Below are 144,179 nucleotides of genomic sequence, written 5' to 3'. Positions count from 1 at the left end.
GACTTTGCAGACATCATAGTCGGGCGGTGAAGGAGAGGATCTTCAGTCCCACAGCCGGCCCACCAGACCTGCTGTCCGGCGAATACACCGACTGGCCCAAACACATGACGGGAGTGTTGACGTTGCCCCACAGTGAGAGTTTTAAACTGGCTGGCCATTCTCCTGCTGAAAAGAGGAGACGAGAGGGAAATAAAGTTACAACTGCTGCTGTGTTACATGTAAAGAATTAGGGTGCAATATGAGATATCAGCAACTACACAAAACTGAAATCATTCTTTACGAACAAAGACGGCAGTTCCTATGTTTATTATTTTAACATTTACCCTTAAGAACAGAGTCCTCGTTAAACCACTGAGAATTCCATCTGCTGTTCCGACCAGCAAATAATTCTTTCTCTGGCTGGAAAAGGCCAAACACGTGAGTAAAATTAGCCTCTTGTACATGTGCACACTACAAATAAACTTTAGAAAAAAATGCACATATTGAATAATCACACACCAACACAAAAAGTCAAATTTTAAACCGATTTTCTACATGTCTGTTAACCCTAAGACATTAAATCATCCTTTCTTCACTAAACTGCCCTACCTAAGATAACTAAACTGACATTGCCAAATTGCAATGTTACGCATTATTATAGAGGTATAGTAGACCCATTTGTATAGCATTAGCATTCACTTAGAGGTCTGCTAAACTTCTCTTCACACCTTTCAACACAAACATTTCAGATCAAGTAACACCAGGATGGACTGCAAGAGTTTCCAGTGTGCTTTTCCACACGCTTACGTTCCACGAGGGTGCACGTGGAAGTACAGTGAGGTGACAGCGTCAGTGACACTCTGCAGGTGGTGCCAAGTCGTGGTGCCCCAGTGCTCATGACCACTAATGAGCCAGGACTGAGTGCCTGCTACCAGCCAATCACAGGGATCGTTTGGGATTTGGACAGACACGAGGCACAGGACGGGGCTGGTGTCCACCTTCCTGTTTGAAAGACAAGAGTCGATCTGTAAACATGAGCTTTGAAGTTGACATAATAATGTTCAAACACCTGGATGCTATTGGTGGTATTTGGTTTTGTGCTCTGTTGGTAAAAAGCAAAATAAATTTTCCATCATTTCTGTTGCAGGTATTTGTCCACAAACAGCATTACTGCATTATCAGTTCACATTAGTGATAGTTCCTGGAGTCAAATAATCATCAATGAATGTAGAAAACCAACAGTAAACCTCATGCTTATTCAGTCTTTTGTACATATATGTGTGTATTTAATCAAAGTAGGTTTTGGGTTAGAGACTAACCTGAGACTAAGTAATGTAGCCAACATTAATATCACACAGAGCCATGTAAAATTGCATATCTTTGTTCATCCACCAACTTGCAACAGAAAACAAAATAATGAGAATTGAGTCAATGAGCAGCAGTTAAGAGGCCATAAAATTGATATTTACAGATTTATAAATACATGTTTTGGAGTCTACTAGAATTTGTTTGGGGTTCAATGTTCAAAATCACATCATTTTTGTCATACTCTATATTTATTTCTGCAGCTACTCTTCTCAGCCTCTGTCTGAAAGCCTCTGTTTTATCTCGCGTCTCTTTAAGGCTCCCTGTGCTGACAAGCCCGGTCTGCTCTGTTGGTCAGCTAGTCCGATAAAAGCATGGCAACATTGGTTACCTACGATATCCTCAGGTCCATAAAGCAGCATAAGCAGCGAGACATAGCCCTAGCAGAAAAAGTTGTAGTGAAAAAAAATAATAGAGAACTGTTAGGCAACTGCTCATTCTTTGTTTGAGGGCCAAACTACCTGCTAGCCAGGCATGATGCAAATTTGTTACATGGGGATGTAGATAAGTAACACAATAAAAGCCTGGACTTCAAACAACGTTTCAGACAGATAAGTAGTAGTGTTTGTAGACTTGGGGCTTTGTAAAGTTAACAGACCTGTTTAAAAATGAAGCTATAACACACTAAAAGAAAGAGAAAAACCCAAAATGCATAATGTGGGCTCTTTAAAAAAAAAAGTCACTCAAAAGCAAATTTAGGCATTTTTTCCCTATTCCACTTGTCACTGAACATAAAGTCAAACAATATGTGAACTCAAGAAGATACCTAGTTCCTTTGTTGTAACAGTCTGTAGTACCTGTGTAGTGACTGTGGTTAGTGTCCAGGTCCACTGCTGTGATGGAGCCCAGCTTCTTGGTGCTGCTGCCACCACCGAGCCAGGCCGTAATGGCTGGGAGGAGGAGCCATCACTGGTGCCAGAGCTCAGTGTGAAGCATTCACCATTGAACACCGAGGGACCACAAAGCTTCCTCATTAGACACAGCATTTCACCTGAATTCAGCCTGTCAAACACCTGCAAGCATAGCAAGGACACAAAAAGAATCAAACTAGTTCCTAAGTGTGTGCTACTTGGGCTGCCTTGCTCCTACATGCTCTCTTTAATGCCATTGTGTGTTTTCCTGCAGTGCTGTCTGTTAGATTATGTTCGGGTGTTTGCAGCCACTGGAGGGCGCTCCACTCAAGCTTGTTTTTGCACTAAGCTGCCCTTTTTTGAACCTCTTCACCTCTTTTAGGAAAAAAATAATCCCCAACACCATCTACACACAGCTCCACAGTCTTCAGGTTCTAACCTGAGCAGAAGTGGGTCGATCCTGTGGAACTTTGCCTCAGACAGTCCTTCATCAGCGCCTGAAAGCCGGGCCAAGGGTGAGCAACCGTAGTGTTTCGACTGGATCTATACAAAGGGCAAAGGACAGGACAGGAAATGACTATGACTACACACATGAAAGAAAGCAAAATAAAAGATGCAATCAAGACATTTTTCTTGGATAATAGTGGAAAATGTTAATACATCTTGACAATGCAAATAAGCCTGTGGTGTTGAAAAGCATCATATCAATATGGATTTTTATTTTTAATAATTTGCCTTCTAATAATGCCTATCGACTTAGGGCACCACATTTAAGAATAGTTCAATACAGCATTCAGTTACCAACTAATATATGAACAATTAGTTTGGTGAAAAGTGTTGAGATTGATCTCATGATGTCTTTCAAAAGAATCACGTCCCATAAAAACATTATGAGCAGCAGCACATAGCATTTAAAGTGGCTCAGACATCACTGACTGGCAACAACAAATTGAATAAAATGTACAAAAGAGTAGATTCCAGATAATAGATTTTCTTACAGCCACTGTCAATACTGGCAGGTGAATGCTTGAATGATTACCTGGCAGTTTTCCCTGCACTGCGATTTCATCAAACTCACTGGGGAACTTCATGCCATCAGAAATACGCTCACCACAGGTCAGCAGGTCGTAGAGCAGCAGGCCGAATGAGAACACATCAGCCTGCTGGTTATAGATCACATTACCTCGGGCAACCTCTGGTGCTCGGAAACCTGCGTTCAGACATTCAGAAATGAATTTAGAACAGTGCTAGACTAAAAAACTTTGACCGCACTTTTACCAATATATCAAAAAACATCTGACTGAACCATGTGGTTTGTAGTAATATCAAAGTTGTATCTTTAATGGCTGTAATATAACAATAACTTTAACAATACTTAAGGTTTGAGGAGTGTCTAACCTGGTGTGCCCTCTGAGCTCCTCACTCCCATGCTGCAGCAGTACTGAGCGATGCCATAATCTGTGATTTTGGCGATGGTCTCGGAGTCAGTCTTCAGGTTGAACAGGAGGACGTTGTGGGGCTTCAGATCCCGATAGATGATCATGGCTGAGTGCAGGTATCTGTACGCACAGGTTAAAGATCCACGGTTTGGTTATTTTGTTCAAAGTTCCAAATTTTTTTACACCAATTTGTTAGTAACTGTAACTTGAACAGAAAACCATTGAATTCCACACATTGTCCATTGTGTGTAACATGTTTTAGTCCTCAGAAGTTCATTGGGCAAACTTGATAGAGACCTTAATTTGTATTTGTTTAGGGAGCTGCTTCTGGTATAACGGGTGATTTTTTTTTCCCCCAGCTGAAAACATACAGCTGCTACATAAGGTGCAATTTGCATGGCGCAACTTGTCTGCATGGATTTCTACCTGAGGACAGAATCATTGTGTCAATAAAGTGAGTTTAAGTAAAGGACGGCGTGCATAATTTCTTGGTTTTGATTCTACAAACATTCACTAAAATCTATAGCCTAGCCGTGCTAGACCCATGCTCTGAAGACGCAAGGGTCTAGGCACACTCGACAGGGAGGGAGGCGGGCTTAAAGGTTGTCTATCAAATCATTCTGCAGCAATTGGGTAGGTATACAACCAATCAACGCAACGAATAGGCTCCTAGAGCGCCGGAAATCAGAGGATGCGGGAGTTCGGTGAAGCCTTATTTATACAGTCAATGGGTGAAGCTCAAGTATATTACAGACATGTGTGGGGAATATTCATTTTACATATCTATTAAACTATCATGTTTTTATTGCTTTCTGCTTATTACTTATAATCATTTTAATTACTCTTTTGCTTATCAATTACAGTCATCATTTTATTACTTTTTTACTTATCACTTATAGTCATCATTTTAATTACTTTTTACTTATTGCTTATGATCATCATTTTATCACTTTTACTTACAATCATCATATTAATTACTTTTGCTTATTACTCATGATCATCATGTTATTACTTTTATTCATTACTTACAATCATCATTTAATTACTCTTTTACTTATTACTTATATTCATTATTAACCTTCGTTTGATCATATTATGTGTTAATCATATATTAATGTGCTTGCAACTTGTATTAACCCTATAATCAAATGTAATAAAGTGCTTATGAATGCATGTTTGAGTTCTTGCTCATAACCTGGAAAAGTGTTGATCTAAGCAGGTTGTGCAGGTTTCAACATCTAACTTAAAGGAAAGTGTGTTTAAGGTAAATGCTTGATGCTCCACTTGACTAAAAGGCTTGTGGTTAAAACTGACCTTTCAAGAGCTGAGGGGAAAACTCTCCCCATCGCTTCAAACTGAAAAACTGAAATAAGAATAGCATCTAGGATGGCAGTTTAGCGAGGACAGGTGACAGTTTTAAAATAAAAGTAAAGAACATCCGTTAAAACTATGCAATACCTGGAAGAAAGAGGGGGGTCTGTGGTTACAGAGATGTGCAACTTGTCACGTACTCACAGAGGACAGAGACAGGGCAAAAGGTTCAAACAACAGCTAGATGTTTAAACAAGAATAAAAGTTAAAGTATTAAACCATAAAACAATATTGGGGAATTAAGATTAAAATATAATGTTCATAAGAAAATACTTAAAAGAAAATGTAATCAACAATGTCTTAAATTAACAGTAAATTGGGGACAGGCATAGAAATCTTATATTAACCTATGAGGATCCTAGATTAAAATAGGGATAAAATCAGATTAATCTGCCTTATACAAATCATTAAATTATTGATATTGTTGTACTATTATTAAATATAAATTTAATAAGCTGGATTAATAAAACTCAAAGCTCAGCATAAATTGAGCAAGAAACTCAGACCTGTTGTCTGCAGAGAGCTGAGTTGTAGTCTGTGCAAAGCTCACAGGAAGTCACACCTCAGGCAGGCACATACACACACATGCAAAGTACTCTCAATACAGGGTGAAGACGGCTGTGGTTGGACGAAGACTGAAGACATCCGGCAGTGTGAACCAATCAGAAGACAACACTTTCTTAGTTAAAAACTCATGTAATAGTTTAGAATTCGCTCTTTGTTGTGAACAGCTGCATGCAGAGGAATATTGTCTTAGTTTAAGTCAGATCTGATGTCAGCTAGATCAACAGAGAGTCTGCATGCATGCATTTCTGTACTATCCAATGCGTTTTTACTAAATATTCTTAAATGAATATTTTGACTCTGGGTCATCCTTGTCTCCGAGGGTTTTTTCCCTCATTAACAGTACCAAAGAATCCGCTCTGACACATGTTAACAGAAAGATTATTCAGAATCGGTGCTAATGGAGCTCAACGACTGTTGTCGTTTTTGCTGTCGACCCTGGCAGAGAATTAAATTCGTTGCCGTGGGTTGTCTAGTGCGGCTAGGCTAGTTGTTTCCGGTTTTTTCTGTCAGAATCGTCGCGCCTCTGTCGTCACTTAGTTACGCCCGCCTTCTGACTCTACACTTCATGGTGATTCGTCCGGCCAGTTTTAGGAGAATCCAACCTCGAGCCTTATGGAGGGTAACTAGACCCACCCTGGCAGAGAATTAAATTTGTTGCAGTGGGTTGTCTAGCGTGGCTAGGCTATAAAATCTATGCAAGACCTTTATTGCAGTTAATATCCCAATCCCCATCCAAGTTTTAGTTAATTAGTGATTGCTGAAAAAGATTTTCCTTTACAACAAATACAGTATCATATTATATGAAATGACGAGCTCTGCACTGGGCCTCCAAAATTGATAGTGTATTATAATTACAACTTCTTCTCTCACACTTTCTAAAACGTTAAAACTGGACAGCATGTACTGTATCATTTCTACCTGAGTCCATCTGCCACCTGCAAGGCGATCCTCTGCTGGAGCTTTTGGTTGAGGCTGCCATTCTCATGTTGAAAAAGGGCATCTAGAGAGCCTCGGAGAGCCAGCTCCATCACCAGGACCTGAGGAGTTGAGCCTGCTGCCAGCAAGCCCACCAGGCTGGGGTGACGGAGACGGCCCAACACCGCCAATTCCTGAAATACATCCCGCCACACAATTACAGGCAGTGACAGCACAGTTCAGACCTGAAAAGGCAGGTTACTAATTGAATTTCTGCAATATCCGTGTAACTGTTGAGATCTTTAAAGGTGAGCTGTGAGGAGAATAAAGGCTGGCTAAGACACAGCGATAGAAGGAAAAACTGTATTGGAGACGAGGTAATTTTGTGACCAGAGTCTTGGTGGTACCTGTCTGAGGAGTCTGTAGACATAAAGCTCTGATGCATGCTTGTTGAAAATCTTTACGGCTACTTCTTCATTTTTATAGACACCTCGATAAACAGTTCCAAAGCCGCCATCCCCTGTAAAAGAAAATATATATGCATTTCAGTCATCATTATTAAAGGCTTATGAATAAAACTGAACTGAAACAGACAGTAATCAGGGGAGATGCTTGTTTTATTAACTGATGCGTATTTCTTTCAAAAAAAAAAAAAGTACCAAGTCGGTTTTCTGTAGAAAGCTCTACATTCAGCTCTTCACCGTCCAGTATTGTTCCAGCAGGCTGGTCACTTAATACCAAGTCAGGGGCAACCTGAGAGATGGGAAGTGTGCAGCACGGATCCTCTGGACTCACCAGCAAAAAAATCTAGAATTGATAACATAATCACGTATCGGATAGAATTAAGATGGCTGGAACCATATATGTGTAATAAATACAGTAAGGGAATCTAAACCCTTTTAGAAACCCAACTCAGTGTGTTTTATAGCTAATATTCATAGTTTGAACAAAGGTTCTCATGTAGAAAAGACAGGTGCTGATCTTTAATTGTAATTTACAGTATGTACCATTTTCAAAATACGTGAAGAGGTTTTCCAGCAGGATCTTGTTCCACTCTTGTCCGTCCTCAAAGCTGTACAGAGCCCACCTCTTTATCAGAGGTTCTCCGTTGCCGTGCATGTCAGTGTTGAGCAGGCCAGGAAACCACTCCTCCAGCAGGGAGTCGATGTGATCCACCAGCTGACCCAGTAACACCCGGCCTGGGAGAGGACAGATCACAATCACAGATGTTACCATCACTGAAAATTATTTTGACGATCATATCTGTCAGGGCATTGATGCCTGCAGAAATTTGTTCTCTTGCAAAAGTGCCAAAACATTTTCTTGACCTGATGATACCGATAAAAAGCTAATATTTGGTGTGAATATACTTTGTTACACTTATCATTGCTATACTTCAGTGGGGGAACACTGCAATTTCTGGCATCCACTTTTGTCAGTTTATGGGTGTCTTTTTACACAATGTAAATGCAGGATCATTTATAAATATCTGCTTCAGATTTTGAAAAACTACGGCACCTTTGCGTGAAGAAGGCACAGTTATTCTGACAAAGCTGGAGGGACTTTCCTCCACTGAGGCAGCCTCTACCAGACAGTACGCTTCAGGGGACCAGTTCAGGTAAATGCCTCTCCTCCAGTAGATCCGGTTGGGTCGAAGCACTTTTTCTGGAATATAGATATATTTTTATTAATCACTGGCTCCTTTGTTTAAACCTTTAGCTGCTGTATATTATCAAAGAAGCCGTGAATGGATGTTCAGTTCACCTCTTCCACAAAGCAAATAGGAAGAGAACTCCAGTAGGCGACTGATCTGCCGTGACCAGTAATCCATGGGGAAGTACGGCATCTCATACAGACGCACAATCACCTCTGAGTTCTCACAGTGAGGCAGCTCTATGACTGGTCTGTGTTTGGACAAACTGTGGATGGTGGGATGAATGGTTAGTGTGTGTGAAACCCTTATTTGATGACATTGTTTTTATTCTTGGCACCTCTACAAAGCTACAATCTTCAATCTGTACATCTAAACATACCTGCTGGGTATCAGCAGCTGGTCCTCGCCGAACGGAAGTGCAATCTGGAACTTCTCCAACAGTTTGAAGAACTGTGTCCGGTGGCTCTTTGGGAAACATTTGGTCTCAAACAGGAACCTTTCCACAACTGAGCGCTGAACAAGCCCTTTCGGATGCTCCGAAAATCCACTGCTCCTTAATGTCAGTCTCTATACAGTGAATAGACAGCACATGCATCAGCTACTGGCCATCGTGCAAAAGAAGGTTAATATAGCTCTGATTTTAGGTTTTAGATGTTGAGGTAGGATGTAAACTTGTACATAACATCTTATCAGCCAGATTTATGGAGAAAAGTCTTTTATGGGTCTGTCTATAAAAGGGGTACCTGTGAGAGGATGTTGCACAGCCACTGTGGGTCGATAAAATAGAGCTCTTGAAGCTGAAGTGCAGGATCATCAAAGTGCAACAGAACCCCTACAGTGACAAAAATACAACAAAGCTTCATCAGATGTGATTCTGTTACAAAGGCACAATATCCAGATCAAACCATCAAACTATTAATATTGTCGGTTATTTTTCTTCCAACCACTATCTTAAAAATATCCGTCGCTTTGTTTGACATGAGGTTGTATTAGGTGCTTCTCTATAACCAGTGTAATACCTAAAATGTATCACAGTCAGCATGCTGCAGTTTGGAGAGGCAGACAATTGGATCAGCATAGAAGCTGTGCAGTGTTTTGCTGACTCTGTCCACAGCAGTTTATTGCTTAGATTACTCCTGTCTGCTTCTCTAAATGTGCTCACTGACATCTATCTGTAATACAATGAATATTACCTCATACAACCCTCCCTGAAAGAAATCAGCTTTCCCTGTAACAATCAGAAACAGAAGATCCAGTTCTCTGTCTTGAACATGTACCACTGTTTAACTGGATTAAATGCTTGATATTCAAAATGGTACCATGACTGCACTGCTGGATATTGTTAGGTGGATCTTATATAAGTGTTGATACTATAATGGCAGAAGGCTTAGGTTGAGAATAATGAATTAGGATATTACTGTATATGTATTTGGAACTACATCAATCCTTTTCAAAGTCTAACGTTAATAAAAAAAGGGTCTGTATATTATGCACTAAAGGACATTTTAGCTTAAGAACATAACAGCATTTCAGCATGGGTCTAAAATTTTCATGTATCAGTAACTAACACCAGCATCTTTAAAAATGCCCTAAACTCCACTGACCGACTTCACTGAGGAAGTGGATGGCATGGGGCAGCTCTGCTTCCTCCAGCTGCAGCTGACTCTCCTGAATGAGCTGCAGCAGCTCTCGGTGCCTGAGGACGGGGAACTCAGAGGAAACCCTCTTTCTCTCCTGGAGAACCCGGCGCTCCAGCTCTACGTAGCTGTCTGGCACCAGCTGGCCCATCACAGGCTGACCCTGGATCTGTCCGAGGAAGAGGAGGTGAGCTAAGAAGAAAAGTATGGAAAGGCAATGAAAATCGCCAGTGTGTTTCCTTTTACCTTGAAGTTGGTAACCTCCCTTTCGATGGTCTTGCGGAGTTTGGCCATGGTGTCCGAGTCCTCGCAGACAGAGACCATGTGACAATCCATGACAGTAGGAAAGCCCTGATGGTGCAGCAGCTCCTCTCTGATTTTGTGTAGGCAGGCCTGCAGCTGCAACTCATCGCTCACATCTGTGTGGGTTCCTACCAGAATGACTGGAGACAATGGAGCTACTGCCTGAAGTAAAAAAAGCAGTGATTTTTCAAAAGATGTAAAAAATGAAAAAATAATGAAATAATCAAAAAAAAAATGCTGGATTTCACTTTCAACTACTTATTTCATTAGGTGAATCACAAACTACATTCTTAGCTCAAGTCACACTTTAACAACAAAAACTGTACACACGTGTTTTAGCATATAACTTCAAATACATATTTATCATAACTTGACTGCTATTTTGTTTATGACTCACTTTGATGTTGAAGAGCCATGGCTTGAGAGCATCCACCTGACTGGCTCCTTTGCTGAGGTTGTACACTACCAGGTACAGAGCTCTGGGTGTTAGGAAGTGAGGGTGAGAACCACTGAACTCTTCTCCACCTGTCACATAAAGGGGCAGGAAGAGGCATTAAATCACATCAGGTGCAGCAAATATCCAAACATTTCTCACAAACTTGACATACTAATAACAAAATAACTCATCTTGAAAAAAAAAAGTGTAGTGATGTGATGTACTTAATTCAGTGTCCTACATAACGGATGATTTCAAGCTGACTTTTACTCGTGAACGGTGACAGCTTGGTCTTGGTTATATAACAACAGTATTAAATCACTTTAGATATGCAAATCACCGTAACATTCAGTGTACTGAAATTCTCCATTATCATCTAAATGTTGAGGGTTGTCATTGTTTTAACCCGTAAAATACATTTCTGTGTATCAACGTTACATATTTAAAAATTGTTTTCCATGAAAAATGTTCCCTTCCTAAATTAAAATGGCTTAGATGTAATTCCAGCCTGTTGCTTTCTCTACAATCAGCAGACCTTTGCAGTCCCTGCTTCTCTTTCCACTCATCCTTTTGCACTGACAACAGTTGAGCATACCTACTCCTGTAGCCTGCCTGTTGGTATCTGCGCCTGGGTTCTACCTCTTCCATTCGTGTCAATACCAGCTCACCTGCAACCGCTCAAACACTTTAAAATTAGTCTGCGCTACGTAATGACTGCTCATTTCATTCATGATGCATCTCCTAGACACCATCTGCACAAGTTTCACCAAAGTGGGTTTCTAGGACTTTAGACTCAATTCTGATTTAATTTTGTATGCTCCTCAACCTGCTGTATGGACTGATTACTGAGATCCTGCTGCCCCAGCACCAAGAATAACTTTGTTTGATCGAGCTATACCGTTGCATGATGATTTCTCATTAACACCATGTCATCAAGGCCAACCTGAAAAGTCCCAGACATTCAGCACCATTTTCTTCTTGTCCCGTTCCCTGATGGTCCAGTCCTGGACATCAATGCCAGCAGCGCCCTGCTTAGAGTTCAACTGGGTGCGCTTCAGCTTCATCAGCTGCTGGATCAGGGTGGTCTTCCCGCTGCCTGCATTCCCCACCACGATGAGCTTCATCCGGTAGTACGGTACTGCCTTCTTCAGCCGCTGCTGCAGGAACCTGGAAGCAGAGGAACAGAACAGACACAGTAGATTTAATTACTAACAAAGTATGAATAAGCAGTTGTGGCATATGTGAAAATTAGAAATATTACAACTTATTAATATATGGCTAATAGCAGGGGATCATTCAAAGAGTATTTACTATTAATTACTCCCAAAAGTGTCTTAGATTGTGACGCCCCTGACCTGACTATGTCTTTGGTCTTGCTGCCGATGAGTTTGAGGTTCAGCTGCAGCTTTAGTCCGTCCAGTGGTAGGTCCCACAGTCTGCCCAGTTTTCCCATCTCATCTGGGAAAGACCGCAGGCCGGTGTTATGACTCACATCCAGGGAGGTGAGGCCTTCCAACAAGCCGATCTGTGGAGGGATCTGGATGCAAAAGACACATCAAAGGTGGTTCTTTGCAATCAACTCTTATTTACACTATTATAAAATGATGTAGGCTGTCCTTTACCTCAGTTAGCTTGTTGTCACTCAGGTGGAGTTTCTCCAGTCTGGTCCATTTGTAGATTGGACCACTCAGATCCAGAGCTTTAATACAGTTTTGACTAAATATCAGCTCTCTGATGTTGCTGGACACCCATCGCCCCGGGCCAGGCAGAACAGCAATATTGTTGGTCCTCATGTCTATTGACCGCAGGCTGGACAAATTGAAATGTGATGTAAGTATTGTGAGGATTATTACCACTCACTTGAGCTGCATGTTAAAAAACAGGAAATGTAGCTGAGAGTTCGACTTACTTTGTGACATCAAGTATAGCCTCAGAAATGTAAGTGAAGCTGTTGTTTGCTAGTTTCAGCGTTGTGATCTTGGATGGCAGATGTGATAGGGAACCTGGAGAAAACAGTGATAATGTGCTATTGTTGTTTGTGAAGCACTTGGTAACATTGTTAAAAAGTTCTATATCAATAAAGCTTATTATCATTATTACTCTGCCAAGGAACGCGGCGGAGTTATGTGACCATCAGCTTACGTTTGTATGTGGCAACACTACTCAAAAACAGACCGAAGGATTTGGATTAAATTTTGAGGAAAGGTCAGAAATGACACAACGACCACCTGATTTGACTTTGGCAGTAAGGCAGCTTATAGTCCAGGTGCACGGATTTGTTATAGATTTGTGCATCATTGCACTGTAACCATGACTACAAGACGCTACGTCAGCTGCCTGCTGACGATTACAAGATTGCGATCCTACTACAGATCGACCACTGTGGACTTATCAGGATTTATCCGTCAGAAATCATATGACTAAGCAACCTTGGTGGAGTACTGTGCTCTCTGAGTTGTTATGAACGCAGAACATGTGTTCATAAAAAGAAGGATTAGATGGATCCCCTCTAACCTATGAAGCCAGTCCCATACACAGTATTCCCATCTGACAGTACTGAAAAAGCACTTCAATTTCTTTGACAACAGTCACTTTCTAATGTCTTTGGAAGGATTTTTGTCTTTGAGTGCATATTTCCTTTGTCTGTCTACATCTTTCGGTCAGGGGTCAGACTGTGTTTGACTGTATTCCCCATGAAAAAAAGCTAAATGTTTTGAAACTAACAATCATTCAATAGTACTCACAGATTTTGTTCATGGAAGCATTAAATGTTTCAAGTTTGGGGCAGCTGCTCAGGAAGTCTGCAGAAATATTCTCCACGCTGTTCTTGCTCACATCGAGAAGCTTGATCTCCGGCAGACACAGAGCCATGCACAGCTCAGTTATACTGTTACTGAAAAGACAAAGAATAAAAAGAACAGTTTTATTCACCATTCTGCAATTCAACATACAGATGTACCGTACTAACATAAAATACAATGGTTATGTTTCTGCAGAAGAACCTGATTTAACAGCAAGAATACAAAAGGTCAACTTTGCTTTGATTTATTAAAATGCATATGAATTTATGGAATTGCCTGAAAATTAAAGGAACCAAATTTTCCAATATGCTTTCTACTATTAAAATATAGAGAAATGTGAAGCCATAGCAAAGGTAGGATTCACTCTTAAAGGATTTCTAGTAATTGTTCCTTTCCTACAGCACAGCAGCAATTGTTTTTAGCAAAGTATTTAAGAAAGGATAAAAAAATATCACTGCAAATTTGTACTAGTATTGTAATTTAGGTCAAGAGCCACAGTTACACAAAGTAAAAGTCATTATACAACGCATTGATGCATTGTATAATGTCATGAAATTCCGTTTAATCACTGGTGACCTGCTTTCTCTTACATAGGCAGTTGGTAAAATGGAGTCTGCATAATTTTCTTTTCTGTAGAAAATAAATTGCCAGAGAATCTTGCTAAGCGTACTATGAAACAAACAGAATCTTTTCCACTGGTGTGAAACGCCCCCATCTCCTAGCGGCCTACCCTTCCATGAACAGCTCCTCCAGCTGTCTCATAGTGCTGCCCAGCTCATGAGGGAATGTGGTGATTTTGTTGCAAGAAAGGTTGAGCTGTTTCAGTGATGGGCAGGTGACAGCAGGGTCAAAGGTGAGCAGTGGGCCCACACAGTTACGGGAGACGTTCAACATGCTCAGTGAGGGCAGAGACAGCAGCTCTTCAGGCAGCGACTGAAGCTGGTTCCCCTGCAGGTCCAGTCGAGTCAGACTCTTCAAACTCTGTCACATCAAAAAATAAATTCTTCAGCGTACATTCCCTTTTATCATTTAATCTCTTGGTGATTACAGATCAGATGCATTACCTGGCACAGTGCAGAGGGAAACTCTGGGAGACTGTTGTGGCTCAGGTCCAGGCGGAGAAGATGCCACAGCTGCTGCTGGACGAAACCATCGTCCATTAGACAAGACAGAGAGTCCAACTCATTCCCTGACAAATCCAGCAGGCGGATCCTCTCCCTCTCTTTGGGCAGAGCAGCAGAGTTCTCACCAGAGCCAAGTACTGCCGAGGGTAAACCAGAGCACAATCATTACCTATTCCTTTAAAACACTCTGTTGTGAGACACCTGCCATCCTGAATTCAGCCATATATTTAACTAAAGCTAGTGTTGATATATCAGTGGCATTAAAGACATTATTTTGAGAACAAATTCCTATGTTCCTAGCCTAGCCATGCTATACCCATGTTTCTGACGGCACAAGGGTCTAGGGAAGCTCAACAGAGAGGGAGGCGGGCTAAAAGGTTGTCTATCAAATCCCTCTGCAGCAATTGGGTAGGTATACAACCAATCAACGCAACGAATAGGCTGACGTAGTTCCCAGAGCACCGGCGGATTGTGGCTAAGTCCCATTACTGAACTGAGAAATATATAGATTTTGTTTTCATTATACTTCATTATATTATTCACTCATTCATTCATTATCACTTCAGATACCATCAAAAGCATGACTTTGTGAAACAATAGTTTAAGGTCATCATGGCACGGAGGCTTAAAAAAGGACAGACTGAGAATAAACTTGAGCTAACCTGAGTCTGATGCCGTTACCTTTTTGGCTTGATCCAGTCCTTCCATATCTTCTATGTATAGACTCACTGTTTTCATTCTCAGTTTGACCACTCTGGAGATGGAAGAAGCAAGACAAAAGAGAGAAGGAGCAAACAATGAGGGATTTACAGTTCTGGTCGTAATCAAATGAGAAAGTACGCAGGAAGGTAAATCTTTGACTTAACTGTCATTTGTACAACACTTTAAACACAGCCCAAAGTAAACAATACTCAGACCACTGTACTAAAGGTGAGATAATAGTCCAAACATAAACATAAAATCCTACCACTGAAGCCTGAAATACTAAATATTGATTAAGATCTTTAACCTCTGCGCTGGCATGTCTGCGACGTCCCTGCTTCCTTTTGACAGATTCTCCCCTCAGCTCCTCTGCTGAGTTGTTATGTGACTTTGGAGACAGAGCACCGAATAGTGAATCACTTCCTATCAATGGAAAAGCACACAATGAAAGGCAAACATTTTTATCAGAGAACAATTCATATGTTCTTTGTATCCTAAATACATAACACTGTTCCATCTGTTAACTGCAATCTGCTAAAGTTACAGAAAATAGGAAAGTAAAAGTACTGATCCACTTAGTAAAGATTGGGATCATTCATGGGTTTACAATCAAAATCAATTTTGAAATAGGCTTAAAGAACTATATATAAATATATTATATGCCAGCTCTCACACTTATGACACACTTTTCAGTCTCTGAAGTCAATACAATTTTTCTCTCAAGTCAAGTGTTTTATTGCACAGATGTTTTGAAATAACAGTCACACAGCAGGATATTTACAGCAGTGACATTACCACCAGTCCATATAAATGTTTCCCAAAACTAATTATACAGCGTGATTTCTCTAATCATTAAAGCGACTAGCAAAATAGCAACAGGTACAGGCCTAACAATGACTGCAGCAGTGAGATAAATTATGAGAACATATGATTTTTTTTACCGTTCAGAAAATAAAAACTAACCTAAAAATATATACTGTCAGCTAGACGGTCACCAGATCTGGGCTGATTGTTAATGATTTATTATGGGTATTATTGTATCATGGGATTTCATGGGTCAACTTCATCTCCACAAATATGCTGCAGCATCTCTTTTGTTGACCTATTAAAATGGTGAGTTGATCATCAATTAAATTAAATTACTATTAGAATTTTGATACACCAATCAGCCACAACATTATGACCACTGACGGGTGAAGTGAATAACATCGATCATCTTGTTATAATACAATGTTCTGCTGGGAAACCTTGAGTCCTTACATTCATGTGGATGTGTGACATGTACCACCCACCTAAACACTGCATGTCAAGCAACCCCCCAACCCCGATGGCAACAGCAGTCCCTGATGCCAGTTGCCACCCTCAGCAGGACAATGCACCTCGACACACTGCAAAAACTGCTCAGGAGTGGTCCAGGGAACACAACAGAGGTAAGGTGTTCACCCGAGTTCCACACTTCCCAGATCCAAATCATACTGAGCATCTGTTGGATGTGCCAGGATAAGCCTGATCTAGGTAGATCCCACCCTGCAACACACCTCACCCACAGAATTCACTGCAACCATCCCGGTGCCACAGCACATCCCCAGAGGACCTGTGTCCATGCCCCACCAGGTCAGAGGAGTTTTAGCAGCATAAAGGGGACCAACATAGTATTTGGTGTATATTACAGAATATAATCTGAGTAATCCACCCCCTCCATCTCATTTTTTTGCAAACAGTTATTTATTGCTCTGTTGCCAACCAGATACATTTTTTTCATCGTGTTTTATACTCAGCCCCAGTGTTGGTCTGTTACACCATGCAGACAGACACGTGCTACCTCTTGAACACATGAGCATTTTTAAATTGAATTTTTTGATTAAGCCATTGGCATAAAAATATTTTTCTGAGAATGCTGAGCTAAAAAACAAAATGATTCCTACAAGGACATATTTATTTACCAGTGATGAAAACATCCCACTGAACACACTGTCGAGATGGACATGACTTGCATTATGTGAGAGACCAGGCAGGCAATTGTATTTCATGGCCAACTTTTTTTGATACTGATAACGAATAAATGTGCTGTAAATCTCAGAGTCACAGCAGGGTGATGAAACTTTAACTTGTTTTTGAAGTTAGAGGTCACATGCTAATTGAACAAACATGTTACTAATAAAACATAAGTGTACAAAGTAAGAATAGACTGAAGCTAATCACAAGGCGAAAACATCTTTAACTAATCAGCGTGACTTCTTTGATGGGACTGTGTAAAGACTTAAGATGGACAACATAATGTTAATCTTGGAAGCGGAAAAATAGATGATGTAAATGTAGAGGAGGTTCAACTATATTTCTGCAAAGAGAACTCAACAGCAAAGAAAGCCAATGTGACGGAGACAAACAGACTAGTTCTCCTCAGTGCAGTCTGTCGTAGAATTACATTGTTTGTCTGAACAACACTGCTGTGATTCAGGCTCATAAATCTAATTAAGTGTCAATTGCACTTCAAGGCTGAAGACATCTGGTCCCGGTTACCTTTTTAACCCAGCCTAACCCCAGCTGTCCTATAGAGAACATACTGTAGCTAGCAAACATTTATGGATGCAGGATTGTTTAGAGCCAGCATCTTTCAGGAATTACCGTCACTCTCCATGTCGTCGTTGGGAAACAGGCCGTCTTCCCCGGAGAAAATGCTGAAGCTGGAGTCGTCACTCTCGTCAGAAATGTAGCCTGAGGTCAGACAAGGGTCAGGTATCGACCTGAGAGGACCACTGCCGTTCTTGGGCCTGTGAAAAGACTGGATGTACCGTGCCAAACTCACACCTTTACCTTCAAGACAGAGAACAGATAGGTTCAATTTAGTGGTGCAACTACATTTCATTACCAAATAACAGTTTTCAACTCATAAAGTTGCCAGAAAATATGAAAAAAATCATCAGTATTTCCCACAGCTAATGGAGGCATCTTCAAATAGCTTGTTTAGTCAATAACCAGATGATTATCACTTTACCGCAATATAAAGATAAGAAATGAAGAATCTTTTCCTCACTGTTGTAACGTAGACTGTGAGTTCTGCCTCTTTCGGCCATCAGGGGGCTCAGCCAAGCAGCATCCAGGTGGCCCAGCCTGAAGCCACCCAGGCACAGAGCACTATTGTTGAGGTCCAGACCGAGCCGGCCCAGCAGCTGGATCACTGTGGGCCCGTCACCCCTCTTCACACTCACAGCCAGAGCCCTGCGGAGGTGCTGCTCGTGGGTGCCTCGGCTGAGCAGGAGCTCCACCAGTTCCAGAGGTCCGCCTCTCTCACACACCTAAAGAGGACAGCACGGAGACCATGACAGAGACGGAACTAACTACTATTATTATAATGATTGATTGATTAATCTACTACACTTTAGGACTGAGAACTAAATTTAGCTCATCAAGAGTATCATTTTTACTGAAGCTTAAGTTTCATATTAGCACAGCAACTCCCAGTCTTCTCTATCAGATTATAAAATATCCTTAAATATTACCAAATGCCAATTAAAGCTATCAGTACTTAAAATAATGTTTTAAAACTTAAAGATGCTTTTTTGTTTCACCTACAGACAATTTCAAGTCCAATTTACAATCTATTAAAATTGAAAGTAAATCTTTATGTTGGAGAAGGAGAAATTAAGATATATTTAGTTTTTCTATTTAATAAATGACAACCTAATTTTTCTGATTGACCCAAGAAACAATCTTTCAATAATCCTCAAATATGAGTTTTTAAGTGTGTTGTTCAATACAAAATAAAACTTTTTTCCAGGTATGTAGTTCCAAACAAGGAGTGTCTATAACAATGCAAGGTGAGGCACAGGGGCAGTTTGAGTCAAATGCAAATGTTGGCATGATAAAATGCTCCTATTTCAAGAACATGCTGATATTTAGCAGCGTATTTACCATCTTTGTTTAGCTGTGGTCAGCAATGTGAAGCAAGTTCAACAGACCAAATGTATGTTTTCGTTATCTGGCTTTACTAAACCTTGCTAAGAGGTCATGTGAAGCTGGTTATCAGCTCTTGAAGTCAGTCTATGACTGTGTTCACATAAAGGGCCGGTGTTGGCACCAGATGACCAATTACAAACATGAACAGATACAGAGCCCGTTATTCCTCACAAGAAAATCAGTATCAGGAATTTAAAACTACAATTAAGGCTAAAAACAACAGAGCTTCTACAGCTAAAAGAGAAAAGAAAAGTGGCAAAAAAAATGTTGACTGTGTGAATGTGAACAAAAGTCAGACTCCTGAAAACTCAAGAGTTTAACCTGAATTTAAGTGGCTAACCCCAAATCCTGCCCTCTACTACATGCCTATGGTTAGCATGCTAACATTTTTTATGTGGCACTAACCACTAAAAGTACAGCTGAGGCTGACGGGAATAAGTTTAGTAGATATTCGGTAACTAACCAAAGTAAAGAACCAACCAGCAAATTCAGTTTCATGGAGCTGGTGAAGCTGCACGAAAAGTCAGGGGACTCCTCAAGTTAATACAAGTCGGCCTGAAGGTGATATTTTTATGTAAATGACTTGCAATGTTCATCCTCTGAAGAACATGAATGCCTGTTCCAAATTTTATGGTACCACCACAAACCAAAGTTGATGGACCAACTAACACTCCCATTTTAAAGAACCATGCAGTTTGTGTGGCTAAAATGGTCCCAATGTAATATAATGTTTCTAACATATAATATAAACTGGCACTGCTCTGGATTTTGAGATGATATGTTGAAAGTACACAAACTGATTGGAGTGAAAACATATCATGACATAAATACATAAATTATTTTTTTTTTACTGTAAGTTGAAACCAAAATGATTTAGTGACCTCTGACCTGGTAAATGAGAGAGTCTGTTTTTGTCTTCCTGTTGATGTCAGCGCCCAGCTCGATGAGACACTCGGCCATCATCGTATTTCCGTCCTTGCAGGCCTTTTCCAGCATGCTGTAGTGTAGCTCAGAGTCACACCACATTTTGGCCAGAGCCAGGCACATCGACTTCCGGAGCTGAAAACAGAGAGGGAGAAGAGGAGGCTAGTGAGTGCATTAAGTACTCTGTGTAGAAATACAATTTCCAAGAATTTTGCAAGTGGCAGATTAGCGGTTTTGTTCGATTAATCTAAACAATCTTCAGGTATGTCTTGCATAGTCCTTTTGCACTGTATGTTCTTGTGTGGTTACAGTGTAGCATGTGTTACAACATGACTGCCTGTGAACTTAGTGTACATCCATACTAAAAACATTGCTGTATGTTTTCTATGTTCAGCATGGAAATTTGCAAATTAGGACTAGATACAAACAGCTGACGGCAACAAAAACTTTTTCTAATAATGAGAATGTCACTAGCTTTGCAGATATCTGATCACAAAGGAAAGCATTGTGCAAACTGAAAAAACAGCACTATTCTAGCACTATTTTAGCAAATTATTCTTGGAATCAAAGTGACCGTAATTGCACATGCCAAACTTCATAGAACTCAATCCAGTTGTTGTCAAGACACTTCACTCAAAACAACTAATGTCAGACTGATGATGGCAGTTTAACTTACAGGGTTGATGCTCTGGTCACTCTCCTCTCTGAGGTGTTGGAAGATCTGCCTGTCAAAGTCTTCTCTCTGCAGTTGAGCAGCTGCTCCTGAACAGGCATCCAGCATCCTCAAGGCCACCTGAAAACACTGGGGGACAAGCAGGCAGATAGGTCGCGAGTTTACAAACACAAAAGTGCTGTCAGGATGCCGTCCCGGCTCCTGGCTGGTTTTGTTTTTGCTACTGTCAGGATGCCGTTCTGGCTTCTGCCCGGGTTTTTTGTCATAGACTGTATATATAGTGGACGTAGCATCTGGCTCCAGAATTGAAGCCAACCCGGAAGTGTCAAAAACTTGCAATATCACGCCGTCCGCTAGGGTTGGCTCCAAAAAGCTTTTTCTCCATAGACCCCAATTCATTTTTGGAAAAAATAAAATTTGATAGACTGATTTTCTACAGCTCAGGATTTTTTCCCCGTTAGTTTTCATGGTCAAAATGAGATATCAGGTGGCCGATCTCAAAATAAATCAATACTGAATTTTAAATAAATCGTTAAAGTTGGCGGAGCCAGGGGGCATGGCTATACTTGATAGACAGCAACAGAAGCCTCTGCGGTAAAATGTGGGTGGGATAAGAGAGTCCTCAGCCAATCCTGCCCCCAGTTTCTCTCCGGTCCAGCCTGTTTGATGACGCTTTTTACGTCACTGGCTCCAAAAAATCCAAAACGGCGACCAGGAAGTAGCAAAATCCGGGCTTCATTTTTCGGCGTTGAAACCAACGGGTGATATCATGGTTAGTTTACGCCTGGTTTTTTGTCCCTGTTTCCCTCTCTCTCTCCCAGCTGATCGCCCGCTGGAGGACAGCTAATTGCGGCATGAGACTCAGCTGAGGTGTAATCAGCCAACGCCATTCACCTGCCTTTCCCCTTCTGTTTAAAAACCCTCTGCTCCCCTCATTGTGTGTGGGAGCATCACAGCTTAGACCGACCCATATGCGGTTTGCCCTCATTCCCATCAACTCTGGACTTTTGAATATTTCTCTCTCCTGGACTACATTGTGTTCTTGTTAATTTTTTATGGACTTGTCTCAGTTACCTGCACTCACAGGAGACAGCTACCCCGTGTGTGAGTAACTTTTAGTTCTGCAGAGGTTTTAAGTAGCATGGTTTGAGAGGTCTAGCTTTTGTTTCAGCTCGCTTGTTATCTGGGCGGATGTGATTCAGTTTTTTTGGCACAATAAACCCCTTTTTGTCTCTTAAACCTGCTGTCTGTCTGTTGGTGACTGCTCCTGGGTTCTAGCAACCACCGCCCATTCGTGACAAGTGCAATCCTAACATTCTGAGAAAATACTGTACTTTATACTCCACCACAACAGCTTTAGTTGTTACTTTCAAGACAAAGACTTTACATAATGGCTATGTATAACAAGCTTTCAAAATACAGTACAATGTTGAATATTAAAACAAGGATTCCCAAAATGTTTGGATTCTTTCAGATGTGTATGAGTTACTAAAACCTCCAAGAATACAGATTTTTGCCCTCTAAGCTTCTCGTATGTTTTCACATGAAGGATCTGAAAACGTCTTCCATCATAACTTACACTGTGACTGTTACTGACTGGAATTACACACGTGGACAAAATTGTTGGTACCCCTCAGTTAAAGAAGGAAAAACCCACAATTCTCACTGAAATCACTTGAAACTCACAAAGTAACAATAAATAAAAATTTATTGAAAATTAAATAATCAAAAACAGCATTACTTTTGAATGTTGATTAACATATTATTTAAAAAAACAAACTAATGAAACAGGCCTGGACAAAATGATGGTACCTCTATAAAAGATTGAAAACTATTTGACCAGAGTGACATGATTAACTCAGGTGTGTCATTTAATTGACCTCACAGGTGTTTCCAAACTCATAATCAGTCAGTCTGCCTATTTAAAGGCAGCCTGCTGTTTGGTGAAAAGGTGTGTACCACACTGAACATGGACACAGAAAGCGAAGGAGAGAATTGTCCCAGGACATCCGAAAAAAAATTATAGACAAACATCTTAAAGGTAAAGGCTATAAGACCATCTCTAAACAGCTGAAGTTCCTGTGACAACAGTGGCTCATATTATTCAGAAGTTCAAGACCCACGGGACAGTAGCCACCTCCCTGGACGTGGCCGCAAGAGGAAATTGATGACAAATTGAGAGACGGATCGTTGGAATTGTACTCCAAAGAGCCCAGAGCAACCTCCAAGAAATTAAAGGTTGAACTCAAGGCCAAGGTACATCAGTGTCAGATCGCACCATTCGTCGTTGTTTGAGCCAAAGTGGACTTCATGGGAGACGACCAAGGAGGACACCACTGCTGAAAAAAACTCATAAAAAAGCCAGACTGGAATTTGCAAAAATGCATGTTGACAAGCCACAAAGCTTCTGGGAGAATGTCCTTTGGACAGATGAGACCAAACTGGAGCTTTTTGGTAAGGCACATCAACTCTATGTTCATAGACTCAAAACCAAGCATACGAAGAAAAGAACACTGTCCCTACGGTGAAACATGGAGGAGGCTCAGTAATGTTTTTGGGGCTGCTTTGCTGCATCTGGCACAGGGTGTCTTGAAAGTGTGCAAGGTACGATGAAATCTGAAGACTATCAAGGCATTCTGGAGAGAAATGTGCTGCCTAGTGTCAGAAAGCTTGGTCTCAGTCGCAGGTCATGGGTCTTCCAACAGGACAACGATCCAAAACACACAGCCAAAAACACCCAAGAATGGCTGAGAGAAAGCGTTGGACTATTCTAAAGTGGCCTTCTATGAGCCCAGATCTGAATCCCATTGAACATATGTGGAAGGAGCTGAAACATGCCATTTGGAGAAGACACCCATCAAACCTGAGACAACTGGAGCTGTTTGCTCATGAGGAGTGGGCCAAAATACCTGTTGACAGCTGCAGAACGCTCATTGACAAATACAGAAATCGTTTAATTGCAGTGATTGCCTCAAAAGGTTGTGCAACAAAATATTAAGTTATGGGTACCATCATTTTTGTCCAGCCCTATTTCATTAGTTTGTTTTTTTAAATAATTATGTTAATCAACAATTCAAAAGTGATGGCTGATTTTGATTATTTAATTTTCAATAAATTTTATTTATTGTTACTTTTGTGAGTTTCAAGTGATTTCAGTGAGAATTGTGGGTTTTTCCTTCTTTAACTGAGGGGTACCAACAATTTTGTCCACGTGTGTATGTATGGAGATTACTAGCAATCAATTATATCAAGATTTTACACAAAAAGACGCAAATGCGAAAGGTAAGCATGTAAGAATGTAAAAAGAAGTTATTGGATGGTTTTAATCCTAGAAAAATATGTAACCGATGTGGCAGTGACAATATACATGATAATTTGGCAACATTTGAGTGATTTTTCTCAGCATTTAAATCTAAATCAAAAGTAATCTATATGGGTTTCAGTGGCAAATTGCAACATCCAGTTATTCATCTGCTGATTTTTAATACACTGCTAAGTGTAAGCATCAGATAACAAAATACAGGAAATGCATTAACATACACTACAGTTAAAAGTTTAGACACACCTTCTCATTCAATGCTTTTTATTTATTTGCATTATTTTCTTAATTGTAGACATTAATATAGTTCCACATGTATTATTTTATAGTTTGGATGTCTTCAGCATTAATCTACAAAGTACAAAACAATTAATAAAAACTACTGAATGAGAAGGTGTGCCCAAACTTTTGACTGGTACTATATGTGTTCAAACAGAATACAATGGACACATTAACATGTTTTCTGACAAAAAAGAATGCACTGCAGCATTCAATAATTTGATTTTCAATTAATATGTGGCTAGCTTAATCACGCTACATTAAAACAAAAGACTCATGTCACCTTCAGCAGCATCTCGGAGTCTTCTCTGTACTGAATGAGAGAGGCGACCACAACGGAGGCCAGAACAGGTACGATCATCCTCGACAGCTTCTTCTTGGACACGAGGTAGTTGAGCAGGGTCAGACCCCAGTAGTGTATCTCTAAAGGCAGTAAGTGAAAGCACAGTTAGTATTCAAATGTTTCTAATTCCACAGTCTTACCAAAACACATTCAGATCAGTGCATAGTTTTAGTAAAAAAAAACACCTTTCTTTGTTTTTTCTCTGGCAGTTAAACACATAGGGAACAGATTTAATGAAGAGCCCAAAGATGTTAGTTCAGCATCATCTAATAATCATTCCCAACATTCACCACATTGCTTCCAAATCTACTTTAATGGACTGATATGTATTTATGGTATACATATCAGCCAGACTATCATTGCAGAGGCAAAACTACCCTGCTGGTTGCAAATCAATGTTATGGCAAAGTTTAACAAATGTTTCCTTGGGAATGCAATTATTACAGTGACAGAAACTTAATTTGGGGCTCAATTAGGCTATGAATGACAACTGTGTACCTCGTTCCTGTGGGAACATTTGTAGTGTATGCAGTACTGTGTCTATCGCCCCCTGCTGACACAGAAGGTCCACTGCACCAGAGCAGTCAGCCAGAGAGGACAGCACCTTCAAACCACACTTCTGTATGGTGTAGCAGCTGATGAACTGAAACACAAACAGAACTGAATATCATGCTGGTTGTATTGTACTGCATTAATTAAGAGGTAACTGAAGAAACAGACACTGCTACTTTCAAAAGCACTATATACCTTTACAAACACAACCTGAAATTTAAGATTTTCAAATTAATAGAATGTAATCTGTTAGTGTCCCTTTATCATCAAAGAATATATTGCAAACCACTTCCTATCTAACCAGCAGTTAAGTGGCTTGAACAGTGATGATTTATAGCTAGTAAAATACATAACATGTACATATTTTTCGAGTAATGATTGGCAGTCAGGTTGTCTCTTTCAAATCAATCTTTAAAGCAAATATTGGTTTTTCACATTTTTCCATTCTCATATAACATTGCAAATTAAAATAGGCTACATAGAGACTAGCTGTCCACAATTGACCATGTATGAGTACAGTAGATGCCACAGCGTCTGGCAATAGTGTTGTCATTTTTGATGATGTTTTTGATGTATAGGACATCTGACTGAAGTACACAGACACTACCAGTCAAAAGCTGGACACATATTTTCATTCAATAGTTTCAATTTATTTATTTTATACATTGTAGTTTAATACTAAAGACATCAAAACTATAAAAGAATTCATATGGAATTCTGTAGTATACAAAAAGTGTTAATCTTCAGTATTAATTTACAATGTAGAAAATAATACAAATAAATAAAAAGCATTGAATGAGAAGGTGTGTCCAAACTTTTGACTGGTAGTGTATATTCTGACAAAAGGGTGAGTATGGATATAACCTTTCCAGCTTACATCTCACCAATGAGAATGGAAATACTCAAATAAAGAGAGTTCCGGGTCTTATTAAATGTGGCCTTCCTTCTGTCATGATTAACCCTTAACTAACCATCCCAAAGCCAGAAGAAGACCTCTCTGTTTGACAGTGTGGTAGGATTAACAGCAAGCTGGGACCACTTCATGACCCTGGGGGTTATTTTTGCTGTGGCTCCAAAGAGGAGATGGTGCAAAGAGCCAAACTCTTATTTTCCTGGAAACAAAAGACAAGCATTCTACTCTCTTTCATATCAGAACAAAGGCAACTATTTTTCAAGCCTACTCAACTGCTATAGCTACGGAAGTGAAGTTAGCAAAGTTTTCTGACTTGAAACACAATGAGCAGGCTGTGCAGAGGTCATGCAGCATTCATCATCTATCTGCTTTCATCTAAAGGGCACTTTAATGTCATTCTAGTGTGTGTCCCCTTATTGGAAAGTTAAAGATTCAGAACCAAAAAACTCTGGGTACAAATGGTTGCGATTCAGCTGATAAATGCTCTGTTAAGTACGACACCTCTGCTTTATTAACAGTTGCTGTTGGATATTATGAATAAGTTATTTAAAGACCCGCCAGTGTTTTCACGTCTCCATGACAGTTAAATCATTAGTTCTTGTCACCATCACCGAATTAAGAGTTTCTATGCAGTTATCTGAAGAATCAGAATTTCATCACGCATCTGTTTCACTGACTTCATTATAGATTTATAACTTAACAGCTCACTGATTTCATTTGTAAATTGCCTCATATATTCAGTAGTTTGCACAAATGTAATTAGAAATAAAACGTTATTTATCCTGAAGTTGTGGTTCTGTGTATCCTTTCACGGCAGATGACTGAGGGCAATATGTTGGGAATTTATTCCGTTTTATTATGACACTAGTTAACGTTGATAATCAGACATAGTGTGATTGCGTGCTATTTTCTATTCTTTATTCTTATTGTTTCGGTCTGGAACAGGTGCTCAGTGCATTTCACTGTGCATTATATAATTGAGTTTGTGATGAATAAAGGTCTTGAACCTTGAATCCAGTAAAAAACAACTAATTTACAAGTTTAGTGAGGTGTAAAACAGAAACCAGGGTAGCAACCACAAAAACATGTCAGTGGAAAAGTGTAGCTGTCATGTTGCATTTACATTAAAACATACGAAAGGCAAAATAAAAAAAAGCTAACTTTTAACTTTCAGTCACTATGTAAACACAGATGATGATTTTGGACCAAAGCTCTGCCTATAACAAAAAGGCTCTTCAAAATTGCAGAAATTATGGTCAGTCTTTGAATGTTGGTTTCTTCATTGTCATGTGATGTCTGTTTTTCTGGTTGCTACCCTTTTCAAAGGCTGTTTTGGTCAGTGCCTACTACCCACTCTCAGGCAGAAGGTTGACAACAACTACATCAAGAGAAAAAAAACCTACTAACCACTTGTTCATATAAGTACAACAACATTCTTTCTCCAACTAACTGTCCCATTTCTACAATGAATCAATGAACTGTTGTTTAATTTACGGCATTAATGAAAACTGCAGATACTGGGCTAAGTGTTTGTAAAGTGAGGCTCTTTTCTTAACTGAACAAAAATAAATTTGATGGAGGCATTTCCATGCTAAACCATGATCAAATCTTTTCATTTCTTGAGATATTGTTGTTATATTACCAAATCAGTCAAAACAGCCCAGATATGGAAACAAAAATGCTCAAACTGTGGAATGACGGCAATGGAAAAAATTAGAGAGAAATTTTGCTGTTATTCATACCCTATTGAGAACTTCCAAATAGAGAGTGTGAGCTCCTTCCACCACACACTGGTTTTTCAGGACCTTCAGTGACACATCGGCCATGTCAGGGTCTGCAACCAAAATGCCATGCTCCCTTAAACTCCTGTCTGAGGATTCACACAGGACAAGGACACAAGTAAAGTCAAAGAGCCAAGTAAACACACACACGGAGATACAACCACTCTCCTATAAATCACTAAACTAATTAGGACAAATGCACTGCCGCTGGGAGCAGAGTACACTATAACCTCATTATGATAAAAATTCAAACAGAACAAGCTGCTCCACTGAACCAGCTTTACATTCCCTGACTGAACAAAGGGAATGTGTTTTTGCTCTGACATACAGCTAAAGACATTGTGACATGAGGTAGTATAAGAAAATCAATTGTATCTGCGTATCAATTAGACTGCGAAGCATTTGTTTCACAGTGTCACATGTTGTACATGAACACTAGCATTCTTGGAAAGCAGCTAGAAATATCAGATCCCAGTACACGTACTATAAAGAGGAGCATAATTTTAAACAACATTTAGTGCTCAATAATTACATTGCCTGAATTGCATTAGTTTTTTTAAACCATCTGAAAGACACAGAGTGGGAAATATACTGTAGGAAACACTTTTTTGTACTGTCAAGAAGAGAAAAAAGAGTTGACTGTTTAGCTGCTACATAGATATTTCCGTTTGCTCACTACTTTTGTATGTCAGATGTTCACATGCGGTGTGACCAAAAATACTAAACAGTGAGCTGAAACAGACCAAAATACTCCGATCAGAGCTGCAAAGTTAATGATTCATTGTTGTCACCTTATCCTCACACGAAGCGTATTACACATCACACAGTAAAATGCAACATACTGTCTTTGTCTGTTTCTGTTTCTGTTTCGATACGTGGCATGAGCAGAAACAGCCACTTTGATCAAGACAAGTCCCAACAGAAAACCTGACTGAAAAGAAATCTGTGTGTCAGGCCATTTCTGAACCATGTCAAAAAAACACCACAGAAAGAGTACTTAGGTGTTGGCAAACTGAAATTAGAAAAGGCCCTTTAGCACACCTGGGCAAAGGAAGACCAAACTGGCCTGCAGAGCCTCCAGCTGGACCTCTGGCTCAAAGTTGTGGACCTTCATGGTGCTGAGAATCTGGCTCATGGCCATGTTTAGCTCATCCAGACTGGCCGTCCTATAAAAACAGTGAGACTGATATCAATCTAACATGAAACATAATGCCATATACTATTTTCTAGTATACTGTATTATTAAACATGAAAGATGTCACAGTCACAAAGTTGGTGTGAGTCATCATCTTTTTACACCTGTCATCAAAACGCCAGTTTTAAAGCTTTGGCAAATGCTGTGAGAAACCACAAACTGCACCCCTCATTATTTTTCACAGTCTAGCAGATTTTCTTGTCCCTCTTTACTGATATGATTGTCTAATATTGTTGTAGAGAAACTGTGTTTGTCCTGACCTTCCCTGAAAGAGCAAGTGTAAAAGTTTGCAGGCGCTGATGGAAACCTCTGCTGAGGTTGAATGTCTCTTCATCATCTCCACCAAATTAACATGAAGGCCGCTGGACAACAGCAGAGAACGCATTTTACCTGCAAGCAAAGTAAACAATTACCTCAGCAGCAACACAAACATTATTGGTTTTATAAACTGTTAGAGATGCCGATACTGAATCACCTAACATAACACTTCTTGAACTCATAGCCATACCATATCCATATATTTGTACATCGAGCGTAAACATTAGAGGTGGGAATCATTGAGCCTTTTCTAATATGAGATTACCACTATACATTACATAACGATGGTACCATGATACAGCAATTCTGAAACACTTGATACATTACAAGACAATCATATATCATATCTGTGTAACTGAATAAGAAAAAATCACCACAATATACAAAAAGCAAGATATCTGTATGTTTTCACTGAACTGTGCTGTCAGTGTATTATCAGTCTTGTCCCATCATTAATTATGTGTACATTCAATCATTTGGCTCTCTTATTTGCTTCATATTTTCTCCGCTGTACGCTTCTTCTTTTTCTGGTTATTTAACTTCCAATTGTTGGGTTCTACTTTGAGTGCTTTCAAATTTTAATAAATATACTAATATGTGGTGCCAGTGTAATAATATTCTATTGTTAGAGGAAATTATGGAGACTCACTGTTGTTTGTGATGAGTGTGGCGATGGCACTGGTAGCAGCTTTAAACACACTGGGAGAGGAGGAGTGGAGCAGCATGGCCGCCATTAGCTGTCGATGAACAGGAGTCCTGGACAGCAAACAGTCACATTTCTTCACATTTGTACAGAAGATGTCAGAATCAGAATCAGCTTTTATTGTCATTGCACACTTTCATAGACAATGAAATTTGTTTTCGAGCTGTATGTCACATTTCATTGCTTCCGAGTGTAGCAGACCTTCCATCCTGCTCCTCCTCTGAATGGTTCACTCCGGCTCCATGCACCAACAGGTTGTGGATGGCCCAGCTTGCAGCTTCCTGATGCAGTGGAAGTGATTCACCGACTTATTAAAATAGCGCTGTGTTAAATGTTTTTGCTCAGGGTCAAGGACCAGAGGAAGCTGGACTGACCTGAACTGCTGGTTCATCAGCGTGGAGCTCCAGCGCTGTACAGCAGTCCTCCATCCAGCCCAGGCCCATGTCCTCCACCTCCTCCTTACCCCTGTTCTCTTCTTCTTCGCCGTCCTCCAGACCCTGCTCAGCCACCGCTTTGTTCTGCACGATGGTTGCAGCTGACAGAAGGAGACAGCCCAGTATAACTACCATGCTGCAAAAGCTCTAATCTAACCATAACTGTGCTTTAGGTGGTATGAACAACTTCTATTCTTAGCAATAGCTGAAGGCATTTTGTATAAAAAATTAACACCTTGGAATTCTCAACACCACTGAAGACGTATACAATTTCTGTGCTGTTTCCTACTGATCTAGCCAAGAAGCACAGAGAAATAAGGGCTGACCACTTGACTGAACCAATTTTTCCATCATTGTCTCATTTTCCTAGAAAGAGGGAATGAAGCATGCTATAATCACATTAAAGCGGATTAAAGACATGAGATAAGTGTCTTTCGTTGCACTTGACTGATTATAACTTGGAGGAAAACTTCCTTATCAAGTTTGTATTTTAATTCCTCTTAGGTTCAATCGCACAACTTACAAATGCTATTCATGTTTATATTTAGAGGCATGGTAGAGAACTTAAGACTTGGTGAAATCAGAAAGCAGGTAATTATATAAACAATATAGAGAATGTCGGCTGGGGCCTTTCGATGCCTGCGTTTGATTCCGCTGGGTGTTCCCACGTCATCCCACAATCAAAAGACATGCATGACAGGTTGATTGATAATACTAAAATGTCCATATAAGATTGAGTGTGCATGGCTGTCTCGCTCAGTGTTGGCCCTGTGATGAAGCGGTGACCTGTCCATGTGTACGTTGCTTTTCGCCTTCTCAACTGGGACAGGCCTTCGCAGCCCTCAGCTAATGGATATCAAGGACATGCCATTATTGAACCCTTACATCTCGGTAGCTACGTGTACGGGGTTGAGGTCAAGCCATTGTTCTGTTGTCTCCAACATTAATCCATCTATGTAGACACAAATAAATGAGTTAAAAATAGTGTGCGTCCTTACTGAGGTCAGCCAGGCAGGAGAGAGCGGCGGCTTGCAGCGTAGCGTTGTCGGGGAAAGTCTGACAGGCTCTCACTGCAACCCTCTGGACACCATTTAGCACCAGGATGCTATAGTAACTCTCTGTAGGGTGAAACAAGCACACCTCGATTTAAACTCAGGCCTTCATTTTCTTCAGTCTTTATGTCATCTAAAAATAAACACTGGTTCATCAGAATGACAGAAATCCAAACACTGTTGAAAGAATCGAAAGGAATAATTGATTTCACAAACAGTGTTATCATGTCCTAGTACCAACAAGTTCCAGTTAGTAGATACTCCAAAGTTACTCATTAATTGCATCGGAGGGTTTGTGACTGTTCACTTGGATCATTTTTGTGCTGGTTAGTTAACATATATCACAAAGCAGATCTTCCCACGGCAGTAAAACATACATACTCAGCAAAAGTCTTTAAGTGTAGCTAAATATCTCACACTATGAAAAAGGGAAGGTAATAATAATAATTAGAATTGACATAAGACATAAAAGTGGTGGGTGAAATTAACTCCATTTCTCATCTTTTGACTGATTTGATCTGACCTGATGTAAACCTCCTGAACAGGCAGCAGGCCGTCTCCTGCAGCTCCTCCACCTCAGGGAAGGCGTCCATGGCGGTGATGATCAGGCTGTAGCACCGAGTACCTCCTGACATGAACACCTCCACGTTACTACCTGAAGGAGAGCGATCACAGCACATGCTTATTTTTCTGGATTGTACATTATTGACGGTCTGAATGACATGAGCAGAATAATAAGAATTAACTCGCATTCACAAAGACACTTAGGCAACAAAGGAAAAACGAGAAAAGCAGGAGGTCAGAAAAACTCTTTCATAAATGGGGGTAATATCTTAACTAATATCTCAGCCTGGAAACCCCCCATGACCGTAACAAATTGCACATCTGTGAAGCGCACAGAATAAGTGGAAAACATGTTCATGACTGAAGCTGGTCTCCTCTTCCACATTTTCATGTCCAGTTCCAGTTTCTATGCAGAAATCCTCCAGATAATTAGAATTTCACTGTAGGGAAATTTCTAGTATATTTGTACATTTATCCTGCTACTACTAAAATTAAACTAATATGTCATCTACAGTACACAAATGAAATAAACTGGCAGTTTGGTTAAATTCATTGGACTTCCTGTACTTGGATAATTACATTAGGTGTTCCAAAACATTAAAAAGCTCATTTTCATGGAAATATTGAAAAGACTCCAACTCAGTTATCTGCTGCTTACAGGACATAGCTGGATAGCAATTACAATACACTGAGTCAAGAAACTGCTGTGTCCTTGTTGTATATTAGGAGTGCTTCAAAAGAATTATGCTGACATCATGGCCTGCTGCTGTAACTAGAAGTAGGCCATGTGAAAATAAAAACAGAGAAGTCCCGAATGTTTTATTCTCCTTTTTAGTAATCAGTGTGTACTACTGCGTGTTGTTGCGTAACACCTTAAACATTACAGAGCACACAATCTTAAAGCTCTCCACATGAATAGAACTACACAAAATCTGTCTATGCAAGCTAAAGTTCTCCCACTTCATGACATGCTGCAGCATATTAAGTGATTGGCACGTCATTAGTAGTGAGCATTTAGGACTTTAAAATGAAATATTAGCATTGGCTAAAGTCAACGGCGACAGGCTAAAAAGAATGTTATTTAAAAATAAATATGGCATGTTTCACTTGTAAGTTAAAGTCTTTCAATTATTTTGCCTTGTGAATGTGCATATTTAAAAACACTGTATTTCATGTCTGCACCTTCCAGTGTACCATCACAATACGAGCAGTCATATCAATATGGCAATTCCACTGCAGGAGAGAGATCAGATGTTCTCTACAGTTAGGTGGGAAAATATATGCATATACTTGGTCAATATCGCAATTCAATGTAACACTTAATAGTTAGACTGGATATGCATTGCAGAGGTCCTGGACAAAAAAAATTCTGATGTTCACAATGATGTGGTGTAGTCAGGTCTTACCAGGATGAGCCAGAGGAAGCAGTACTTTCAAAGCCTGCAGGAGCAGCTCTGGGCTGTCTGGGAACCTCTGTAGAGCCGCCAGAACCACAACATGATCCTGGTTCTCCACAAACTCCACTAGGTGGTCGTTACTTACTGGAACACAGACACAAGAAAAATGTTCAGCTACTGTACAGGGGAATATGGAAAAAGCTTAATGTAAAACTAGCTAAAATACAAAAATAACAAAAATATACACACATGTACAAACATTAAATAAGTAATATGCTACAAGTTTAAAACTAAATATAAGCAATTTAACCTTCAATAGTTGTTAACCTGCATATCAACATGGTAGCTTTAGGCATGTTAACACATAAACATGGTTAGTATGTGAGGTCAGAGTGTCGGCCCACCTCTCTCCAGGAGCAGCTGCAGAGCTTTGAGGCCTTGGAGCTGCACCTCTTCACTGGTAGGAAACGTCTTCATCGCCTGCACCACCAGGGCAAACGCATCCTCTTCCTCCTCCAGCACCAGCAGAGGAATCACGTCTATGTAGCAAAACAAACAAATACAAATGTAAAGCACAATTCGATATTTGGCAATATTTATTTCATCAACTAGTGATTTATTAGTCAGTTTTATCTTATCTAGACCTCCTATTCAAAACACATGCAGTTTTAAAGTTACGCAGATCAAACAAAGAGTTAAGGAAAGAGCTGAAAATATACTCATTATGTAAGAACAGGGAACATTCTGGACCATGGATCTGTTGTTTATTCTCGTAATTCCTTTATCTATCCTCCACATCTTATGTTAGTGCTTCCTGATTATCTATCTTCAGTTTCACTATTGCATGTTTGGTAAGTGGTGAATATCTCCTAACAAACGCAGATAGGATCGTGTCAACATATTTTTTAAAATTATGTCTGTGACTGTGTAATACTTGTCTTTGTTTAACCTCGACCTCTCTCAGATGTTTCACAGAACGCAAAGCAATGTAAAATCTCCCATCTATGGATACTCAGCAGTTTGTCGTCCCCAAAGTAAGATCTGAACCGGGCAAGAAAGCATTCAGGTTTTCTGCACCTGATGCTTGGAATAAATGACCGTACAATCTAAACTAGAACTGCAAGCCCTTGTTACACTGAATGAGTTTAAAGTTCTGGCGAAAACCTTACAGTCTGCCTGGTCTGTGTGCAATTGTCATATGTGAGCAAGTTCTAATTTTGTTAATTTTAATCTATTGTTTACTGTTTTTAATGGGACTATGCTGCTGCCCTCTTGGCCAGGCCTCCCTTGTAAAGGAGATCTCTGATCCCAGTTGGACTAAGCTGGTTAAATAAATGTTAAATAAAAATAAAATTATGCAAATTATTGCAATTAGTCTAGAAATTTGCATGAGCAAGGAGATCAGTGAAATAAAACGACTGACACGTTGCTCTAAAAATAGAGTTCTACCCAAGGGGCCTTGAAAGGGAAGCTGTCCAGATACCAGATATATAGGATACTGCTACATACAGAGAAGATTTACAGTCTAGTTGTCTTGAACTGTTGTTTTTATCAGTTTTTAAGCTCTTGTTCCTTCCTGAAAGGTTTTGTGACATTTACTAGGTTGACTGATTTTATTATTAATTTCATAAACTCTGCTGTCCTGATCAACTGTAGCTATGAGTCACAATAAGGATATCAAATCAACTCTTCTAGTGCATTTGCCAGCGTCATGTGTAGCAGGAGCAATCTCCTTTGTGTACCTGATCTGAGCAGCAGTGACAGGGCTCTGAGTCCAACCATTGTCACTCGACAGTCTGCACTGTACTGAGATAGAACCTTCAGAATCTGCCTGGAAAACACATCAGTGCAAGCAAAAAGTCAACCTATAGCAAAGTCATGTAAAGAATTTTACCATCTGCTTCCAAACACCAACGTTTTGCATACTCAAAGAAAATTGGGTCATATTTTCAATACTTAAAAAAATTACAGTAATTGCTGATTTAGCCACTTAAATATTTTTAGGTCAGAAATAGTTTCTATTACTTCTTGTCTGAGCACACTTTTGTACACACTATTGCTAACACACGTACTACAAACAGCAGACAACATGGCTTCATGAAGAACTGAAGTTTAGGATTGTTTGGACAAATGTTAGACAGCAGGTGACGCTGACATGATGCAACAATCCCACCCAGATCTGGTTACTTGCAATGAGCAGTAAGCAAAAAGGGAGCTAACAAAATGATTCCGTACAATATGCATCTACAATTTGGTCAAATTCTTTCAACTACAAGACAAAATGGCTTAAACAACCCTTCTTTTTGAAGGAACAAGAGATCCCAAGTTGACAACACTCCACTGAATCAGCCAAATGAGGCCAGAGAGCCTCACATCACACAAACCCTGACAGCTGCCATCACAAAAGTCACAGAGCTACAAAAATATATTCTTAATGAATTAATTATGCATTCTGTTGAACATGAATTCTAATCTGGACAACTATGTTATTATGCTTATGTCATGTACTTCCATGTGACAAAAGCCATCACACCGGTATGGCATGATAATATTAATTTATTTAAGCATAACCAGTCCTGTGTGCAGGAAACCCACGGCACCCAGGCAGCATCTCTTCACTTACTGGTGCACTCCCAGTACCTCCCACTCTTTGGCTGCCTGCAGAGGTATGGTTAGCTGCTCCAGCGTACTGGGACATATTTCAATCAGCTGACACAGCAAAGACCAGCCTGCCTGTAAGAAGAAGAGCACACACTTTATCTGAAAGCTGTAAATAAAAAGGCGAGCCACTCAACAATCAAAAATAAACCAAATAATAATTTCTACATGGCAAAGAGAACAAACATACAGAGCAGCTGTTTAAGAGAAGTCTAGCCCCGTCAGAAAGAGACTGAATTTAAGATGGTTTTGACAAAAAGGGAAAAGGCGGCCTACAGATGAGTGCATTACTGAGCCTGTAATCTGACTTTCAGTTTGTGTCATGCTGTAATCTTACCTCTGATACGCTGCAGTGAACAGCCGTCATAAGATGCCATAAACATGCCAGATCAGGCACAGACATGTAAGCTATGGAAAAGGCAAACTACACAGTCAAAGATTTGTGAGGTTTCTGATGTCTTGCATTACCTGCTGGACTCCTTTGCTGTTGATGTAGGATGACAGCACCGCCATGAGGGGGACATGGACATTTTTGCCTTCAAACAGTTCAGCAGCTGTAACAAAGAGCAACAAATAACAGTTCAGCACAGGATTTGACAAGTCAATGAAACCCTCATTTCTATTTTTAAATGTGCATCACAAGGCTGGAAGAATAGTGTGGTAAACAGCAAAGACCTCACGGGAGGGATGTAAGTCTAGCTGTCTTTTAAAAATCAAAGAAAGGATGTGCTGAAGAATGTGTGAAGATTGGGGAAAAATTAAGTGGCACATGTATACATGGGAGATAAAAGACGGATGTACAAAGCACTGAGATCAATCAATCACTCACTAAAGCCAAACGGCAATTCAAATAATATGACATAAGATGTATGTTGCTTTTCTCTTTATGGCAAAGAAAAGCAAGATCAAGTTCATATTAAAGTAGAAGTACAATAAGTTAAGCATGCTTTGTCAAAAGGTAAGATGCACCATTGAAATACTCAAGCTATGTATTTGTTCACTGACTTAATCTACAGCAACACACTAGTTGTTTCAAATGTTCAGCAGCAAACAAACTAGACCCATCTCAGAAACATAGTATAACATTTTATTTGGTAACAAACTGAGCATAAAGGAATAGTTTCTCACTTAGGTATAACTGTAATCTGAGTGAAGAATGTGACTCTATCTGCCTCGAGAGCCAGATAACATGACCAAGGGAGAGAGTGTATCTACTCATTAACAGCAGCATGATGCACATGCAGGAACAGTGTGTTTCCTACCATGGTCGGTGTGCGCCAGGAAAAGAAGATCGTGGATGATTTGAATCAGATTATCCAACTGTCTGTCCTTCTGGGGAGTATTCAGCCTCACCAGGAGTTTCTTCAACCTTTCTTCCAGTTCCTCTTTGTTAACCATGGTCTTTGAGGTGCCGTTTTCCAGCTGGAGACTTGACGTGCATTGAGGTCAGTCAGTGCAGTCCGTCAGAACCGAGCCGGGCTCATCTTCTACCGGTCAGACTGCTGCCTACAGCTCTATGGAGAGAAACGACTAAACTTGTACTGTAGTCACTCGGGTTGTTACTCCACATTACTAAATATTTGCTATGTTACATCACATTACAGTAGCTACAGTACAGCTAGAAGTGACTGTCGTGGCTAGGGAAGCTGCTAGTGTGACGGAGTTTCGGTTCCGACGTTGACATCACCGTGCTCGGCTAACTTTCGTTAGGCGGTGAACGTGTTCCTCTTTGCGGAGACTTGCTGTTGTTTCTGCGGGGAAAGCCCGTGGGTCCTCTCCGACAGGCGTATTCCTGCTTCCCTCCGGTCACATCATATGACTCAAGTCATAAAAAAAACTTCCCGTTCGGAGAGGAGGAAGCTGGAAACGAGCACCTCGCAGCTCGACGGCAGGAGGAGCTGTCACGGACGCGGAGTGAGCTCCACACTGACACACGGAGCGCGTTCCAGTCGCAGCAGCGGCAGTTCACACACAGCTGATTTTATCCACTGAAGACAGATTTTAATTCAAGCTACACTTTTAATAGCTGTCGAGTGGCTTCCATTGCCCCCACTCTGCCTCCCACTCGGTGTCAGCTGTTCATTTACTGATTTATACAACAGCGAGAGACTTGGCACTGATTCGCGCCGTATTCCATTAAAAAAAAAACCATCGTAATGTTTATTGCCAATGAGCAAAGATTATTTCCCAGTAGAGCAAAGATTAAAACATTATATAGCTTTTTGGAAGGCACCATTAAATTCGGCATACATCCAGTTCACAGAGGCGGACCTAAATAAACTAATTTCTACTTTTTCTGTCAGTTCTGCTCCTGTCGTCGCCATCGTCAGTGTTTTGTGATGCCCATCTAGTGGTGTAACTACGGTATTTACTGTCAGCATACAGTCAGCTGTGAATATGTAATCCACATTAACTGTGTATGAATGTCAAATATTAATCTAACTTTTAAAACATTCTGATTTGTACGTACTGTAAGTTAATTCTTTAGTCAATAATATATTTTGGTTAAATTACCATGTGCACCACTTACAAGTAGCCAGATTCAAATAAAAATGTACTGGTGAAAATGGTTTCCACCACAATCCCAATATATATAGTCTATTTTGAATTGGAATTTATTAGGTTACAATTTAATTCAGTTCCAATTTCAAATGATGTATTCCAAGTTCAATTTTTAATGAACTTTTTGAACTTTAGTAATTCCATTTCAGATCATGTGGTTCAAATTTAGCTTCCAGAGGCACATATTTCTGCCTGGGAAAAAAAGCGCTTTGTTGAATGTCTGAATCTCCAACTATTTAACAACCGAAGACGCTTTTTATATTGATCAGTGTAGCTTTATTTTTGATTACCATTAAAAAACAATGTTGAACGTGTTGGTGTGTGTCATGTCTCTTTTTATTCTCACAAAATGTGGAAATTAAAAGTGTATTTTGGGGGTTAAAATACACACATAGCAAAAAAAACCAAAACAAAACAGAGTATATTACCTACTACTGAGATTTCAGTTTGAAAAAGTTCTTTTAATGTCTTTATCTGCCTGTCTAATAAGTAACCGCTGATGTAAAGAAAAGAGAGGGCGTGACAGTATGTTAATGTGTTTAATGCAGATGCTGTTTAACAGTGTTGACCAAGGCACACTTCTGCATAACAGAGCTGCTTGCTAAGTGGAGATCACAGGAAGAACAGGTAGACTGACTTCAGTAGGCGTGTTCCCTGATCCTCTCCTGCGGCCAAATCATATGATCTTTCACAGAAACTTCCTGTTTGCCGAAGAGGATATCGACTGCAGCAGAGCTCCAGAAGAATAAGCTTTTCCAAAGGTAAAGTTAGTTTAAATTTCTTTGCACGGATAGCTAAAATAAAGGAATTTGACTCCTAATTTAGTCCAAAGGAATTCCGTGTGTTTTGTCTGAATCTATAATAAAAAGTAAAATCGCAAACAGATTATGTAATGTAAAGGGGTAAATAACTTATTGATTGTGCGTGTTATATATATATATATATATATATATATATATATATATGATTGAGAGATTTTTTTATATAGGATAAGTACATATGATGGATATTTTGGATAAATGAAAAATAATTTGGAGAAAAAATAATCGGTCACATATTTGCCGAATTGACGGGTAGACTCAACAGATGTTCGTGTTTGCTGTTTTAAATTTGTAAAAAAAATGTCAACAATCAATGATTCGCTAAAAGGACACATTTTGAACGGAGTCTGGCTCCGCGCTGCACATAAATGATCAGTTTAAAAGTTACCTTAGCAGTTGGGCGGTCACGTGACGTCACGTAAACATGGCGGAGTGCAGCTGCTGTACTGTCAGTGTAAACAAACATGTCAATCCATTTTAAAGACTTTAAAGTTCGCAGTTGTATGCGCTTGTCTCGCAACATGACACTGAAATCTGCTGCACTGACGGAATCGTGCACTCAGTTAACGACAGGGACTTACAGCGACATGTTATCGTTAGCTAAATTAGCCCGTGTAGCTGTTAAAAGTTCGACGTGTTGGTTTCTTCACTTGTGTCTTTTCGAGCTGGACGGCTGGACACAGACAGGTCTGGACTCTCGTGTGGCGTTTAGATGGACGTATGGCGTTTAAAGTAGTGCAACAGCATGATATCATTCGGTTTGTACTGACTTTCCTGAGACCTCACTTTGTTTTGAAGTCGCTTCATTATTGTCACATGACCTCACAGCTAGTTTCTGTCCACCTCACCATTGAGCACCTTAATGACACGGTCATGTCATTAAGGTGCTCATTAAGTAAGGAGTAGCTGCTGCTGTTTAACTAACCCCTGCTGAGCTTAACCTCTGGTTTCTCTTATGTCCAGCAACTACAATGACTACAGCTTGAAGCAAATGAGCAACCTTATGGGCAGCAGGGGACAGAAGGCAGTGGATGATGGAGAGCGGAGTCTCATTGGACCTCCATCTGAGGAGTCTCCTGAGAGTCTCCTGGACCAGAAGGCCTCCACGCCAATTTTTGTCTACGTGTTAGCATTTTTCTCTGCCTTGGGGGGATTCTTGTTTGGGTATGACACTGGAGTTGTTTCAGGGGCTATGCTGCTCCTGAAGAAGGAGATGAACTTGAATGCTCTGTGGCAGGAGCTGCTGGTTTCCAGCACTGTCGGGGCAGCAGCGCTTTCTGCCCTGAGTGGAGGCTTCTTGAATGGGTGGCTGGGGCGCAGGATCTGTATCCTCTTAGCCAGCTCCATCTTCAGCGTTGGTGGTCTTATCTTGAGTTTGGCCCCGGACAAAGTGGTCCTTCTCGTTGGCAGAATCACGGTTGGTTTGGGCATAGGTGAGTTGATGTTGACCATTTTAATACACAGTCTGTATATCTGTGCAAACTGTATGCTGGCTTCTATTTGCCTGAATGTAGCTAGGGACTGTGGATAATTTAACAGAACAGAACTTATCCCAAGATTTTCTTAACCAAACAATGTTGTGTGAATGTCATTATGAAACATTTTTTTGTCATCCAAAAGGCATTGCTTCTATGACTGTTCCTGTATACATCGCAGAAGTTTCTCCTCCTCAGTTGCGAGGTCAGCTGGTCACTATTAATTCCCTCTTTATCACCGGTGGCCAGTTCATTGCCAGTGTGGTTGATGGAGCTTTCAGTTACATGATCCATGATGGGTGGAGGTATGCTTTTTTTTCTCTCTCTCTCTACTCTTTCAACCCTGCTTGCGACTTACAATGACAACGATTTACTGGAGTTTTGTTTGTAGAGTCTCCTTTTCTTTCACTTTAGTCTTTTATCTTCATTTGAGACTGTGACTGTGGGCAGTTTTTGACTGCCCTGATTCTTCTTCCTCTAAAATGCCATTTAGAACATCTTTCAACATCCCCCTCCTCATTCTCTGCTGTAGGTACATGTTGGGTCTGTCCATCGTCCCAGCCGTGCTGCAGTTCTTCGGCTTCTTCTTCCTGCCCGAGAGCCCACGTTGGCTCCTCCAAAAGGGCCGAAACCAAGAGGCCCGACAAGTTCTCAGCCAGATCAGAGCAGGCCAGAACGTCGACGAGGAGTACGACACCATTAGAACCAGCATCGAGGAAGAGGAGAAAGAGGCGGGTGGAGGTGAAAGATTACAGTGAAAACTGAAAAAATGGCATGAATAAATGTCATTTGTTTTGTTTTGTTTTAGATATGCCATAACCACTATTCGTTACAAAGTGAAAAGTGATAACTTATTTTCTTCTTAAATTAACCATCTGAACTCCAAAGCTCACAAGCAAATTTGGAAGGCATATTGTCTTAAAAACAGTCTCAAAAGCTTGAAATTCTGATATTTCATTCAAATCACTTTATTCTGTATGACTCATTTAAAAAATTACCCAAAAATAAACAATTTGCAGCAATCAGATTTTGTAAAAAGAAAAAAAAAGAACTCCTCAGTTTAATTGTAAAGCCAGAACTGACAGCTGTGACCAACAGTCTCATGACAAAATTTTAGAGACTATTTGGCTTACATGAGCTGAACTGCAGACTGCATTTATACAGACCAAATAGCAGACAACAATAGAATCAAATAAAAAATGAAAGCAGTGAAATATTTATTGCATGTAGAGCCACTGATTGAAGAGCAATTTTAGTTTCAATCTTAAGAAATGAAGGAGTGAGTTTAAATTACAATATTTAAATTGAGAGACTCTTTGTCTTTTAGGAGGCCCTGTTATTTTCCGCATCCTCAGCCACGGTCCGACTCGCAAGGCTCTCGTAGTTGGTTGTGGCCTCCAGATGTTCCAGCAGCTGTCTGGGATAAATACTGTCATGTAGGTTAACTGTTTATCTTGTAACAGTTCTCTCATAATTATCTCCCTCCAAAATGTTCCCTGTTACCCACAACTGTAAAACCTGGAATGGTAAATCAGGGCATGTGTGTTTTTGCTCTTTCCTGAGCTGTCAGACCGGAAAAGCTTGTCATGAATTTTCAGTGAATCTCCTCGCTCACGTCCAGGTACTACAGTGCAACCATTCTGCAGATGGCGGGGGTGCGGGACGATAAACAGGCAATCTGGTTGGCTGCTGCAACTTCGGCTACCAACTTTGTGTTTACGTTGGTTGGAGTGTGGCTCGTGGAGAGAGTGGGTCGCAGGAAGCTGACCCTGGGCAGTCTTTTAGGTTTGTGATTCTTACTGTGGTACAGTGATTGCTTGACTGATAGTTGATTTACTTAATTTGTGACCTCCTGACAGATCTTTGTAAAGAGAAATGATGGCTATTTCTATTGTTATTTACCTTTTTTATTATAGCTTAATGGCTTGTTAATCAAATATAATTTGTATATAAATGCATAACAAAATGGAATAGAACTATTGCAGGTAGTAATTTAATATTTTTGTTCAGTTAGCTTTGTACCATACAATTGCATTTAGTCATAATTGTCAACATGCAGTGGTGTTTAGACAATTATATTCACCATAGCTGTCTAAATGGAATAGTATGACAGATATATTAATCATAGGGACATAAATTGGATAGGGATCTAGATTTAGCTGCAGTCTTATATACAATTCCCAGCAGGCTTTATTTATTCATAATTACATGAGAAACATTCTTCTTTTCTCTCAGAGAATTTCTATTTAGTGAGTTTGTTTTTCCTCTAATGCAGGTACTGGTCTGAGTCTGGCTTTGTTGGCAGTCGGGTTCTTGCTGTCTGCCCAGAACTCTCCACCTGTAACCCTTCATCCAGTCAACTCTCAAAACTCAACCTGCAAACTCTACGGGTAAAAAATAATAACTATGCAGATGTTCTCCAGTCACTCTATTTTCATAATGAAACACCGTGTAGACAGTGCCATGCCTTTCTGATGCTGTTTCCGGTGAAGCCTCTTTTTGGTGCAAATTCCTTTTTATTCAGAGTTTTGCCTCCAGTCCCCAACAGTGAAGGCTTCTTTGCAGTCTCAGTTTTTCATCAGGACGACCAATTGGTACACTCACAGAAGCTACTTAAGTGATTTGTTTAAAATATTGGAAGTGATCCAAGGTTTCTCAACCAAAAAAAGTTCTCAGCTTGTTCTCAGTCCATCACTATTTCTACTCATGCATGAAGTCCAGCCACCTTTTAAGCAGTTATTGAAGAGATGCATGTTTTTTTAAGTGTTTTGAGAGAAGTGGTTAGTAACATTTATCACAGTGATATTTTTTATACAACATTCCTCAAACTGATGATTTGATGAATTAATGAAATCGGTGAAAATTCCCACGAGTCCAATTTCTATTACTCCATTATGGGAATAAAAAGTCTGTCTGAGCTACTGGTATGGTTGAAATATGTAAAGAGTACAGTTGTGTGATGATTTGATCAAAGATCTTTCAGTAAAATCCCATACTTCTTACTTTATCCTTAAAGCTTCACTAGCTTTGTTTTGATAAAAGAATTAAATTATAGAGAAGATAGAGGAGTATGAGTCCGATGTAGATGGTTGGACAGCCTTTTGTGAGACGTTTCACATTCAGTTCTGTGCTGCAGGTCCTGTGAGTTGTGCATGCTGGATCCAGACTGTGGCTTTTGTTACCGGGACAACGGCACCACGGTGTTCGACTCTTCCTGTGTTCCTGTCGATCAAGCGTCCACGGATCATGCAGCCTGGGGAAGGTCAGACACTGATATTCTGTATGTTTGTGTGATGGTTAAATTAGATGCAAGAGGGTAGCAGTGCTTAAAATTCATTTCATGTGGATATCATCATTATATGTACTGTCTTGCTTTAAAGTGTACTTACACTCAAAGCCCAGAGGACCTGTACCCTTGTGCAGGAAATGGAATGAAAACAGAAATTGTTCTGAGGGATTTAATAGAAACAGGCCGCTCAGTGATTTCCTTCAATTCTTCTTCCAGGTGCTCCAATCGAACAGAGGGTCCTGACAGCTCAATCTGGGCTTACAACTATTGTCCCACATCTTACTCCTGGACTGTTTTGATGGGTCTCATCCTCTACCTTGCATTCTTTGCTCCAGGTCTGAAATAACTTTCTCATTGTTGTGTTTTTTTTTTTTTTCAAGCATCCCAGAGTCTTCCCGTCATTTACTCATGAATCTTGTGCATTTTACTGTAACTGAACCACCCCTGATTGTTTGAGCTAGTTTCCTTTTTACAGTAAAAATAATCGTGAGGAAATCAGCTTTACTGGATACATTTGTAACTCACACACCTTTCACATGCTGCATTGTAGTGTGACACAAAGCAATGTGCCTGATATAGAAAACAGTTACCAGGCTAAGGGAATGCTTGCTGAAACTAAAGATTATTATGTGTGCAATCATGATCTTGAAGAATTACCAGCAGTTAACGTATTGCTACATTCCTGACTTGAAGAAATCATACATGCACTGCATATTACAGGAATGGGCCCGATGCCTTGGACAGTGAACTCAGAGATCTATCCACTATGGGCACGCAGCACCGGCAACGCCTGCTCAGCTGGAGTCAACTGGATCTTCAATGTCCTAGTGTCTCTGACTTTTCTTCATGTCGCAGAATTTCTGACTTATTATGGTAAGACTATCACATCATCACACCATCATCATTCCTGCAGAGATATACACCACCGTTGGAAAGTTTGGGGTCACCCATGCAATTTCATGTTTTCCATGAAAACGCACACTTGTATTCCTGTTTTAATATCATTGGACAAGGGTTTTCTAATCATCAATGAGCCTTTCAGCACCATTAGCTAACACAATGTAGCATTAGAACACAGGAGTGATGGTTGCTGGAAATGGACCTCCGTACAACTATGTAGATATTCCATTAAAAATCAGTCTTTTCAAGCTATAATAGTCATTTACCACATTAACAATGTCTAGACTGTATAAAAAAAATGCTTTTCTTTCAAAAATAAGGACATTTTTAGGTGACCCCAAACTTTTGAACAGTAGTGTATGTTAAATATCTGTGGGTTTTTTTTTGTTTGTTTTAAAAATGCGTTGCCACTAAAGACATTTCCTACAATTTCAGAGGGTTTTTTTTTGTTTTAGCCTGATCATAAAATGTTCTTTTGCTCCTCGTGTGATCAGGTGTGGTCACTACACATACTTTCTTGAACTTCAACTAAATTTTATTGTGGTTTGCTCGAAACAGAGGAGTGTGAAACTACTGTGACCTTCTAAATGCCACGATCTGCCACGGTTAAGACAAAAGTCACACAGACAATGTCGCTAAATTTAAAAACACCAGCCATTAGTTTACAAAAATAGCATTTGATCAACACAGAAGACAAGTTGGTTGGGAGATAATAGTTGTTTCAATTCAAACCTAGTAGGCACACCAACCTACAGTGTGGGAAAAGTTCACAATGTATTAGTCTACGAGGTTCTGAGTGCACATAACCTCTAATCAAAGGTTGTCCTAGTCCATAAGAGACAGGGGTGTGAGACACACCGAAAAAAAAGGAAAGTAAAAGAAAAATACACAGAAAAGGCCACTAATTTCACACAAACAGACAAGACAAATCAGAATCAATCTTCAATTTAAAAAATCCCAATAAACCCATCTAAAATGAAATAATCAGCTTGCTACAATTTCTACTTATTTTCATGGTAGAACCTACAGCTGCCATGAACCCAACATCAGTTCTGTTTATCTACACTACTGAACCATTAGCATTTAGTTAACAGAACACAAACTGTGGGTGCCATCTTGCTATGCAAAGTGAGTTGGAGACTTCCCAACATCAAATGTGTGTGTGCTAACCATTTTTCGGTCAAAGTATCCATCGGAAAGACATGAATCCTCATTAACTTAAGCAAAGTTTTTGTCCATGTGATCAGTATTAAAAGTGCACATATTGTTTAATAGAAGAAGTCTGGACTTGTAGAAATAAATGGCAAACTTGCAACCAGAGAGCAATTATAAATGAACATGCCAGTGACCTTAAACTGGCCAACTGCTGTTTCCATTCCCATTTTATTCTAGTATTAAAAGCAATTAACAAACTAAAATGCTAAAGTCCAGTTTGATCTTCATGATCAAGGTTGCTCATTGTGAACATAATACAAAATCCATTTCCAATATAACTTACATATAGTTATCCAATGAAAGGGTTAGACATGGGAGTGCGATTAAAAGTATTTATCAGGCAAAGTTGGAATTATAGTTGACATTCTGTAAGAGTGTTTGGATCATTAATCGGGCAACCTTTAATGTCATAGTTCAGGACCAGATAGTAGAAGCATGCATATCTTCCAGGTGCGTTCTTCCTGTACACGGGTCTGGTGGTGTTGGGTCTCCTGTTCGTCCTGGGCTGCCTCCCAGAGACTCAGGGCCTGCAGCTGGAGGAGATCGAGAACCTGTTCACCGGTCCTCTCTGTTCCTGTGGAGACTCCTCGCCCACCGGCCACCGCCACGTCCACTACATCCGGGTAAAAGGCGGCAACTACCTCCCCTCTGACAACGAGGGCTCAGATGTAGAGTAGACTGGGAAGACTTTCTCTTTCCACTCTGTTTTTCTTTTCCTGTCTTTATGTTTAAAGATTGGGCTCATGTGGGGAGGACAGTACTCATCATTTTGCCCTCTTGTGGTTACAATCAAACATGGAAAAAAAGGCTTGAGCTCTCCAGTGATTGCTCGCTTGCTGAGGCAAATCTTTTGTCAGTCTTATTTTTCATGTCTTGCCTTTGTTTCATCTGGGAGTTGGGCTGCTTTCCACTTTTTCTGTTGTACATTCTCCTCATTTCCCACCATCCTGTCTGTGATGATAAAAACAAGACATGTCAGTATTAGGGTGGGAAGAGTTCATTTGTGTCAGTATTGCTGGGATAATAAAAGCCCAGGAAAGCTGAAACAAATGGTATTATTCTCAAACATAGGTACAAGATCATTGGGGTACAAATGTGATTGACTGAAGGAAAGCACCATTTTATAAACAACACTTTATATGTGTGTGTTTTTTTTTCATTGAAATCAGAAATCAGGTGAACTGGTTGCTAAATTGGGCTACACAGTGGCATAGTGGTTAGCACTTTTGCCTTGCAGCAAGAAGATCCCCGGTTGAAATCCCGTTGTGAACCTGGGATCTTTCTGCATGGAGTTTGCATGTTCTCCCTGAGCATGCGTGGGTTTTCTTCGGGTACTCCGGCTTCCTCCCACAGTCCAAAACTATGCTGAGGTTAATTGGTTACTCTAAATTGCCCATAGGTGTGAATGTAAGTGTGACTGTCTGTATATGTAGCCCTGTGACAGACTGGCTGCTAAATTGGTTGCTAAATTTCTGTTTCCTCAGCCTTTCTGTAACATCAAGCCAAATTCATTTCCAGATGGTGCATGATTTCGATCTGACATCCATCTTTTGTACACATTCTTACAAACTGAATATACCAGAGAGAATGTGTTGTTGTTTCATTGATTTCTGCCATATTTTGACTTTTGCATATTTACACATATAATACATTCTTCTTAAAATCACCAACATGGGTTTAATCTTTTAATCTGCAGTGGTGTTAAACAAAACGGCTAACTGTGAGTTGCTGTTGTCTTCACTGTGTTAGAGATTGCACTTTAAAAGCCAGAAAAGTGTCTTTAAAAAAAAAAACAAAAAACGTTTTCTATATTCCAAATGACTACAACGAGTTGTCCAATTTTTTAGCAAAGTTTGGACTCCAGCCCAGCACAATATGGAGCGGTGGGGTCAGACAGTGCCATAGCCTATATAACTGTAAGTACTGGATCAAGGCATTAAAAGCATTCAAACCTTCAGTTCTTATGCTACAGCAGTACTAAATATGCCTTTTTAATGTTCAATTCCATGTCCTTGTTCTTGCAGCTCAGATAATCATGACCAAGTTCCCCCTGAGTAACTGAATACACACAGCACCTTTGTACAGACTGTCCTTTTTACACTGGCTCACTTGCCAGATCCGTGCCTGTTTACTTGAGTGATACTGCTAGCACCTACAAGATTTCTTCGATCCTTTTTTTTTAAGCAGTCTTGGTTTTATTACAAAGTATAGGCTTTGCAGTGTTTGGAATTTGCACAAAATGTCCACATGGGAACACAAAATACTTAATATTTATAGCAACATGTTTTGTTTTTATAGATCCATTTCTTTTCACAAAATGTCTTACTGACTGAAAAATATGACGTCATTTACATTGTTTTCTACTCAAATCAAACTAACTGACTTTCATTCTGTGCTGTAAATGGACAAAACAAGAGTAATTCACTTTGTATCGGGAAATGTACTGCTATTCTACCATATTCGGATTCTAATGCACTGCTATTTCTCAAGATGGCTTATAATGTACCTTCAGATGGATAGTGATGGTTTTATACTGTACTGAGAGTTTTGAGAAGAAAAACATTTCAAGTTGAAGGATGTTTAAAGGCCATAGATCAATTTTAACACAGAGAGAAATGAGGTGTGTTCAGTCATATACATTTTGTAAATGAAATGCTCCTGCCGTTTATAAAGTTACATTCCGTATGTTTTTTTTGTAATGTTCTGTTCATTCATGTGATATTTTAATAAACATACTCGCATCAGAGCAGTCTGGTTGGTAAAGCCAGTTCACATGTGTATGAGAAGCCATTTCAGGGTCCTGCACAAACATAGCCGAAATAAAACTATGACTCTCATGTTAGCTGTGCTTTATATATACACATACAGCGCCCTCCATAATTATTGACATCCCTGGTTAAGATGTGTTGAAAGCCTAAAATAAATAAAATTTTTATTGCAGAAGCAAACTCTCACACTGAAAACTGTAGAAAAACGTATTATAGGAGAAGATTAGGTGCTTTTTTGTTGGCAGAAGGGGGCTGTACAAAGTATTAACATCAGGGGTGCTACTAATTGAGGCACACATGATTTGACGTCAAAGAATTATTTCTTGATGTGTGATTCCCCCCCGAATAAATGCACTTGAATTAAAGGTTGGATTTTCCTCTTTTTTTCAGTGGGGTCCTGTGACAAAAACAGACAGGAAAAAAAACAGAATGTCTAAAAGCACTGATTTTGGCAGTACAATGCCATAGCTATTGATGGAAGAACTAACCCTGAAAAGAAAACCATGGAAAATATCCAGATGTCAGCTCTTCAATTAAACTCTTATGTGTTTTTTTTGTTGTTACTATTATATTTGCCTAAGCAAATGTACCTTTAGTGGTGCCACGCAATACAATGAGCAAGAAATTGAAGAAAACAAGGGTGGTCTAATATTTTTTTCCATGACTGTATGTACAACATAACGTGGAACATTATCTTGTATTTATGCTGAATAATGTTTTAATTAGTAATTAACTTGAAAGGTTGTGTTTCTGCTAGCAATTATTTTTGAAGCAGTAAATAAAAATACCTTTGATTGCAGAAAAAAGTATAATTCTCTTATTTCAGTGTAGCTTATTGGTTGAACTTTTTTTTCTGAAATTGTCATAACTGAGACAGATTAAAGCAAACGGTTGTGTTATTTGTTTATTTTTTGAAGAGCCCAGACATTATTTCATACCTGTGTGTACCTGTTTATTTGGTTTGATTTAAACCTGTGTACACTGGAGAAGCATCAGATCTTCTGGTAGTCTTCAGTTACACCCAAAGTCAGGACAAAAACTCACAGCGTTCTGTATTGTTCAACATGATCCAAACAAGTTCACGCGTTCTCTCTCCATAAAATGTAGCTCAAACATGGTAGCTTTATACTTTGATTCACAACATAATACTGTTGTTTAAAATGATTACAAGATGCCTATCCAACAGATGCTCTGTCTCCTTTTGTCAGTGTATAAACCTGGCATCTGTATGGAACAGTTGAGCTGTCATGTAGAAAAACACGCTATTTTTATTTCTAATGTATTTTTCAATTTCAATTTTCATGATACCTGGACTATTTCTGCTTTTTCAACATCACACTCTCCAGATGTTTTGCATTTTTGTCAGTGATTAAACAGCTGTTGGGGATGTTACCTTTCTGTGTTAGCGGTAGAAAAACCAAGACAAACATTTGCATAAAAAGACCTAGTTGGGGTAGATCAAGCTTTGTGTTGTTTCCAGGTGGAGCAACACCACCCAGGGCTATCATCTTCTTCGTAACATATTGAGATGCCTGACAAAATCCAGATAACAATGTGACTCAGACAGATGTGGAACCTGTCTGATTCATGTCAGCCTGTTGTAGGTTCACTGAATATCACTGTGGATTCAGCAGAACCATTTAAACACCTCCAGAAGTTCTGTTTGCTGCCCACAGCTGTTGTGTGTTGCATTGCTTCCTCCGAGTTTAATAAACACCTGCAGCATCATAGCACCTGAAACCATCGGTGCGTCTTTACGCGCATTTATGCACGTGGCGCAGCAGCGGTCTCTTGATTGGAATTGGACGATAAATCATTTTCTGTGCACTTGTACACCATGTCAGCTGTTTCACACAGACTAAAGGTATATAGGGTGGAAGTGTTTGTATTAAAGCTTCTCTGGATGAATGCTGAGCTCCATCAGAGTTTCAGGACAATTTTATTAAGATAAATCGCACAACGTGTGATTTGACTGTTTTAGATGTGTTATCGAACTGGAGTTCCAATTGACCTTTTTCCGAAACGTCATCATCGAACGTCACCGCCGGTCACTGCCCCTAGCAACGCGATTCCGCCATTTTAAGATGGGTATGCTTTTGCCTTGACGACCAGTACTTTCCCACCCGATTTTAACGACCAAAAGCAGATATGCCCAAAACCTGCGCTGTTTTTGGCTGTAGTTCTCACTCATGGAGCAACAAGAACATTTCCTTTTACAGAATTCCGACTGGAAAAGGCCAGAAAAGGACTTTATGGCTCAAAGCATTGAGGCGGATTAACAATGATGGAACCACATGGAGCCCACAGTCAAAATGGTCCTGTGTTTGCAGTCAGCATTTCGTCAATGGTATGTTGTGTTTCATGAAATTATTACCCCTTAACCGATTTTCTGAAATTATTAATTAATAAGCTTAACCAGTTGCACTTCAGTGTCCCGCCCGCGGTACACTTTGAGATCTGCATAAGCAATTTGCTAAATGTCTGAAACTGCAAACGCGATTATACAAACACTATACGCCGATGGAAAGCTTAGATTCTCATGAATCCGCCGGTATAAACCACTTTCAGATGTGATTACCACAGCGGGTAATATAACCACATTTGTCTGACAAATAACGAATATCCATCCATCCGTTCTCTATACACGACTTCAACGTACACAGCGCGACTCACATTTCCGGGTTCATTATTACACACAGATGAAAATATTCCACAAAAACGGCCATAATCCAACCTTGGACCTCCAGACGAAACAAGCCAGTAACATATTTTGTCCAAAACATGTCTTGAAGTCGGTATATACTCCACGAATAGGTCGTTTTCAAGGAAATGCACCTCGCGATGCGCGTCCAATATTCCCTGTATTTCTCGTCATGTTTTTTGTACTGAAAATGGCTGGAATTTATGGAAGCGAATGTGACTCAAAACTCAAATTCAAAAGCATTAGCAGAAATGCTTTTGCATTTCAAAGTCATGGCTGCACTTTTTGACTCAAAAATGAAATTAAAAAGCAATATTCCAAAATGCAATTTCATTTTCTTCTTCAACACTGCTCATTCTGTGACTAAATGAAAAAGCAAAAGCAAACTCAGAAATGCTTTTTCGTTTTCGTGCTCACCCCGCAAAATGTGTCTCAAAATTCAAACGCAAAAGCAATCTCAAGTGGCGCAGGTAAGTGACGTCACGGACCCCAACTACAACTAGATTTGACTGGAGACCATTGGAGACTCGACGTGCAAGCAGATGGCGACGAGTAGTCCGGTGTTCAAGATTAACTGGTGTTCCCATCAACTGGTGATATTCAGTGAGCGACAGTGAGCAACACATAGCATAGGTGACTGTACCGATGCCTGTTCAAAACACACAGACGTCAATAAACTGTTCCGAAATGTTCTTGTTGTCAGCTTTAACGTTGTCGTTATTGCTCTGTTTGGACTCACGGCTGTTGAGTCTACCAGTAAAATACTCGGTTTAATGAGGACTTCCAGCTAACGGAGTGGAAATATCGCTTCACTGCGGCAGTGTGACGATCTCCATCACAGGGACAGGTAGGGGAGGAGGGAGGTCGGAGGGATGAGGAGGAGCATTGATGAATGGGTGGAAGGACAGGCGGAGAAGGAGGAGGTGCGAGGGAGGGGGAGGAGTGTGGAGGAATCGGTGGAGGAACAGGTAGGGAAGGAGGTGTGAGGGATGGGGGAGAACGGAGGAAAGGGAGGAGGGACAGGATGAGGAGCGTGGAGAAATGGGAGTAAGTACAGTCATGGGAGGAAGGACAGGCAGAGGATGAGGGAGGTGGGAGGTATGAGGAGGAGCGTTGAGGAATTGGAGTAGGGACATGTAGGGGAGGAGGAGGGAGGGAAGGGGAGGAGCAGCGGAGGAGGGAGGTGGGAGGAATGAGGAGGAGCATTGAGGAATGGGAGTAGGGACAGGTAGGGGAGGAGGTGGGAGGGAGAAGAGCGTGGAGGAATGGGAAAAGGAACAGGTAGAAGAGGAGGTGACAGGCAGGGGAAAGAGAGTGTAGTAATGGAAATAGGGACAGGCAGGGGAGCAGGTGGGAGGGAGGGGGAGTAACAGAGGATGAGGGAGGTGGGAGGGATGAGAAGGAGCGTGTAGGAATGTGAGGAGGGACAGGCAAAGGAGGAGGTGGTATAGAGGGGAAGGAGGGTGTAGGAATGGGAGCCGGGAGAGGAAGAACATTTTATAGGAATGTCAGAAGATGGATCAAAGGGTAGGGAGGGGCTGTATGCAAATACAGAGGATAAGACAAAAGGGACATCTCAGAGGATGGATAAAAGGATTGGGAGGGGGTTGTAAATAAATGTAAAACAACAGAACAAAAGGACAATTGGGTAACAGGAGGTAAGATGGGGGGTATGGCAGAAAGGTGTGATAACAGGAGGTAAGAGGGGTATGGCAGACAGTATCAAAGAATGAGTCTGGTGACATGTAACAGTAGTGACAATATGTGGGCTATTTCTCCATCACCCTCCTCCCTTCCCTTCTTGCTCCCCCACCCCTCCCACCTCCTCCCCTACCTGTCTCTCCTCCTCTACCTGTCCCTATTGCCATCCCTCCATGCTCCTCCCCCTCCTCCCATTCCTCGATGCTCCTCCACGCTCCCTACTCCCATTCCTCCATGCTCCTCTCTCCCCCCCCAACTCCTCCTCTGCCTGTCCCTCCTCCCATTCCTCCACGCTCCACCTCATCATTTACACCTCCCTCCTCCTCTTCTCCTGCCCCTTCCTCCCACCTCCTCCCCTTCCTGTTCGTACTCCCATTCTTACACGCTCCTTCCCCTCCATACCACCTCCTCCCCTACCTGTCCCTACTCCCTGTGACAGGCGAACCTGTCTGTGGATTTATTCAGCACAATAAATACGACAGTTCGGCCAATGCAAACAGAAGTCTTTTATTCACCACACCGTCCAACGTAAATAAAACAGTCTCTCTTCCTTGCCCGGCACTACACCGTACTTCGTCCGGTAACCAGTCCCCACGTCAGCCCGTCTCTCCACAGGATCTCGTCCGGTAAGCTGCCCGCTCCGCCGGGTCTCGTCCTGTCCGCTGTCCTCCGCTCGTGCATTCTCTCGTCCTCTCTGTCCGTGTGTCTTTTGTCCTCTGCTCCAGCCTGCTATTGCTGAGAGAATCAGGTGAGTCTAATTGGTGCCAGCTGCGCTAATTAACCTGATGGTGCTTCCACACACTCTCCTCCACAACTCTCCCATCTGCAACTGAGCTCTCCCACGCCCATTGCCACACTCCCATTCCTCAACGCTGCTCCTCATCCCTCCCACCTCCTCCGTCCTCCTCTGCTCCTCTCCCTCCGACCTCCTCCCCTACCTGTTCCTACTCCCATTCCTACACGCTCCTTAACCTCCCTCCCACCCTCTCCCTTACCTGTCCCAATTCTCATTCCTCCACGGTCCTCCCCATCCATCCCACATCCTCCTCTGCCTGTCCCTCCACCGATTCCTCCACATCCCTCCCACCTTCCTCCCACCTCCTCTCCCTCCTTCCCATGTCCTCCCCTTCCTGTCCCTACTTCCATTCCTACACTCTCCTTGCCCTCCCTCCCACCCTCTCCCTTACCTGTCCCTTACCTGTCCCTCCACCCATTCCTCCACGCTACTCCCCCCTCCCTCCCACCTCCTCCTCCTCCGCCTGTCCCTCCACGCATTCCTCCACGCTCCTCCTCATCCCTCCCACCTCCCTCCTCCTCTGCTCCTCCTCCTCCCTCCCACCCTCTCCCTTACCTGTCCCTACTCCCATCTGCAGGTGGCAGATGGACTCAGGTAGAAATGATACAGTACATGCTGTCCAATTTTAACGTTTTAGAAAGTGTGAGAGAAGAAGTTGTAATTATAATACACTATCAATTTTGGAGGCCCAGTGCAGAGCTCGTCATTTCATATAATATGATACAGTATTTGTTGTAAAGGAAAATCTTTATCAGCAATCACTAATTAACTAAAACTAGGATGGGGATTGGGATATTAACTGCAATAAAGGTCTTGCATAGATTTTATAGCCTAGCCGCACGAGACAACCCACTGCAACAAATTTAATTCTCTGCCAGGGTGGGTCTAGTTACCCTCCATAAGGCTCGAGGTTGGATTCTCCTAAAACTGGCCGGACGAATCACCATGAAGTGTAGAGTCAGAAGGCGGGCGTAACTAAGTGACGACAGAGGCGCGACGATTCTGACAGAAACAACCGGAAACAACTAGCCTAGCCGCGCTGGACAACCCACGGCAACGAATTTAATTCTCTGCCAGGGTCGACAGCAAAAACGACAACAGTCGTTGAACTCCATTAGCACCGACTCTGAATAATCTTTCTGTTAACATGTCTGTAATATACTTGAGCTTCACCCATTGACTGTATAAATAAGGCTTCACCGAACTACCGCATCCTCTGATTTCCGGCGCTCTAGGAGCCCATTCGTTGCGCTGATTGGTTGTATACCTACCCAATTGCTGCAGAATGATTTGATAGACAACCTTTTAGCCCGCCTCCCTCCCTGTCGAGCGTGCCTAGACCCTTGCGTCTTCAGAGCATGGGTCTAGCACGGCTAGGCTATAGATTTTAGTGAATGTTTGTAGAATCAAAACCAAGAAATTATGCACGCCGTCCTTTACTTAAACTCACTTTATTGACACAATGATTCTGTCCTCAGGTAGAAATCCATGCAGACAAGTTGCGCCATGCAAATTGCACCTTATGTAGCAGCTGTATGTTTTCAGCTGGGAAAAAAATCACCCGTTATACCAGAAGCAGTTCCCTAAACAAATACAAATTAAGGTCTCTATCAAGTTTGCCCAGTGAACTTCTGAGGACTAAAACATGTTACACACAATGGACAATGTGTGGAATTCAATGGTTTTCTGTTGAAGTTACAGTTACTAACAAATTGGTGTAAAAAATTTGGAACTTTGAACAAAATAACCAAACCTCCTCCCATTCCTCAACACACCTTCCGCTCTATACCACCTCCTCCCCTGCCGGTCCCGACTCCCATTACTACACTCTCCTTCCCCTGCCTGGCACCTCCTCCTCTGCCTGTCCCTTTTCCCATTTCTCCATGCTCCACCTCATCATTCACACCTCCCTCTTCCTCTGCTCCTGCCCCTCCCTCCCACCTCCTCCTCTACCTGTTCGTACTCAGATTCCTACATTCTCCTTCCCCTCCATTCCACCTCCTCCCCTTCCTGTCCTTACTCCCATTCCTACATGCTCCTTCCCCTCCCTTCCATCTCCTCCTCTACCTGTCCCTACTCCCATTCCTCAACCCTCCTCCTCATCCCTCCCTCCTCCGCTGCTCCTCCCCCTCCCTGCCACCTCCTCCCCTACCTGTCCCTCCTCCCATTCCTCAATGCTCCTCTCCCTCCCTCGCACCTCCTCCTCTGCCTGTACTTACTCCCATTCCTCCACGCACCTCATCCTGTCCCTCCTCCCATTCCTCGGTGCTCCCCCCGTCCCTCCGACCTCCTCCTCTATCTGTCCCTACTCCCATTCCTCCACTCTCCTCTCCCTCCCTCCCAACTCCTCCCCTACCTGTCCCTACTCCCATTCCTCAACCGTCCTTCTCATCCCTCCCTCCTCCGTTGCTCCTCCCCCTTCATTCCACCTCCTCCCCTGCCTTTCCCTACTCCCATTCCTACATGCTCCTTCCCCTCCCTCCCACCCTCTCCCTTACCTGTCCCTACTCCCATTCCTCCATGCTCCTCTCCCTCCCTTCCATCTCCTCCCCTACCTGTCCCTACTCCCATTCCTCAATGCTCCTCCCCATCCCTCCCTCCTCCTCTACCTGTCCCTTCTCCCATTCCTTCATGCTCCTCCCCCTCCTTCCCACCTCCTCTCCCACCTGTCCCTACTCCCATTCTTACACGCTCTGTTCCTACTCGCATTTCTCCATGCTTCTCCCCCTCCCTCCCACCTCCTGCCCTACCTGTCCTTTGGAGTTGCTCATCTAATCACATGCGTCGTCTCGCAAGAACTGCACGATACACAAATGGACAAAGAAGTCGTTTTTGTTTCGTGAGTTTCAACAATGGCAGCCCGGTATCGCCAGTCCGACTCACTACAGACTCCTGGCATGGAATAGTCTGTACATGCCCGACTGGTTCCATTCACCTCTAATTTCCACATAACGCAAAAGCGCCGTACCGCGCAGCACCGCGCTCTTGAATCGTACTGCGCAGCACTTAGAACGCATTCTCTTCTATCAGACAATTTCCACTGCACGCGCTGCGGAGCACAAGCGCCGCCGCGGCACGCCGCTGGAGATTCACTTCAGGTCTATTTTCTGTGCTGCCGCTTCAAAACCTCGTAAATTCACTGTCGTTGAGAAAGCACCAGACAAGAAGTTAAACCGGAACTTTCAAAATAAAACACAATGCATGACCTCTCGGACGTAAATTTTTTCCTGTATGTTGTTATAACACCTCCGGAGGCACGAGCATCAGGTCAACAGGGTCCCAGATACAACACGATGCCATGGACGAAGAGAAATTACCATTTTTTATATAGAATAAACCATACAAAATTAACTATTGGATAAAGAAAAGCACTCATTTGAGATCAAAACATGAATCATGTACTCACCCATGCTAGAAGTACTATAAATCACAGAGCAATGTGGCTGGGTCAAGCAGTGCGACCTTGTAGAAGCCAAATGAGATGTGGTTTATTTATTTTCTGTTTATATCATGTGTTGTTATCGTATCGCATGATATCGCTGTTCACATGAGAGCCTCTCCGAGGAGCAGCCCTCCCCGTGAAAGATATTGTTCGATTGTTTTCTGTTATTTTATTACTTTTAAAGGATATAAATAAATATGAATTTCATTTCTTTCTTTTTTTTCTTTCTTTCTTTTTTTTTTTGTTTTGATTGCTGATGGTGTGGACTTATGGTCATATGTGTCCATTTACATTTGTATCAGTTTTTCAATGATTGTAACATCAACCTGCCCAGGGACTACTGGTGGAAATTAGCATTTTTGCTATAACCAGGTACATTGCATCTTTCCTTTTGGTCAATGTAAAATTGTACGCTGTCCCTGTATAAATAAATGCATACCATACCATACCATACCATACCCGTCAGGACCAAGTACCCCTGACTGCAGCCCGCAGATCGGGGCGTGCCTCAACGTGGGCGGAGTTAAACGTTGAGCTCCGCCCACCTTGAACTAAACGTGGGCGGAGTTAAACGTTTAACTCCGCCCGCATAGCGCAGTTGAACCGTTGAAGAAGAAGAAGAATGTATTATAGAAGAAGAAGAAGTTTCCAAAATGGAGGTAAGCACGTTTATCTTTTGTTTAAATGTTGCTGTTTTGCTATTTTGTGACAGACAAGGAAGGAAGTGATATTATTTTATCTCCAGTTGCATTATCTCCTTGCATTAGTTTCAGACTTACGTCAGACTTATTTATTTTGTCACGTGCTAAGTAGCAAGCCCATTAGAAAAGTGACGTTTAACAAAACATTTAAACGATGCCATTCCTTTTAGAATTAGACTGATTCAAAATATTCAGAATAATCTACTGGAATTGGAGGAGAAGCCAGAGGCGTGGAGGTTTGCCCTGGAAAGGAGAGGAATGAAGGGTTAGCCGCAGCAAGACGGAGTATCTGTGTGTGAATGAGAGGGACCCAAGTGGAAGAGTGAGGTTACAGGGAGAAGAGATCAAGAAGGTGGAGGATTTTAAGTACTTAGGGTCAACAGTCCAGAGCAATGGAGAGTGTGGAAAAGAGGTGAAGAAGCGTGTACAGGCAGGCTGGAACGACTGGAGAAAAGTGTCAGGTGTGATGTGTGATCGAAGAGTTTCAGCTAAAATGAAAGGTTTACTGCAAACAGCCGCGTCATTGCCACATGGTTTCCACCATCATCCACAAACCCCATGGATCACCTGCCAGTAATTTGTTAAAAAGTTTTGCTTTTGTAGTGGAGTTTGAGCATTTCATATTCAGTTATTGATATCTTTTTACAGGACAATGCAGCCAGTCTCCAGTGGGTTCTGCTTCCTATTTGTACCTGGACACTGGATACTCTGTAAATACATTTATATTGTCCTCTATTATGACCTTACACAACAAAGTTGCTCATTGCTGATTTACATTTTTTGGTATATTAAATGCATGGCAGCTTTGTTAGTATTTCTGTAACATTCCATAACTTTATGTGTTTGGTTATATTTGAACACATTTAACAGATACTGAGGCCACAGGCTAGGGAGATTTTCTTTCTAGATCCCCTCTGTGGCAGCGGCTGGAGAGATGAGAGTAGAGTCCATCGAGTCAGGTTTTTAGGACACCTTCCAAGATCCTCCCTGGACAGTGGTAGTTCTGTTTTAAACCACTTGTCCTTTGTTTGTTTAATAAATGCTTCTGTTTTTATTTGAATGCATTAAAATGTTCCAAACAAACAAAAACAAACAACAAAAGTGAGTGTTTGTGAGGGATAGAAGTAATTGTTACATTATTCTTATTTATTTTTACATTATTCTACGCAGATGGAAACAGAACCATATGTTTTGTTTGTTCAAGCCCATTACAAAAACGTTTGATTTGAAGTTCCAGCCTCTTCCAACTTTGTTCCAAGTGTTGCTTTAAAATGGTTTATTGTACTTTTATTTACTCTTTGACCAGGCACATTGCTCACATCTCCTGGCCCTTGGAGGCAGCTTGGTGTGAATGATGTTCAGGTGAGACATTACTATATTGCGTTTGCTAACATTTGCTATTTCCTTGCCATTCTTTTATTAAAACACTGCAAAGATGCTCCACCAACTGTGGCATGTTTGTTTTGATGGTAAGAACTACTCAGTATGTTATATCGATGACCTCTATAAAATGTTTTTTCTGCATTTAAAACACACTCTTTGTATTGAAAAACTGTATCCTGACAGAATGTGCATGACATTATATTAACCAGTATCTCTGTACATTGTAATGGGGGCCAGTTGTGATTTCAGTGAGGTTTTGTGCAAATTGTGACACGTTATGCTTGACTGTAGCGATGAAGGTATTATTTTTGGAAACATATTTTAATCTTCTGCATTTCCTTCTTCACAGGAAAACATGCTGCAGATTAGAAGATGGTGGTGTCTTGTTCTCCTGCAGAACTTCCCCATGCTGTAAGCGCCCTCAGTATCACACTTTTATACCAGATTCTTTTAAATCATGTTTTACTGTATTCACTGTCATCTGACCTGCATGAATGTTTTCATTGTGAATGTTTGTTGTCATTAAATCACCAAGATCTGAAGAAGAGAGATTGCAGCAAAGAAAAAGGCAACAAGAGCAGAAAAAACTACAGGTGAGAGGTCATGTGATAAATTGGTATATAGTGAAACTATTGCTCGAAGACTGATCCCCGCCACTTATTTCAGTATGTGGCTGAAGTCCCCCTGAAAATGTTTAGGCTTTCAGAATCTGCCACTGAAGCATCAGGTATTGTTCCAGCCAGCATTGTCTCACACATATCCATCAAGGTTGTTGAGGTTCGATGTCACAGAGCAGTCATTATTTCTCTGTGTACTTAAAATCAACCACTTAAATCTTGCATTGTCATTGTGCCTGTAGACACCACAATCTGTTTCCTTTCTAGATGAGGCTGAGAACAGGACTGGGAACAGGAAACGGGGTATATTGCCTGAGATGGGTAGTCTAATTTCAGTGTTTTCTGCAATCTCCGAGCCTTTACTTAAATAACTGTTTTCTTTATTTTTGTTTAGGAGAATCCTTTGATCAGGGATGCAATGGCAGCAGCCCGGTGGTGTGGGACCAGAACTTTCAAGGGAAAAATTTCCCTTCCCCAAGTTGTTACCATGGCCAAGGAGCAACGCGTGAGGGCAGGGAACTCCTGTGTGTCTGTGATGGCCAGGAAGAAGAGGAGACCGCTGATCTCAGAGAACCGTTCCTTTTTCTTTTTAGTCTGCAGGAAGACTATGAGACATTCTGTCAAGAAATCATTGACAGGAGAAACATGAAGGTGTTTTGTGCTTTTGACAGAAAAGAATAAAGTTGTGTTCAACGGTGCTGAAGCTTAATTCATTACATCTGACCCCTACAAATGTACATGGTTTGTGAGTTGTACAGACTCTGATATATTATGTCTGGCATAATCATATACAGAAAGTCTCTATACAGAGATCAGAGATTATGTTTTTGTTTCAGTTATGTAGAATGAAGGCCAAGCTAAGAGCCCTCTTTGATTTGAGGAAAGACATGTAACATTGACTGTCAGTTCAGTCTTATATCCTTGAGTGGATTAGTGACACTTTAAGAAAGTCGTTAGTGCAAAGTTTAGGAAATCTGTGTTATCAGCCAGGAATAACCATGTTCAGGTATCAGTGGCACAGACATTGCTGCTGTCTCTGATCTCCTTAATGTAGCTGATATAATTCAGTGTACAAAAAAATCCAAATGTGTCTATGTATGCTGTATATCACAAATTTCACTTCACTATTTCAGTCCAGCTAGCCCTAGTTAGACAGGGTTTGAGTTAAAGAGAGTTGAACCCAAGTAAAAAGTTGTCGGCTATAGTATTACAACTCCTGGCAAAAATGATGGAATCACCAGTCTGGGAGGACGCTCGTTCAGTTGTTTTAATTTGTAGTAAAAAAGCAGATCACAAACATGACAAAAAACTAAAGTCATTTTATTTTGCAACTTTCTGGCTGTAAGAAACACTAAAAGATATCAAGAGGAAAAGTTGTAGTAGTCAGTAACAATTACTTTTTTAGACCAAGCACAGGGATAAAATTATGGAATCAATTCTGAGGAAAAAATGATGGAATCACCCCATAAATTCTCATTCCCAAAACTAGCTCCTATATCAGATTAAATCTGCTCGTTAGTCTGCAGTTTAAAAGGAGTGATCACACCTTGGAGAGCTGTTGCACCAAGTGGCTTGACATGAATCATGACTCCTACATGAGAGATGTCAGCTGAAACAAAGGGGAGGATTATCAGACTTTTCAAAGAGGGTCAATCATCACGAATTGTTGGAGATATCCCAGATTGGTTCTGCAAATGATCATCAAACTGACGTGGGACGAGAAAAATTGCAGCAGCAGCATCAAAACCAAGTTTATTTGGCCCAGCAGCAACAACCAAATCCACAGTCTGCATGAGCAACAAGCTGGTTTGGTTGGAAATCAGCAAACTGGTGTGCTGCAGCAACAACTTCCAGTCACTCTTGGTCTAAAAAAGTGATTGTTACTGACTACCACAATTTTTCCTCTTGATATCTTTTAGTGTTTCTTACAGCCAGAAAGTTGCAAATTAAAATGACTTTAGTTTTTTGTCATGTTTGTTATCTGCTTTTTTTCTAAAAAAAAATTAAACAACTGAACGAAAGTCCTCCCAGACTGGTGATTCCATAATTTTTGCCAGGGGTTGTATATGTTGTATTTGTGGGATTTGATACTACAAGAAAAATGTTTTCCCAAAGAACTACTTTTTGGCTCTAGACCTGATCCTGATATAAATAGTAATGCTGATATAAAATTAATCATGACAGTAAATCACATAAGATGCTCGGTTTCTAGGCCAGCATTTAGAAACTGTATTGACGTTTGTGAATGTGCTATTTAGTCTCCGCCACCAGATGGTGACAATAAATGAGTCAAGCTCAATGTGGGCGGAGCTCAACGTTTAACTCCGCCCACGTTTAGCTCAAGGTGGGCGGAGCTCAACGTTTAACTCCGCCCACGTTGAGCCACGCCCCGATCTCCGGGCTGCAGTCAGGGGCTTCTCGTCCGGACGGCGCGCAGCTGCACTGCGCTTACAGTGTGCTTTGACTTTCGGAGCAAGACCGTGGTGCTTCGCTCCACTCCGCTGTGCTGTGCTGTGCTGCGCGGCGCGGCGCGGCGCTATCGTGTTATGTGGAAATTCGGGGTCAGACCCGCGATAGGCACTGAGAAGAAACTGTTGCGCGTTATCAACGGGCTGTCTGCCAGAGAACACCACTGGAGCAGAAGCTGGAGGAGAAGCTGGAGCGGTGTCTGAGCTGCAGAAGAGGATGTCCGCCATGGAAGCCCAAATAAACACTTTCTCCAGCGGTGAGGAAATTCAGCGGAAAAGAGCAGAGCACAGTCCTAAAATTGTGGTAAGGATATATTCCATTTGTAGGATATTTTTTTGTGAGTTTTGGTGCAGTTTTCTGAATTGGTAACGTTAAAGCTGCTGTCCGGAGTTTGAATCACAGCGTCTCCCAAAACACTGTTGGTCCCACCCTCTCTCCCTCTGATTTCGCCCCTTTATTTGTGCACGCGCGCAGTACATGAGAGGAGTGCCCGGAGTGCTGCAGCATCTTGCCTGTTTTGCTGTTTTCCCCTCTTCTACATTTAGTACATTTAGTAAATAATAAAGGAATTACGTTAGAATGCTGTATTGAGTCTAACTTGTCCTAATACCAAAATAACATGAATCTGCTAGGACGAACGAGTAAAGTTTCAATATGTGATTACACTCGTGTATCCCTCTCGATGACGTTGTTTATCAAACTTAGTGCATTTATGCGTGTATATGTGTTACATTGTTTATTTATTTCTATCTAGAGTTCAGAATTGCATGACTCCTCTGACGAAGAGTATGTCCCAGACGCCCCAACATCTTCCTCCAGAGGTCGGGCATCTAAACGAAGCCGTCAGGCGGGCTATGGAGGCCGTGGTCGGGGAGCGACGCGAGCACCCCGAGCCAAAAAACGTCCTGCAGTCTCTTGGCCTGACAAGCTGTGGTAACTTTTCTGGAAGTTGCTGATCCCTGATGCTCTCTCCTCCACAAGCAAAACAAATGTGCGCGCGGTTGCGTAGCTCGCCCACCTCTGCATGGGCTTGCTTGCTGTGCGGGTAACCGTTGATTGACAGCATGACAAAGCTTAAGCTCGAACTTGATTGGTCGGCAGCAACCGGCGCTTTTTGGAATAACATGGGGGTCTATGAGAGGAAGGCGGAGCTCAGGAATAAATTTTCATATCGCGTTATACTAACTTTATATTATAGTATCGAACTAGACTAACACATGTAAGCTTTGTTAAAAAAATGATACATAAATTGAAAACAAACGGAAACTCCGGACAGCAGCTTTAAGTAGTGATATCATGTCGTCCTCCAGCTTTGTTCACAAACGTAACTTTTTTTTGCCGTTTTGTAGTTTTAGGAACATGGGTAAGACTGTTTATTCTTTTCTTTTTTGTGAGAAATAATGTTTACTGTAAGCATGTATAATAATTCTTTGTCAGCTGAATGCACACAATTGTTATACTGTAGATTGTAAACCATGCATCCATTCATTCATTCAAATTGTGTCTGCTAATTTAAAACTGTTTTAAATGACTTTACAGTTGACTCTACCGTTCTGCTGTGAGTAGTAAATGAATGTTCTGATTTATTTTCACAGACTAGGCTCACCTCACAATGAGGCAGTCAGGACATATTTAGTTAAAACTTTGGCTGCAAGTCGAGATGTGAAGGATGTGGAGACAGATGTCTTTCTATGCTTACATAGGACACTTATGTCCTGTATAAAATTTTCCAAGTTATCTGACTTTATCAACAGCAACAAAAGCAAACATAAACTGAAAACAGCAGGAAATAATAATAATAAATAATCATAATAAAGCTAACTGAGTGTCCCTCCTTCCATTCCTCCACGCTCCTCCCCCTCCCTCCAACCTCCTCCTCTACCTGTCCCTCCTTCCATTCCTCCACGCTCCTCCCCCTCCCTCCAACCTCCTCCTCTACCTGTCCCTCCTTCCATTCCTCCATGCTCCTCCCCCTCCCTACCACCTCCTCCTCCCAGCGATGTGCAGTGGCCCGTGACAAGGTAAGTTTTAGGTTTGGATTTTATATTTATAATACAAGAACTTTTTAAATCTACAATAGGAGGTGATACATTTTCTGCAAGATTGTCACATTTTTCTGTTGTTTTTTTCTGATGACCTCCGGCCTCAAAACTGAAAGAAGGATGAGAAAAAGACCTAATAGGTGAGACATAGCTCCAAAAGACACATGAAATACGTTTTTAAATCTCTAATGGGAGGTGATACATTTTCTGCAAGATTGTCACATGTTTTCCTGTTGTTTTTTTCAGCCCTGAGTCCTGATGACCTCCGGACTCAAAACTGGAATAAAGATGAGAAGAAGAAGACCCCAAAGATGAGAGACCCATGAAGACGAGGAAGTGAGCCCACCAGAGATGATCCTAAAGATGACAACCAGCCTGCAATGAGATGACAGGACAAGTTTGTGAGAATGCACTGGTAATTTACATGTACCTTCCAAAGAATCACCCTACAGATGCTGCATGTTTACATAGGGATTTAGCATACTGCATATCGCTCACTGAGAAAATGTAATTCTGTCAGGATCAATGGAAGAATCAATCTACATGTGTTCTTTTTTGTTGCTTTCTGGACACCAAAGGATTTAAACAAGGATGGAACATTGAGAAGAAATAAGTCATTTTCAAGAAAAGATGATGGGAAACATGTCCAGGACCAGTGCAGGAGACGTGAGACCACTCAACAAAAACAAGGTGAATCCATGGAGTGAACTGGCTCATTGGATACTTTATGTTAATTTGTCCTTCCTGCCATTCCTCCACGCTCCTCACCATCCCTCCCTGCAGTTCTATGGCTCAAATATAATTATTTGTCTTTGATTTAATTAACCTTCTTGCTGTGCTTTTGCTCTCTTTAGAGCTCTCTCTCCAAGACACCCGGTAAAATGTTGAATCAGATCAAGAGAAGAAACTGGATAAGGAGCAGCCCCAGCATGTAAACTCAAACTATGGAAGAGGGGATGCTTATTGTAGTGGCACAGAAGATGAGACGACAAGAAATCTAATTCTGTTGTGTTTCATTAGTTTGTATATGATGTGCCTTACAACAAAGGGCATCATCCATCCATTAGCTACACCTTTTATCCTATAGAGTTGCAAGAGCTGCAGGTCACCAGTCCACCTCAGAGTAGTCACAAAGAGACAGACAACCATTCACACTAACACTTCAGATTTAGGTTAGAATCATCAGTTAACCTTCCATGTATGTGTTTGGATTGCAGGAGGAAGTCAGAGTACAAAGAGAAGACCCCACACAGTCACAGAGAGAACATGAACAGAAAGAACCAGATGACCAGCAGGTTGGTACCAATATAAATACAATGAACCAAGTGACAGTGTATCGTTACATACTACTACTGAGTGTGAATCTGACACGCGTATCTGTGACTCTTTTCTTCCAAAATTGTGACTTCAAAATCAAAGAAGACAAGGAAATAGTTCGAGGAGCCTCAAGACGATCAGCAACAGACGAAACATGTCAGAGAACAGGAAGAAGTTGACCAACAGCATCAAACAGAGAAGAAGAAGAAACAGACGCCGGAAGGAGAAGAAGAATAATTTCCAGATAACTCCAAAGGTAAACTCCTGAAAGTAAATGTGTCTACAGATAGTCATTTCAGTGGATGTCTTTACTATAGACGTCAATGCTGCCAATTAAAGCCTCAACACTTCATTTGCTTCATTGTTAGACTCTGTTGTTTTTTTCTCCAAATGTAAATACACCAACCCAGGCTGCTGGGGACTTCCCATGATTCACTGAGCACCTCCCCTCTCCTCTTCTCCTCTCCATACAGTTAGATGCCACCATTGCATGTCAGTAACTTTGTGTCTGGTCCTCTCTGCAGGTATCTCTGGATCTGGTGCTACACATTTAGATCTGCTGTTACTGGCTTCACCGACCTACAAAGAGTTCATGTCTTCTCCCTCCTCTTTACCCTCATTCCAAGTGGAGTTTTTTTTTTCCAACTTCCCAGCAACGGGAAGTTTTTTTTTCCTCAACAATGCTATTAAATGCTTGATCTGAACAGACTGCAATAAGACAGTCTTACATAAAAAGTCAAAACAAAAGACCTGTATCTGTTGTTTTGAAGTTTGACATTAATAGAACCTTCCTGTAATTTTAGGTTTTAAAGAACCTTATTCTGTGATTAGAAATTCATGTTAATCTGAAAAAATATCTGTTTTCAAACCACTGGTTTCTCATGAACACCTATGACTCCTTCTTCAAACACACTAGATAATGACATAATAAAATGAAAATAATATAGCAACTCAAATTACAAATAGAAAATACGAAGTAAAATACACCCAAATCAGAGACTCATCACCCACAACTACATGTCACCTCTTGAATATGTTGTTGTTACTGAAGTCCAGAAGTTTAACAGGTGCAGCAGCTTCTGACCTCTGTGGACTGAGCTGAAATTGGTTCCAGGGCAACAAAAATGGGATTATTTTAAAGTACTGATGTTTTCCTCCTGTTATCTCTGCTCTATCTGCTTCATCTTGGATTCTGAATAACCCCATGGACTTTAATATGTTGCTAAGGTAAATACACATTTGCTACTTGATGGTTATGAGCAGGGTGGACATCTTATAAAGGTGGCTGCAAATATGCTGCGGGGTTATTCATTATTGTTGTATAAGTCCATGAAAGTCATTCAAATTTAACACTTAATTCAGACTTTAAAGTCTTACAAACAAGCCACAGCATTTTCCCCGCTATAGCATAAGACGATAAGGTGTAGTCAGACTATTCTATGCAACACGGTGTCAGTAGTAGACAATGGTTTGAGTATGGGAGGGTAGTCTCAAGGAGTGATTAAAAGTGGTGAAATTATTTCTTTGTAACTCAGCACTGCTTGATCTTATTTTCAGAGCTGTTGTCTTTAGACCCAGGTGATGCTAACTCAAGTGACATCACATGAAGCCATTTATCAGACACATTTAAAGCTGCGGTAGGCGATATTTTTTGGCATCATTGGGCAAACATTTCCGAATAACCTTTGCTCATACTCTAAGTCAAATGGTCTGAGAGGAATCAAGACTTCAGCATCTCAGTTTGGCTTCGTTTACAGGCTTTAGAAAATAATGTAAGAATATGGCCACTCAGTCGTTCTTATTGGCAGTGCTAATGCAGATGTGTGTGAATGTTCTTTCAGATTGGTGGAAAGTGCGACTCGGTGGTGTCCAATTTTGCAGGTAAAGTTGCTGTTCCCTCATTGGTGAAGACTGCAGACACACTGCAAATCAATCCCCCAAAAAAGAAAATAGACCTAACAGAAAAAGAGCATGAGTGGGTCAATATCAACGAGGTGCACTCATAGAACAGAAGTTATGTCCACTAACAGCTACATTTTAACAAAATAAGGTAAGCTGCTACCTTCATTTACTGTAATACCTAATCATGTTTTAGTAGACATTAGGCTGTGCAGGTAGATTTATCATGCCTCACAAAATCAAGCACTTCAATAATTATTTTAAATACATTTCACCCAATGACCAAAGAATCATTTTGTTAAAATCACAGGATTACGTTCACCACATGTCACCACTTCTAACTCCTCAATGCATAACCCACTGCAAAACAAGGAAATTGACTTCCTAACTCTGTCATTTGATATGGTCAATATTCACAGTATTGAGTATCTCATTGTTCTTCAGGATTGCATTAGATCCCTATGTTTAAATGACAGGATAGTGCATGGATGCATTAATCAAATAAGCTCCAGTACTGTCAGCCTACTTCTTTCTATAAATCGAACAGTTGGATAGTGCAGACATTTTGATTTGACCTGTAGCTGTATTTATTTTGCCTTTATGTGTGTGTGATATTTTTATGTATAGAAAGATAACATTCATCGATCCATTTATCAATCAGTCAACCTGACCATCATCATCCGTATGTCAGAAGTAGTTGGAATGGCTTTCTAAATTCTGTGTTTAAATGTACACTACAGATGTTCTGTGAGCCTACACGATCAACTTTGCTGTAGTTTTTTTGACATATACTACACTGTACAGGGTGCTTTGCCAATTATGAACCACTGAAGAATCAGCTTTGTCCACTGATGGCACAAATGTCTATATGTTTTGCATGCATCAATGCAATACTTTATTTTTATTTTTTGATCATTCAAGTCTTAGACTGGTGCAGGGCAGAATTAAGGGACAACGCTCACAACCTCTGTGCAGTATGTTGTGCTTGAATTGGAGATGTTATACTTTGGGCAAATATGTGTTAACATCAAGGGTTTAGCATGTGGTAGTGGTGGCAAGGTTTCAAACACACACCATTCTTTCAATAACCATGAAAAAGAATTTAAATCTTTGGGTTAATGCAAATGACAGATGTTGCAGTATAACAATGTTTTCACAGAAGACAGTTGTACCTGCCGCAGTAGGAAATAGCTCATTAATGAAGGGTGATGATGTGGATTCAACTGCTTTTGTTCAAAGATCCTCGCTTTGTGCCAAATGATTTACTTTCAAAGCTTACAGGGACACTTACTATTAATAATGTTATTAGTAACACTTGTGTTTTTCCACCTATGAAATGTTCATAGTTTTATGTCAGAATGCTGTGTTTGTCGTTCGGTCATACATCGACAAGTTATTGATCTTTTGGGGCGGCTGTGGCTCAGGTGGTAGAGTGGGTTGTCCAATGATCAAAGGGTTGGCGGTTTGATTCCCCCTCTCGCCTAGTGATGTGCTGTTGTGTCCTTGGGCAAGACACTTAAACCACCTTGCCTCCAGTGCTGCTCTCATGCTGGTGTGTGAATGTTGGGGGTGGTCGGAGGGACCGTAGGCGCGGATTGGCAGCCACGCTTCCATCAGTCTGCCCCAGGGTACCTGTGGCTTAATGAAAAAATTAAGCTTCAATTAATTTCTATTTTAAGGTAAACATTCACAACATATGTGATCTCCAGGTGTTTCAAATAATAGAGTGAAGATCAAACCCAACAAGTCCAAAGAGTCCCTTGGATTCCCTTAGAGCAGCACTTGGCAACAATGCAAATCAGGAATAAACAATGCAACCTATTTCAGAAAACTGCTTCTCTGCTTTGCTCTCTGGTTATTTATGACAAAAAACGTATCAGACATTATTTCCATCCATCCATTCTCTATACACCGCTTTATCCTCACTAGGGTCGCGGGGGGTGCTGGAGCCTATCCCAGCTGACTTGGGCGAAGGCAGGGGACACCCTGGACAGGTCACCAGTCTGTCACAGGGCTATATATACAGACGAACAATCCCACACACATTCACACCTACAGACAATTTAGAGTCATCAATTAACCTCAGCATGTTTTTGGACTGTGGGAGGAAGCCGGAGTACCAGGAGAAAATCCACGCATGCACAGGAAGAACGTGCAAACTCCATGCAGACAGATCCCAGGCCCACCCCGGGATTTGAACTGGGGATCTTTTTCTTGCTGCAAGGCGAAAGTGCTAACCACTATGCCACTGTGCAGCCAATCAGACATTATTTGTATCTGTAAAACCATTAAAAATGGTTCTAAACCTGATATTTAGGTGCCATCCATTGTGTTTTAAAGGTTACATAAACTCCCATTAGAAGCTCAGAGTCGTTTTGTAACATCTAGGTCAAATTCTACATTTAATATGGAATTACACACTTTACCCACACATTTTATTTTTATAAGAAATCAGACATGACTCAAATTGCAATACCAATAACAACCAGAATATTGATAACTGTTGTTCAAAGAACAGTGCATTTTTTTTCTCTTTTTTTTAATGCTTACGGTGCTGTAGTCTCTTGTCCGTTATTGAAACTAAAGGCATTTACCGACATTCCCTAACAATTTGCTGAGAGTCATTGATTAAGGCAATCGCTATCCGGTTTTAAAGGGTCTCACTTTTACTGTTTGTTTTTTAATTCATGAGCTTTACAGCTTGTGTATGTAATGTCAAAAAGTAGCAACAGGTTGGGAAGACAATTTGTCCAATTTCCTTGTTTTATCTGACATGTGCAAAATATATCCAGTTATCCGTCATACACACAAGCAGAAAATCCGTAGATTTTATTGTCTGGAACCAGTATATATATTTTTTTTGACATTTTTGCATTCTTATTAAAAAAAATAAGGAAACAATTTGTTCTTCATTTCTAAAATGTGCAGCTTTTTTCCCACCTCTAGTGTCCAGGCTGACGATGTCTGTATTAGCTCAGGTTTTAATGTACATTTAATTTATACTCCTTTCAACATTGAAAAATCATATTTAGATTCCCTTTTCTGGCATTGTTCAGGGGTCGAGCCATAAATAAATATCAGAATTGATTATTTGCATGATTACATACCACCAATGGTTTCTTATACATAAGACTTATAGACTAGACCTCCAAATGCAGATTTAAGGTGCAAGGCAGTCAAGCTTAAGCTAAGAAGAGTCTTGCCTGTATCAAATACAGTGATAAATCTGGGAGCTGCACAGTGGTCAGTGGTTGGCACTGCAGTTAGAAGATCCCTGGTTCGCATCCCGTCCTGGGATCTCTCTATGTGGAGTTTGTATGTTCTTCCCGTGCATGTGTGAGTTTTCTCCGGGTACTTTGGCTTCTTCCCACAGTCCAAAAACATGCTCAGGTCCACTGGTAACTCTAAACTGTCCATAGGTGTGAATGTGAGTGTGATTGTTTGTTGCCCTGTGATAGACTGGTGATCTGTCCAGTTTGTTCCCTGCCTTCACCCCATGTCAACTGGGATAGGATCCAGCCCCCCACGACCCTAATGAGAATAAACATAAACAGTATAATGAAGGGATCTAAACCTGGGCCAACACTTTTTCGCACGATTGAATAAAATGCTGATAAAGGTGGATAGTATTTCTGACAATAGAGATTCTCATAATGAAGGTCAGCAGTGAATGGGAGGAAACTTTGCTAATAGTATTTTTTTAATCATTCATTTCTGTTTTCTGGCTAATCTGAATATATTCAACTTGGTTTTTGGAAAGCCAGTCAGATGCTGTCAGGCAGCTTTTATTTGTCCTTTAATATGCACAGACACGTGTCTAGTCATTAGTGAGCCTGTATTTTGCCAGGCGTCCTTGTTCTCGTAACTTGATAGGCTTGTAATGAGACTCCTGTATTCATGGTGTTATTACCCAGGAGGAAGCAGTAGGGTGGAGCACTGAAGGCTTTTACACACAAACTGTTAAGACGCAGCTTCAGGAAAACAAAACCTGCTTTATCTGCTCCATTACTCGTGTTGCAGTGTCATGGTTTGTGTCGATAGGTGTCAGGTGTTGTTCATGTTAGACTGATGGTGCAATGAGATATTTCTGTGTAATTGGAGCAGCAAGATGTTTCTGTCAACACTTCAGACGTTTGTAAAATGTAGTTAACCCCATTCTCAGGGTACTGTAAGAAATGTGCCAACACTTTACTTTTGTTGGGTTTCTCTTTTACCTTCATACAGTATGTTGGTGATTCAAGCCACAAGATGGCACTAAAAGCCTGCATTGTCTAGAAAACCCTTGCTTCATGGACTCCACAAGTTTACAGGCATGTATTGAACGTAAGAATATAGCTCAAGCAAAAATTTTCATTTCACATGATCAGTATTAACTGACAAAGGAGGAAAAGAAAATAAGAAAAAACATACTTAATGCAGCATCAATCAGTCTAACGAACACCCAAAGATGATTTTTATTTTTTATTTTAATCACATTTAGTTTTCAATTTAAAGAAAAAAAACTATTGGAGCTCACGTTTGTTTTTCAGAGTAGAATATATGCACTATAGGAATGTTTATTGCAGTGTATTTCCATTCAGTACTATTAGGCCTAATTTTAATGACTTTGGATCCAAATCAGGACAAATACATTTGCATTAAAAGAAGATAGAAGTCTCACAGTGCAAATTCATGTTTGTATAATTACATATTTTTTCTAAGCTGAGAGGAGTACATTCAGTAGTCACCTGACTGTGGTGTGACCCATACCCTGTAATTTCTCCTGTAAATCTGTAAATTCACTGACTTCTAAATCACAGAACGTGGATAACACCCTTGTCATGACGTCACCTTGCAACCGTCTCCCCGAGGAGGGCGTGGCTTGCTGACGCATTGCGGCTCCCTCCCCGGTGCGTAAACGGAGGCACGGCGGCGGGCGCGTGGATGTCCGTCAGTGTGTGCGCACGTGTACGCGCGCGCCATCGAACGGCTCACCTCGCGGCAGCGGCACAGTGCATGTGGGCTCGAGCCGGAGCTGGAGCATCCGGGCCGAGCTGCGGAGAGATGCGGCGACTGTAGACGCGACATGCCGACACACCAGCGGAGCCCTCGCTGAAACCATGCTTTAAAAAGAGTGCACATATTTTCGTATTTGTTTTCAAATGGCGGCGCAGAAGTCGAGGTGAGCTCGGTCCTGTCGGGGGGGGGAGTGCGCACTCTTTTCTCGCTGCTCTGCCAAGGCAAGCCGCCAGCAGAAATAAATCCGCTTTTTGTTCTTTTGTGCCGACTATTGTATGAGGAACCATGACGACGGGGCAGGATGAAAGCTCGGTCCGTGTGGCACTGAGGTAAGTCACTTAAATGTCTTTTAATTTTGCACTAACTGCTAAATGCGTAGCTGTGTTAATTGGCCAGTGCCACCTGTCAGTCAGTGCCGCGGGCCTCGGAAACACCTGCAGGTTATCAGCAGCATCTGCTTCTCCACAGACTCACTGTATCTACAATATATCAACATTATTCCGTTTATACACAGAGCCAATTCCAGCTTGCCAACTCTTGATGCCGGTGCCGACTTTTCTGCACACATTTTCGCTTTGTTTGTGGTTCACCTCGGTTAGGATGATCTGTTTCTATGTCTGAACGTAGCACAAACATAAAGCATCCCGAGCATTGAACAGGTGCACACACATGGGCCATCCTCTGCACACTATGACTGAAAAGAATGATGCTATCTATTGTAGCAGCCGAGCTATCAGAGAAAGAAGGACAAGACAGGGTGGGAGAGAGACAATCAGCCTGTGTTTCTCCAACAGCCTGGCCTCTCCTCAAAGCCTCCTGCAGAGAGACAGTTAATCAATGAAAGAAGAGCTTCACTGACAGCCAGGTTTCAAGAAAAGGACAGTGGAGCATTCAGTGCAACACTGTCAAGTCAGCTCTTTGTTTGTAGATCCTCAGTGCACAGCCCAGTCATGGCTCTCAGTGATTCAAGACTGTCAGTCAGTCAGTTCAGATCTGTTAGCTTTTTCAGCAAAGGCACAGGATCGGACCTCCTTCCCTCTGATTTCATGCACTTAATGTGTGCTATCATGCTGAAGGAAGGCCGCTCCCACCCAGCGACACCACAGTGAAAGAAGCAATATTGGGAAATCAGTCCCTCTCTGCCTAGGTCACTTTGTATTTCATGTTGGATTCTACTCACAGACCTTCTTAGCATTATGACATTGATGCATAAAGGCAGTTTGTTGCTCATATCTTGTCTCTTTCCATTTTTGAATTTGCTTATATATTATTAGTCAACCTTGAATGCACTTGTTCACAAAAGTGCATCATCATCGTGGTGTGGCGACTGTTTTTTTGCACAGCTTCCTGATTCCATTTCCCATTTGGAAGGGAAAATCCACAGTTTGACGCTGCTGACATCTGTATGCTGCTTTTATTGTTTCACTAGGGTTCGTCTTATTTTTAAATGTTGATTTACAGGTCATTCCAAAGCAAAACTTTGATTTGGTAGAGCTATGGCTGCTTTTTACAGCTGCTTTTTCGTGCCCACATTTATCAGCTAATCAAAGAGAAATCCATCCTAGAAAGATCTGTTTTATTTCGACAGTACAGTTTGTCTTGTTGAAATCACCAGGCTGCCAAAGCAGACTTTAGCAACACTCGATTACCAAACTATTTTCTGAAGCAAACTGCACGTCACAAATCAATATCTGAGCAGCAGTATGGTCAGTGTAACAGAGTATCTGCATGAGGGTTTAAGAGGCCACATCTCCCTGTGGAGCCTGTAATGAGGTCAGGTGTCTCTACCCACCTGGACTCCAACAGGAGATCTGCTTGTGCCTTTCTTTTTCTCCTGCTGAACCGGCAAATTTTGTGGAAAGTTGTTCTGTTGGTTGCACCAGAAAAATAACACGTCTGCCAATTGATGATATTCGATCACTGGTGTAATGTAACTAATTACATTTCCCAAGTACTGTGCTTTAGTAACAGTTTCTTGTAATAGTATTGCAGTATTTCCATGGTTTGCTACTTTCTACTTTGACCCACTATGTTTTGGAAGCAAAAATTATACTTTGTACTTCATTACATTCATTTAAAAGCTTTAGTTACGCTACTACTTACTATTTTGCAAATTTAGATTACTATTATTGTAAAATTAACTAATGCTGTATTATTATGTATTCAGGTAATCCGCAGTGTGTAAAGTAATGAAAAGTAGCTTTGGATGCAACGTGAACATGATTTGCACATTATTAGTCAATAATAATAATATTCTAGTAACATAATATGTCTCTGAAATGGGCTGTCTGTAGAATTAACACTTTTTAGATATTTAAAGTGTATTTTCATACTTTTGTACTTATACTTATTAGGATTTAGAATGCAGGACTTTAACTTGAAACATTGCTACTTTAACTTATGGAAATGGATCTGAATGCTTCTTCCACCACTCTATACAATACTGCTGCCTGTAATGTAAAAGTTCAGCTAATGTCGAGACTGTTTGTGGAAACTGTTATAGAGAGGTTTTTATTCAACCTAGTGATCATTTTGGAGCATGCAATTTGAAGCCCATAGACATAGATAGAAATATCCGTCCACAAAAACTAACATATCTGACCAAAGGATGTCAGCCGTCTGATTCAATGCTTCCAATTCCATAACTCCTACATTTGTATGAAGGAACATAACTGACATGTCTGCCAGTTTCCTACCACGTTACTTTGCAAAACAAATTACGGTAACTAACCAAAAAAAAGTATAAATACATGTCTGCCCTGGATGTAAGTATGTGTTTTAAATGACTTGCACTTTTTAAGTGTAAAAGTCTTTCCAAGAGCATGCAAATTACAGTAAAAATGTGGACGGTATTCATTCAGTAAGAGGTGGGTATTTTGTGTTGTGGTTCCAGGAACTAAAATTACAGTCCTCATTTTAGCATACTGCATTTTACTTTTCTGTTGTATGTCAAACCAGTTATTTGTTGAATGTGCCCAGAAGATGCACATAGTTAATCCCTGTTAGTAAAGTATGGATATAATGATGCCTGTAAAATGAGTGTTATTTGGACAGTAATAGGTTTTCAGAATCCTGTTTTCATCTGGTACACACAGCCCTTGTGATAGGTTTGCAGTTGCCTGTTTTCACTCTTCCCAGCTGACTAACATTGTTGCCGAGGCTGTTGACAAGTCTCGCTGTGCTCGTGCACAAGCAGTTCAAATTGGGTACGATGGTTCATTCTGTCAGCTGCTTTCCAACCAAGTAAACCCAATCGGCCTCTAGATATTTGGGTGTGCTTGCTTGTCACTACACAGGAGTAGTTGTGTCAAACAAAAACTCTGAACTGTACATGTAATGAAAAACCGTTGAGCTTATCTTGGGAGGACCAGCGAGTTGAAGGGTGCAGTTTAAACCATAATGCTTGATTCCAGATTGCATACTACCCTAAATAGGGTTGCTTTAAGGACTAAGGGGTGCACTTGAGGTTTTTAAATCGGTTAAACCCCCAGCTTATCTTAAGAGAGGCCCTCCCTTCTTTTCAAACTTCTACAAAGAAATGTCAACACTCAAAACAATTGCTCTTAACATGTATATGCATCAATAGTAGGTTTAGCCATGCATAGACAGGGTGATGGTGCATTGAGAAAGAGCTACACAGTACACCTCACAATATGGGCTGCATTGTAAGTTAACTTATTTACACAGTCAAGACAACACAATAGTTTGTCTTAAATGGTAGGTGTACATTGGGGGAAGGGCTCAGTAAACTGAGGACTTGCTGAACCTGCCTGCTAGGGCGATTACTAGAATACAACAAACAAAAAGCAACTATTATGTATTTCCAAGGCAGTGACAGACGAGCAGTGCGGATCAAAGCGGAGGGTGTAGCTTTGGCTTTGCTTACATCTGCCAGTAACAGCCAAGTGTGCTACAGTTTAGTTGTTATTGCCAAGCTCATTAACAACACAATAACATGAAGCAACCCATAAAATACAGCGATGCATCTCATCAAGAAAATTCAGTATCTTTCTTTTTCCCTGTAAGGACATGGATTTGATGCTGAGCTGAAGGGCATAACAATGACGATCATGAAATTAAAAAGGTCCCTAAGCCTCTAAGGCTTAAGGTTCGGGCGTACTTAAATGTAATGCCGTAGAGGCATGCAGCAACTGGTATAAGTGGTTAAGTCTAAGCCCCAGGTTGTAGCTCACAAGCCAGCTGTAAAGACAGGGTTAAACTGTGGTAGAAGAATCTTGTTAAAATGAGCTGCACGATTAGAGCTGATCTCTACTATTACTTAATGACCAAACAGGCCTCAACTCAGCTGACATGAGACAACAGCTGACAATAGCTGTGGGGGGTTTACAGTGCAAACAGAGACTGGGGGCCTCTCAACTGGGAGGATAAGTGAGGTGCAGACTGGGAAAACTGCTAAAAAAGATGGAAAATAGTCGTGGCTGTTTTAAAGGCAGTCAACAAGGAATTTCTAGCAAGACAGCTTGCATATAGCTTTAGTATACTTGAGTTATTTGCTACCAGTGGAAGCATAGATATGGGACATTTAGATGCGTGCTCGTCACCCATGGCAGCACTATGCAAACACAAAAGACCCGACGGGTTTAAAGCCTCTCTAGACCTCATGCTTTGTTCTCATCCACTGAGCCAAGCCAGTCTGTCAGGAGCTAGCTGCAGATCCTAGGTCTGTGAATCTGTCCGTGTGTGTTGATCTTTCGCTGTTTCCACATGTTCTATCGTTGTAGTGATTATTATTGCAGTGTAATATTTGTACTCATCTGTGTTATACTAAACACCTGCTGGTTGCACGAGAGTGGACTGCGTATTCTGCCACGTCATATGAAAACCCTATCTCACATAAAGGTTCATGTAGTCACAAAAATTCAGCCTGACTCTGAATCTGTATACCAGAGCATATACAATATTACAGTGTTACTGAATTTCTGGATATAGCTTTAATATATAACTGTACAACAATAGTAAGCAGTAAGTATACAACAAAGGTTTGTGCACTATCCATTAAATGGGAAATGATTCCAAATTCTATCTGCTTGCAGTGTTTTGCATTACTCCTAAGCTGAGCAGAAAAATACTGGCCTCACAGTAGGAGCTCAGTGCAGGTAAAGTACACCATTCATGCTTTAAATTCAAATCTATTCATTTTTTAAATACTTTTTTGTCCACTTTGATTCTTGATGACAGACTTAAACCTTGTCTGCATAGAGGTTACCAATGTTGCACCAGTTTCTGTTCTGGCATTCTTAAGACTTTGTTTTAGCTGCTCTTTGTTGGAGGGATTGTGTTGCTTTACCTTGTCTTTAAAATACCCCAAAGACAGCTTACTTGGCCAGATCCCAGTTTTTATTCTTCTTCAGAAACTTGTTTTTGATTGCTATCAGGCTGCAATATTTTCTTCTGTCATGCTTCTGCAGGCTGGGAGTCATCTTGTCAACCAGAATTTTTATATATCCATATTGCCATTGTAAATGGTTTTTACATAATGCCGTTTGCTGTCATGTAACACCATATCATTGCACTCCCACTTCTGTGCTTCACTGTCAAGACTATACATTCACTGTCGTAGTCCTGGCCAGGGTCACACCAAACATGCTGGACTTCATCTGAGCACAACAAATCTTTCTTGGTGTCATGTTTAGTTGAGCAAGCTTGTGCTGAACCGTAAACAGGTTTTTGTTTGTTTGTCTTGGAAAGCATCCAGAGAGGTTGATGTTCTACAGTGTCCTTTGCATTGCCTAAGCTGTCGTAGAAACTGATTTACACTGATGCCAGTGCTGAAGTATGGGCCTGTTGAGTAATTTTGCATAGAATTGTACTCGCATCTCTTATATTTTTTGCATTGCAGTTTGTTCTTAATTTGCAGGCTAATATTTTTTGAATGTCCTGTATAACTGTTTTGAAGTAGAACTACATAAGGATGTGATGGCACAGTCTCATTGTCCCATCTTTTAGGGAGTGTTTTTTGATTGCAGTGAGTCAGCAACCATTCTGATATCAATTTAATAATACAAGCCATCTTTCCGTAAAAATGCAACACATTACTTAGTTTTAGCTTTTCCAGTTTGGGATTTGTGTCTTTCCTTTGTCTTGGGTAAACATAAACTACAAGAAAGAAAACAAGCAATTTGAAAATACGTCCTCTGGCTTTAGGACATTTATTAATTATGATTAAAAAGTTAATTAGAGAAAATGTTCAGAAGATGAAAGTAATGCATATGAACCACAGGTAGAACAAATCTCATTCTTGATAGTTAACTTTGTAGGAAAATGATGCAGGTCTTCAGAACTCTGTACTAACCTTGAAAAGCTATTAACACTTGACTATATTTTAGGGGTTGTGACCTAAAAATCCATGGCTCCTGGCAAAGATTTCTCAACTCATTTCAGTCTTGATTTATCTGACTTATTTCATGGTGCATCATTGAACAACACATAGAACAAAATGCTGGACATTAGAAACTGGGGGAGCAGGTGGCAGTGTTCATGGTTACTGTGTGGAGACTGGCAGCCTTACCAGCATGAGTATTTAAAACATGTCCAAACTTCAAAATCAAGAGCTCTGCTGGACGCACATTCTAGCTGTATGGTCAGAAACAATGGCTTGCCTACTAATAACATCACTGCCACCGGGCAGTCTGCTTTACTCCTTGTTGCTTTGTCTGGAGTGATGATTGCAGGCTTTGACCTGTGCTGTTTCCCTGCAATTCTGCATCCTCGTGTTATGATCCACATGCTTTGTTATAGAAATGGCCTGAAGGAAACTTTAGTCGTGCTGTATTGCATCTTGGCACATGTCACTTGTCTTTCAAGTGTTAGCCAAAGTGTGAAAGAGCTAGCCAAGTTACCCTGACGGAAGCTATGAATAACACCTACTTTGCCTGAAGCACTAGTTGAAAGAGGTATGCGTTTCCAACAAGGGAGCTTGAGCTCAACAGAGAGTAGCTTTGAATAGACTCTGTTCATTAAAGGGTAACATAACTGACCTTACATCACTTCATTTTCTGTTCCTACTGCATATTGGTTTCCAGCCAATATGGTTTTATAGTATTTCTGCTTGTCTTACCCATTGTGATAAAAATACTGATACTTGTACAAACTCATGGAAGTTCAGCACTAAACTAAATTTACAGTCATTGGTTATTCATTGAAATGGTGACATCTCATTTTTATGTCTACAGACTTGATAGCAGAACCATAGACTTTCTCTGAAGTGGGATTGCAATTATCAAATATTCAAATTATGTTTCTTAACGGACATTGTCATGGTGACATGCCGTCCAGTAATTTGAGTGTAACCCAGATACATTTCCAGTGTTTGGCCATCATGACCTCCTTCTAAACAGAAGGCTCTACCATTCCAAGATGATACTAAGCATAGCCTATACTTAAACTTAACTTGCCCCAAAATAGACTCCTGACTGGCCGCAGCATTGCTGTTAGACCTCAGTTATCTATATCACGACCTAAGGAGTCAGCACATTTGTTCCAGACACATCTGTACAAATGCAGAGAGCCTTCAGCTGTAGACTCCACATGCACCACATGTGGACATGTTTTAACAAAGAATGTATTTCCCCTATCCTCCTCCTTCATTATGCACCACTTAGGAAACAAGCTGGTCATGCAAAATAAATTGGATGTAATTATAGAGTAGCTTATATGCACGCCACACCCATACAAGTGTGTTGTTTACTCCGATGTTGGCGCTGTCTTTCTCAGATACACTTTCATTTCACAAACACTTTTCAGTTTTTTCATGTCGCTTCTTCAGTTTTCCCTCAGGTCTCCGACAGCTTGATGTTGATGCCTTTTCCTCACTGTACAGATCCATCCAGTTAAGGGCTCAACTAAAACGAAAGAGATCTAAATGTGGAGCTGGTGCCACAAATAGGATGTGAATGTAACTTAACTTCCATCATCAAACTGCCAACAGAATATCACAAATAGGACTCGGACAGTCACAAATAGCTCTGTTTGCATAGTGAGCTGGCACCTTGTTATTTCTGTCATGAGACTATCCCTGCAATTGATAGGGATAAATGGGGATACATTTGCATTTTATTCTATAAACTAAGCTGTTTTTATCCATGAATCAGGCTATGTCATTTCCATTTAATAGAATTAGAACATTTACATCTAATATACATCAGATGTCACTAATCTGATTATGATGATCCAGGGGTTGTTAGTGACTACATCAAATTTTGTGGAATTAATTCATCTTTTTTCAGTTGAATCCTCAACTTTGTGTTTCGTATTTTTGTCTATAAAGTGTGCATTGCATATCTGGTAATAACACAAGTTAATAATGGTGTGCCAAATGAGCTCTATAGATGGCAGTGCTTTGGTTTCAGTTCACTGTCCTGTTTGACAAGGTAGTATTGCTGGTGCACGGTTTTAATGCTTAAACCCACACACAATGATACAGTAACATGATTTTGTTGCAGATCTCCTTCAGTGCTGCGTATTCGAGGGTTTTTTGACAGCGGCTCTGTACATACCTGATGGTGCTGATATTTAGGAAATAGTCTTCAAAACATTCATCAATTGGATTGTTTACACATAGAAGCAGAGAATGAAAATGCCAAAGCAATTCAGAGTGATTATTTCCTAATATGCACTTTGAGTTTTCCAGCTCAAATTTTCAACTCTGGAAAGTACAAGACGAGAATTCACTCTCCTGGAAAACACTAAGAGGTACCACACCTTCCAGAAGCAGATGGGTGGTCTCAAAATCTTGAGATTGTCCAGAATCAGAACCATTTACTGTAAATTTTTAATTGGTGATTATTGAGTTGTCTTATTTGATTTTAGTACATGTCACTCTCTGGTAGGTTGTTTCTCACTGTATGCAAGACAAGACAGCCCTGATATGAAATATGGCCATCTGAATAGACCTTTTCGCAATGACGTCAGAGTCTGGGACACGTGACCATACCTTCCTTAGCAACGCACGCCGCCATTAAAAGAGGGGGCAACAAAGTCATTGGCAACCGTGATTTGACCGCCGAAACCGCGCAGTTTTCAAGAAAAATTAGAACTGGTTGGTTTGCAGTCATGTCCGTACCAAATTCCTCTGGTTTCATGGGAAAACGACCCTACTACGTGGCCAGATCTTCAATGGCACTCCATTTACGAGTACCTTATCAACAGCCCAGGCATCCACACAATGGAGAAGATGAAGACTTGTAAAAGCCTGGACTCATACGTTTTCTTTGAGGTATGCTTATATTTATGTTTTTGTGCATACAGGTCAATATCAGAATGATAAATGCCTTGTAAGATACGGCTACACCAGCTCCGCTATGCTAAGCTAATGTTAAGCTAACGGGGTGAGCCATTACACCTTTTAATTTCAAGTGGAAGTAGTGTATGTATATTAGTTAGATGTGCATTATCAAAACTAAGAGTCAGATACCTGTAAATGAGCTCTACCCACCCTAGGCCCAAGGGTATGAGATGCTAACAATAATGAGGACAATGCTGCTGATTACAGCATAGTAGTTAGCAGAACGAAAGGGAGGAGAGAAGGGAGACTTGTTTGTTCAGTATTGAGTTTAGGAGTGTTTAAAAATAGCAGTGTGAGTAGAAAGACCCCTGACTTTTTGTGGCTTTTTTCATCTGTGTGTAATAATGAACCCGGAAATGTGAGTCGCGCTGTGTACGTTGAAGCCGTGTATAGACAACGGATGGATGGATATTCTTTGTTTGTCGGACAAATGTGTTTATATTACCCGCTGTGGTAATCACATCTGAAAGTGGTTTACACCGGCGGATTTATGAGAATCTAAGCTTTCCATCGGCGTATAGTGTTTGTATAATCGCGTTTGCAGTTTCAGACATTTAGCAAATTGCTTATGCAGATCTCAAAGTGTACCGCGGGTGGGACACTGAAGCGCAACTGGTTAAGCTTATTAATTAATAATTTTAGAAAATCAGTTAAGGGGTAATAATTTCATGAAACGCAACATACCATTGACGAAATGCTGACTTCAAACACAGGACCATTTTGACTGTGGGCTCCATGTGGTTCCATCATTGTTAATCCGCCTCAATGTTTTGAGCCATAAAGTCCTTTTCTAGCCCTTTCCAGTCGGAATTCTGTAAAAGGAAATGTTCTTGTTGCTCCATGAGTGAGAACTACAGCCAAAAACAGCGCAGGTTTTGGGCATATCTGCTTTTGGTTGTTAAAATCGGGTGGGAAAAGTGGGAAAGTAATGGTCGTCAAGGCAAAAGCATACCCCTCTTAAAATGGCGGAATCGCGTTGCTAGGGGCGGTGACCGGCGGTGACGTTCGATGATGACGTTTCGGAAAAAGGTCTATAGGTGGAATCTGTCTATGGGTTTTAGAAATTCATAGATGTGTTGGTTACAGTTAATGGTTACAAGCTATATGATTTTAAAAATATAGCTTAATCTGACTTATCGAAGTGGGCTTAAGCAGCATATCTTTATTTCAAAGTTTTAAGAAGCAGCTGAAGCTGTTGTTTGATTATCCTTGGGATTTAGAAATTTGATGAAGCTTCTGAAGATGCCACTGTGGAGTCAGGGACCTTTTCCATAAATAACTCGCATTATTCATTAAAAAAATATATCAGTAGCTGAGAATACAATTAATAGGTCATGAAAATTCTGCTCTCCTATTTTGATATAGGTTAATCACTATTAATTGATTCACCCCATTTCTATTGGACAGTATTGTAAGAACGTGATCGGCACGCCGCCACCTGAGAAATACAGCAACTTCTTTGGTCGTCAAACAATATCCTGTGTCAGACAGTCTTGCACCTAAAATGCAGGTGTGGATTAAGCATTGCTGAAGGCACCATGTGTAAATGAACTCCCACTGCTGGCTTCATGTGGCAGCTGGCTGAATCTACATATTCATGAGGTGTTAGTAATTAGAATTTTTGCTGCAGGTGTGAACACTCAACATGGGTGGTGTCTTTGTTAAATGTGTCTGTGCTGATTGGCCCCCTGCTGACAAATAATAGCAGAAAAATCAAGTCATAGTATTGACAGAGATGTAACAGTTAACTGTAGAGCTGAACGGACTTCCACATGATCTTGAATGGTATGTTTACCTAACCTATTATCTGCTATCTGCCTTAAAAGCTGCAGAGGGTGGAGGGCTGTGTCCCTCATCCCTCAACACACACATACACACTCTCTCCTCCACATTTTCAGGCCCAGCTTTTGTGTGGCTGGCCCGTGGTTGACACAGAGATGGGATTCCTATGTCAACAGCACATGGTTCAATGACTTTGCAGTCTAGGCGTAACTCTTTGGTGGGGCAGTGAATTGGAATTTCTGAGGAAATTTCATGCATTTCCAAATATCTGACACTGTTATTAATTTTCTCTTTACTTCTGTACTAAATTGGATGATTTTTAATATCTGTTGTAACTCTTATAAAGGTTGAAGCCAGACTCACAGTAACTGTTGATGTTTTGGTTTTAATTTGTGAAAGAGCAGATGTTTTGTGATTTATTTTATTTTGCAGCTGTTGTGGTTGTCTGTTATTTTTGCAGTGTGTGAGGTAGGGCTGAGTACCGAACTTCGGTTCTTTAATGGCACCGACCGAAATGTTTCAGTAGTAATGAGTATCGAAATAAACCTCGTTTTTCGATTCCATGTTCCGGTACTTATAACGTGATTATGATAAAGCAAACCTGTGATTGGCTGTAACATTACACGTGATTGCGGCAAGCCGGAAAAAACATGCTGTGGCGCGCCCCGCCCATTCACAGACAGGTTTCACGTTAGGTACATTGACTTTACTGCAGTTGTGTAGCGTGTCGTCGAAGTGGGAAAAGATGCCTCTCGCCAATAGTGCTCGGTGCAGTATATGCCAAAGCGGGTGGTAAACTCCATCTAAGGCTAAATACCGGCATGAGACCGATAGTCGACAAGTACCTTAAGGGAAAATTGAAAAGAACTTTGAAGAGAGAGTTCAGAGAGCATGAAACCGTTAAGAGGTAAACGGGTGGGGTCCGCGCAGTCCGCCCGGGGGATTCAACTCGGCGGGCCAGGGGCGGCCGCTCGATGCGGGAGGATCCCCTCACGGGACCTCTCCCCGGGTGCGGGCCGTCCCCCGCCGGGCGCATTTCCTCCGCAGCTGTGCACCGCGACCGGCTCCGGGTCGGCCAGGAAGGGTCCGGGGGCGAACGTGGCTCAGTATGTACTGAACTGTACATTGCTTGCAAATGTTCTTTTGCACTGGAAATCACTGGAAAATTAAACTCAAGATTTGAAAAGTAATGTGTAAGGCAATTTTCATTCTGTTAGAGTATATATTGTAAAACTGTTATCGAAAAAAGTATCGTTTAGCAACCGGTATTGAAGTGAAGGTATCGGTATTGGTACCGGTATTGAAACTTTTAGATTGATACCCAGCCCTAGTGTGAGGGTAGATGCAATAACTCTGAAGTTGAATATTTAGCACAGATCGCAATTTATACACACTACCATTCAAAAGTTTGGGTACGCCTTGTCATTCAGGCTTTGATTTAATTATTTATACAATGTAAATTAATACTGAAGACATCAAAACTATAAAAGAATACATTTGGACTTATGTTGTAAACAAATAAATGCTAATCTTCAGTGTTAATGTACAAAATATTACAAAACAACAAAATATGCAAGAAAATACGTGTTTGTGTGCGTGCATGTGTATATACATCCCGCTAATCGATATATGGAACTAATATACGTTAGATAAAACAAACTCCAACATGTAACTGTGTTGGAATGCAGCTTTTTGTTTTTACATGTTTTGAGTTAAGAGTTTTTTTTTTATCATTCAGTGTTGATAGGCTATGGGCAGGACATTGCTTAAAACTACAGAGCGACTACAGATAGTGAGAGGCAGCTGCATCAGAGCCAAATGGCACATTTTGAATTAATTTTTTAATCATAGTACAGACAGTATCAGATCAGTGAACAGTGAATCCAATAATAAGCCAGAAAATCTGCTAACCGATACTGGTAGTGCTTAATCACATGCATTAAATCTGTTACATAGTGAATATTAAAATGAAGCATGACTGTCAAATCTGTGATAAAAATCACAAGATTTTACTTCCTCAAATCTTTCAGTCCTATGCTCAAGTCAGCAAATGGTATTTGTATGCTAATGTCTCTGCGCGTGCTACATACACAGTTAAATATCCATTATTAGCATGACTTTCAGTGAGAACATGTGGATCTCTCAAAATCTACAGAGATGCCGACCAGTTTACCTTGCATAGCTGCAAGGTCTTGTTTTTAGTATCTGCTGATGTTTTAAGCAATGCTTGCTATCATTATGCTGCCAGGCCCGTAGTAGTAATGTCGTTTAAGTGTATACAGCAAGGTTTTATTTAATATGCTAGATCAGGGGTCGGCAACCCACGGCTCTTTCGTCCCACTGTTGCAGCTCCCTGTAGCTTTGGAAAATTTATAATCAGCAGGCTATTTAATTAAAATTTCTTTTATTTTAGTTTGTTAGTTTAAAAAATTTAATTCTAAATTTTAAGATTATGGTGATCTTGTAACATCAAAATAAAATGTCTTAATTTTTGTCTGTCAAAATATGTGTCCCAGCCATCAGTCTCCGACACTCGCCGGCCTGCGTGTTGTTATGAGAGTGTGTGGCTCCGTTATGAGAGTGTGTGGCTCCGTTATGAGAGAGGGAGAGAGATAGCAGCGTGTGTGTGTGTGTGTGAGAGAGGGGGAGAGCGAGATGTCCGAGCGACCCTGAGTGCAGCGCGAGCGAGGAAGATGACAAAGTAGGTTCGGGGAGTAAGAGAGAAGAGGCGTGTAGCTGCTGGGTTAGCACAACTGTATGGTTCAGCCGCTGTTAATTCACAATAAAGGCTGCAGTATTCTTCAATAAGGCTGGACTCCTGTGTCTTTGCCTTCTACAACTGCTGAGGAAGTGAAGGGGGTTAACCCCGAAGTAACAATAACTTCAGCCCTGGAGAACTGTCCTCCCCTGGGCTTCCTGACCACGGTCGGGAGCTGAGCAGGAAAGGTTAACAGTGTATTCATTTGGAGTCCTGTTGATCTTCGGATCCCAGTGTTTGCTCTGCATTCATTCAGCAGCAGCGGGTCACCATTCCTAAATCCTAGCTGTCGCTCCTTCAAATTTCTTTCTTTTTTTTATTGTCGCAAATACACCACCGCCACACGTCTCCGCCTTCACAGCAGAGTCCTGCACAAGAATATTTCATTTATATTTATCTGTCTACTACATTTACAGATTACTGCAAAGTCAAAGTTCATTTGTTGCGATTATATTCAATATTTTAAAGCTTTTTGTAAACTCAAGCACCTTTAGCATCTCGAAAAGTGGTCTGTTATGGGATGGATACACCGGCTTGAAGTGCTGCGGTGATCAGAAAACAATTTTTTGCACAATTTCCAAATAACCACGTTTTTATCCAAGCTGCCACCAGGAAGATTTTTAAAAGAAACTTTCTGCTCACCACACTCAGAGTGTTCTCGTCTTCAATCACTGTTCAAACTTTGTTGTGCGCTGACAGTGCATCCTGTGAATCTTCTTCACGGCTGGAAAACAGACTTTAGGTTCATTAGCGTTACCTACCTGGCTGGAGTGTTCATCAGTGTTATCGGTGTGCCAGAAGTTTGGGAACTGAGAAAGGTGTGGTTAAATACTTTATTTTTTTAATGCATTATTTTTTTTATTAATTAGTCAAAATTAAACAAGGGCATAGAGGTAAAAAAGCGATGTATGCAGTGTTGTCTTCATTTTAAATGCCAAAAAGATTTTGCGGCTCTCGGTGTTTTCTTTTCTGTGGGAAACGGGTTGAAATGGCTTTGAGTGTTAAAGGTTGCCGACCCTTGTGCTAGATGATCCAAATTAATTCAACACCTCACATATTAGGTTCAGTGTGTGTTTTGGTTAGTGTTTCCAGTCCTGAAAAGGATACATTATTCATAGCATACTGGTGTGTCTGCAAATAAAATGTATCAGCCCAGCTAGAAATAGAGGCAGGATTTAAAAACATTGCTGTGCCATCAGTTCTTATTAATGGGATAATTACAACTACAGAGTTGGTGTGGCAGACATGAATACAGCAATTTATCATTACTGAGGGGACTCAGGATTTGAGTTGTGGCCCTTTTCCTAAGGAGACGCACAAAAAGATTTTTTAATAGTAGCACCGAAACTCTTTTCTGTTAGGGCTAAACACCTGCTTTTAATGTTTAAAGGGATAGTAAGCTCATAAATCCCCTGGTGGCCAAGAAACAAAGGACCACTGTTTTGGCCACCATTTGAAAAATTTCGTCATCACTTTTTTTCGCCATTGTTCACTGCCAGTACATGAGTGTATGTGCCATTAGATGAAGAATGAGTCCATGTTTCATCCAATAGTAACTTTGGCCTGCCTGCTAGTTTTCCTCTGCATGTTGACAGCTTCATGCAATCCCTTGCTGACACCTCCTGTTGCCTAACCTTTCCCTCCCTTGCTAATGATGGGCCAGTCTGACTCCTGACCTACAGGAAGCAGTAAAGCTGTTATCAGCATGCCACAGGGATTCAATATACCCTTATTTGTTTTTGAAAGCACATTTTTCCAAAAGCTCAAAAGCTGTAGGATCATTGGGATATCCACGACTTTATTAGAGGAAGATGAGCTCAGGTCAAGGCGCTGTGAGCCTTTATGAACCTAACATGCAGATTATAAAACACAGTTATTGTGTCCTGACAGAGGCCTGGGTGTGTTTCTTGTTTTTGCAAGTTCTGACCTCATGTAAAAATATGTGATGAATTTGGTGTCTCTTGCTTTGTAACACACCCAGTTAGAAGTCTATGGAGATGTAGTCAATTCATTTATTTGAAAAAGTAAGTAAAATCTCCTCTATTCAAACTAGAGCCAGTGGTTCAGTTTATGGACAGCTGAGGTAATGAGGCATGCTGTTAAAATGTCAGAAAGGGATTTTTCCCATTTGCCCTAGTTTTACTTGTCATACTCTTGAGGCATCATTTGGAACATTTAGTACCAAGAGCCTTCATGATGCTCTCCTTTTCTCAGAAATATCACATTTCAATGCAGGGATATTCTAGTTACTCTGCTTTTCAGCCTTTGCAGGAAGGATTTTAGGAGCTGGGGTGTGATTTCCTCATGCTCTGTCTCCTGAAGAGGAAGGGATGAGCTTTTAGCTGTCGTCAGATCAAGTTGTGCAATGATGTGAGAGTTTGAAGTCAGTTGCCAAAACAAGATTTGTTTATGTTGAAGTGATTAAGCAAAAATTATGGGCTTTTGTGTGGTTTCTGTTACTGGGCTACACAGCAACACAGTAATGTTATTGTGATTTTTAGAGACATAAAATGTATAGAGAGGTTTTGCATGTTTTCCTGCTGGCAAAACCAAGACTTTGACCAACTAATTTTGCACCATGATGACTGCACTTTTTTTTCTTCTAGCAACTAACTAGGACTGCAGAATTCATTGGCTATGATCCCGAGTACAGGTTTTGATTCCTACAACTAAATATTGAGATTTAAAATGCTCTTCTGTATCTTTTAACTTGGGTAAATCTACTACTGAAATGCTGTTTTTCGCTCTTTTCAAGGAAATTTGTGGTGACACCTGTTCTTTGTGTGACGCCATCTAGCTTTGTCTACTGTTGCCTACATGTGAGACGTTTTGGGAACACATGTAAATTGTTGTCAATCCATCAGCAGATGGTCACTGAGGGTATAATTATCTTTTTCTTAGCCTAGCCACGCTATACCCATGTTTCTGACGGCACAAGGGTCTAGGGAAGCTCGACAGGGAGGGAGGTGGGCTAAAAGGTTGTCTATCAAATCCCTCTGCAGCAATTGGGTAGGTATACAACCAATCAACGCAACGAATAGGCTAACGTAGCTCCGAGAGCACCGGCGGATTGTGGCTAAGTCCCATTAGCTTCCCAACCAGCGGAACCGCGGAGCCAACTGGTATATTAAGGATTTGCCATATCCCATCGGCATAAGTCCAAATACGTCTTTCTTCTCAATTAAACACTTCAGTGCCGTCCTTTGTTTATCTTTCAAGTTGAATTTTAGCTTCAAATCTTTAAGGGCTGTGGCCAAAGCCGAGTCGAAAGATTAACTGTTTATTTTGCGCTGGTTGTTTCTGTCAGAATCGTCACGCCTCTGTCGTCACTTCGTTCCGCCCGCCTTCTGACTCTACACTTCATGGTGATTGGTCCGGCCAGTTTTAGGAGAATCCAGCCTCGAGCCTTATGGAGGGTAACTAGACCCACCCTGGCAGAGAATTAAATTCGTTGCCGTGGGTTGTCTAGCGCGGCTAGGCTATCTTTTTCCTAGAGGATGCATAAAATTCAGGTGTGCAAGAATGTTAATTTAAGTCTTTATTTTGATATAGATTTGTACATTAGTAGCACAATATGAAAATTAAAGCAATACTGTTTCAATATGAAAGATTAAACTAATTAATGAATAATTATGATCTCAGTATAGATCAAAATACTGTAATTGTTTTCCCCATTAATCCTGCTGCCGTGCAATCTGTGGTTTCAACATATAGATGGTAAAATCCCTCATTTTTATCACATTTAGTTTTTTTGACAGTTGTTTGCACATTTTGAAGATAATTTGATGAATTTGATTTAATATTTTAATGGCTCTTGGCTGAATTAATGGTACTCATTCACTCTCATTTTACAAAACTTGGATCAGTTCATACACAGATATGCAATGCAAGCTAGAAGTTTCTGCTTTTCAATCAAGATCAGATTGTATTTCAGCTTTGAGTCCGTTTTCATCCCAGGCTAAATTTGCAGCTCTTTGTGGCGTTTAAGCATCAATTAAGTTTATTGCTTATTTTAGGACTCCCTTTGAGGTTGCACTTGAAGGAGGTAAAATTATCCCAGTCAGTTATTAATAATTAGATGATAACCCTTTTTTAATATCCAGGCTTTAGTCATGACCGTTGAGGCACAGAAAATGTTTGGCTGGTTAGGCTGGTAGTAAATTAACCTCATCCTCAAGTCTTTGATGGGTGGCAGGATGCTGAGTACATTTGTCTCTTTCTGATGCCCCTCCCTTTGGCATCCTTTAGCCGGCCAGACCAGCATTATATCCTGCTGGGATCGGATTATGACTTTAATTCTTTGCTTCTATTACCGGTCACCATGGCAACCCCATCTTTTATGTCACGCACGGTATTCGAGTGATTCAGAACTGCACGCACATAACTCTGATACAGGAAATATTAAATACATATTGAGTCCACACGCATATGATTTTAAAGCACTGGACAGGGATGTCTTTGTGTTTGACTGTGGCACAGATTGCGTGTTCTTGCGGCTTTCTTGCAGCTCATATGTGGCCAAGTGCTCAGTTGAAGCAGATGCTGCTCTGAGCTCTTTGTCTGGTGCTGTAGGTGGTCCTGTCTGGCTGAATGGGCAGAGCATGAAACCACTTCTTGAGTTATTGATGCTAAAAATGTACTTTCTGATTGTACTGTTAGGCTCTTTAAAAGCATTCTCCAAATAGAAGCTGCAGAGGGCCTTTATGTATTTATCCTGCATTGATACTGCAGAGAGTTTTCTCTTACACTCTAAAATTGTCTGCTTTTCTTTGTTTTTATGTCTGGCATTTACATTTGAGATGTTAGGCCAACAGACATGTCATGAAATGCTGGGCTACAACATCCACGTCTGTATATTAATGTCTTCTGCACAGTGAGGCACTTCCCCTGCCTTAAAATGAACCCAAATTTTAAGTCTTTGTGAAACCTAGATATCATTCCTGCTTTAGCAGTGTTAAGTCTATCTCTTTAAACTTGTGCACACCACCCTCTCTCTCTGCACAAACCAACCCCCTTGCTATAATCCCTGTACTGCAGAGGTAATTACTTTCACAAGTGAAATATGCAACCACTGCAAGCATGCAATGTCTTTATACAGTGTTAACGTTTTAATAGCAGTAACATGTTTATATATACTATGTAGTGTTTACCCTAGCATTTCTTGGTTTTGTAGTATTTTTTTTGGCCTTCACTTTTATAATTCTTTGTTTATTCTTCATACTTTGGTTCTTATTCAGGTTTCAAATTTGTGTGCTTTAAATAAACAAGATGAATCCTGGCCTAGTGAACTGTAGAAATGCTAGTCGGCATATTAAACTTTTTGTGAAAGCCAGGTAAGCAATTTCCCCCAACTTCACACTGGCAGAGATTTTGTTTTAGATCCAACATTTTAATTATCACATTTCACCAAAACATTACACTAGTTTTTGTCAAAAAAAAAATTCGCAGGAAGACCTTTACTTACTGCAAAACACTGGATTTATGGTTTTCCGAGCATACACATTTGTTAGTGTAGGTGAAGAGTGTTGTGGATGACCACAAATTACAGAGGAGCTTGTTTGTACAACTCTCAAGTCTTAACTGTGTGTTTACTGGATGTGGGCATCACGCAAACTGATTGTTGATTAAATTTGTTCGATTGACTATTCAATTTCTATAAAAACTGTTTTTTTGAAAGCAAGAACACAGACATGTTAAATCCATAAATGTACAAAGAAGGAGCTCTAATAGACCTGCCTGTGCACAACCTGCTACACATTGTCTGTTGTCAGTGTGTCTGTGCAAGAGAAGGAAGAAAGTATTTCAGTGATTTGACAGAAATTTCCTGGTTTGTTCTTAATTTCTGTTTTCATTCACTGTCTGTTATGGTTGCCATAGACCCAAACTGAGTTTTATTAATAAATAACCAAATGGTCTCACACAAAATAAATGAGTGGGTTTTGTCATTTTAGGATAGTGGATAGGCAGGAAGATTAAGGCAAATGACAGCAAAGAGTTGCAGACAGTTAAGTGTGTTCTCCTGTATTTTTCAACTTGCCTGACCAGTTTGGAACTTTTGTAACGTGTTACACGGAAAAGGGTAAACCCCAACGTCCTGGCGTATGATTTCTTGTTAAGCATGATCTTCTGTGGTAAAGAAAATGAAGCAGATGAAAGCTGACTTGCCCCAAAGCAATCACCTGTGCTGTTAAACCTTCCAGCACTGCCACACTTTGTTTACAACCACAAGGAGGCCGGTTACAGCCAGCCTGCAGTGGCTGGCAGCAAGCCAAGTGTGTGACAACGACACATATTTTCTCTCTCGTTACCTCTTCTGTTTCCTGAGCACCCTCGTTTTCTCTGTCCTTCACACAGGCAGTAATTGTGTCCTCTGTAAAGGACAGTGAGACGTTCTGCTTAAAGTTGAGTGGACAGCCCAGTAGCAGGTGACATCATCCCAAGCAGCTACGATGCTGTTCTCTGCAAATCTCCACATAAAGATCTGGCCTGTTTACTCACCAGTCTGCAGCGACCACTGGGAGTGGTGCTTTAGCTTTTGTGTGAATGGCTTTGATTTTTGGCTGTGTGTGCACGAACAAAGGTTGGTCTCGGTCTGTTTTTTCCTTCGGCTTGATCCTGGGACTAGCTAGATTCTCTGCACTGCAGCTCTTTCACAAAGAGAACAGGGGCAGTGCACGAACCTGAATCACTGTGAAAGCGCTAAAACTTAAATGTATTGTTCATTTCCTTTAAGCATTTAGTATAATAAATAGAAACATGTTAATTTACATCATGGCAAGCTTCAAGTCATTTATTTTTATTAGGCATGACCTCCAAAAACAGGGATTTCTTTAATTGTTTAACTTTATTTTAGATGATAAAAACACCATTTCTTAAAACACTCAAGTTGGATTTGCAAGAACTGCATCCTTTGGGGGCTGTCTATCTGTTGCATATCCTTGAATCTCACATTTCAATAATTTCCCTTCTTTTTTCTGCAGACAGCTGGATAAAACCTGAACATGAAACCAAAAGGCGTTTATAAACTGCAGTCTCAGACAGACACACACTCGTATATCTTTATCCTTCATCCCTTCCTTCCAGTGATATGCAGCACCCTTAATGATTTATTGAGTGCAGTGAGAAGGTGGTTTGATGGGGGTTGGAGAGATCGGGGGTGTGGTAGCAGGTTTGGGCGTGCTTCAGGGTTCATAGCTGAACTCCAGCAGTTTAGAAACAAGCTGTGAGTACAGATGAATACACATCATCTTTCAGTACTACAAATTCAGTCATCGTTCTGATCTGCTTCAGATGTGCAAGGAGGACAAAAATATAAACAAAAACTGTCAATACCCAACAAGAAGAAATTACACTTTAGTAATAAACCCACAACTGAAACGGGTGCTATTTAATATTATTCTGCTTTTATGCACCACTGGCAAATAAACTATTTATTTTGCTGCCTTTCCCTTTGTGTAGAGTTTATCTGTTTTAGATATTTTTCAATCCGTGTTTTAAAAAGAAAAATCAAAATTAGTTACTTCCTAATATTAGCCAGACATCAGGTCTCTGCTGCAAAGCTGTCATGACCTTTGACTCTGACCCTCACCTGACCTGCGACCTCTGCTCATAACGTTCAAAACCCATACCCCTAAAATAGATGAGCAACCACAACAGTTTTTTATTGACCCATACTGATACATTGAGGCTCAGTTTACCATGCTTTTTACAAATTAAATCACTTTGACTCTAGTCATTATTGATGAAAAGCAATGGTTGCTATTGATCTGTAAATTTGCCTAATGAAAATGTCTGCAGATTCAGGAAGTTACTACTTTCTTCTTAAAAGTGAAATTCTCTGCACAAGACTTGATGTCATACACTTTTGTACGATAACAAAATCTTGATACAAGCCTACATGTCTAAAAGTATAAACAATAAAACTGAAATTTTTTCTGGCCCTTTGTTTCTGTTTATGAACTATTAATGTAAAGCCACTCTTCAATAATACAGAACTTTGAATATAAATCTAATAATGATATATTTTAATTAAATAGTCTAATAATAATGTTTGACTTAATGAGAAGCAAGAATCTAGGGTGAAATTCTGTTGGTACAGCAAAAAGTCTCGGTGTGTATATGCCGACGAAAAGAGTGGGAAATGCCATCAGATCCCCCAGTGTGAAAATGCTGTGGGAGAGTGTTGAACAGACAGGATTACACACCCATTTAGTGAGTTAAATCATCTGAAACAAAGACCCCCACCCCCATGGAAGGGATTAGATTTCTAAAATACTCTTACAGGCCAAGGAAACGTGTAATTGGTTAAATATGGTAAATTTGACATGGAAGCACACATTGATTGTCTGACTTGGATCACGTTTACTATGGAATACACGAGTGACATAAGATCCAAACAGTAGAACACAAGCTCTATTAGATAACTCAGAGGAATTCAAGAAGACAGTTGTAAACTCCAGTGTTTATCTGTACTTTCTCTGAATATGACACCCAGCAGCAACAGCTTCTCCCACTCAGACTTAAAGGCTGTTAGCACTGTGAGATCTTCCCATTTACCGGCTTTCTAGTTATTTTCCTGCTTCATTGGATCATTGGACCGATGCCTCTGTTGGTCCGAGTGGCAGCAACTGATAGCTGTGCGAATCTTCTGGTCTCTTTATTATCTCCAACTTTATTCCAGCTACTTTCAGCAAAAATGCATGAACATCCAGACCGATTTCAGATTTCTCTCTTCTGTCAAGCCCTTTTCCCACTACATGCGTCATGTGCCACTTCGCAAGGAAGTAAAAAAAAAAATTACTCAAGCCAGTGTAATTGTAACCATTGGATGTGCTCAGTTCTTAGAATCAGAACATCAAAAGCTAGAGTTCATCCTCTAACAGTCACAACAGGTAACACAACGTTATTTGTCTTGGTTTTGTTTATTGGTGTTGTTGAAGTTGAATAATGAACACTTTCTAATTGCTGCAGAATTTTTGCTGTTACTTAAACTCTAAAAATATAGGATTTGCACTAGATCTCAAATTTTTAATCAAGATTGCTGCCTTTGATTCCTATTATCATGTAGTGATTTAGTTCCAAAATATCCGGCTATGTTTGACATCTGACAAGCTGTTGTATTCCAATCTAATTAAGATAACTGCAAAGCTCATCATTAATGAATTTGGAAATTTTTACATACATGTTGCTCATGTTGCAATGTTCTTCATCTTTGCTACTGTCAGTACATTGTTTTTTTTCCAATCAGGAACTGTACTTTGGTATCATGATAGAAACCTTCAACTCCTGTCACGTTTATAAAACTGCTCTGTTGAAAAATTTGTTTTAAAATGTAGTTACAAACCAGTTTCTACCCTTGATTAAAACTAGCTAACCTAAGCAAAATGAGTATTCTGAGTTGGCTGCAGCTACTTCATATCAAACCATCATTTAATGAAGAAGCAGCACTTTATAAAGCGCTGAGTTAGAAAAATCATCCAGCAGTGCTTTCGCTTCACATACTGCAACATCAACATTACAGGCAACTGAGTATAAAATGTCATGGACACAGCAGCCTGAAAAATGAACAGAATAACACAGACTGCGAAGAACTGTGCATTATCAAAAATAGCAAAGAGAAGACTGAGGAACAGCCTTCATTTTATGGTACCTATCTTTTATCTGTGACCACACTCATTGAGCGTTTGTACGGTTATTCGCGGACGTGTCATGACCTCCATGCAGGACATTACCTCTCCTCCCTCGCCTCCGTCCAACCGTGTAATCCTCCAGCCGTGGCGTTGGTGTCAGCGCTGGGATCCAGTGTCACACAGACGGACACAATGGTTCCACTGTAGTCCACTCAGAGTATTGTTTTCCCCTGAACTTGGAGGCACAATGAGGCCCTTATCCACACAGGGCAGAGACGCTGGTAGGCCCACTGTCAGGTGCTTTTTCTTCCAAGCTTGTTTGTGCGCTCAGCGCATGAAGAAAAATTTTCTAAAGAAGCAGAGGGATACTCTCTGCAAGGTTGGCTCATTTGGTCATAATGTACCATAGTGTGAGCAAAACATTGATACTGAAATTCTTATTTCTTTTCTTTTTCAATAAACATTAACACTTTACTTAATAGCAAACCTGACTCTGACTCCTACCACGATATTAATTGTGTAGTAAAATAATTGTACTGAATTGACCAGTGCCTTTACTTGGCTTCTAATTTGATTGTGCAAAAAAACACGGCAATCTGCAAAACTGTCCTACTATTCCACATTAGAGGAATTTTAATGGAGGAGATGAGGGCGATGTCGAATTAGAACAGCTCAGTTTCATGTGCAAAAAGATAATTACTGTGCACTGGGGTTGCAAGACATTTATTAAATCACTACATCAAACTAATGTTTTGCATCCAAACAGATCTTTTTCAAAGAATGAGTCCTCAGGTTGTCATATTCTCTAACAAGCACTCAGAGGAAGGTCTGAAGGGACACAACCATTATTTTGATATACTGCTTCATTACAGGCCTTGAACATAAGGACACTGTGCAGGAGTCCCATTTTTGTACATTAATATCATCTTTCAAGCAAGCAGTTTGAAAAAAAAATCGATTTGCAAATCACAATGGTTGCAACTGAAGATGGACATCATGCAGTGAGTCTATCACAAATCAGACCATGATATCTGTAAGAACAATTGCAATTGCATATTTCCTCCCAATCATATATACGTATTCATTATATATTATTGTAAACTGAGTATTTACAGAGGACTGCAACTAAACACTTTGAAACAACAATTAATCTATTGACTCTTATTCAGTTAATCGATGCTATTAAAATATATTGCAAAGCTCTCCTAATGAATTGACTCAACTTTCCTTTTCTGTTTTTTTTCACCCCTTTTTCTTTGGTGGTGCACCTCACAAAATGGTGCCTTCATATGTGTGTTCTTTGCACTGGTGCTGCTGTGTCACACAATAGACGAACCAGCCTTTAATTTCAAGTCTTTGCTCTTTGAAAACACTTACACAGAACAAGGTCAGGCTCCAGGTTGGACTATAGCATACAAACAATAACTGGAGCCAACAGCAATTGACGATTTGCAGCAGCTAGTCACATAGTGAAATAAAAAGAAAAAAAAATCTCACAATTAACTCACTGTTTTAAACAAAGACATGTCCTTTTTAATTGCAGTTTTGCTTGAAATCATTACTTTAAAAAGCCTTTAATTTTTAAATCATTATCTTTTCAGCGATAAGGATTTGATAGTCACATTATAATTGTCACCTCTCTCGCAATTGTTGGACACTATGTTGGCCCTAAACTACCAGGATTCTCCAATATTTTTCATTTTATGTGTTTTAAAGTTGTTTTCAGCTGAACAACATACATGCTGACATTTGTTTCTGTTTCCTTGAATAAAGCTGCTCCTTGTATGTGTACTATATACATGATTGTTCTTTCACGAAATAATGAAATGCTTACTTTCACTGCAGAAAGAATACAAACAGCGCCACTGTCTGTCTTTCGCTTCTTCTTCCCTCATATCCACAGTAAAGTAGTTAATCCTTGCCTGATTTCAGTTGGCCACCATTCAGGAAAGCATTACTAACATTAAGCATGTCAGCTCTGCCATTCACACAGACAGACACACTGAAGCAGTACATATTAACCCAGATGGCAGGTTTTATAGAACAAAGTATTGGGTCAGAGGAGGATGTTGACCATGTGTCTGATGTACGACAGTCAAATAACATTGGCCTATTGCACAAGAAACAGACACTGGCAAATATAGACTGACTAGAGATTATTGTGGATGCAGAATAACAGTTAAAGCCCATTGAAATGAGGGGGTTTTATTGTGTGTGGGTTTTTTTATTGTTTTTTAAAACTGACCATATGCAATAATGTGTCCACTCGTTGCTGTAATCAGTCTGCTCTCCTGTTTACTGCCTAATGCAGCAGCAGTGTGCTAATCTGTTCTGCGGTATGGTTAGAAAGATTGAAGTGTGATGTGAAGGTTGCACCACAAACTTTGGTGTACAGCAGCTACTGTACCCACTGTATATTTGCCAGCTGCTGTAGAGATCAGACCTTGATCTCTACAGCAGCCATGTGTCCTTGGACATACAGTGGGTACGGAAAGTATTCAGACCCCTTGAAATTTTTCACTCTCTGTGTCATTGCAGCCATTTGCCAAAATCAGAAAAGTTCATTTTATTTCTCATTAATGTACACTCAGCACCCCATCTTGACAGAAAAAAAACACAAATGTAGATTTTTTTGCAAATTTATTAAAAAAGAAAACTGAAATATCACATGGTCATAAGTATTCAGACCCTGTGCTCAGTATTGAGTAGAAGCATCCTTTTCAGCTAGTACAGCCATGAGTCTTCTTGGGAATGACGCAACAAGTTTTTCACACCTGGATTTGGGGATCCTCTGCCATTCTTCCTTGCAGATCCTCTCCAGTTCTGTCAGGTTGGATGGTGAACGTTGGTGGACAGACATTTTGAGGTCTCTCCAGAGATGCTCAATTGGGTTTAGGTCAGGGCTCTGGCTGGGCCAGTCAAGAACGGTCACAGAGTTGTTCTGAAGCCACTCCTTTGTTATTTTAGCTGTGTGCTTAGGGTCATTGTCCTGTTGAAAGGTGAACCTTCGGCCCAGTCTGAGGTCCTGAGCACTCTGGAAGAGGTTTTCCTCCAGGATATCTCTGTACTTGGCCGCATTCATCCTTCCTTCAATTGCAACCAGTCGTCCTGTCCCTGCAGCTGAAAAACACCCCCACAACATGATGCTCCCACCACCATGTTTCACTGTAGGGATTGCATTGGGCAGGTGATGAGCAGTGCCTGGTTTTCTCCACACATACCGCTTAGAATTAACACCAAAAAGTTCAATCTTTGTCTCATCAGACCAGAGAATCTTATTTCTCATAGTCTGGGAGTCCTTCATGTGTTTTTTGGCAAACTCTATGCGGGCTTTCATGTGTCTTGCACTGAGAAGAGGCTTCCGTCGGGCCACTCTGCCATAAAGCCCCAACTGGTGGAGGGCTGCAGTGATAGTTGACTTTGTGGAACTTTCTCCTATCTCCCGACTGCATCTCTGGAGCTCAGCCACAGTGATCTTTGGGTTCTTCTTTACCTCTCTCACCAAGGCTCTTCTCCCACCATTGCTCAGTTTGGCTGGACGGCCAGGTCTAGGAAGAGTTGTGGTCGTCCCAAACTTCTTCCATTTGAGGATTATGGAGGCCACTGTGCTCTTAGGAACCTTGAGTGCTGCAGAAATTCTTTTGTAACCTTGGCCAGATCTGTGCCTTGCCACAATTCCGTCTCTGAGCTCCTTGGGCAGTTCCTTCGACCTCATGATTCTCATTTGCTCTGACATGCACTGTGAGCTGTAAGATCTTATATAGACAGGTGTGTGCCTTTCCTAATCAAGTCCAATCAGTTTAATTAAACACAGCTGGACTCCAATAAAGAAGCAGAACCATCTGGAGGAGGATCAGAAGAAATGGACAGCATGTGAGGTAAATATGAATGTCGCTGCAAAGGGTCTGAATACTTCTGACCATGTGATATTTCAGTTTTTCTTTTTTAATAAATTTGCAAAAATTTCTGCATTTCTGTTTTTTTCTGTCAAGATGGAGTGTTGAGTGTACATTGATGAGAAATAAAATGAACTTTTTTGATTTTGGCAAATGGCTGTAATGACACAGAGTGAAAAATTTCAAGGGGTCTGAATACTTTCCGTACCCACTGTAAGACCTGTTTGTATTCAAATGCAAACAGGGCTTTCGTGGCTGTTGAAAGTGACTATTTTGGGTGTAATTTTGTGTTTTTAATAGATTTTAAATGCCCTTTGTTGCATATAAATTAATAATACCAAACGTATTTATATTGAGTTTGGATGAATGTAAAGTTTTGAATATAGGACTTTTACTATCAGATTATTTTTACACTGTCAAGTTGCTATTTTCCTTCAATGACTATAATGATTTTTTTGTATTTTGTCATTTGCTTTGTGCAACTACAATGTAAAAACTCACAATTTGTAAATCTGAGTTTTCGTCAGTATGCTCTTTTTTATTTTCTTTAACTAGTCATTACAGTAGAAATCACTAAAAAAGGGGTGGATTAGCTGGTTCATACCACTGAACACCTTTCATTTTCTTGTCATTTATCTTGAAGAAGCCCTTTGTCTCAAGGATTTCGAACTTTCGACCCTTGTACACATAAACATACCCTGTATATCTACAAAATTGTGTCACATTTTGTGTATTTTCTGCAGGATTCGTCCTCAGCTTGCCAGGGAGAAGATTGAGGGATGTCACATCTGTACATATGTGATGCCAGGGGAGCCTCAGGTGATACTGGGGAAAGACAAGGCCTTCACCTACGACTATCTGTTCGACATGGACTCCCAGCAGGACGCCATCTACAGCACCTGCACAGAGAAGCTGATCGAGGGCTGTTTCGAGGGCTACAACGCCACTGTATTTGCATACGGACAGGCAAGTCTTTGTCCTCAGTATCACAGCTGCAGTGCTGACTGAGAGATGTCGAAAACTACCCTGTGCATGTGTGTGTGTGTTTGTGGAAAGGAGGAGTGTTGGAGAAGTAGAGGGAGTTGACATTTTGGTTAAGAGATCAAGAATTTTAACCTTTCACTTTGTATATGTTAATCTGTAGCTTTATAGTTAGCTGTCATTTTAAAAACAGTTATTTGCTTTCTTGCTGAGTTTGATGAGATGGTCAATGTTTTAATCTGAACACTTAATATGATGCTACAGTTAGGATGAATTTATCTTATCTCTTAAACTGGAAACATGGAGGAAACTGCTTTACTGGCAGAGCTTTTATCTTCTTGTTGACATTCTTTATCCTGAGAGAAGCGACCTGACCTCTAGGTGAGAATAATATTGATGTTCTCTCTGCAAGAAGGCTAAAGAGTGTATTTCCCAATACTATCAAAGATTGTGTCATTGCAATATTTATGACAAATGTGGAAGTATGACAGTTTTTCCTGTAAGTGCATCAAAATTGCATCTCAGAGGACTTTAACAACTTCATCAAGCCTTGGGAAGTGCAGCAGATGGAAAACCAAGAATTTACATACAATAGGTGCCATACATTCCGAGTACACAGTAGCAGAATTACAGTAGGACAATGATTTCTGACCAGGGTTCCATCCCTGATAGAAATAATTCTGCACTTACCAGGGTACAAGAAAAGCAAACTTGTTAAAAAAAATGGTTAGGGGAACTGATCTTTTGATCTTTAGTATCTCACAATAACCAGTAAACTACCAGCTATAATAGGCTGACTACAGGCTACACCTGAGAATTAAAATAGACGTAACATAATGAATTTAACTGAAAACAAGTTGAAAAAAAAGACTAAATCTTGTTATAGTTATTTACAGAAATGGTATTGTAACAAGATCCATCTTTCTGTAATTATGTGTTAACTAAGATTCAGTTAAGGTATTCAGATTAATACATTCCATCATCATGAATTACAGTGACAGAAGATTGTGGAACAAATTTCAGAACATAATTTATGTTAATTGTAGGTTTTTTGGTAGTATTTGTATTGGTAGGTTTGGACGACAGAAATTTATGAAATTCTAAAACGATACAACAGTATATTAATTTTATAAATAAGGAATGATTTCACTTTGATTAGTAGTCCGTAATCTTTATGTCCTAGTGCTGATTACTCTTTGCTTATCCATTCACTCTCTTTTATGCCCATATACATCGGTATGTTCAATCACGAGGGAGCTCAAGTTCTTATGGGGCCCACAGAAATCCACTGCATATACACTTGTGAGTGCAGCCACACCATACCTTCAGAAACGCTTTAGGGATTTACCCCTAATTTTCTTGGCATTACTGGTGCTAAACCCACTATTGCAAGACATGCAGAGCTAAAGGTTTTTAAAGTAACTTCTGCAAAAATAAAATGTAATGTACATCGCAGGTCAAAAAAAATTTCAAGCTATAACTATCCATCCATTCTCTATACACCGCCTTATCCTCACTTGGGTCATGGGGGGTGCTGGAGCCTATCCCAGCTGACTCGGGAGAAGGCAGGGGACACCCTGGACAGGTCGCCAGTCTGTCGCAGGGCTACATATACAGACAATCACACTCACATTCACACCTACGGGCAATTTAGAGTAACCAATTAACCTCAGCATATTTTTGGACTGTGAGAGGAAGCCGGAGTACCCGGAGAAAACCCACGCATGCTCAGGGAGAACATGCAAACTCCATGCAGAAAGATCCCAGGCCCACCCCGGGATTTGAACCGGGGATCTTCTTGCTGCAAGGCGAAAGTGCTACCCCACTGTGCAGCCCAAGCTAAAACTAACTTTTTTGAAAATTTTAGCTGAAATAAATTTTTCTTTTGCTTGAGACACACCTTTTATGTCATTTACAGGTTTTCAAAAATCAGTGTAATTCCTTTCAAAACTCAGATACTTTGATTAAATGTATGCACTTGGGTGTTTCCCAACAATAAATCCACATCAGTCTTTAAGATAGTGCTTCATGGTTTCACAGTGCTGTTCAGCTACTGACACTTGATGTTCTTTTTTTAGGCAAAATGTCCCAAATGTGTCTGTTCCAGCCGGCAACCTTTCTGTGTCCCTACCTGATGTATAAGATGTTATCAGACTTATTAAATTGATTATATTTGGGCTTATGTACATTTATTCCTATTTTCTGATGTTTCTTAGATTTTTAGAATGAATTGAGCAATTAATATGTATAGTAGTTGATACTGAAAATAATGAGTTGCAGCACTTGTCTTCTTTTCCTCCAATTAGTCCTTCTTTTTCATGTCCCCTTCCTCTTTGTTTCCATTACCAATTCTACCACATGGAAATAACATGCAAGTTTGAACCTTTACCTTCCCTACTGCTCAGGTTGCCGTGGTGACGGAGCTCCCACTGTACAGCACTCGCACATACAAAAGTGAAGTGCGCACACACACCTTTTAGACAGCCATGCATCTTTAATGTGTGTCCATGTTAACCCATATCTCCCCAGTAACTGCTTCTGTCACTGGTGGCCTACTTCTGAAAACACATCCACACCGAGCGCACAGACAGCGGTTGGTTTGCCCTGGATCAGACCTGTTTGCCTCTGCGGCTTTACAGAGACTAATCTAGATTTAGACGACCCACTCGGCTGCATCACAAGAACGCAGGCCGACTCTGATGCAGATATAAACAGACTGTAACGATGTGAAGAGCAGGGAATAAATCTTCTGTCTTATCTAAAGGACTTTAGTTTGCTCAAAGACCTGGTTTAGTTTTAAGTAACACGCTGTGGGGAATACTAAAATAGATTATTCTAGTTTGTGTATTCAGATATTTCAAATGTAAATTATACATTTCAGAACTTTTCATAGTTATGAACTTAAACTTGACCAGAAAAACAGCTGTGTGAGTATTTAGAATTTAAATGCACTGTTGGGGATTTCAAGAGTCATTCTGGGGAAATATAGGAAACCAAACACTGAGGGGAAAAGTAGCAGACAGATTCAGGAAGAGTTCATAGAAAAAAAGTACTTTCTACAGCACTGCTTAAAGCACTCTGCAATTACACAATTAAACAATAAACAGAAAATGCAATGAGTGCGTGTAAAAACACAGTAAAATGCAGCTTAAAAAGTTATAGCAGTTACTACTGACAACTCTTCATAACAAAAAATATAATTTTTCATCTATGTAGCATGATTCAAAATCTGACACGCGAAGTAGTTAACAGTGAAGAATCAAAATTTCAGATGACAGTTTTACAAGACTAAAATGAAATATGCTGTAATAAAATACTACAGTGATAGCATAGGCATACAGATAGAGGAGTCCTCGGGAGAAAGGTTTTAGCTTTTCAGTGCAGATGCTGTTCTGATGACATAGAGGCCAGGCCATAACTCTTGGGTTTTCATGGAAAAGGTGTTATTATCTAGCGTTTTCAAGTGTGACGCTTAGGTGCACAATTTGTGCTTTTGCATGACCGTTATTCCTCCCCATGCAGACAGGTTCAGGGAAGACGTACACCATGGGAACTGGCTTCGACGTCAACATAGTAGACGAGGAGCTGGGTATCATTCCACGCGCCGTCCACCACCTCTTCAAAGGCATTGAAGAGCGTCGACAGGCCGCCCAGGAGCAGGGACGCCCTGTACCTGAGTTTAAGATCAACGCCCAGTTCCTTGAGGTAAAAAAAACACCTCACTGCATCATAATTGGTGTGCATTTTATCTGCTTCTTTGAGGCTAGTATTGACAAAATGAAAAAAATTTCTCTGTGTAGCTGACGACGGGCTTTACAGCGATGTCATGGGTCAGGCTCATATCGTTGACACTGGTTGTTTACCAAGGTGTGACACCAGCGCTCCATCACTTGAAACTATCCACACTGACAATTGAACTGCAGCAGCTGTCATTGTGGGATTACTAGATGTCGGGGTGGTGGAGGAAGGTGTCAGTCTGGACAGGAAGAGTTAATGGGAATGATGCGAGTTGACAGTTGTGCTGATCCGTCAAACTGTGACAACTTAAATTCTGAGAGAAAACCTGGAAATGGAAGGACAGATGGAACTTAACAAGAGTCTACAACAGTTACTGTTAACTGTAAATGAAATGCACAGAGAAAATGATATGTCACTGTAGGCTTTACCGATTCTTTATTTGATAAGATCTTTATTTATCAGAGAGAAACCCCTAGGCTGTTTGGCAATGGATGATGATAATGATTAGAAATGAGTTTGTGTTGAATCAAGGCCAAGATCACTAAACAGATACAGCTTCTGTATCACAGAACTATCACATTGGATTGCTAACCTAGCCCTGAGATATTTATGTTCAGCTTCCATTCTCTTTGATTTTGACTCTTGCACTGCTCTTGCTTTGTAAGCTTTTCTTATGTACAAAAGCTATTGTTTTTTTTTTTTGCATACTTTTCTGCATATATCAATTTTCCATGTCCACATTTTCCACTTAAATTTGACCAAAACGCACCAACCCGATTTTGTCAGAAATTAACAAGTGTTAATCCTCCTTCTTTATTTTAGTTCTTATATTAATACTAAATGCAGTCCAAAATAGCATTATGAAGATCTGTTATATTTCAATTGTAAAACCGTCAGCCTCTTCACTGCGATTTTTTAAAATCATTTATACTGCCGTTTAGAAATGTTTAGTTTTTTGCCTTTGTTTGCTTCCCTGAAGCTTTATAATGAGGAAGTTCTGGACCTGTTTGACTCCACACGAGACATGAAGCAGAAGTCTCACATTAAGATCCACGAAGATGCCACCGGAGGAATCTACACAGTGGGGGTGACCACACGGACCGTGTCCTCCGAGGCTGAGGTACAGGAGAGAGATGTGTTTGTGTCAGTCATCAAAGCAAACAGGGAGGATATAGACTCATGATGTTCAATTGCACTATTTATTCATTCAAAGTATTGATCTAGTCACTGAGCAGCACACTTGTCAGGTGATCTTTCTTGCTCCAATAAATTGATTGAAATTTCTAAGTAAATTGCAGATAATTGAGAATTACAATTCTGTATGCTTATAGCAGATTTATGCACTATTTTTATGAATGTAAACCTCTTGACCACTACAATGGTTGAAGAGATAAAGCATTCTTTATTCATTATAGATAAATTATTCATTACTATACTGATGTTTACTTTTCTAAATGCAAAGGAGTGAAGTTAGTAGTAAAAGTGTATTGGTTGTTTTTTGTTTGTTTGTTTTTAAAATTTTAAGAGGTATCACTGGGAGTTCAGCCCTTGTGTTGATATTTACAACACCTTGTTTGACTCTTCAGATGATGCAGTGCCTGAAGTTGGGGGCTCTGTCTCGCACCACAGCCAGCACTCAGATGAACGTCCAGAGCTCTCGGTCCCACGCCATCTTCACCATCCACCTGTGCCAAGTCCGCGTCTGTGCCTCTGACAATGTTAGTCTAGTCAAACAGTAAATGTGTAAAAAAAATTCATAGAACTGCTGTGAATTCACTGAAAGAGTTAACAACATAATTGTTACACCAGTCAGTTGATAAAAAACATTGTGTGCAGAATAAATTTCAAAATAGAGAATTAGGTAATTGTCACAGTGCTTCTGTGAAATGATTGCATTTGTCCTCATCACTTAGCAAGAAGATGAGACTGATAACAGAGTTTCCAACGGTAACTCTGAGATGGATGAGTACGAGACGCTGACAGCCAAGTTTCACTTTGTGGACCTGGCTGGTTCCGAGAGGCTGAAGAGAACCGGAGCGACAGGCGATCGAGCCAAAGAGGGCATCTCCATTAACTGTGGGCTGGTGAGCTTCCTTTTGTGCCTCACTCTGACAGGATTTTTAAATTAACTCAGAGATGCAGAGAAGCTTTGACGTTCTAGATATTGACTGCCATCTAGTGGTTGAGTTTCATAAATGTATGCCAGGCATTCAAAGGGCACTGGGTCACCTTTTCAAACAGGAAAAATATTAAGGGGTTCAAATAAAAGATAATTAAAACTGTGACTGCACAAACAAATTCTAATATAATCTGTAATGTTTAACCTAACAACATGTCCAGCTGTTATGTTCAGTACTTTACTTACCAATGAGTCTTTATACTTTGATTGCAACATTACAGACTAAAGAAATTTCAGCTACAGTGTATATATTCTATCTTCCTGAAGAAAAGAAACGGGCTAACTTACTCTTAGAATTTAATTTGACATTATTCCCTTTTGTTACTCAGCTTTCTGATGCACAGATGAAGAATCAACCTAATTGGTCAATTTAGTGACAGAGTACCGTGGAACTTAACAAGTGGATTGCTAGAAAATTATTGCGTCCCTTAAACTTATATTCTTCTTTTGGCATCCCCTGTCTGTTGCATAGCTCGCTCTGGGGAATGTAATCAGTGCTTTGGGTGACCGGAGCAAGCGTTCCTCACATGTGCCTTACAGAGACTCCAAGCTCACTCGACTTCTGCAGGACTCGTTAGGAGGAAACAGGTTGGTGAACGACTTTTTTTTTATTATTTCCTCAGGTGAAGGCTGTTACAATGTCTTGACATGTTGTAGACTGACTAGTCAGTGATTTCAGCTTGAAATCAGCAAACCAACACTGCAAGATTCTGTTTAAATATCTTGAAATTAGAAATCTGAAATAAACCTAGCCATTTGCCATGGGGTTATTAAACAAACGTCAAGAATATGAAAAGTGGAGAGGGCAATATACTATCTCACAACATTACGTGTAAAATTTCACGATGTCTTTTGTTAGCAATCTCAACTACAAGCAAGTTCTAATTCCATTGATCACAAAAAAAATGTTTTATATTTTTTTCAAAAATCAATATGTGCAATGCTTTTCTAAGTAGCCCCTATGTTACCAATGCTGGTAGAAAGTATAAGGATACTTGTGAAAAGAACTAACTTTAATGAGGTAACTAAATTTTGAATCTTAACTTTTTGTAACAAAATCTAAATTTAGAAATCAAAGTATTATCATATTTTTTTCCAAGCTGTACACAATGCTTTTGTTACATCAGCTTTAGTTTACAAGGTCTGAAAAGATGTTTTGCTTAGTTTGAGTATAAGTTCTGTTTTTCAAGCTTTGTGCCATGCATCAAACCTATCAAATGTGTGCAGATAAGACACAGGCACCTGAACCATGTAGGGTTGTGTAGCTGCGTCAAACACTAAGCGATAGCTTCTGTCTGCTTTTCTCAGCCAAACAGTGATGATCGCATGCATCAGTCCATCTGATCGTGATTTCATGGAAACGCTGAACACATTGAAGTACGCCAACCGGGCCCGTAACATAAAGAACAAGGTCATGGTGAATCAGGACAAGGCCAGCCAACAGATCAGCGCTCTGAGGACAGAGATAGCTCGACTGCAGATGGAGCTCATGGAATACAAGACGGTGAGGAGAAGGGAGGAGTTCAAAGAGCGGGACAGCAGTTGACAAAATTCAACTGAAAAAATTCAAGTTTTCAAACTTTTTTTAACCCTAATACGGCATACGGGTCTCTGACGACCCGAAGGCATCAAGATGCTCTTTAAAAATGTAGTTGCCTTTAATGTAATTACATGAAAATTACAGCAGTTCAGCATAATCGACCTCTTTTTCAAATACAATTGAGTATCCCCTCTGCACTGCATCATGGGTAATTTATTAAACAGAATGGCACTAAAGGCCTTCCGGGTCTCCAGTGACCCGTACACTACTAGGTGGCGCTATACGTTACAAAATTGATTTTGGTGTGCTTTCTGGCACAATGCACACATCTATTACCATCCTCTCACTCACCTATACCAAAAAAAACAAAAAAAATCTCACCCCAACCCCACCCCCCCAAAAACATGCACATTCACACACATGCGCGAGGTTATGCTGTAGGAAAACATTCAAAAAGAATCTGTTACATACAGAGAATTTACATACATTTCCTGGCTTTCTAGCACCATCAAAGAATCAAACTCCACTCTCTCACTCATCCACACACACATCCAACTCTCAACCAACCCCTTCCCCACAAACACTCAAATACACACCTATCCAGCAAATGACTATTGTCTGACAAACACACACCCCTCCGTACACTTCACACACACAAACAGATAAATTTGTGATTTTTTTTTTTTCCCTTTGAGAGGAGCTGCCTCTCGTGTTCTTCCCACGCACATGCATGTTCACACACACTGACCCGCACCTGCACCTTCAAAGCACCTTCAGAAACAATCATTGATGTGCCTCCCATACACAAACACTGACATGCAACACCTTCAAAGTTGCAGTATTATAAACAAGTAATAATGACAACTTTGAGTCCCACCCCTTTCCCATGTCTCTCCCGACCATTTTTTCATTTTGATGCAAGACAGCAAAGTGAAAAGAAGGTTTTTCTACAGCAAAAGCTCTTGAGCTAGTGTTTACCCCAGTTGAAGAGAAGGGGCAAACAAAACCAGGTCATATATGACCCGGAAGGCCTAAAGGGTGTACAGTGACCTATAGAGAGTATCAAATTGTCTTCTGTATTTTCTCCTCCCCTCTGCAGGGAAAGCGTATGGTGGGTGAGGACGGTATTGAGAGCTTTAGCGACATGTTTCACGAAAATTCAATGCTGCAGACAGAAAACAGCAACCTGAGGGTGAGAGTGAAGGCCATGCAGGAGACCATTGATGCCCAGCGAGTACGACTCACCCAGCTGATCAGTGACCAGGCCAACCAGGCTCTTGCCAGGGCAGGTAGGGCACGATCTATAGTCTTTCATCAGTGGTTTTGTTTTATAACCTTGGCAGCAAGTTGATTTCTTGCGATATTTGTGAGTTCACAAATCTCTCAAGAAACCATCTCGCTCCGCTCCCGCATTCACTGTTCGTACAGAGCCAAGTTGGCACGGGCCAATCACGCAGCAGTATTCGTGTGTGGGGTGGGATATCCGGGTGTGAAGACGACACCAAGCGCCAGTAGATCAAAACAAACATGGCAACGGAGGACAACGATCGTGTAGATGCTGCTGTTAAGTCAGTTTTAGCTGAATCTCCTTTCGCTTCTTTGAAGGAAGAACAACGAGAGGCGCTTTGCGCATTTCTGGATGATAAAGATGTTTGTGCTTTTTTACCTACGGGTTTTGATAAGAGTTTAATCGACCAATTGGCTCCGCTCGTTGTGAAGATCCCGCGATTGGCTAAAAACAAACCTGTCAGAGGCGGGACATACTGTTGCATTGTCCAATCCGTGCCTCTTTCCTTACATGGAGCAGTCCCAGATTGATATTGTGGAGTACTATCAAGTACTACACAATTATTAATCTGGCTATTGCCAGGTTATTTGTTTTATGCAATTGCAGATTAATTGTTACATGATAATGTGACTTTTATTTGCTTCTGTTACAGGTGAAGGAGGCACAGAGGAAATTGGGAACATGATTCAGGGTTACATCAAAGAAATCGAAGACCTCCGGTAAATATTTCTGAATATAGAAGATGTCACCTGTGATGCATTTCCTTATTTGTCAATCTGCCATTCTCTGTGCCTGTTTCGGCCAGTGTACACAATTCACTGACTGATCAAGGCTCTTTCAGGTTTTGTTTTTTTTATTTGTACTCAAATTTATGATGACTTGAAGTCTTATTTTCTTTGAAATATTAGTGTATCCAAGTTTCTATTATGATGAGACACAACAGCTAACCGAACATTAGCCACTGAGGGGAGTGTTAATCAAAAGTTTAATTGTTTGTTTGGTCGCACGGAAGCAAAACTCAACAAGAAGTGAAAAAGGGCAGACACGGATAGACAGTCTTAGCTGGTCTCTGTGGTTATTGGATAGTTATTAAATGTCAAGCTAGAGTGAAGGTGACAAATTGTGTTCCCACCAAAAACGTTGTCATCCCCAACATGTGGAACCTGTTGGTGTCACTGTTGTGGTGTCAAACATGCAGTCTCATGTGCACTCCAAATGGCAGCACACACAGAAAGTAGTTACAGAGTCTAACAGGGATGATTAAAAGCTTCATTCTTCTTTTTGTTGATCTATTGGTCCAGTTATTCAGCTGCCAAGTGCTGTGTTTTATGGAGGGCTGGCATTAGATCGAAGCATTAAGTTAGCCTCCTGTAGTTTCTATGACGACAAGGTGCTCGCTGACATACCAGATGCACACTATATTATTAGGCTAATTAGCAAAATGTTCACTGTGCTTGGTGGTTTTTCTGACACAGTAGGAATTGTTGGCTTACCACGTTTGCTAGAGTTGCTTAATGCGTATACTTGTGACATTTTAATGGCTTGATATTGGCTGCAATTTTGTATTTCTCTGTAATGTTACACAATGTTAGCAATGTCAGCCTACTTATAACATTCTCTGCCAGCCCTCGTACTCCTTGCCTGATGCCACCCCAAAAAAATCTAAATTTAAAATATTGAATTAAAGTTTAACAACTACTAGTCAACTAGGGAAATCATTGATTGGGAGCAGGCCTAATTAGGATGTAATAATATCTTGCAATGCAGATAGGTTTAGTATTATTTGAAGTTAAATAGATTTTTATCACCATTGTCTTGGATCTTCACAACTGTCTGATCTTTGTCTGTGGATGCTGTCTTCAGGGCCAAACTCCTAGAGAGCGAAGCTGTGAACGAGAATTTGAGGAAGAATCTGTCTCGTGCCTCCAACCGTCAGTCTTTCTATGGAGGGTCTGGCTCCTTCTCCTCCAGCCTGCTGGCCCCCGAGAAGGAGACTTCTGATATCATCGAACTCGCAAAGAAAGACTTGGAGAAACTGAAAAAACGAGAAAAAAAGAAGAAGAAAAGGTAATGAGGGTATTGTAGATAGGCTGAAACCTTTCTCATTAACAGAGCTTTTCTAGTATTGGCTGTGTTGAATGTGTTTTTGCAGCTGTCCATGCATCTTGATAGGTTTTTAAATGGAATTCCCCTTAGATTATACTTAAACTGTTCATAATTCTGAGACATATTAATGCTTTACCCAGAAGCCAGTTTGAAGAAATATAGCAGCAGTTCAGTTTACGATATTGTACATTGGAACATGCATATTTAAAGGCCTCTGGGCTTTTAATCCTGATTGCAACTGAAACATCATGCAGATAAAAGTTCCTTGAATAATTCATGTGCAGTTGACTACATTTACAGATCTAAAATAATGAATATCAATTTAATTTAATATGTAAGTTAGTATTGTGCCAGTATTCTGGTGCTGAAAAAAAGGTGGTGCAGGTTGAAAAAGGTCAGCGCTGAGCTGAGGGGGCCCTGTAAGGGATAAAAGGTGGGCTTTTCAGTGCGGAGCTTCCTCTGACCATTCTTCCCTCCATTCTTCCTTTCTTCGTTCACCTTTTGCTTCCTTCTCTCGTTTGACCCTTCACTCCTCCCTGAAGACTCCAGCTGCTGTTGGAGGAGAGAGAGAGGGAGGAAAGGGAGGAGGTGGTGGAAGAGGTTGAGGATGCCAGGTTTGTCAGAGCTTCCACCCTCCTGTTACCATTCCCATCCTTTGCTTCCCCTAATTCAGCAATTGATTTCACTTTTCATTTATTTTTGGGCAGGTATTTCCCCACCTGGAGTGACACACGCTACTGTAGAGGCACTTAACTACCCTCAAACACAGTTTTTGCCATTTATTAAACTTTAATCTCTCCTAGATATTTGTCTGTCAAACACTTAGCTCATGCAGTTATCCCTCATACTACACCCCTGCCATCTTTTTTTATGCTTGTTACTGACTTTGTAATGAGTATTCAAGAAAATGTGGAACCAAGCCAGCAAGTATTTGTTATGAGAGATTTTCAGCAACATGGTCAAGGCTCATAACACTCTGTGTTTACAACTGAGCACATCAGTTCTCATGCAAAACGTGTTCAATGTAACACTGGATGACAAATGCTCCTTTTCTTTTCTGTGTTAATCTTTCTTTTTTCTTTTTTTGTCCGCTTTTCCAGATGATGTTATATGTAACACTACTTAAATATTGCTAACCCTCAGTGATTGGATAAAACATTTATCCAATAGATCCGCTTCACAAATTTGGTTCACATATTTATTTTTTGTGCTGCATTTTCCTTCCATGCTTTACTTTTGCTGGTTTTGTTGAGACTCTGGTGAGATGCCTCCCTCCTTTGTTAAAAAAAATAGTACACTGTCTTTTCCACAAACAAGCTAATGAAAATGGACATGTCTACTTGAGTTCTTGCTTAGGACTTACTGTATATGCTTTATTTAAGTTTCAAATGATGAAAAAGCATCGATGTCTGCAAATATATCATCGTAATCCGAATTCTAGGCAGTTGTCAGGTGTCTTGCTGCATTGCAGTGAGAACAGTCAAAAAGCTTATTTGCCAAAAAGACAGTGTAATCCCCTTGATGACCATAGTGTTATTCAAAGATATGTTTTGAATCACTGTGCTTGCTAAAAAATGAAACGATGTCTTTATTACTTGCAAAGGCTTGGTTAGAAATATGTTTTCTGTTTACATGATTGTTCAGTACCTGTGGAGATGCACCTGCAGTCCACTTACTGCAGAGACTTTCATGTGTTCTTTTTACATTTCATAGTGATGACTGATGATGGCTTTTAGTCATAACCACCTCTGAATGTTTCAGTGCAAACAAAGAAGAAGTTCCTGACAACGATCAAGAAAAGGGCACTGAGAAGGAGATGACCGAGAGGGCCAATGAGGACACAGAAATGGTATGATGTACAGCCTCTTGATTCATCATTACGTTTAGTCTGTCCTGACTATATACTGAACAGTGCCTTTGGATACTACACTGCATGTTTGTTGTGATGTAGGAGGTCCAGGACGGCAGTGACCATGAGGAAGCAGAAGAGGAGGAGGAAGAGGAGGAAGAGGAGATGGATGTGGAGGAGAGCTCTGATGACTCTGACTCTGAGTCAGATGAAAAAGGTGTCAGGCAAAAATTCTTTCTTCTGCTTTCTCTTTCATGGATGCATTGCACTTTATGAAACTGTTGAAAGTTTCAGAATCTCATTAACTCAGTAAATTGTGTTTATCAGGCAGCAGACTCTCCACATGGTGGAGCTATTCAGTCATTGTCTGAACATTTCAACATGTGTATATGTGTATAAAAATGCCTTGAAGATCAATTAATATCCCATTTTCATGCTTTTATGCACTTCAGCCATCAGGACATAGTCACCCGTTTTAAAGTCCCCTACACTTCATATTCTCTGAGCATGTTTGGTTTTTCCAGCAGCCCTGGTTGTTTCATCGGGATGTCATAGATCTCTTCTTTTAGATATTAAGGAGCTCAGACAGGCCAGATTTGGTCACTCATTCTGGATAGAGCTTTAACCCTTTACGCTTCAGTGCGTCGTAGGTGTACCGCCGGCGGTACACCTACTAATTTGCATAGGAATTTCAAGAATGTCCGACGGCTGCAAACACGATTATACAAACACTATACGCCGATGGAAAGCTTAGATTCTCATGAATCCGCCGGTATAAACCACTTTCAGATGCGATTACCACAGCGGGTGAGAAAAACACATTTGTCCGACAAAAACAAATATTCATCCATCCGTTCTCTATACACGGCTTCAACGCACACAGCGCGACTCACATTTCCGGGTTTATTATTACACACAAAAAAAAGATTCCACAAAAAACGGCCATAATCCAACCTTTTACATCCAGATGACACAAGCCAGTAAACTATTTTGTCCAAAACATGTCCTGAAGTCGTATAAAATCCCCGAATCGGTCATTTTCAAGGAAATGCACCTCGTGATGCCCGTCCAATATTCCCCGTATTTTTCGTAATTTTTTTTATTTAAAAATAGAATATTAGCGATTTTTTTGTACTGAAAACGGCTGGAATTGACTGAAGCTTAAAGGGTTAAACGACTTGATAAATATATTTAATTGCATCTAATTATGTTCTGACTGATATTACATTTTTAAAGTCAAACTTTAGTTCCTTATTTATAGTGTAATAGATGTAATGAAGCATTAACAGCATTAAATACCATGAAAAGTGTGATTCTAACACAAGGACGCCATGGATTTGTGCAACCATTGCTGCAACATGTGCAAGGTGTGGCTATTAAATAATGAGACTGGACTTAAATCGGTCAGATAAACACCCCGGAATGTTTCAGTCTATTCAAATTAAAGAAAACGGTATTACAGCATTCATGTCATTGTTTGAGCCATACTTAGTATATTCTATATTGCAGCCTTTTGGGATTTGCTGATTTTGAATTAAATCAAACAATTATGCAGCCTTAGTTCTGGACCACATTGAGTGTAGGTGCTGAGATGCCTTGGATGATCCTGTTACAAATTACCTAAATCAAGTTTAAGTCCACAAATATCATTTTATGGGGGACAATTAGGGGAAAAAAAATCAGAAAAAAACAGCAGAGAAGGCATCTCTCTTCCACACCAGACAACAGCACTTACTGCTGTGTGTTTTGAATTTAATTTAGGAAAAATGACCAGCAGCGTAATGTCGAAAAGGCAGTACACCTTAGTTTTGGTTATTTAAACCAGATTAAAAGCAGGAGGACTAATGTAGCTGCAAGGGGACACAAGCCAGTGTCTTATTGTGCCGGTCCCAAGCCTGGATAAATACAGAGGGTTGTGTCAGGAAGGGCATCCGACGTAAAACTTTGGCCAAATCAAACATGTGAATCATATGTATGACTTCCATACCGGATCGGTCGAGGCCGGGGTTAACAACGACCGCCATCGGTACTGTTGACCTACAGGGTGCCGGTGGAAAATGGACGACTGTTGGTCGAAGAAGGAGGGGAGGAAGGTGTGTTTGTAGGAAGAAAGAGAAGAGGAACACCAAGAGTCTAGGACTGAGAGTAGGGACTTTGAATGTTGGAACTATGACAGGAAAAGGTAGAGAGCTGGTTGACATGATGCAGAGGAGGAAGGTGGACATACAGTGTGTCCAGGAGACCAGGTGGAAAGGTAGTAAAGCTAGAAGTTTAGGAGCAGGGTTCAAGTTGTTCTATCATGGTGTAGATAGGAAGAGAAATGGAGTTGGAGTTATCTTGAAGGAGGAGTTTGTTAGGAATGTCCTGGAGGTAAAAAGTGTCAGATCGAGTGATGAGCCTGAAGCTAGAAATCGAAGGTGTGATGTTCAATGTTGTTAGTGGGTATGCTCCACAGGTAGGATGTGAGCTGGAGGAGAAGGAGAAATTCTGGTTGGACCTTGATGAAGAGATGCAGAGTATCCCTAGAAGTGAGAGTGTTGTCATTGGTGCAGACTTCAATGGACACGTTGGTGCAGGAAACAGACATGATGAGGAGGTCATGGGCAGGTTTGGTATCCAGGAGAGGAACGCAGAAGGACAGATGGTGGTTGACTTTGCAAAAAGGATGGAAATGGCTGTAGTGAATACTTTCTTCCAGAAGAGGCAGGAACATAGGGTGACCTATAAGAGTGGAGGTAGGAGCACACAGGTAGACTACATCTTGTGTAGACGGTGTAATCTGAAGGAGATCAGTGACTGTGAAGTAGTGGTAGGTGGGAGTGTAGCCAGACAGCATAAGATGGTGGTGTGTAGGATGACCCTGGTGGTGAAGAAGATGAAGAGGGCAAAGACAGAGCAGAGGACCAAATGGTGGAAGCTGAAAAAGGAAGAGTGTTGTATGACTTTCAGGAAAGAGTTGAGACAGGCTTTGGATGGTCAGGAGGTGCTTCCAGATGACTGGACAACTACAGCAAATGTGATCAGGGAGACAGGTCGGAGAGTACTTGGTGAGTCATCTGGAAGGAAAGGAGATAAGGAGACTTGGTGGTGGAATGAGGAGGTGCAGAAGTGGATCCAGAGAAAGAGGTTAGCTAAGAAGAAGTGGGACACAGAGGACTGAAGGGAGTAGACAGGAGTACAGGGAGATGCAGCGTAAGGTGAAAGTAGAGGTGGCAAAGGCCAAACAAGGGGCTTACGATGACTTGTATGCTAGGTTGGACAGTAAGGAGGGAGAGACTGATCTGTACAGTTTGGCAAGTGGAAGAGTGAGGTTACAGGGAGAAGAGATCAAGAAGATGGAGGATTTTAAGTACTTAGGGTCAACAGTCCAGAGCAATGGAGAGTGTGGAAAAGAGGTGAAGAAGCGTGTACAGGCAGGCTGGAACGGCTGGAGAAAAGTGTCAGGTGTGATGTGTGATAGAAGAGTTTCAGCTAAAATGAAAGGAAAGGTCTACAAAACTGTGGTGAGACCAGCCATGTTGTTTGCTCTGGAGACAGTGTCCCTGAGGAAAAGACAGGAGGCAGAGCTAGAGGTAGCAGAACTGAAGATGCTGAGTTTCTCTTTGGGAGTGACCAGGATGGATAGGATCAGGAATGAGTACATCAGAGGGACAGCACATGTTAGAGGCTTTGGAGGTAAAGTCAGAGAGGCCAGACTGAGGTTCGGACATGTCCAGAGGAGAGAGAGTGAATATATTGGTAGAAGGATGCTGAGTTTCCCACTGCCAGGCAGGAGGCCTAGAGGAAGACCAAAGAGGAGGTTTACGGATGTGATTAAAGAGGACAAGAAGGTAGTTGGTGTGAGAGAAGAGGATGCAGCTGACAGGGTTAGATGGAGGCAATTGATTCGCTGTGGCGACCCCTGAAGGGAAAAGCCGAAAGGAAAAGAAGAAAAGCAGGAGGACTGTGTACTTGAAAAGCATCATCTAACACCAGAAACAAAAACTATTTAAGATCTCTGACTGTAACACCACTGTGGATACGAATCCTGAATCTGATCATCTGTATCTGACAGAGAACTTCCAGGCAGATCTGGCCAACATCACCTGTGAGATTGCCATCAAGCAGAAGCTGATTGACGAGCTGGAGAACAGCCAGCGGCGCCTGCACACACTCAAACAGCAGTACGAACAGAAGCTGATGATGCTACAGTGCAAGATCAGGGACACCCAGCTGGAGAGAGACCGTGTCCTCCAAAACATGAGTAAGACAAAGTTTCCAGAGGATGGTCATGCACATGTATCAGTCAGTGGGAAGAGCAATATGCTGTACTTACTCTGTACATCATTTATTTATATATGCTCTGCTTCAATTAAAGCATCAATTAGAAGGCACATATGGGCTTTGTTCTTCATTTCAGCTTGTTACAGTCTCAAATGTTAAAAAAAATAGTTGTGTAGAAGTTGCTTGTCTCACTAGTTTTTTAAAGAATTTATATCTTACCCAACGTGTTTGATCTCAGGCTTTCTTCATTAGTAATGAAAAACCACTGCAGAATGCTGAAGACTTTATGTGCTTCAGACAACCCTTTAAACTGAGCTAAGAATACCTGCCAGCAGACACTGGCAGCTTTATTTAAATTTATCAACACTGATGGGTCAAAGTTTGTCTGAGGCAAATGTTAAAAACACTGGGGAGTTTAAAGCTATTCTAATTTTAAAAATCAGTCGCAAACCATTAGGAAAAACTGTTTGTATCTGTTACATGTGTCTTTCAGATCAGTGCAATTATGTGTCATTTACCTTTTAAAAATGTTACTTGTTTTTTATTGATCAGCTTTTTTGGTTTCTCAATATTTTCAGCTTCAGTAGAAAGTGGAACAGAGGACAAAGCTCGCAAAATCAAGGCCGAGTATGAGAAGAAACTCAGTGTCATGAACAAGGAGCTTCAGAAACTCCAGTCAGCTCAGAAGGAGCATGCCCGCCTGCTGAAGAACCAATCACAGTATGAGAAACAGCTGAAGAAGCTTCAGATGGATGTGACCGAAATGAAGAAAACTAAGGTATGATGTGGCGTTATGGACTCAAAGCTAAATCTTAACACTGTACCAGTAACATCTCCATTTATGACAGTAATCATTATTTTTCCTGGCAGTTCTAATTTTTTGGAGATACATGTACTTTGGGGTTTTTGCCCCTATTGAATTAAATTGAATTGTTTTTGCAGAATGTGAAAATGTGTGGAGGGTTTAGCAGACTGATTTGCACATTTCCTGAATCCAGATATTGGTTAAGAAGCAGAGGTTGGATGTCTGAAAAGTTACATAAATCTCTTAGAACTTCCACAAGCAAGTAAAGACTGATACTATTTATGCTTGTAGACTAAACTTAACTTAATTCCAGGTTCGTCTCATGAAGCAGATGAAGGAGCAGCAAGAAAAGAACAGGATGAACGAGTCCCGTAGAAACCGAGAGATTGCTTCCCTGAAGAAAGACCAGCGCAAGCAGGAGGTTAGAGGGATTTCTACTGTCTGTTCCTGTTTAATTTTAATCTGCTGTGGTGTTCTCACTCTGTACCATGACTTTAAGTACATTACTGTTACCGATATTATGTGTGGTTCTATCTCAGCACCAACTGAAATTACTGGAAGCTCAGAAGAGACAACAGGAACTTATTCTGAGGAGAAAGACTGAGGAGGTGAGTGGAGGCAGAAAAACATGTTTTGGCAGAGTGCATAAATTAAACCACTGGAGCTACAAATCATATATGTAGAAATACCTGTGACACTGGATGCAAACATGTTACTAGTATGTCTTTAGTGTTTACCTGTGCTCATTTTTCTGTTTTCTGTGTGTGTCAGGTGACGGCTCTGAGGAGGCAGGTCAGGCCCACCTCAGGTAAAGTGATCAGGAAAGTCAATCTTCCTGAACCAGTGCAGGACTCTCCACACCGACCCCCTCTGGACGCCTTTACTCCTCCAGCAACGCTGCTCCCAATGGTACTCGGTAAGTCTGTGTGTGTGCAAATGTATGTCTGGGTGTGTATTAAACAGGGGCCAACTGATTTGTTGGACTCATGTCAATTATTGGCCATCAAGAAGACCAATAGCAGTTATTTGAAATGAATACATTTGCAGCAAAGTTAAGATCTTGGTCTGAAAAATTTTGAATAGCCCAAACGCCAACACAAACGTCTGTCAAAGTACCTATTTATGCTTTGTATGTTTTTATTAAAAGAGAACTTTTCAACATTTATCCTTCAGTGTTCAGATATGTAGCCAGTCAGATAATGCTGTGAGCAGGACATTGCTTGAAACCAGAGTGGGGACCAAAGATAGTGAGAGGCACCATTAGAGCCGAAGTAGCACATCTTTAAATTAATTTACTGTATTCTTTTGTAAGGAACCAATTTAAAAAATAAAGGTACAGATAATTGGAAAACGCTGTCAGATCTGATACGCGTCCTGAAAGAATCTTTCTTTATGCAGTGCTTTTTTACATTGTGTTTGACTATATTACATAATTATGCAATTATTTACATCATCATTGCATGTAAGTACTGGACAGTCTGATGGATAGATCAATCACTTCACTGACGTCTGATGCTGTGTGTGCAGGTCTTCCTACAGACGTACAGCAGGTATTTACTCCACCAGAATTGCTCGCAACAAATGGCAGTCCCTGGAGCGGCGGATCACTGATGTCATTATGCAAAGGATGACCATCTCCAACATGGAGGCCGACATGAACCGCCTCCTCAAGGTGAAGTTCTAAAGCAGTACACAGTTATAATAGATGGTTACTGGAGCGTTTCCAGGATGTTGCATGAACAGACTAAGGAGCAGACGGGTATCTTCCTTGAAGCTTTGGATTAGCACAAGATGTAAATATTAGAATGGTGAAGTTAATACTGTTGTTATCCCCAGTATTGATATTGTCCCATAATCTTGTGCAAACAAAGCAAGAGCTGTTGTATTTTTGTAGCTCTGAGTGTAAAGGCTCTTTCTGGACTCAGTACAGTATAATGTTTAGTAATGCACAGATATCAGATGTTCAAGTACAGCAGTGTAAGAATGTTGATCATTTCAGGTGAAGTTCATAGAAACCTCTGGAGCTAATTTTTCTCTTTTTTGAGGTTTGACAGATTCATTATCAGGTTTATTCTGGCAAAAATGTTTTTAATCAAGACCTTTGATTGCTGCGTTCATCTTTTTTTTTTTTTTTTTTTTTGGATGATTCCTCACCAACTGGCATCAAAAGCAAAACTAAAATCTGTGATATCATTTGGATGATTGAATCCTTTTCATTGGGGTTTTTTCTTTTCCTGTTCTTCTGTAACATTCACCACATTCACACTCTGAAATGACTCCAAGGGCAGAAATCTGAAATCCTTCAAAAAGTTCTTTATGTGTTTATTGTGGCTTCTGTCTGATGTGTTGCTTTTACAGCAAAGGGAGGAGCTGACCAAGCGTAAGGAGAAGGTCATAAGGAAGAGGGACCGGCTGATCAAAGAGGGGCCAGAGACAGAGAAGACGGTGCTTCCCCTCAATGAGGAAGTGGATGCATTAACAGCCAACATCGACTACATTAATGACAGTATCGCAGACTGTCAGGCCAACATCATGCAGATGGAAGAAACCAAGGTGAAGATACCTGATGTCTTTGGAAATTGGTTGCCCTAAAGTTAGATGTAAAAATTCTGTTTTGCATGTTCAGTCTATGTAGCTGTACTGGTTGGTGGAATACAATAACTTTATTAATTCCCAAAGGGAAATTCAATAATAAAATAAAAATAAAGTAAATGATAGTTAATAATAATGATATTAATAAAATAGATGCATAGGACATAAATGAGCTTCATCTCAAGTGGAGTTTCAAATTTCTAATTCAAACTTTTATCAAGCATCTGAGAGACTTTTCTCCGACCCAAGAAAAATAAAATGCATTTAATCTTATTTTTGTTGTTGAAGTTGTTTAAACGTATAGTGGCTCTGGGATACGAGTTATTTTTTTCTAGTACTGGGGCCACAAATCTTTTAATAAAAATGTGTATCAATTTAGTACTGTAAGGTAATAGCAAGTAATTGGTATCATTTTTATAGCACAACATGGCCTCTTTGACTGTGTATGCATGCTGCAGTGACAATATAAAAAGTTAAAAGACAGAGCAGTCTATTATTTTCACATTTTTAGCCCATTTGGGCCTCAGGTGTCTACAGAAAGTCTTTATTCATAAAGTCTCTATTACATAGGAAAAACAGAACAATGTATGTTTTTATCACAGTCGTATTATCGTTGCATCATATGTTGGAGTGTTGATCCACACTGCCAAGCATGCACAGATGTAGGCACCTGTCTTTGCATAGCTTTACATTTTTACTCTGAGTGATGTTTTTGTGTTGCAGTAGATTTCTAAATACTGGGGACACAGCAACAATGTCTACAATCAAGTTTGTAAATTGGAAATCCATCATTTTAGAGCCATCACTTGTGCAGTACTTTCCACATAATTCACCATCTAATAACTCTGCTTTTCACCAGAGTAGTGATGAGTTGTTTGTGCAGCGGGCATCAGATAAGAAAAGTACATAAAACGTCAGATTATTACAGTATTTGGAAATGTCAAAAATAATAGTATTGGGTTGACGATTTATTGTATCCTTGACTATCCAATGAGGACAGGGCATGGCTTGCTGTGAAGGTTGAACTGTGCTAAACAATACAGTTTTTAGCATAAGTCCCAACATGCATCGAGTGCAGAGATATTATTAAAAGTATAGAGTGAGTGCTTCTGTTATCATGGACAGCTGATTGGACTCCAGAGGGTTAAATTTCACACTATTTTTTTTTCCACAGGAGGAAGGTGACACAGTGGATGTCTCTGCTGTGATTGGCTCCTGTACTTTGGCAGAGGCTCGTTTTCTGCTGGATCACTTCATGTCAATGGCGATTAACAAGGTAATAGACCTCATGAGGAAAAATCCCATCTGTACAACCACAGTAGCACTATTGCTGTGTTTATGGCCACAGTACAACAAACACCTATGGGCCGTATTTTGTTATACAAATGCGTGTTAGTTTTTTTTCATTTTCACTGATGTATAGTGGGATGAACAAAATATTAGAAACATCTGTCCGTACAAAGCAATGCAGTTCAACACTAACACAAGCTAAAGCCTCTACAGTGATCACATAGTTGAATCAAGATCTCTCCTAACATTATGACATTGCAGGATAGAAGGTTACTATGTGTGATGCAGAGTTATAAGTAATTTCCCAAATGAACAGTCCAACATCCTGTACATCAACTCCAACCAAGAAATTTGAATACAGACAAGATGTGATGTTCAGTTTTGTGTTGTAATACAGACACTGTTTATTGTCTTTCTGACCTCTTTAGGGTCTGCAGGCAGCTCAGAGGGAGTCCCAGGTGAAGGTGATGGAGGGCAGGCTGAAGCAGACCGAGATCACCAGTGCCACTCAGAACCAGCTGCTCTTTCACATGCTGAAGGAGAAGGCCGAGTTTAACCCTGAGCTGGACGCGCTGCTGGGGAACGCTCTGCAAGGTAAAAACACTGTTTGTTTGGAATAAGGTAGAAGTGGAGTTACGGACCCAAAACACAGACCAGACCCCAGATTTGACCCAGCCCATCTTCTGAAAGCGTCACTGATAAAATGTCAAGCAAAAAATTTAGTCTGAGATGACAATGAAGTTTCTCTTCCACGAGTTAATCGATAAACATGTTGCCTCTGCATGTTTGCCACAAATCCTTTGCCTTTCAGGAAGTAGACTGGGTTACTGGTCAACTGCATGATTGGGCCTTTTGAGATGCTCCTGCCCGTTGCCTTCTGCTGAACAGAAGCTGACCTCATATATTGTACAAATGACAATTTTTTCCACTGTTAACATTCAGATACTGAGATCATATTACTATAATCAAGTTCCTAAACATGTTTTAATGTTAGAGCTGATTTTATTTTATTTTTAATTACATTTTGTCCATTGTTTGATTTGATATTAATATATTTCGGACAGCCTCTGTTCAGTAGGATGCTCTGTTTATAGTAAGTGCATTTTTTTGTTTGTTTTATTTTAGTTTTTAGAATTTCGGGGGACTGTGTTTTTGATTTGTGCATTGCCTTTTTTCTGTTCCCCCATGTTTTCTTTTTCCTTTTTTTTGTTTTCTTATGTTTACAGAGCTAGGTAACCTCCCAGCTGGTAAGTGAAACCATATTAGACTCTAATCTGTGTAATGACTGCATGGTTCCTTCCCTTTGCACTTTGAGAACTAACTAAACATAACATTAAGAGGTGCATGAGGTGCAGTGCAGTCAGACTTCCCTCCATCTGTTGGCTGACCCCTTCCCTTGTCCTTATCTGGATACATTCTTCCTCCCTCGTGTTTCCATGTGCTACAGCCTCCATGCTTTAGCACCTGCTAACTCCAGACCCTTCCACAGGAACCATACAACAGGGATATTTTAGCTGTGTCGGACCCTGTAGGCCAGCTGACCCTATCTGGAGCAACGGACTAATGATTCCTCACACTTCTCCACCTTGTCTCACGTTGGGTCTTTTCCCTTCATCTGAAATCCCCACACATCTCTCTTTATAACCTTCCCCATCTGACCGCTTTCAGACCTCAGACCTCATTTTTTTTTCAATCCATTTGATCCCATTGAGCTCAGCGAGGACCAAGTTTGTTAATAAAGAGCATGGCACTGCGCTGACATTGCCTCCATCTGCTTCCCTTGTTCATTTCCTACATTCATTTCGCTCAGTACAAAAAATTCAATTAAAAAGCACAAAGATTAGACAAGGGAGCAAAATAATTTAGTCTTGGGTAAGATATTTCAGAACGTTTTAAGCAGTTATCTCAGTTTTTATCAGTGACGAGGGTTACCACTCTACTTAATATTATTCACTGATCTCATTTGACAGAAAATGGAGATGATAGCAGCAGTGATGAGTCTGCCCAGAGCCCCTCTGCAGAGGGAAAGTAAGTACACGCTATGCTATGATGAATTACATTACCCTGACCTTTTTTATGTTACTGTAAGGATTTGCTAAGCCATGCTGGGCTGTGCTATATTATTTAATGCAAATATAATATACATTTAATTATGACGTTTTAATCTGTGTTGTGTGTAAGAGTTGTGGTAATTTGTGATGGTATTTTTTTGTTTTTGCTATGTCTGTTTTTTATCTTACGTAATTTAATATTTATTGCATCCACATTATGTGTTTATATTTTACATAGGATCATGCTATGTTATATTTATGTTGAGTCATTGTGTGGGTTGTTGCAGTGTGTATGAAAAGTCGTATGAAAAGTCACTAACTATCCGTTGGAGTTCAGTTAAAACCATCATAAAGAAATGGCAGGAATATAGCACATGCCTGGATCTGCCTGGAGCAGGTCATCTTTAAAAACTCAGTGACTGTGCAAGAAAGAGACTAGTGAGGGAGGCCACCAAGAAACCTCCTCTGCAGGAGTTACAAGTTAGAATTCATCACCATGGGGATGGTGTACGTGTGATGACGTGCAGTGTCTCATTACATCAGAGAACCTTCCTCGAGTTGACTCGGTCTCCCCATACCTTTTGTGAACTCTATTCTAGATTTACCATTAACGCTTTAACTGACAATAGTTATTGTATGCACAGTCTCTCCCATCTCTGTTGCTGAAGCTTGTAACTTCTTCAGAGGATCCTGGTGGCCTCCCTCACTCATCTCTGTCTTGTACATTCACTCAGTTTTTGAGAATGTCCTGCTCTAGGCAGATTTATGGATTTCCCAGATTCCTTCTATTTCATAATAATGGATTTAACAGTAACTATCCCCTGGCTCACGCTTTTCAATAACATTTTCACGGAGTTGCTTGGAATGTTCCTTTGTCCACGTGGTGTAGTTAAAGTCAGGAGCATGGATTCACCAGTGACTCTGCCTTGTGTTAATACTCATGCAGTCACTTATCACATTTTAGATTTTTATTTAATTTACAGTAATTTGTAGAAATTTGTTGTCACTTTGATACTAATAAGACTTGTTTTGTAAGTGACAAATTACATTGACTATGATTTAGTGTTAAAAATCAATGAAGGGGGAAAACTCATAAAGGGGATCAATGCCTTTTATAGGCACTGTATATAAATTATTTATCTTTTTGTTTATATTTTGTGTTGTATAAAGTTTATTTTTAATTTGTTTGTATTGTTTGATGTCATGTTGTATCGTTGCTGTGTAATGTATTTTTCATGTTTGATCTTTTTCTTTGTAATTTTTCTCCTAAGTGATCGTAGTGTATGAGGAATTGCTTTTTTGTATGCACAGTTGAGTATTTTAAGTGCATTTTTGAATGAATACTTGCAGTAAAACAAAACTTTTCTCATCCCTGTAGCACGTTGGCATCAGATCTCATGAAACTCTGTGGAGAGACAAAAACAAGAAATAAGGTATTAATCATGTGTTGATGTGATATTTTCCAAAAGAAAATATTTGCTCATTGTTTTCTTAATTCATTCCTGTGCTGATTTTCACACATTTGTGCTGTACAGGCTCGTAGGAGGACTACCACACAGATGGAGTTGCTGTATGCAAACAGTGACTCTGCCCCTGACGCACCTACTGCTGACTTCTCTAGTCCGATGCTGCCGTTAACTGAAACGCCTGATGGGGGTGGAGACATGGACCTGTCGGGTTCATCAGTCAGGGACTACACAGCTCTCTCCCCCGGCTTTTCCTCTAAAATGGGCAGCATGTAAGTCCAGGCCCGGCACTCTTTTGCTAACAGATTAATTGGTACTTCCTTCCTTCTTTCCTGCATGTTTGATGTTGCTGCTACCTTCTCTGCTGTATTGTTTTTTTTTCATGAACATGCTTATTAATGACCATACCACTTAATGAGTCCTTTGACAAAAACAATATGGACAGGGTTCTCGCCAGCGCATTTCACGCAACGGGCCATTACGCTGTCAGTTTGAAAGATTACGCTGTGATTAGGGCCGCTACGCTGCATTCAAGTTGGGGTATTGTGTTTTGAGCACATTTGCTTGCGTAATATTTCCATATTTATGTGAGAAAACTTCTTTATTGGGGCAGTTGGCACTGTGAAAGAGAGTTATTTTGACAGATAACGCCATGTGCGTTTGTTTTTATCGACTGGGTGCCTATCCAGGTTAATTTATGTCTCCCCACCTCAGCCGTACTTTCCTGTCGATTGACCCGTTCCTGTCTAAAATTCAGAGTCGCTTCCAATCTCGGGGTTACAATTAGCATGTTTCGGTTGTTTCCGTGATGCCATGTATGGTGAATAGTGACGTAAGTCACGAGCATTTGGAGCATCTGTGTGACGCTCACTGGCTGACATCTGGGCTGGCCGCTCGCGAGATTTAGTGAAGGCTATTGCGCATGCGCATAGCGTCGGGCCGTCCCGACCTGCCGTTACGCTGTAAAAAATCCTGGTGAGAACCCTGATAGAGAAGAGCAAATCCTAAAATTTGTTTGGCTTGTTTATTACTGTCCACCTGCAAAAAACACCCTTCTAATTACAGCCTAAAGTCAAAAATACTAACCAAACTGCTTTATCCAGCTTGTGACAGGCTATGCTTCAAACCAGTGCACATTTAGATATAAGAACTTTAGTTAACAGTGGTCAGTCAGCTCTGAAATCTTTAGGATAGTGTAGCGTAGCACAAACCCAGCAGTGTCCTCATTATTTAACATGAGCTTGGCGAAGAACCACCACTGTTCTTGGACTTTAAATATCAGGTAACAGTGTTATTGTGTGTACTGCATGTTCATCTCTTCATTGTTGCCATTATTTCATGTTGGTTTTACATCCTTCTGTTGTTTTATAATTATTTTTGTATACTGTCTTTGTGTTGTTTGTGGGAAAAAATGATAAAACTGAACAATCAGTTCTGGCTCCAGAACGCCAGGTGTGGAAAAGCGAGCTCCAGAGCCTTCCCCGCTTTCTCGCAGGAAGACGTATGACAAGGCACAAGCTGCGGCTGACAGGGCAAAGGTCAAGGAGATTAAACAGTAAGAGCTTGCTGCCAACATGGTGACTGCAAAGCCAAGAAAATAAATTGAAGTAACTTGACTTTGACTCTACTAATACTCTTCCTTTCGATTTCCTACTTTGAAGAAGCATGTGATGTCAACTGAAGCAATAATGCTCTGTGTCCTGTTTCACTTGCCAAGTTCTATGCTGAATTTAAAGTCATATTTTTCCTACCAGACTTGGATATTATGTCTGTCCTATGAGCCATAACTGAAGATTTCTCTTTTTGTTTCTGGAAATTTGACTCAAATTCAGTGTTCAACTTGCTTATCAATACCTCCGCTTTTGATGTATGTATGATCTGCATTCTACTAATTACGGAAATCAAACTGTCCTTTCTCTTTCTTTGTCTGATCAGCAAATTCTCTCTAATGTGACTGAAATGGAGAAATATGCTGAGGACTTGAAAATTCGCTATGCGTCTACTAAACAATGATGTGATAACTCCATTTTTTAAAAACATTTCTTATTCCTGCTTCAGAATACAGTACTTGAATACAGTGGATTACTTAATACATTTCTCAGCTAATTATGTAAATGTGGTTTAAATCTATTGTTGGCGTTGCATGTACCAGTGTTTACTTCCATACTTCGTGCATATTAGTTGTTTGCTGGCTTAAAACAACATTTACTGTACATTCAATCTGCACTTGTACATGCATGGTTGGTGTGTGAGCGGATGTGGCCAGTCAGAAGTGCTGCATTCATGTCATGTGGCAGAACTAGTAGATGTCATCTCAAAATAGTGTGATTCATTCATGTACAACACACACATTTGGTGAACATAAAGACAGCAAGTGTGGAGAAAGTAAATAGCCAAGACAAGGTTCCATGACTAGAATGAAACAAAGATCGCTGCAGTTAACTGCTTGGTGTTTTGACCACTGGACTACCAGGAGAAACCCTGTCAGCTACAACATGGCATTTACTCTGGCTCCACCCTCAGGCTCACTGTGACATTTTTAATGGAGACTGTCCTCATTTTTTTTTGTCTATGCTTATTATTTCTGGTATGCAATGACCATTATTACTACACGCAAGCTCAGCTATTGTTAGGCTTGAACAGTTGTTGACAGTAGGTTGAGTCTACTAAATCCTTGGGATCTGTTTATTTTTAAACAACAAAAAAGAAAATGACATGTTGTAATTGGCACTAAGATGTAATTTTGTGGAGCTCTGCTGAAGCAGGAACTTTCAAGACTGTATTTCTTTCCAGAATGATAATGTCCTACAGTATCTACAAACAGATTAACCTAGTAAATCACACTAAGCAGGACACTTAATTCATGTCATCTGGCTTTAGATGAGTTTGAACACTTTACTGTCAGTCCATCCTGTTGCTCAATATGACATGAATGCAGCATATGCGTCTCCCTTCTGTCCTCATGCACTCCTCACACTTCTGTTGACAGTGTGTAAACAGTTTAGCATACATCTTGATTATGCTGCAGCTTAGTTGGCAGCACTGTTGTATTCCGTCGCAGCCCATCGCTTATCCTGTTCCCTACAGCTCATCCCAGTATCCACATCTGAGTTGAGCTGTATGACAGCGTATCTGGGGCATACTGTAAATGTCCTGCAGGATAAGTAAGAACCAGAGATAAGTAAAACTGACACTGGCCTGCCAGAGATTTAGATTAGAATTGGAAAAAGATGCTGAGGAGAAGCAGAGAGGCACACAGCACCGCAGAATCTGTCAATTTTTCCAAGTCTCACCAACAATTGAAGTGGCTGTAGAGATTTCCTGTTCATATACACAGGAGGGTATACATGCAGACTAATAGAAACATGAAAACATTTAGATTTTTGACTCATGCAGAGCTGTTTAAATACAATATCTAGCTTTATCAGAGTAATGCTGTGATCACTTACATGGTTATTGTCAGTCATTTCCTTGAAATCTTGTGACACGGCAGACTGTACAAGTGACCTAAAAACGTTCCAGACCATTCCAGTGGATTACTTTCTTGGCTCAATTATGTGCACACTACTACTGATCATTTTGCAAAGATTTTCAGCAATTTGTGACACAAACTCTTCTGTCTCAACGGACCAAGTCAGCCGGTCTTTGTTCCCCATATGCGTCATTGACCTTATGTGTCCATGACCTGGTTGTCAGTCCACCAGTTGTCCTTCCTTGAGCCACTTATGGTAGCTGCTAACCACCGTATACCAGGAGCACCCCTCAAGGCCTCTTGTTTTGGTGATGCCCTGATCTGGTCATCAAGCCATCAGAATTTGGTCTTTGTCAAAGTCACTTATATTATTTGTCCTGTGTACTTGTCCAGCATTCAACACATCAGCTTCACTTTTTACTTGCTGCAATTTACCACACACATTGATCAATGTCATTGTAACAGAAAATTTAGTGTTAGCCACTACATCTGTCAGTGGTTTTAATGTTGTAGCAAATATACACTTAACAAAAATATAAACACAACACTTTTGTTTTCGCTCCCATTTTTTGAGATGAACTCAAAGATCTAAAACTTTTTCCACATACACAATAGCACCATTTCTCTCAAATATTGTTCACAAATCTGTCTAAATCTGTGATAGTGAGCACTTCTCCTTTGCTGAGATAATCCATCCCACCTCACAGGTGTGCCATATCAAGATGCTGATTAGACACCATGATTAGTGCACAGGTGTGCCTTAGACTGCCCACAATAAAAGGCCACTCTGAAAGGTGCAGTTTTATCACACAGCACAATGCCACAAATGTGGCAAGATTAGAGGGAGCGTGCAATTGGCATGCTGACAGCAGGAATGTCAACCAGAGCTGTTGCTCGTATATTGAATGTTCATTTCTCTACCATAAGCCATCTCCAAAGGCATTTCAGAGAATTTGGCAGTACATCCAACCAGCCTCACAACCGCAGACCACGTGTAACCACACCAGCCCAGGACCTCCACATCCAGCATGTTCACCTTCAAGATGGTCTGAGACCAGCCACTCAGACAGCTGCTGAAACAATGGGTTTGCATAAGCAAAGAATTTCTGCACAAACTGTCAGAAACCGTCTCAGGGAAGCTCATCTGCATGCTCGTCGTTCTCATCGGGGACTCGACCTGACTCCAGTTCGTCGTCGTAACCGACCTGAGTGGGGAAATGCTCACATTGGATGGCGTCTGGCACGTTGGAGAGGTGTTCTCTTCACGGATGAATCCCGGTTTACACTGTTCAGGGCAGATGGCAGACAGCATGTGTGGCGTGTGGGTGAGCGTTTTTCTGATGTCAATGTTGTGGACGGAGTGGCTCATGGTGGTGGTGGGGTTATGGTATGGGCAGGTGTCTGTTATGGACAAAGAACACAGGTGCATTTTATTGATGGCATTTTGAATGCGCAGAGATACCGTGACGAGATCCTGAGGCCCATTGTTGTACCATACATCCAAGAACATCACCTCATGTTGCAGCAGGATAATGCACGGCCCCATGTTGCAAGGATCTGTACACAATTCTTGGAAGCTGAAAACGTCCCAGCTCTTGCATGGAAAACAAAACTGCACCTTTCAGAGTGTCCTTTTATTGTGGGCAGTCTAAGGCACACCTGTGCACTAATCATGGTGTCTAATCAGCATCTTGATATGGCACACCTGTGAGGTGGGATGGATTATCTCAGCAAAGGAGAAGTGCTCACTATCACAGATTTAGACAGATTTGTGAACAATATTTGAGAGAAATGGTGATATTGTGTATGTGGAAAAAGTTTTAGATCTTTGAGTTCATCTCATAAAAAATGGGAGCAAAAACAAAAGTGTTGCGTTTATATTTTTGTTGAGTGTATATATATTTTCCACCTTCCATATCTCCACTATATTCTATTCATTTCAGTGTATTACGGTAGATACAATAGAAAATGAATTTAAACAGACAGATATTCCAGTCATAGTAAACATCTTGTTTTCGTTCAGCAGGCAGCAGTACATCGTTGCGTGGTAATGTAGTGTTGCACCTATAAGCAAATATTGTCTTGAAAATGCTCACGTATTGATGTCTTCAAGTATTAAGTTCGGTTTGCTTTGAACAATGAATACTCCATGTCTATGTGCACCAACAGCTTCGAGTTTCCATGTCACATACAAATGTTTAGGCACATTTTTTAAAATTTTATAATAGGAAATGAATCTGTTTGACGTCGTACCTCATATTCAAGAAGTTATGTTATCAGTAGCTAATCAGCTCTCAGGAGTATCTGATACTGTTGTTCCCTCTAGGATGTTTGGATGCCTCCACCAGACCTCAAACAAAATCCTCCACTGCGTTTCCCCTCCTTTCTCCAAACCGCATAAGTACAACTTTGATTTGCCATATGGTTTCATGAAATTTCACCTTTGGTGTACTTGGAAAATGTGGTTCTTGAACACAGTCATGTGTTGTGAACTTCAACCTTTCCTGATCACTACCTGCATTATCTGTACAAATATCAAGGTTGCAGAGCAGTTTATCAGACTTTCCTGTAGCCACATCCTCCCTGGGGTTTCATTCCTCACTGCTGTATTGCCCTCATTTGAGAGTTATCCAAAAAAAGTGGTTAGTCATTGAGAAGATATCCTTTCTGGGATTAATACATAATTACAATAAATCCAAACAGTGTCATGTCAAGCTTATTACTGGTATTGACACTGAAGCCGCATCAATCCCCTCTATTCATTCGCCTTTTCTCTTTTCAGTGAAGCTTTTATTCTGCGCACTATAAGCTTTTTAAACCTCAGTTATTCACAACTAGCCTAGCTTAGCTAGACTGTATTCCCGTTATAAGGGATATACGGGAATACGGTCTAGCCCTCCTCCATTGACACATTTTGACAGGTTTTCAAGCTCCGAGCAGATCAGACCGAACCAATCAGAGCACCAGAGGTGGGAGTTAACGATGCGACCGCAACAGAGCGAGGTTTCTCTCGTGCGCTTTCCTCTGTTTTGCACGGGCTGCATTTGTCCTTAAAACCTCAACAAGAAGCAGCTCTTAAAGCTTTTCTTTTTGAAAAGGATGTATTTTTAATTCCGGCAGGCTGTACGATAGAATGCGTAATGCTGCCCTCCACTGTTGAAAAGGAGAGCTTAGATTTTCCTCAGGACCCCTGTACGGCGAAGGAAGCTGTTAAAACTACAAAACATCATGGCGGAAAGGCAATTGTTAGGTCGCTTAGTGATTGCGTCACACATGTGTTACGCTGATTGGCTCTCTCCAATTCAAGCTGTGATCGGTAGTCCCGCCTCTGGGCTAGATTTGGTTCAATGGAGCAGTTCCAGACTGACTTTGTGTATTTGTAATACACAATATAAAGGCTGTCTGGTCCCCAGGCAAATTCACAACTGCTCAATATTGACATCGAGATCTGCATTACACCACCAGTTCATTCTGCTGCTTTGCTGATACTGATAGCTACGACTGTTAGAGTGCAGCGATTGTACAGTGGCCCTATCAAATGCCAATTTATCAACATGAGAAGCAGATTAGTGATCAATCAGGTTTCCTGTGATGCTATTGAACATGCTGTCCCTGATGGGTTAACACTGCTGGTTTCCAGCAGACGTCTGTCTGCAGCTCTTTCGGTGTTTTTATCTATTACAAGCTGGAGAACAGGAACATCTCAATGTACATAAGTGTGTTTAGATTCTTGGCTTGTCTATTGTTTCTTTTCAGCACAAGGGTTCCCCTGTCCACGGCTATCGCATTATTTATCTTTCAAGTGTTATTTTCATCTTTTTCTATTTTTCATTTGCAGCATTGTGCTAAACGACCTCAAGAGCTGCATATTGTGCATGACTCTACTAGTGTGGGTGTGATTTATGTCTGTGCTAAGATTATACGACAAGGTTAGGTCCTTGTTGATAGTCATATATGTGTGTGTTTTCCAGGGGTGTCATAAACCCAGTGCCATCCACAAAGAGCAGCCGGTCTGCAACTTTACAGTGTGTTCACGTGGCAGAGGGACACAGTAAAGCTGTTTTATGTGTCGACTCCACTGATGACCTTCTGTTCACTGGATCCAAAGGTGATTGACCACAGTTCTTCCTCCTTTCGTGCTTGCTTCACCTCCTCTCTCTTCCTACACGTCTAATCACTATTCCTCGCATGTCCCCTTGTTCTCGCACCGGTAATTTATTACACATCGACATGCTGTTTGGCTGTTGTATAGTACCAAGTAAAACCTGGCAGGGATTAAGACTGACATATGCACAGTATGTGGATAAATGAGGTGATGAAATAAAATGACATTATACATATAGGAAAGTTCTTACGGTGAAGGAGCTTTAACAGATGATGAATAAAGGTAAATTGTTTAGCATTATCCTAGACTAATTTGCTCATTTATTCCCACAGAATGCTTAAGTAGCTCCATTTCTTGGAATACTTATCAATTATAGTAGGTTTTGTCTTGCTCCAGTATAATTCCTACCCCATCAGTCTTGTTCTTTAGCTCTACTCTGTTGCTTCAATTCAGACATCCTCCTCTCAGCACGCTTACTGTATTTCTAATACAATAAATGGTGGTGAAAATGACAGAGACTGTCTTTTATTGCAGATCGAACTTGTAAGGTGTGGAATCTGGTGACAGGTCAGGAGATAATGTCCCTGGCTGGTCACCCCAACAATGTGGTGTCAGTCCGTTACAGCTCCAGTTTAGTCTTCACTGTTTCTACTTCCTATATCAAAGTCTGGGACATCCGGGATTCAGCCAAGTGCATCCGAACGCTAACGTGAGTAGGTCTGCCTCTATGGATCAGACTGCAGTCTGGAAAGCCTTTTTTTTTTCATATTGAGCAGATCCTCAGTATTTCCCAGATATAATTAATATTGCTGAGCACTTCATCTCTTATGTAAATCTGTTGATCTGTTATTGTTTTCACAGTGACTGTTAAGCATTTCTGAATGTGACTAATGTCACTTTTTCACCAAAACGTTTTGTATTATAGACTTAAAAGTCATTCACACTTAAGTACATCATTAGTATGTGCATCTTTTCCTCTTTACTGCCTAATTATCTGTTGCACATTTATTCATGCCTCATCAATGTGTCTCCAGGTCCTCTGGTCAGGTTAATGTTGGGGATGCCTGTGCATCTAACACCAGCCGGACCGTCACCATCCCAGCAGGAGAGAACCAGATCAACCAGATCGCACTCAACCCCAACGGGACGGTTCTGTATGCTGCTGCTGGAAACTCAGTCAGAGTCTGGGACCTGAGAAGGTGAACAGAGACGCTGAGAATACCCCTGTATACTGAACACCAAGACTCTGACAGTCTTGTGGTCATCAGGGTGGTTTTTAGACATGGCAATGTCAGTCATATTCGATTTCTTTATAGTGAAATACCTTAACAACTGTTTGTTTGTTTTTTAAAGATTCTATTTATGTAATGTCACCATCAAGTCAAAAAGCCTGTAAGACTTAGTTCATGATAGAATACCTGTAAAACTGACTGAATACCGAGAAGCTTTCTTATCATTTATATTATCTCAATGTTAGGACAGATGATATATTAACAAATAATAAGTGTATCATTAACTTGTTATGTTTAATCAGATAACACAATTTTATGATTTGAGATTTAGTTTCATTTAGCGTTTGGCTGTTACATTAACTATAAAGTATTTTACCATAAGAAAATGTCAGTACAAAGAACTTGTATTTGTCTCAAGTATTGTGTGTTAACACCGAGACTTATGGGAGCCCCGCTGGCAGTCTGTTTATCATTCCCACAATTTGTTCCTCACTACAGTGATACTGCAGCAACATTTTCATATGCATAACACACGCCGTGAGTTAATATAAAACACAGTCTCTTTTCGCTGCACACTTGGATGACTCAGTTCATCATGAAAACTTGACAAGCATCCAATCCAAAGCTGTCGTCTGTTTCTGACAGCCGGCTGGTATTTGCTTTGATGAATTACCTCGTTGCTCATCTTCGAAAATAAAAACAATTCATACCTGATACTCTGGATAATTAAAATAGCTTTTCATCAATATGCTGTGGAAGAAGATGCTGCAGCTTGCATTGAGACTGAAACACTGTAAGGGTCATTCACAAACCGTGTTTTCCCACATGGTGCATTTAACAACAAAAGAATTATTTGTTGAATATTAGGTAATATAATGATTAAGTCTGCAAATTAATTTCATGAAATTTGGTGTCATGTTTTCTTTTCTTTTTTTTTTTAGACACTGGCATTTAAGTTATTGAGTGTAAGTGTTTGTTGCTTTTTTTTCCTGTCAGATTTGCATCCACTGGAAAACTCACAGGTCACCTTGGTCCAGTCATGTGTCTAACTGTGGATCAGTCTGGAAACAACCAAGACCTGGTGATCACTGGGTCCAAGGACCATTACATCAAGGTGTGTTTCACAGTGTTTGCTTCATTTAACACACTTGCGCTTGACATACAGTATGCTCCTATGTATTTATCGAGAGATGCCCTTTTATTTCACAGCAAAAATATATCACACCTTTAACATGTGATGTTTTGACTGTTGCAGCTGTTTGATGTGACTGAAGGTTCTCTGGGAAGCATCAGCCCTACACATAACTTTGAACCACCACATTATGATGGTATTGAGTCACTGGTGGTCCAGGGAGATATTTTCTTCAGCGGCTCCCGAGACAACGGCATCAAGAAATGGGACCTGGACCGCAAGGACCTACTGCAGGTAGTGGATGAGTGAGGCGATACATATTAAGCAAAGATGGTGTGGATGGAAAGATACATGCAGCTGTTTCATTTACTGCACATTTTTGGTAGGTTTTTATTTTTAAAATAATACTGAAGACATAGCCAATGTTAGCTGAGTGTTAAATATCACAAGAGAATATTTCTCCAGACAGTTTCCACTTGTGTGTTTGTAAAGGTAAAGGAGATACTTCTACTCTGCAACATTAAAGGTGAAAGCCTGGAAGACTTGCAGTAAACTCTGTTCCTAGGGCTTCCCATAACCCTTCACCATATCATGACATGTTGTCTCATAATGGCCAACATTGTGCATCAAAAACTTTAGAATAATTTCCATTGAACAAAGTTATTCATCTGTCTTTGTGTATCCACAACTTACTGTGTCAAGAAATATTTTCTCTATACTGTGGAAGTACAAATTCTTTCATGTGTTAAAGAAATCATTCATGAAACTGTGTTTACTAATTACATTTATATGAATCTCATTCCTTAGCAAGTCCCGAATGCTCACCGTGACTGGGTTTGTGCGCTGGGTGTTGTCCCTGGCTCCCCGGCTTTACTGAGCGGCTGCAGAGGTGGGGTGCTTAAGCTGTGGCACACAGACACACTGGGGACTCTGGGGGAGCTTAAAGGTCATGAGAGCCCCATCAACGGCATCTCTACCAACAGCAGCCACCTGTTCACCGCCTCCGAGTGAGTCTCACACATACATCAACGCGCACATACATTAGCTTTCAGTTGGATTAAAGATCCCTGTACTTTTCTATACCGTACTTTTTTTTTAAATCAACTTGCAAAGCTGTATTCCTGGTTCACTCTATGTAGTCACACACACTGCTTGTTACCAACAACTGCTATTTGCTGCATTTCTGGAGAATATATTATTTCTCATCTTCTGAATCTGAGGACAGCAATTTCAGCTGAGGCTTTTATACCATGCTTTAATCTAGACTGTTACTTCTGTCTGAACATTTGCTTATTTAGAAGTCTAATCAAATTACAGGTCATTTTTTAAAATGTATTAATGATTTCTAATTCTGGTCTTTCTGGAAGGATGACATGTTTCCTAACTGAGTGCTGATCAGCAATCCACTAATGCCATAGTGTTAAAAAAAAACATCCATCACCCCTTAAAATAACTCTATTAGTTAGCTTTGCCTGAACTAATAATAATATCGTTTGTATGTTTCTATTTGTTTTGCTAGTTGTTAAAGTCCTTTTCTGGACTCTGATTAAAACCCTAAAAACTCATTTCTTAGTAATTTTTTAAAAATGAAAATAATTCCTTCTAGCCATCAAATAGTTTTAGATGTGACTCTACATCATTACTTCCTCTAGAATGGAGAGGTCAGTGAATTCCCCACTTCTAAATCCCCCCACCCCTCTACTTGTTGCATCTCAAGCCAAACAGCTCACCTTCAGCTGTTTAAAACACTGTAAAGCTACTTTATGTTTACCTGTGGCAAGTCATGATATTGGCCAGCTAGATATATTTGAACCACAAATTGATTGTGAAGCAAAATAATGAAAGCTTCTGCCTGCATATTGACCGGATTGGTTTGTTGTATTTGTTACATATGAACTCTAGTATTCTGATTCTGTTGACTGCACATTGATGATGGTGTGTCTTCCAACATATAAAAGCCCCACATGGAGCTGTTGACAAATGAAAGAAATCAATTTTCAACAGAGGGCATCTTTAATGTAACATGGCATTGTTAGGATAGGTTAGAAATGTAAAAGTAGGTGATGCACTATTTTCAAACACCAGTGTACATGGTGGTGAACATACTTAAAATGACTTCTTGTAAGTTTTGAATTTAGAGGATATGGAACACTTTCTGTGTGTATCTGAATCGTGACTTCTTTCATTTTTGCTGCTTCTTACTATTTTGTGTTCCTGTCTTTCAGTGACCGGACTGTGAAGATCTGGCGTGCACGTGGTGGACTGGACAGCACCTCGGAGGTGGTTGACAATGCAGACGAGGTGGCCAGTAACTGAACACAGACACCTGATTGATTTGACTCTAGAAGGACATAACGGCATTCTTTGATGCTGCTGCCCTGCACTTTGACCCCTAACACTGAGTCCTTATACACCTACCTTCCATGCCATGTAACCTTTATGACTGAGCCAAGAGAAATCACTTGTAATGTCACTTCAGCAGAAGCAAACATGAGTTCTTTTCTTAGACTCCGTATGCTAAGACGGTCTTTAGTTTACTGTATTATTATTGACTCTTTGCAGCATAAACTCATCGTTCTCACTTTTGCGCTGTAATCGATTCTCGTCATGGATCATGATGTGAACCTGTACTCACAAAATGTTAAAGGATGCGATAAACACACTCATAGTCTGTCTGCAGCTCAGCATATATTCAGCGCTGTGCAGGATACAACACAGACAAACAAAAGGGTAGTAATGTTAAAGGAGGAGGAGATCGCAGAGCTAATGGGTTGGTAGCTGGTCTTCACAACCCAGTTCTCCAGTTTGTTGGAATTCTTTCTCTGCAGTCAAAACCGAGCTAATGTCCCCTCACTCCTGTTCCCTAGAGAAACAAAAGTGGCTTTACGTTGTGTGACAAAGACAAATCACTGTACCTATTGCCTTCCCTGACTCTCCTGCTTTTGTGCTCTTCTCTCTTCAATTTCTGCAGCAGCTTTAGATCAGCGACCAAAATTGTGTAACCTTTTGTCTTTGCTGTCCTGTGCTGCACTCATCTACAGAGCACACTTTACGTTAACAGTACTACTTAAAGCAAAAGTTTGACATTTGGGGAAATATTTGCTTTTCTGAGTCGAGAAGATTATCATCACTCTTGCATCTGTCCATTAAACAGCCACCTCTAAAGCTCACTAATTAAAATGGCATATCTCTTTTGTTTCATCTGTTGAAAGTATAAAAATGACAATTTGTAGTTTTACAAGGGCTGATGTCCCAGACTTTCTTGGCAAAGCTCCGTACACTTACTTTTCCACTTCCATTTTTCCACACTGATGTGTCTAAAGATTGATCAGAAGTTATATTTTAAATACTGCACTTTAAAGGTGCTGAAAAGCTGATTGTGTCACCTTCAGCCAAAGCTGGGCTCGATGTTTCCCTGCCTTTATGCCAAGCTAAGCAGCTCCTGGCTGTGGTTTTATATTTGTCACATAACTGTGAGAGTGATAACATTCTTTTCTTTTCATCTCCCAACATGTCAAACTCTTCCTTTAACTCCTGAGCACTTGTACAAAAATCAACACAATTAGTCTTTGAGATTCACTTAATCCTTATTAAATGTGAGCGGGTTCAGTGTTGAGGATGTTCTACACGTGTTGTTCATGTTTCATTGTGTGTACAAATGTATCTTCACTCCTCACACATGCTGTTAACACTCACTGAGCCTACACTACTGAGTTGTCGTCTATTTCCCATGCTGCTAAGGCGTATGCTCACCTTCTTCAACCCTATAAGAGGGCTTCTTGTCGTGGACTCCGGGTGAGGTCCACTCGTTACCGTAGCTATGTGTGTGTGTATATATATATATATATATGTAATAGTATCTTTTTGTTCTTGAGAGGAGAGGCCTTCAGACTCTGCCGGTGTTGTGCTTCTAACCGCATTGACCAACGTCTCTCTCCCAGTTCTGATCCTTGTGGGGCCTTCCTGGAGGGCCTCGTGGTCTCCCTGATGTAACAGATCTCTCCGTTGCGATTGTGTGCCGTCACTTATGAATGTTCGGTGAAACAGCAGCTGTAGGCGTTATTCAAATACATAACTAATGTATGTAAACGTATTTAAATTTTAAAAAAATCTGACTGAATGTTTTGTGGGACCACCGATCTGAACGCAGTCTCACAGTAGAGCCGAGAGGACCAGAATTGACAGGAAGACTGACGAGCAGCATCAGTAATGCTGAGCTTTTGGACTGAGCTTTTCCTCCAGTGAGGTAGCAGGTTTTGTTTAGTGGCCTACGGTTAGTTTTTTTTTTTTCTTTGTTTTGTTTGTTATGCTCTCCTTGTTCCATATATCCTGGGCGTTCCCCCTCTGGAGTTTTAGCTGCCGTTTCTCAGTGGTGGACTCTGTAGCGATTCTAATGTCAGATGCCTGGTGAGAATAAACGCCATCTGTCAAAAACGACCAACTCTGTGTGGCTTTCTTGGTGTTCTTGGCTGTGTTTCTGCTGCTAACATGACTGCAGGTTGGTAACTTGAACAAGCATCTACAGTTGAATGCATTCAATATCATCTTTTACAAATTTGTTTGAGAAATGCAGTTTCACGTTTGTTTTTCACTCTCCTTTTCTTGCCTTTGTTTTATTCTTTTTTTTGCTTATTTTGTAACATCTTAAGGTTCACCTGTTTAGCATCTATTTTTAAATGCTTCTCATTGCACTGAGAATGTAAAGGAAGTAAGAGGTCATACGTTTCTTATTCTGTTTTATTCCAATGTTGTCCCTGGACCTTAGTCCTTGGATGTATGGCAGTGTCTTCGGTATTTACGGTGAAGTTGGAAAAAAAAAATCTTCCGTTTTCAAATCATGAATATATTTCTTACCATGTCCATACATTTTTTTACCCACTACGTGCGGCCACTTTTTCAAAATCGTTGCCTTTTTGTTCTCACAAATATTTTTTCTTGACCAGAAGATGTGAGAAAATGAGCATTTCTCCAACACTGATGCTGAACACTTTCAGCGTTCTTTTCCTTCTCAGAGTTTCTTTATTTTTTCTTCTGTGTGATTATTTTCCTGCTTACCTGTTTTCTGTAAAGCCAGTTTCAGTTCAAGAAAAAGACGCACTGCTTTCAGATGTCTGACGTGGTGAAATCTGGCCAGAAGATGGCAGTAGCAGCATCTACACAACCAACCAGGGACAGTACAAGTAATCCATAAATACTTCCACTGACATTTTAGGCTTGTGTCTAATCAGGGAAACTGACAATTTCCACATTAACCTCCTATGCTATTAGTCCTCTATTTAGGAATGTAAAGACTGTAATGTTGTCATTTTACTAACATTTCAGACACTCAGCAGTGAGGAACACCAGTTTAAATACGTGTATACATCACATCTTGGTTTACTGATTGCTTGTGTTTACCTTAGTCATGTATTCCTTTTACAATTTATTGCAGAGTCTTTATTTAATTCCAGTGGTTCTCATTGAGATCAACAGAGAAAGAACGCGATCCAGAAGAAATGGTGAAATACACACAATCAGTCAGAAGTTAAGTTTAAAATCAGCGAGAAGAAAAAGACGTTAAACTTTTCTAATCCTTTAGAATTTATTCCATTTATAAGATGAAAAGTATTGTAAGGCAGTCTTGCAGAGGTAACCAGAGTTACAGTCCTGAGGTGTGGTTTAGTGAATGGAGACTGAATTTAAAATTTGAGACTGTCTCTTTACACATCGAGGACTGTTGTTCATTTTCATATAGTACACAATGAGAATGTTCTCAAGTTATTTTGGACTGTCACCAAGTTAAATTTTTACTCCAACTGTAATTATTTCATTGTCCCCTACACCATTGTTAATTAGTTCTCTGTATCATGTAAGCTGCTCTCGTTTACACTCGCTTGCCTCAGGCTGTTAAGTTTCGACCTGCAGTTGTTTCACGGTGAGTAATCCAGTAAGTAGCATTACAGTGAAATGGCATTACATACACAGAAGTGAGGTACAGAAATCTTTGAAGCACAATTCAGGGAAGTTTGATTGTTATTTTAATATTCGGTGCTGGAACATTAAAGCTACAGTAAGCAATATATTCCCCAAGCGTTTTGTTATATTTCTTCAAGAATCTTCACAACCTGGCAGCAATCAATGAACCAAGGGCTCTGATAATTTAAAAAAAAAAAGGAAAATCTGTGGGAGTCACAAGCCTGTAAAAAGCCTGTTTAAAGGGGAACTTCGTTTTTTTTTTCAACCTGGGGTCTGTTTTCATATGTCATTTCATACATGTGAGTGATGGAGAAATGAATTTTCGACATAGCTCCAGTATTTAGCCAGGCAGGCAGCTTAGCAGCTCAGCTAGTAGCTCGGCTAGCGAAAAGTATGGGGCAGCTGGCCCCCCCGTGTCAAAGTCTACCCTAATGTGCTTTTGCCCCACACTGACCGGCTCAGATAGTCTCAACGAGTGTCCCACAACATACTAGAGATGAGAAGTGAACGAAAACCTCCACATTACCTGGCGATCGCTCTTTGTTGTGGTCTGTATCCAAATCTCAGGACGCTAGAAACCAAATCTCGTTCCGAAATCGCACGATAGCTCGCGCCAAAACACCGGTTTTGGTGCGAGCTCTTGCTCCACCAATGTGTGACCTTCTAGCCAATGTCAGAAACACTCTACTTATAGTGACTCATATAAGAAGTCGTTTATTCTGATCCAGGCCGCCTGGTTGCAGTGTCAATATATAATATGTATGAAATGATTGCATAAAAAGTGACGTTGACATTAAATTTAAAACTTAAACACTAAATTTTGCAAGAAAAAAGGACATCTAGTGTAATAAATAATGTAATTTTAAAAAGATATTGTTGTGAAGCCAACTTGACTCGTGTCTACTTGACCTGCTATTACATATGTGCACATATCATACTCTTACACATACACTAAAGTACAGTGCAGTTACACCACAGTGACCCTCTAAACCTCTCATTTGGTTTCATTTGAATAACGCTTAAAAGTTTATATAGGTAAAACAAAAAAATCCAGTGTTTTCCATGAAACAAAGACTGCAAAAACAAAAATACAGTATAGATTAGAATACAAATCAGTATATCTGTCTCTGACATATTTGAAATAACACTGTTATCCTATGGACAAAGAAAAATAAACTAGTAACACACCACTGCTTGTAGCGACACCACTCTCGAACACTGCAAGAGTACGCATGATTGTTCAAGTTATATTGTACTCCAATGCATAGGATGACACCAAGGTATATGGATTGATCATTTTAGAATAGAATAATACTTTGGTAATCCTTTACAGGGAAGTTAATATACAAGTTAAAAACACATGCACAGCATATAACTCATAAATTAAAATATTAATGTTATACACATGATTACAAATACAGAATCGATATAGATATAGATATCCTCTCAACACTGCAACCTTCT

The 144,179-nt window shown here is 40.5% G+C and overlaps 3 protein-coding genes and 2 long non-coding RNA genes across 11 annotated transcripts in view; 4 read left to right on the top strand and 1 right to left on the bottom strand.

Annotated features, from left to right (window-relative positions):
• lrrk2 (leucine-rich repeat kinase 2) overlaps positions 1-39,066 on the bottom strand; it is a 44,848-nt gene extending 5,782 nt beyond the window's left edge. Inside the window, 52 exon segments of the mRNA XM_051951440.1 lie at positions 1-5; positions 7-21; positions 23-142; positions 145-165; positions 324-399; positions 787-981; positions 2,111-2,232; positions 2,235-2,357; positions 2,635-2,661; positions 2,663-2,778; positions 3,235-3,405; positions 3,594-3,754; positions 6,491-6,681; positions 6,895-7,007; positions 7,147-7,296; positions 7,498-7,686; positions 8,006-8,152; positions 8,252-8,406; positions 8,521-8,708; positions 8,885-8,973; positions 9,746-9,947; positions 10,025-10,243; positions 10,479-10,606; positions 11,461-11,684; positions 11,873-12,054; positions 12,140-12,326; positions 12,427-12,520; positions 13,262-13,410; positions 14,049-14,299; positions 14,383-14,579; positions 15,124-15,196; positions 15,452-15,567; positions 17,770-17,958; positions 18,179-18,440; positions 19,990-20,160; positions 20,702-20,827; positions 24,580-24,719; positions 25,138-25,282; positions 27,847-27,974; positions 28,927-29,051; positions 29,341-29,470; positions 30,048-30,154; positions 30,303-30,382; positions 30,476-30,636; positions 31,534-31,653; positions 32,111-32,242; positions 33,558-33,692; positions 33,953-34,087; positions 35,291-35,379; positions 36,172-36,281; positions 36,675-36,760; positions 37,469-39,066. The exon segment at positions 1-5 is cut by the window's left edge and continues 30 nt beyond it. Of these exon segments, the coding sequence (XP_051807400.1) occupies positions 1-5; positions 7-21; positions 23-142; positions 145-165; positions 324-399; positions 787-981; positions 2,111-2,232; positions 2,235-2,357; positions 2,635-2,661; positions 2,663-2,778; positions 3,235-3,405; positions 3,594-3,754; positions 6,491-6,681; positions 6,895-7,007; positions 7,147-7,296; positions 7,498-7,686; positions 8,006-8,152; positions 8,252-8,406; positions 8,521-8,708; positions 8,885-8,973; positions 9,746-9,947; positions 10,025-10,243; positions 10,479-10,606; positions 11,461-11,684; positions 11,873-12,054; positions 12,140-12,326; positions 12,427-12,520; positions 13,262-13,410; positions 14,049-14,299; positions 14,383-14,579; positions 15,124-15,196; positions 15,452-15,567; positions 17,770-17,958; positions 18,179-18,440; positions 19,990-20,160; positions 20,702-20,827; positions 24,580-24,719; positions 25,138-25,282; positions 27,847-27,974; positions 28,927-29,051; positions 29,341-29,470; positions 30,048-30,154; positions 30,303-30,382; positions 30,476-30,636; positions 31,534-31,653; positions 32,111-32,242; positions 33,558-33,692; positions 33,953-34,087; positions 35,291-35,379; positions 36,172-36,281; positions 36,675-36,760; positions 37,469-37,604 (7,103 nt within the window). The 5' untranslated portion in view covers positions 37,605-39,066.
• Positions 39,067-39,198: 132 nt separating this feature from the next.
• On the top strand, positions 39,199-49,601 carry LOC110971951 (proton myo-inositol cotransporter-like). Of its 3 annotated transcripts, none has more exons than XM_051951438.1 (11): positions 39,199-39,529; positions 40,553-41,022; positions 41,210-41,369; positions 41,597-41,805; positions 42,392-42,500; positions 42,686-42,849; positions 43,340-43,454; positions 44,201-44,326; positions 44,570-44,688; positions 45,074-45,226; positions 46,919-49,601. In XM_051951438.1, the coding sequence occupies exons 2-11, from the start codon at positions 40,581-40,583 to the stop codon at positions 47,143-47,145; spliced, it is 1,824 nt and encodes a 607-aa protein (XP_051807398.1). In that variant the 5' UTR covers positions 39,199-39,529; positions 40,553-40,580; the 3' UTR covers positions 47,146-49,601. The 3 variants fall into 3 exon arrangements, with proteins under 3 accessions (XP_051807398.1, XP_051807399.1, XP_022078056.1); XM_051951439.1 differs by lacking the exon at positions 39,199-39,529 and adding an exon at positions 39,883-40,276; XM_022222364.2 differs by lacking the exon at positions 39,199-39,529 and adding an exon at positions 39,883-40,347.
• An 8,496-nt stretch (positions 49,602-58,097) lies between these two features.
• Positions 58,098-61,275, top strand: LOC127535195 (uncharacterized). 2 transcript variants are annotated; one of them, XR_007943865.1, is made up of 6 exons: positions 58,098-58,535; positions 59,226-59,287; positions 59,884-59,939; positions 60,310-60,371; positions 60,496-60,553; positions 60,627-61,275. It is a non-coding gene; the product is annotated as an uncharacterized LOC127535195 (long non-coding RNA). The 2 variants fall into 2 exon arrangements; XR_007943864.1 differs by lacking the exon at positions 58,098-58,535 and having other exon boundaries at positions 59,133-59,287.
• Positions 61,276-62,996: 1,721 nt separating this feature from the next.
• Positions 62,997-70,138, top strand: LOC110958942 (uncharacterized). Of its 4 annotated transcripts, none has more exons than XR_007943862.1 (8): positions 62,997-63,349; positions 63,801-63,979; positions 65,044-65,067; positions 65,205-65,228; positions 65,335-65,503; positions 65,667-66,383; positions 66,508-66,661; positions 66,930-70,138. It is a non-coding gene; the product is annotated as an uncharacterized LOC110958942 (long non-coding RNA). The 4 variants fall into 4 exon arrangements; XR_007943863.1 differs by lacking the exon at positions 63,801-63,979 and having other exon boundaries at positions 63,003-63,349; positions 65,667-65,778; positions 65,943-66,383; XR_002596206.2 differs by lacking the exon at positions 63,801-63,979 and having other exon boundaries at positions 63,002-63,349.
• Positions 70,139-73,245: 3,107 nt separating this feature from the next.
• On the top strand, positions 73,246-141,197 carry kif21a (kinesin family member 21A). Its single transcript, XM_022205668.2, is given in 36 exon segments — positions 73,246-73,631; positions 101,415-101,637; positions 105,175-105,357; positions 106,370-106,510; positions 106,977-107,108; positions 107,304-107,474; positions 108,042-108,157; positions 108,878-109,073; positions 110,209-110,398; positions 111,050-111,116; positions 112,261-112,464; positions 113,046-113,117; positions 114,265-114,352; positions 114,455-114,569; positions 118,407-118,595; positions 119,194-119,393; positions 119,734-119,841; positions 119,960-120,028; positions 120,192-120,288; positions 120,291-120,336; positions 120,948-121,092; positions 121,779-121,973; positions 123,187-123,288; positions 123,731-123,896; positions 124,529-124,549; positions 125,273-125,330; positions 126,732-126,786; positions 126,889-127,091; positions 128,252-128,374; positions 134,263-134,399; positions 134,931-135,105; positions 135,431-135,595; positions 136,625-136,742; positions 136,884-137,054; positions 137,568-137,767; positions 138,986-141,197. Coding segments are annotated over 36 exon segments (4,776 nt in total). The 5' UTR covers positions 73,246-73,587; the 3' UTR covers positions 139,077-141,197.
• Positions 141,198-144,179: the final 2,982 nt, after the last annotated feature.

Source organism: Acanthochromis polyacanthus, chromosome 8 (assembly GCF_021347895.1).
Source record: "Acanthochromis polyacanthus isolate Apoly-LR-REF ecotype Palm Island chromosome 8, KAUST_Apoly_ChrSc, whole genome shotgun sequence".
NCBI lineage: Eukaryota > Metazoa > Chordata > Actinopteri > Pomacentridae > Acanthochromis > Acanthochromis polyacanthus.
The sequence above is the reverse complement of the archived record's forward strand: the minus strand, read 5'-3'. Positions and strand labels throughout refer to the sequence as shown.

What these genes read in the sequence shown, in the direction of transcription:
- LOC110971951 (XM_022222364.2), top strand. Translation starts at nt 40,310, where the DNA reads ATGGCGTTTAAAGTAGTGCAACAGCATGATATCATTCG. An exon ending in CACGGTTGGTTTGGGCATAG is followed by an intron (nt 41,023 to 41,209) that starts GTGAGTTGATGT and finishes GTCATCCAAAAG; the next exon opens with GCATTGCTTCTATGACTGTT. An exon ending in ATGATCCATGATGGGTGGAG is followed by an intron (nt 41,370 to 41,596) that starts GTATGCTTTTTT and finishes TCTCTGCTGTAG; the next exon opens with GTACATGTTGGGTCTGTCCA.